The 120,556-nt window shown below is 33.1% G+C and overlaps 1 protein-coding gene and 1 long non-coding RNA gene across 3 annotated transcripts; one reads left to right on the forward strand and one right to left on the reverse strand.

Annotated features, from left to right (window-relative positions):
* The first annotated feature begins 4,065 nt into the window (after positions 1–4,065).
* Positions 4,066–114,234, forward strand: LOC118188407 (tetraspanin-9-like). The gene is made up of 9 exons (XM_035358840.2): positions 4,066–4,386; positions 91,587–91,670; positions 94,124–94,172; positions 97,435–97,487; positions 99,992–100,066; positions 100,151–100,219; positions 104,150–104,281; positions 107,547–107,633; positions 110,462–114,234. The coding sequence occupies exons 1-9, from the start codon at positions 4,327–4,329 to the stop codon at positions 110,582–110,584; spliced, it is 732 nt and encodes a 243-aa protein (XP_035214731.1). The 5' UTR covers positions 4,066–4,326; the 3' UTR covers positions 110,585–114,234.
* Positions 9,296–82,396, reverse strand: LOC146996562 (uncharacterized). Of its 2 annotated transcripts, none has more exons than XR_015042223.1 (2): positions 82,205–82,396; positions 9,296–9,522 (listed from the first exon to the last, which is right to left on the reverse strand). It is a non-coding gene; the product is annotated as an uncharacterized LOC146996562 (long non-coding RNA). The 2 variants fall into 2 exon arrangements; XR_015042222.1 differs by lacking the exon at positions 82,205–82,396 and adding an exon at positions 30,860–31,559.
* Positions 114,235–120,556: the final 6,322 nt, after the last annotated feature.

A 120,556-nucleotide genomic window follows, 5' to 3' on the forward strand; every position in this document is an offset into this window, starting at 1 on the left:
CTATTCAAGATAGCGCCGTAAACAGCGCTGAAATATACCAGCTGATCTAAATTAGCGGGAAGGAGAGAATTTTAACACTCACTTTGCCGCAAAGAAGGCACCGGCGAAAAATGCCGCATCCGCGGAGAATCAGCTGTTCAAACACTTGCTCCCGCTATCCGTCATCCGCTTGGAGCATGCGCAGTTTTTGTTGATATTTGCAGCTCCATATCTTTTACTGCATTTGGCTCTTTATCGCTTTATTTGGCAAAACATTCCAGAGGAAAAAATGTAGGACCGCAAAGTGGAGAGAGGTCATGAGTAAGGTAATAATTTTAGGGTTGAGAAAAATGGCAAAATTCTCCAGTAATCTCGGGATAATTCATGATATTTGGCAAAATCTTCGTGGCCTGGGATATTAATAATTTTATAATAATATCACGACCGCTGCGGGTTCAAGCTATAGGATAATTTTCCGTTCAATATTATTCATTTTTCGTAACGCTAAGTACAATATATAGAACGATGCTAACATTTTGTTCTAAAACAAATATCTAGAAAATGGCGAACATCCATAGTTTCTAGTTTAGGTGTTCTAAAGAATCCTCCGTTAATCTTTGTACAAAATTTCAGATCCTAACTTAAATGTTCGTCGAAAAATTTCGTCGAATATTGTATTTAAGCTGTTGCATGGTTCTTGGCTTATTTGGCATACTTTTCCTTTTAAGAAGCCTCAACTTAAAAAAGTTTGTTGCCGTTCCATTTGGCAATCGCGGCGGTTACTTGAAATTACAAAATCGAGAAATAATGCGAACGGCAAAAATTTCTCTCGAGAAAGCTGTGGTTTGTCACCGAAAAGTTGAGCCAATCGGTTAAGTTGTTGCAGCGGCAGACGCTTTTCGAATAATTAGGAAAATGCAGTATGCTTATTAGGTCAGAATAATACAATGTTGACTTTCAAAGTGAAATTGATTAGTTTTCGCCCTTTAAGTGGTGGTAAAACTTTTTGTCAGAAAATCTTCTAGAGCTGACTATATATTCCTAAAAAGAAAAATGCTGTACAAGAGAACAATTATTTATTTTTAAACCATAACACTAATTGAATGCTAATTGTGTTCGCTGTATCATTCCCCAAGGTGGGCGAGAAGAAAAAAATAACTCTAGCTACATAGTAATAAAGTGCATGACTAAATAAGTGAATTTTTTAAACAAGCATAGCAATTCTGTTAATTCCTTTATATGAAATTGATATTTTTATAAGTGCATTTAATTCTTTAAGAATAAATAACTAAATGTTTGTATATTGAACTTACAAAGGTTGTCTTCATTAACTGATATGTTTTTAAAGTTTTTCAAAAGAATTGTTCTAAATCGAATTAGTTTGCTGATATTGAAAGGTTTTATGTAACTTTGGAAACAAGAATTTCTAATGCATTCCAACAATCTACGAAAACTGGGGGTAATATTAAAAGCTTTAAATTTTTGGCTTGAATTTTGGAATAAGGTTTTACTTTGCAGAGAATTTCTCACTTAAACTCTGACGGAAAATACTATTAAATAATAAAATTAATCTAACATTTCGAACAGAAACTAAAAAGTAAGAAGAAATGTCTGACATTCGCTTTTATATTCAACATTTTCGGCAACTTCTAATATTGCCGCAATTAGCCGCGGGAATTCTTGCCGCCATAGAATTACTCCCCTATTTATTATTCAAGAGGCGAAATTTTTCGAATACAGTCTGAAGAAGAAATTACTTCAGCAAATTAAAAATTGAATTTTTTCCAGTATATTAAAAAAAGAATGGATTTCCATCAGAAAACGTTGCAGTACGTATATTTCTACAAAATGCTATATTGTAGTTTTCTCCTATATCAGTTTAAAAGTTTATGGTTTTATTCTGCTGCAAACGCCCACATTCTAGGGCAATATTCCAGATCATACTTGAGCCATTATTTAGACTATGGCCTAGCACACGAAAGCTATCTGTCTAAGGAAGGGGTTGGCTTCGTAGAGAAATTTCCAAGTAAAACGGACTCGTATTTACGGACGGAGGCTAACAGGCAACGTTTGGGCAGATAACTTTCCAAAAAAATTGTGGATATGTTTTTCTTTACCGGAAGACATCCCAGACTTTTTGCATTGTAAAATATTGTGAGTGATATTTATCCGCTGAAAGTATTTTTTTACAGAAGTTTCTTTTTACCTTTATCAATTTTTGATTTCAAATCAGATTTGATCTTTGCCTTTCACACATCAAATTTATGACGGTCTAGTCTTTATCAGATATCTGAATGCCAAAGATTTCATACTGTTAATGTTAAATTGGATATTTTATAAATAAACATTATTATTAAAATTACTATTAAAATATTCATTTCTGAAATAAATGCTTTATTGCTGCACTTGTTCTCAGTAACTCCAATTCCATCTTTAATGTTCATTGATTTAAAGTTGATTACAAAAGTACCTTTTAATCAACGCTTATAGTCTTTAGAATATGAACTTCAAAAATCATTTTCCAACACTCGGCTAGCCTCGTAACCATTAGAACGACAGTTGCGGCAGATGATTCTAGTCGCCTAAATTTTTTCCTCCACTTCATTTTTGTTTAGCATGTTTCGCTTCATGGAAAGCACGTGTTAACTTGGCCTACAGCCTAAATAGTGGAGGAAATAAGTGCTGAGCGATGATGATGATGATACGCGTTACAATCGCAAATAGAAGACGTAACCACGTTTTTGAAGTGTCTATTTTATAGGGAAAAAGTGTAGTACTTTCTAAAACTTAATCCAGATACGTGAAACTGCGTTTTATAGTGAACGATATATAATAAAGAATACTTCAGGATTAAATATAGTAACAAGAAAGTATATTATGCACACTACAACGCATTATAGTATATTTTATTAGTCCAAAGGGGCTTTGTCCCCAAAGGACTATTGTTTTTTCGTTTTGCGATTTTGCGTTGAATCACTATAAATATCCGTTTCACTTTTCAAACAGTTGCCACCAAATGTTAGAGTTCTGAATTATATTTGAAGAAATTAAATAATGAAAAATCATAAATGTCTCTATATTTCCGCATTGGGATGAAACAGCGGTACATAGAGCCATCGAATTTTGAATGATGTAATTTTCCTACGAATATGGGCATGTGGAAGCCTTATTATCGATTTCATATTTTGTATAACTTAAACGAATTTTTGATTAACAAACTCAAGGATTTCAAAGCGAGCAATGGCAACGTTGTACAGAGAAACATTTTTATCTCCAGCGCTCGAGACTCTGTATCGAAAATTCTAAAGATATGCTCAATTTAAAACTGTTTTGCGATATTATTCTTGAATTGAATTTTCTGGTTTAAATGCGAAGAACATGATATTTAATAAATAAAGGTAACAGACAATATGTTAAAGAAACGCCCCTTTGGACGAAATTTAAAATCTGAAACCCTTCAGATTTTTTTTAATGTTTCTACTACTTTATTAATTATTTTATTTATTTAATTTTGTTCTTTTCTGACAGTCTTCCATAGGGCTCCGGCAGTTTTAATGTTTGAGCCGCCCAGATGGTAGCCGTCTATGATACCGTAGAGCACGGGTTCCAGTCTTAGAGAAGGCATAGTTGTAACTGTCCGTCCCTTCATAGGAGGTAACGGTGGTTGTCTGTTAGATGCCTCCACAGTAAAATGGCCACCACTTCCGGCCTTACAAGCTGCCGATGTCGAAAAAAGACAAAATAGTGCCCCCTGTTAGGCAAAAAAAAAAGTTTTAATTTTAGAAATTAGACCCTGCTGACTGCTCAAAATGAAAAAATCCCAGAAATGGTCACCTTAATAGTGCCCAAATTTCTGCCAAACATATTGTGGCACCCTTACGAGATTATTTTATTTTGAGTAGTGGTTCACTTCCGTACATGTGCTGGCACTTTTACGGCGGGGCACCGTTGCGAAACGATCCCTTAGCATGAGATGTAGCGCCTTTCGAAGCACAGTAGAAAGAATTTGGCGTCTTTTTCTTCTCGCCAAAAACCTACTCGGCAACCCTCCAGCTCCGGAGAAAGGAACGACACTGACGGAGTTCAGCTGCCACCATCAACAATCGCCACCGGCGATAATAGAGGAATGGATGAATCTCTTCTCCTGCCTGTTTCTAACCTCACTACTGCATTATCCTTGTGCTGCTGAAATCGAAGGATATTATGTGCACAGCGGAAAAAGAATAATTATAGACTGCTTTAAATGCCATCTGACAGGTGACAGTGTAGTAATCGAATGGTGTGATTTCTGATTTTGTTTGTTTGCTTTTCATTACCTCTTACTCTTTGTGAAAAGTCTTGGAAGAAATGGGAATGATGAGGAGCTGTGCGAGGCACAGTGTTTGTTTCCTGTCTTTCAGCATGTGGGTAAGTAATCTATGTTTTTTTTTTTTTTTTTTTCTCCTGCTTGTTATCTTGGTGATTATTTATACAGGCGTTAGTTGTTTATAAGTATTTTGTCCGAGAAGATAACGCTAAGTGATGTGCTGAAAGTTTAGAAGTATGAGTGTTTACAAATAGCTACGTTGGTAGACACCAAATTAACTCCTTCTAATAATAAGAAGTATCAGAAGATAATCTGAAACATTTCGAAATATGTTATATACGGCGAAACTCGTTTAAGAATTCACCTTTAAAAAGTTTATTTCTTGAAAATTCTTCCAGTGCGGTAGTGTCAGACACCCGAGCACCTAGGCTCGAGGCCCTTGTAGAGTATTTAGCTTTTCGAATTTTAACGCAAATAACCTGTCAGAGATCTAATTGTAATTAATTTTTTTAAAATAAATTTGGTGGATTTTAACCTGTCAGAGATCTAATTGTAATGAATTTTTTTAAAATAAATTTGGTGGATTTTAACGCAAATAACCTGTCAGAGATCTAATTGTAATTAATTTTTTTAAAATAAATTTGGTGGATTTAAGAAGATTAACAGTTCTAAAAAATAAGTGGAACTATTTAGGCAGGGTATTATCTGAATTTAGAGGCCCCTAGGCTAATTCCAAATAGATTCTTTTCCGATAATGTAAAATTTTCTCGTATAAAGCATTTAATATTGGAAAAAATTTCCTCTTAAGAAGGTTTTACTTATCTTTCGACAAACTTTTTATGTCTTTGGATAAAATATTTCTGCAGTATTAATAGTTTTTCTTTTCTATTGTTATGAATGACTATGTTCTTTCACCTTCCTTTTACGATATATTACGTGGAAAAGAAAACTAGAAGTGCCTTTACTAAAAAAACTAAACTAAGTGGCTCAAACAGCCCTAATGAGCCAAGGCATGCAGTGCGCCAAAATCTGCTTTCTTGACCGTGGGCCCCGGGGTGCGTAAGCATATGTCCTGAACAAGTGGTCCGCTTGTCGCAGGACTCCCAGTGTTTAAGTCCCCAAGCGAACTTGGTACTCACCTTTACTATTTCCTTTAAACTGTGTCTTACGTTTTTGAGATATTAGATCATTTTTATTTTGTAAAATTAATTAGCTGTTATGCAAATAGAATCTTCATTTACTTTGCTAATTAACAAAATAAATCATATTTGCACTGTGGTGCCTCAACATAAAAGTAGCTCCAAATTATGAAAGTTGCTTATTTACAAGTTAGGAACTGGTGTTTATAAGACTGCAGGTATTTTTATGCGGAAGCACCCTTATGAAGTTGCCTCTTTTTTCGAACAGTGGCTAATCTTCTTAAAGAAGGAAAACCAAATACATCCAAACGAGAAGATGAGAGAAAACTGGCAACCTGAAAACTTCAAATTAAAGATTAAAGCCTAGACAAAGGCTTATTAGGGCAAAGCATACCAGGGCTATCTGTTTCAGGGAAGGAATGTGTTCATGGAGGACTTTTTAATGGAATCTGGTTCATATTCATGTTACGTATTGGGAAAAACTGGAAAACCTTCATGCAGCTAGTCGATTCGCTGGGATTTGAACCCGCGTCGAATTACCAGCGTTCAGCGATCTTTCCTTTCTTTCAACCAAGAATTTGCCATATAAAAAGTTTGCAAATTTTTAAATGTAATTTATCATACAATGTTATACACTTCTTCTTAAAGAAAAATAATACTGACTCTTTGCAGATTTCTGAAATTAAATATTTACTGCTGAATAACGTTAAAACTCAATTCGACAAGAATTTTAATTTTAAAACTTTGGCATATGTTTCTGCATTTCTTTCAGGAATGTAAAATGGTATTTAGAGGAAAGATATCAAATTTTAAGAAATATAAGTCTTATCTTAAAATTAAAAACTGTAATAAATATAGAGGCTTGCAGTTTGTATATTACTACGGTATCTCATCATAATCAGTAGATTTTACTTTAGATGCTGAGGATGGTGCTCGGAAGTTAAATTATGATTTTTGTAGTTGACTGATTATATGATGTTAAAAACCCATTTTTATTATGATACTTACGGTATAAAATAGCTATGTTGAACAATGTTTTAAGAAATCTAGAGATCTGTTGGTGACTCAGTGGGTAAGACCACTGAATACTAAAAATTGGATACGTATTTTCAATCCTGGTAAACTGTTTCGCTGTATCAACATTTTCGAGTTTTTATGCGTATGTAACACAAAAATGACTTATTTACTTTAGGAAAGTTCTCCATGAAAGCATACCTCCTCTTAATCAGACAGCTGTTGCTTTCCTAGAACCGATGAAACCAATAATTAACAGTTTAGATAAATGACTTCTTGAATGTTAGTTTTTATGTTTTTTTTTTTTTTTTTTTTTTTTTAGTGCTGATAAGTAAAGCACTTTTATAGTGTTTTATAGTGGGTTTGAAGATAAAGAATCTTAGTATCGCTGGATAGTAGTAAGGTATGCTTGCCAATGGACATAATTTTATTGATATTGAGAATAATAATACTTCTTCAAGATGTTAAAAAAAGATGAGAATAAATGCGCGCAAGGTATCTTACCTGTAGACAAAGAGTCCCGAAGTGTAGTATTTAATTTCTCTCTTGTAGACTGGGCATCCTTTGAAAATAGGGCCCACCAGAGGCCGAGTAGTAAAGTCGCTGAACACTGGTAGTTCGATCCGAGGTTCGAATCCCGCGAACGGGTTGCCTGCATGGGCATTTTAGTGGTTCTCCCGATATATAACGTGTATACAAGCCTGTTTCCCTTAGAGTGTCCTCCACGAAGGCATCTCTGCCCTTAGGCAGATAGCCCTTGAGGTTGTGCTGTATTCACTTAAACCAAACTCTCAAGAGCGTAACATGATTAGTATTATAATCGGTATGAAATGCTCCATTTCATGAGAAAGAAAGACGTCATGAGATATTTCATGACAAAGACTGAGAAATGAAACATTTTGGGAAAAAAGAAAGATTGTTTATTGAACTTTGAAGTTAATAAAAATATGAGAATGATATGCGATTTTGATTATAATTAAATAAGTAGTAGGCTCATTAAAGCATTATCCAAGTTCGTAAAATGCCGATTAGAACTTTTTAACTTGTGTCAGAGTTTTTGTTATCTTGACTTCTACCAGAGTTCGTATATTTCAAATTATGTGCAAACAAATTATATACAGTTCCGATAAAAACAGCTTCCAAACACTATGGACATAATCCGCTACGACTGTTATTAATACATTTTTCTATTCGTTTTTTAAAACTTGTGGTAGATAGTTTGACGCTGATTGATTGCGATAGTAATTGTCCCATCATTCCGCTATAATGACGAATTTTTTTTTATGTCATGGTCCAGTTAATCCGGTTATCCGTCCCCGATAAACCTTGAGTTGACTGCTATAGCATATTTAGGGATCGAATTACAGAAAAGAAAATTCAAACCGCTTTTGCAAGGGACGTCAATAACAACTTCATTGAGTGAATTTACCTGTTGCGTGTGGAGAGACATAAAAAATGTGGACTCAATATGTAATTTTTCTCAAAGGCATGGAAAACAAGCGACGAATTCGATCTGCGTGACAAGAGAACATTTTCAGTCATCCAGGTTCGTTGTGGAGATCCATGCAATCAATAATAAATGAGCAGAAATAATGGAAAACTTACGTTCAAATTTTGGGTCGAAGTGTTTTAACATTTACTATTGGTGATTAATAGCTTTTAGTAATTTCAATTCAAACTCCTAAAAAAAATTGACTTCTGTTATAATGAAACCATAATAGATGAAACAAAACAAGGCGATCCTGTAAGATGAGTTTTGAGCTTTCCTTAATTGTAAGTGTAATATTATTGAAAATATTACTGCTGTCATTAAAATTCTGATCTGAACGAATTCATCTGGCCAAGAGGAAAAGCTTCGCTTCCGTCATTGGCCAACGCCTAGACACGAATTCATCTGGCCAAGAGGAAAAGCTTCGCTTCCGTCATTGGCCAACGCCTAGACAACACCTTATAAATGATAGCACCATATCTCAATTTTGATGGAGGATAGATCTTCTACCATCAGTCTCTCTCGGAGACGTTCGGCCCGATGTTATTTTAAGTATCCCCATGCCTTAAAGGCCTTTTCTGCCACTGCACAATCGTAATATTCATATCTTCTTCGGGAACTAAAGCCAGGTCCAGTGATATAACAATCGACAGTGTTAACCACCGTCCCAAAAAGGATGGCACAAGTTACAGTGGATAGTTAATATAGATTGCTTGAAGTCTTTTAAGAGGTTGATCAGTTTGAAGACTGGGAGCCTGATCAAGGTCGCTAACAGAAGCCGTCTACCGTCTGACAGACCAGTTCTCGAATCTTGAGCAAGACGTCAACCTTTTTGATTGTAGTGTCTGTATTACTTTGACTGCAGCATCAATATATTTTTAGAGTGTAGTTCAATCGGAATATGTGTAAATCCATGTATAAGGGAAAAAAAAAAAAAAAAAAAAAAATGCTATAAAGGCGGTGACTAGGAAAGAGGAATACAAAACCGCTTAGAAGCCGTGTGCTGGGAGAGTCTGTGTTGGGTCTTAAATCGATCATTGAATGTATGTCCATTAATGGTGTATACAATGGTCTTAAATCGATCATTGTATACGTTGAGAATGCGAACGTATGTGCAGTTTAAGTAAGGATACATTGAAGACGCCAAGTTCTCTTCTTACGTTATTTTCGTACGTTGTTCTTTTAATCTATTAGGATGGCAAGAAAATAATTTCGGCTTGCGCAAATAGATAGTGTTATGTTCCTTGTCAATCTTAGAATTTCTTTTGAAATTTGGCAGCTGACACTTTTAGTTTTCTATAGCAAAATATTCCCTGTATTTTTGTTTACAATAGTTTACGGCCAGTTTGAATAAAGGGTGCAAAAATAAACATTTTTCCACATTTTCCTTTATTTTTATTTCCATAAAGGCAAGAAAGTGGTTGAGGCTCCCAAACAGGTATGTGAAGGTGTTGATTGCTTAGCAGAATGCATGCATCAGAATTGGTTTAAAATATTTCGTTCTGGAGATTTTTCACTTGAACAACGTTCTGGCCGATCTTCTTCAGTTGATGATGACAAAATTAAAACCATAATTGAATTGAATCATCATATACCTGTGGAAGAGATTAAAAAAAAGTTAAATGTGTTACACACAACAATTAACAACACTTACAATATCGTGAACTCTTTAAGAAGCTCGATAATAAGGTTCCTCATGAATTCAAAGAAATTCACTTAAATGAATATATATTTGCGATACCATTTTCAAACGTAGTGTAATCGACCTTTTTTGAAACGAATTATCACCGGTGATGAAAAATGGATCGTCTACTTACATTAATCGGAAAAGATCATAGTCCAAGCATGATGAATCAGCACAAATCATATCGAAAGCTAAATTGTATCAGAAAAGTATCATGTTGTCAGTTTGAGCTGTGTGTATTTTGAGCTGCTTCCCAGCAAACCAAACAATGAACCTTTTTGATTGTAGTGTCTGTATTACTTTGAATGTTTACTGCCAACAACTTATGAAGTTGGAGGAAGCAATCCAAAGAGAAAAGGCCAGAATTCGGAAGTGACGTCGCATCTCCCTTATAGGCCCTACCTTGTACCATTGGATTATCAGTTATTTCGAGGTTTACAACAATTCTTAAGTGGTAAAAATTTCAGTAATAATTATGACCTCAAATCGCACTCGGTAGAGTTTTTTGTTTATAAATACCAGAAGTTCTGTGAGCGCGGAATCATGAAGTTATCAAAAAGATGACAAAAGCTCATCGAACAGAGTGGAAGATATTTGAATGATTAATTTTTTTTATAGAAAAAATTAAGTTTTATTTCACACTAAAAAACCGGAATTATTTTCTTGGCAACCTGGTATTAAGCCCAGTGTAATTCTAAAAGACCGTTAAACGATTTTTCATCCCGTCTGCATTCTTTCAATTAAAAGGATAACAGCAAAAGTAAGAGTTTAAATAGAACTAGTCATTAATACAGAACAAATTAACAGAAAATAAAATTCTGCTGACTTGTGAGTAACCAAAGGAAAAGTTCAAAACTGAAGCAAATACAGAGCACAAAATTAACAGGCCTAATCTAAAACTTGGTTTTCCCATGAGGATGCTTCCGAAGCAATCACAGCAAACAAAAGTTGAAGTCAAAAACCTTTATGTTAAACTGAAAACAGCTGGAAAACTCAGGCAGATTTATAGTCAGTCTATCCTGCTAAAATGTTTTCGGAAGTAACTTAAACCTAGAAGCATATTTGTATATTAACTAATTTGCATTCTCGTGAAAGCTAGTGAGGGTGAAAGCTGACAGAAGTTATTTAAATACAGAATAATAAGATAAATGGGTTAATTAAAATAAATCTTTACGATGTTATAATTATATAAATTTGTACTCCCTTTATAGGCATCACAGTCTATGAACTGGAAACCCAGTGACGCTGTAACTTCTCTCTAGAACGAATAAGCTATCAATAAAGTAATGAAATTCCATTGTTTAAAAGCTATTCAAAAATACATAGTTATATTTGATCTAAATATGCTTCTACATTGCTATTTAATATATGGCATCATTGAGCAAAAAAGAAAAAAAAAAAAAAAAAAAAAAAAAAAAAAAAAATGCTATTTCTGATGAGTATGGAATCTGTAAATAAATACTTAGTACCACTTAAAAAAGTGATACATCAAATTTAACAAGTCTCATAAACAAAGGTGTGCTTCTATAAAGATTAGGTTGTTCTCATCTATGTCACAGCTGATTCATTTGTTAATTTCCTTGCAAACGCCATTCATAATTGTTTATATTTATCTTTTGTCAGCGCAGTTCTGATTTTTATAAGGAAAAAAATCTGATGTGTACACCACATGACTTCATTGCACAGAATATTAAATTATGCGCATTTTTTGCTGCATTTCATATAAACTTATTTCCTTGAATTTTATTAGAGATGTATTTCTCGTTCAATTAATTCAATTCTCACTTCGCGGTTAGGTAAAAATACATAAAACTTCAAAATATCTTCATTGAAAATTGAAAGATATAGAAAAACATAAAACACCAAATACAGTTAAAACAATAAAAAAATTTTTACAATTAAAATTAGAATTTCTACGCAAAAATAGCGGCTAAGAAGGCAGAATTTTTGGTGCACAAAATTAAATGTTTCCTTTTGGTCCCACTTGGCAAAAAGACACTAAAGGTGCAGAAAAACGTAATTCGCTATTCTGGTAGCGCAAATGTAAGCAAATATGGCTGCTATGTTAAAAAATTAGGCTTAACCGCACTTAAACAATTTTTAAATTTATACCTCTACAATTACAATACGCAGGTTAACTAAAGGCATAAAAACCTTAACTGGAAGATAAGAACATAATTCAATCATTTTTTGAGGAACAATTGCACAATTTACAAACACATAAGAATAAAAAACTGAGCTCACTGAGCCGAGTAACAGAGTGGATATATTGGTGCACATATACATGCTATAGCAGTCCCACATACAAAATTTCAACGTTCTGAGGCTATTTGTTTTTGACTTATGCGACATACGTACGTACAGACGCCACGAAAATAATCTTTTCTGAATCCATTTTAAATCAGTTTTATAATTCGTTTGGGGAAAAAAAGAGTCCTTTTTTCTGTGCTTACGTACAGATGTCACGCAAAAAATATCGTTAAATTGCATTCCATAGCGATCGAAATGGATATTTTTATTGAAATTGGTACCTGGAATTTTTCGCGATTACAGTACTTCTTTACTTCGTACAAGGAAGTAATATTAGCTTTCTTGTCGACATCTTGGCATCAGGAATCTTCTGTACGAAATTGTATAGTAGCTGCGTTTTAACTATGGTTAAAAACACCGGATAAGTTCTAAAATAAAATAGCCTGTATGTAGACCAGTAAGCCGTAGGGAGCACTTAACTTTCCCGCTTCCAAATAGCGTACCTTTAAATATAAATCGATTCGCATGTCCCAAAGGTGTAATAGCAGCTGAAAATCTAAATCATGAAGTTCCTATCTGTCATCCAGTCACTGCTATGTACTAATAGCACTTCCCGAGGGTAGGTTTCGCAGTAATTTCCAGTTTGAAAGCACATTCCCCCCCCCCAAATAATGATATTTACGGAAAAGTTTTTTTTCTTTTTTCTTTTTTTTTTAAATCCTTGCTTCTTATGATGATGATTGTCTGTATTCATCCACAAACATTTCCCATCTTATGCACACGTAATTTCCCATCAACAGCTTCCCATCTTATGCACATGTAATAAAATAAAACTTCTGAATAACTTTAAAAATTATGTACAATTAACTGCTATTATTATTATTATTATAAATTATATGTTATATATATATTTTAAAAAATATTTCAATTTCTACGCTAATGTAAAATGAACATTTTCTGTGCCTATTTTGCATTACTTCTTTGCTATTACAGTCTTTTTATAGACGCATATTGTAAAATTTAATCAGTTTTTCTCCTTAAAAGTGTCGTTAATATGTAAAAGAGGGGAAAAATTCCTCATCATTTTTAAATATTCATTTTTTAAGCCCGAAACAGCTTTTAATTCCGATTTTTCGATAACGACGCATTTGATGTGCAATTTTTAGCAATGTCCAGAAACCACTTTCTTGAAACTTGATTTTGATTCGTTTCGTTTAATTCTCGAAAACAAAATATAACCTTTAATGTTTATCGATAAATTGACAATATTTTGTTAGCAATTCGGTAACTAAAAGACATATGTTAATATGATCCGTGCCTATAATTTTATTTACCGACCAGTATATTAGAAAAACTCTTAATGTAAATCTTACGAATAATGAGCTTTGATCTTGACTATGAGAACTGGAATAACGAAGATAACGGAAATTTAACTGAATGCATGCATGTATATAAGAATATAACGAATGCTACTAATACATGTTATGCTGATTTCGAAAATTTTCTACCTCAATTCCTTCTATAACCCAACTCTGTACAAAATTATAATTATTAGTTAAGATAAAACAGTTTGGGAAAATTACGAATTTTGCGTACCTTCGTTCTAAAAAGAAAGTTTATAAATAAAGACATTTAATAATATATGTAAGTAAAGAATTTTCTCAATGTTTTGGTAGTAAAGATTTATTTATGTAGATAACGTGTGTGTGTGAGTATAATATAAAATTTTGATTAAAGACGCAATAATTTTTTCGACGGTGGATGAATATAGGTGCATAAAAATCTGGTAGTAATCATAACTTGTTGGCATTTCTATCATCACATTTTTATTTAAATGTAAGTAGTAAAAGATTTTGATGACGGCATAGTAATTTTTTTTTCGATGACAAATGAATAAAGATGCATAAAAATGTAGTTGTAGTCATAACCTGTTGGCATTTCTTGTATTGATTATCATTACATTTTTTATTTAAAATGCGCGTAGTAAAAGATTTTGATGACGACGCATTACTTTTTTCGACGGCGGATGAATATAGGTGCATAAAAATGTAATAGTAGTCATAACGTGTTGGCATTATCATCATAATTTTTATTTAATTAATAATGATTAATTTATTTAATTAATAATTAATAATTTTGATGATGACAGAGTGATTTTTTTCGATGACGGATGAATATAGATGCATAAAAATGTAGTAATACTCAAAATCTGTTAGCATTTCTTGTTCTGATTGTTACACATTATTATTAAATGCCTGTAATAAAAAAATATGACGGCGTATGCGTCTGTGAATATAGGTGCTTAAAAATGTAGTAATAGATAACCTGTTGGATATCTTGTACTAAATATCATCACAATTTTTTATTTAAACTCTCTAATTTGGCGCCCGTTCTTAAGCAATTTTTTACGTTTTTATGATATATTTGCAATAAGGAACATAGGCAGCGACAGCAAGTTGATAAGAAACAAAAAAGTTTACTTGGGATGCGCAGGTTACTAGAAGGTGTACTTCGAAGACTTAGTAGATCTACTTCTTCCACTAACTTCGAAGGTCGAGGTTAGAGCTGATTTAAATTTCGTTTCAATTTCATTCTGATGGTGTTAATTGAAGTTTCAGTTCACAAATTCTAATATTATTATTAGCTGAAACGTCATGCAATAACCACGTGAGAAAGATTATCTTGAAATGGCGAAGTTTAGAGAGATTTATTATAAGCATGCTACTATTTTTAGGATGGAGAAGAAAATTATTCAAATTAAATTACATATATATATATATCCAAGGTGGTTAAAATTAAAACGCCCCTACTCTAAGCTCTCTAAACATCGAACTACTGAATTGAAAAGCCCCAAAATTGTTGACTATACTATTCAAGACATTTGGAAACGGATTACGTGAAAAAAAAATTAGTTTAGAAACACCGATAGGTGGCGCTGTACAACAGAACATATGCCGAAAAGACACAAAATATACTTTGTAACACATTTTATTCGAACGTACCAAACATTCATAGCACAAAAACCTTACCGATACAAGGGAAGCTGCTCAATATGGTTTCCTTCTTCAAGATGTAAAATCTGCAGTCTGTAGATAGCTTGTTCAACTGCGGATCGTAATGGATCGATTGAGATGCTTTTCACATGCAGAGTAATACTGTCTTTCAAATTTGCCAAAGTTACCAGACGTCGTCGATAAGCAGGATTTTTTAAGTAACCCCACAGCCAAAAATCACATGGATTAAGATCTGGAGAACAAGATGGCCAGAGAGGGAAATTGCAGTTACTATGACAGTTTAAGTTTCTTAACTTTTTTGTGTTCTTTAAAAAGGAATATTTCCATACCTCATGTCTGTTTTTTTTTTTTTTTTTTTTTTTTTTTTTTTTTTTTTTTTGTGCCTTTTTAGCTTATTTTCCATTGCACAGCGCCACCGTTCTGGAACTAATTTTTTTCACATAATCCGTTTCCCCATGTCTTGAATAATATGTTCAACAATTTTTGGGCCTTTACATTCAGCAGTTCGATGTATAGAGAGCTCAGAGTAGGAGTGTTTTAATTTTAACCACCTTGTATACAAAATAAATATATACAAAACAAACATAATAATGTGCTAAAAATTAAAAACAAAATTTTTAAACCCGTCCTGCGCTATAGCTGCAGGATTGAAGTAAAATAAACTTAAAATTTACCTCAGATGCTTTAATTTTATATATGTAAGGTATTAGTACAAAAAGAAATTATTTTTTACTGTATTTATCAAAATATGAAGAAAAAAATTATTATCAAGTTTGTAGAGTCATTAGGCTAACTGGAAGCAGGAAAGATGAAAAATATGCAACCGCCTTCGCCGGGAATCGAACCACAGACCTCTGGAATACCGACCCAGTGTGCAGAACCACTACACCACGAAGGCTGGCTAGGGAAGTGGGAGAAATACCTTATATACTCCCCTTTTTAAAGGGCGACTAGGGTTTTTGGAGACCTAGTCGCCAAATCCTGGGTGCGGAGAATCATCATCCACAACCCTTTTAGTTCGGGCGCCACTTATAGAGTCATTAGGCTAACTGGAAGCAGGAAAGATGAAACATATGCAACCGCCTTTGCCTGGAATCGAACCACAGACTTCAAGAATACCGGCCCAGTGTGCAGAACCACTACACCACGAAGGCTCGCTAGGGAAGTGGGAGAAATACCTTATAAGTTAAACTTAATTGGAACGGTCCTTTAAATTCTTAAATTTTAATTACGCGCATCCCTTCTTCAAGGTTTTATATTACACCATGTTTCTCTGCAGTAAGTGCAGTGTGAAATCTTTTTCCCAGTCTCTGCTCAGGGTTAAAACGAAGACTTTCGGAGCTTATAAAATAGTACTGCAAATAACTACGCACCCTCTTTCCCTACTTCGCTTTCCTGCTGGCAATGTGTCACTTAGCCTCAACTAACTATTCTCCCTTATGTAAGATGTAATGTAAAACTGTGGGGCGAGTATGACACCTCTAGTGTTCTATCAGTTAAAAGGATATGTGCTAAGAGATTTGTCATCCAAAAATGTAAGATATTTCACTACCAAGGTGGTCTTACTTCTTCCAAAATCCATCTTGTCATCCACGACACCGGAATTTTATCTACGCAGCAGGTTTTTAGTTCATGATTAAAAAGTGAATTGGTGCATTCCCTAATCAAGTTCTTCTAATATTAAGCTATCTACAACGAAGTAAATCTCCACACACACAGACACACATGTATGCACATTTTAAATGATTTGGTGACATATCTTAAATGATTTGAAATTATTTTCTGTATATTTCTTTTCGGTATACATTTGTTATGTTATTGTTGTTTTGTTTGTTGTTTCATAGATATTCTTCAAAATATCAGAAAATGCACTTTCATTCATTTTTTTTTATAGTACGAGTAACTATCAAATTTTGAATAAGAAGTAAATTTTTATTTTTTTTACTCTTATAGTCTCATTAAATTTTTTAAAAGAAACATTCCGATAAATTGGTGATAAACCGGTTTTATTTCGAAATTTTAATGATTTCCAATATTTGAAAAATTTATAGTTCCTATAATAACTCTCATGTTTACATTAAACAACATTAAACTCTTCACTTTGTTGTTTGCGATAATATTCCCCCCCCCCAAAAAAAAAAACTGTCCACCAATCAGAGAAACAACGGTTGATTTACTATTGATTGCGTCATTAACTTTTTTATCGGTTCTAGTCTCCAACTCGTAACTAGCTGGGCATCGTAATGGTCCAGAAGTCTCCATTACTGTAATGAGTTGGGAAGGAGGCAGCAATGAAATTCGACCTCCAGATGCTGTTAAGAAGACGGACGAAGGAAGTGCGATGATTAATTCCCACCCTAGTTACACAAGCTAACACAAACAAAACTATTGCACCTATTGGATATGTCATGCAAAGTTCTATTGTCAACAACTGTAAAACTGATTATAATTTAACGTATAATTAATGCTTATAAGTAATAATTCCGTAAGCAATAATTTTATCACGCCACGGCGTATGATTTACTACGTTAAAAACTTCGTAAAAAATTTCGCGTTTTTAAAATTTACATTAACATTCAAAGGGGAAGGGCATGTAAACTATATACTTACCTCTTGATTTACTGAGCTAGTAGCAGAGACGAAGTGGATGGTTAATTCAAAATCACGGTTAATCCGATGGCAGGTTAAAAAAGCACAGAAAAAAGAACAATCAGTTAGCGAAAAAAACCGATTAGTAGTTTAGTTATATTTTCTAGCAGTTTAATCTGGAGAATAATTTCGTTTCTTTACGTAATTAGAGTAACTTATGTAATCAAAGTGAATCAATATACAAAACAAAATTGAATCAATTTTGAACAAAGCTGAATCGGGAACTGAATCAGTATTCAAAAGAAGAAGAACACATGTAAATAACGGAATATTGCATAGCGTTAAGAAATGACAAAACTGGGTTATGAATGACATTGAAGAATAATATTTACAAGAGAATCTGAACAATATTATCGAATTCAAATTCTAGGAAAAAAAGTTGGTTAAAAATTTTTGTTTTTTATTTTGCAATGTTTATACGGGGTATCTGACTACCCTGTTTAAACAAATCTGTTAGTTATATGACAGAGTTACAAATCTGTAGGAGCGGTAGGGTTTACCCAGACGATTTGGAATCACGCAGAAGTGTAAGGTCAGAAATGACATGTGCATGCATTAGTTCCCAATCACATTATGTTTCGGCTACGCGGGACTGGACGTCGAGAGGGGCAATTCTCAGAACCCGCACATTTCGAGGAAACCCACGCAGCTAGGTTACCATTTTCACTTACTACAAAGACTTGAACGCCAAACAGTAATCGATTATCGCTCAGATTCGGGTCACGTGATATTTCAGAAGCAGAACTTTCGTCTGAGTGGATGACTCTACCCGGGACAGAGCTCCAGCCGAGACATTTTCGGTGAGGTTTGAAAAAATTCCGACTAGCCGCAACATCGTTTCCGTAACTAGGCGGGACTTCGCTTCCAGCAGGGCTCAATTTTCTAGGAATCCTCCCATTTAAACCAGTGCTACCAGAATCTTGTTTCTCAGTAAAGTCCCGTCTAGCAGGGACTGTTGCTAGAAGTGATAATCTCTTTAGTGTACCCAGAAAACACCAGAAATGAAAGGCCACCGCATAAGTGAATGTGCGTTTTAATAATAAAAAACGGAAAATTCAAACAGTTGAGAGAAGATGGACGAACTGGTGTAAGAGCTGTAATGCAAGCCTTACATCTCCGGCGGATGGAAGTTTTAATGCTCTGGAAGATTCCGGGCATGTCTCGGACCACCCTGGCAGCTACTGCGAGGCGTGTAACTGGTTCCTTAGCGCTGTTGGTGGAGAGGTGCCATACACCACAGGTTTCATACGCGTCCCTAGATAAAGTAAAGAAGACATGAATGGGAATCGACAATCGAGCAGGCCAAACTTGCATCGGACCGTCTTGCCCGATCTTGTTGACCAAATGTAATGTCTAAGTTGTCCCATATACTAGATTAATGACTTACTCTGCATAAGTATAATAACTAGAAATGGGCGTTTTGCTCGAGAGTTGATTCAAAGAACCGATTCACTTTGTTTATTCCCAACTGAGCCTTAAGAGAAAGGATTTAATTTATTTATAACTGATACCGATTTTAAAATATCCCATCATCTCATTTGTAACACAGTCTACGTTTTTAACGTCTCTGAACTAAGATTATTTCAATTACAACTGATGGTTTGACAGAATCGGTGCTTATTTCCATATTCATACACATGTTTCAATCTAAAAGACTTGGCCATCATAAATTAGGACTTTTTGTACCCTCCATAAAAGTTCAGTAGATTCCACAATTTTTTTTCCTCAGGCCAGGGGCGTAGCTAGGGGGGGGGAAGGGGGCATCTGTTCCCGGGCGCAGAATCCAAGGGGCGCCAAACTGATCTTACGACATTTTAGGATTAAATGTTTTCCAACCTTGGCAAGCAGTAGGGGACGCGAAATCTTTAGTTGTCCCTGGGCGCTGAAAACCCTAGCTACGACTCTGCCTCAGGCTGTTTTGAAAGAATTTCTATCGTCGTAGGCGGTAGAGTGCAGTCTAGCAAGCTGACAAATCAAAAAGAAGAAAATTCTATCAAAATGTAGTGATGATACAATTAATTTGCTAATATAAAGTAATACTAATAATATAGTTTTTTTAATTAAAAATGGGAGAAGGTTGAGGTATCATAAACCCATCCTTCTCTTATGTTTATTTAAGGGGGTGTAAAATGAAGGCTGAGTTGGGAACCAGAATCAAGGGATGTTTCTGGTTAGAGTCAAGATGGAAATAACATTTTCAGAGCTGAGTTCAAAAAAGCCTGAATGAGGAAATCACCTTTTTACAATAGAGGTTGCTTACATCTCTTCTTCTGAATGTTACAAGAAATTCACCTAGCATTTAAGACAGCAACATCAAAGCGCTTGTCAGAATAACTGCTACAGAAGATCAAAGGCAACTGAAAATTTATAAGGCATTGTTAATTTAAATAAGCTCCTTACAAACAGAGGAATCTGGAAGTTAATTGTTATTTTAAACCACACTTTATCAAGAAAAAAACAATGTATGCTGTGTAAAAATAGATACTCTGTTGTGGTGGCTGTCGTTATAGTCTTCTACAATGAGTGCCAGAGCAACGCAACAAGGTCAAGGCCTTGCAATTCATTATTTCATCAACGAGTGTTGGACATTCCTTTTCCCATCAGGCCCATTAAACATAACGAATGAACTTATTGTTTTTTACGAGAGGAAGAGGAAGTGGACTAGAGTAATCGATTTCGCTCCATAGCTGCGCGTCATCATCTTTCTTCCCGAAAAGCCTTCAATTTATCCCCGTTTAATCCTGTGTGTGAAGGGAATCGTCAATATCACAAATGTCTTTTTTTCGGTCCAACGCATTTGCATACTTTTGTCGTTACCCAAAGGAAGGTCAATGGAAGCGGAGCGTAGCTTCTTGCCACTGCGCGCGCGAAGTCCTTTTAATTGGTTGTGGAGTTCTCTCTGTTTGTTGGTCCTCATCATCAGCTTCCAGACTCGCGTCCGGGCTCCGATCACGTGATGTAAGTCGCTGATTGAGGAAACAGGACGAAACAATTGAAAGTCATTAAGTTGGGAATTTTTCGGGGAGTCATTTGTAGTTTGGATCTTTCCTCTGGTGGAAAGTTTCCTTAATGACTGTGAAGAAGAAAGTCCCCCCCCTCCTCTTTTTTTTTTTTCCCAAATACAGTTTAAAAATCAATAATGTGCAGTTTCTTTCTTTTCCTTTGTTTTCGTAAGATCAACGATTCACAAGAAATCTCATCGGAAACACGATGGTATTTGGTTTGTATTTTTTGATCACGTTTTGAACACAATAGCTAGTTTAGGCAAGGCCAGCTGTTTGAAGTGAATTCCAGTCAATTTGAATTCAAATCACTAACAAAAGTCTTAAGCAATTTCAGTTCTTCTGTAGGCAAATAAGAACTAAATTACATATTTTTACATGTTTTTTTATTGTAGCGTGATTGGTAAAGGTAAATGCGGACTTTTATTTTTCTAATTATTCATCTCAGATACGTAAAGGATTCGAAAGTTTCGAAAATAAAAAGAAAATCCAGATTGTTGGAGCATTAAGCATAACTGATTGATGAGTGTTAGATTATTAAAAATACTAAATAAAAGGCCAAATTATTGAAATGTGAAGAATATTTCATTGATTTAAAGCTGGCTCCATATTATTAGGTAATAGTAATAAATAGATAGGTTATCAAAATGTTAATTTTTACGAATGATAAATAAAAGGGCTAGATTAATGGAATGTGAAAAATGATTGATTGATTGTAAGACTGGCTTCAAATTATTGGAGTATTAAGACTAATTTATAGATAGCCGTATTATGCAAGCATTAAGAACAATTAATTAATAATATATATATATTATGATTAATATCGATATACTAGAATAATTCGTTAAGAATGCTAAATAAAGGGTCAGCTTTATGAAGAGTAATTGATTGACTGAAAGATTTTCTTCAGATTATTGGAGTACTAAGGATAATAAATAATCAATAAAGGGCGGAGAAAATATAGAATGTAAATTATTAGAATTTTAATGCAGTACAAAGTACATAACGCTAACGAATCTCACTGCAGTGTTATAGTTAGAGTTTTAGAGCTATAGTTGCAGTGTTATAGTTGTCGTTATAGATGTTTAGAACTATCTTTTGTGGCATAATAGTACATCAGCAGTGTAAAATGTAATACTTCCTACTCCGTCATTTGACTCTCTTTTCTTGCGTAAATAATCTTATCTTTTTTAATTATATTAGAATATGTTACATTGCTGAGAATTTATTAATCTGGACCGATATATTAGAGCAAAAGCTCCGTGGTAAAAATATGACATGAATATGAGAAACTGTTACTGTTTCTTAAAAACTGAATTACATTTCAGATCTAAATATTCTTGCCGAACAGTATTTCTCTGAATTTGTTGTCTACTATATTTTTCATGAATTTCACGAGAAAAAAAAAAAAAAAAATCATTTTCAAATGCGAAGTTGTAAAAAAGAATTTCGTGAATTCTTTTTCGTGATATTTTCTCATTTTATCTTTCCATTGGTGAAAGATAAAACCATTTTGCCAAGAATTATTGTTTTTGCAAGTGGTGGTACGCATGGGAATAGGTTACAGGAGAATGTATGAGGCCTAAGCACACCATCATGTTTTAGGAATCGTAACTGTACAAATGTAGCGCACGCTCTGACACATTTCAGCGAACAACCAGGACAAAAAGAAAAATGTTTAACAAGTTCCCGTGTATTTTTTATACCGGAAATACTCGAGCTAAATTCGAATCCAAAATTTTAGGAACTATTTGTCTTTCTTATTTAAAGCGGAAGGGGGATATTCTTTGGTTCTTTTCAAAATAAGAAAGGCAATTAGAATTTATTAACTGGAACAAAGTTCTATTTTGTGTAATATGGCAATTAAAATTGGGCGCATACATTTCCTCCCAGTGAAGTTATATGAACCTTCTCTAGTAAATATCAAGATTTTGAAAAATATTTGTATGCATAAACGTTAAAAGACCTGAAAGGTATATCTCCCACCTCCTTGGCGAGCCTTCGTGGTGTAGTGGTCTGCACGTTCAGCGCGTAATTGAGAGGTCCGTCGTTCGATTCCCGGTGAAGGCATTGCATATTTTTCATCTTTCTTGCTTCCAAAATACCTAATGTCTCTACAGTGTCGCCCGAACTAAGAAAAGGGTGTTGGATGATGATTCTCCTCACCCAGGATTTGGCGATTGGGTTCCCTAAAAACCCCAGTCGTCCTTTAAAAGGGGGAGAATATAAGGTATTTCTCCCGCCTTCTTAGCGAGCCTTCGTGGTGTAGTGGTCTGCACACTCAACGGGTAATTGAGAAGTCCTCGGTTCGCTTTCCGGCAAAGGTGTTGCTAATTTTTCATGTTGCCTGCTTCCAAAAACTCCTAATGTCTCTACAGACTTTTTTTTTTTTTTTTTTTTTAATTTGAAAATAATTTGGTTCTCTTTGTCATTTTAGTTGTCTCGCTGTTTGTTGAAAGAAACAGATATTTTATATCCTAACTCCTCTATAATGAAATACAAAAGCAATTCAATCTGTCGTTGGAATCAAATCTGGAAAGAAAGGGGAGTTCTTAGTGGTAACTCTTAGCTCTCTGTTATTCCGGAAGATAAAGTACTATGTTACAAACATTTTAGTAAGACTACATTTTACATGCGTTTAAAAATCACGCAGCTGTAAAATTCAGACTAGGTGAAGTGAATAGAAATATAAGAATAAGTTAAATTTGTGGTTTTTTAAAGATAATAATGCTATAATACATATGAAACTAAAACTTACATGAAAATTTTATTTACTTAATTCTTTTTCGATATATGCAATATATATTTTGCGTAAGTTCCTTTTTGGCTTAGAATCCTTTTTGACCTTTTGGTTCCTTTTAGTCCTGAAATTTGCCCTCGCTTTCTTCATGCATGCTTGTATTGTTTCTTTAGAAACGGATTTTAACAATCGAAGATATTTTCTCTTGAAAAGAGTCAAGTTTAACACTTTTTTTTTTCATTGCTATACTTGCCTGTAATAATGATCAAAGCTTTTCGACGCCTCTTTAGCTTGGGCTACATTAGGGGGCATTATTAAATTTAAAAGCAAAATAAATCTTCTGGTTGAACAGTTAACAACATTTCCGTATAATGTCCCAAACCTTCATTTTGCTAATGTTGTTTAATAACAGGGATTCGTTTTGTTCTTAACATTTATCCTGAACTGCTCTGGGCCACAGTTAGATAATGTTGAATGATAATAGTACCACTGCTGATATAAGAATCAAATATGAAATGTGATTCATCACTTATGAATTTCGAATTTTCACCTACTTCCCCGTGGAAGCAGTTGCTTACAAATTTTAAAGCAATTTTTTGTTTTGTTTTGTTTTGTTTTGTTTTTCTCGAATTTCTTCACAACTTTTATACTTTGGAGCAGAGTTTAGGATTATTAGCGCATACGTTCTTTGATTTCGTTTAACTATTTTCGTGAGCTGCTTTATTTAACCCCCTTTTCAAAATTTTGATAGAAACTGATATTCGTTTTTAGGCCAAAGAGGGGTTAGCCCAGAAGGGTTATTAGTCTCGAAATGGCATTTTGGTTGAATCACTTAATTGCGATGTATAACTTTTCAAACTGTTGCCGCCAAATAGTATCGCCCTGTATTATAGTCAAAGAAACTAAATAATAAAGAATTTGCATGAATGTTTGTGTGTTTCTCACATTGTGAGAAAATAACGGTATTTAGAGACATCAAATATTGAATAGCATAGTTCTCTACCCCAGCGTGGGCACCTGGAAGCTCGTATTTGGAATTTGTTTTATTGTCTGTTTCGTATTTAGTAAAACTTCCACGAATTTTTTAATAAAAAACTCAACAATTTCAAAGCGAGTAGTGGCAACACTGTAGGGAATAAAACATTTTTATTTCCAGCGTATGAGATTGTCTATCGAAAATCCTAGACATATGCTCTTTTTAAATAAAAGTTGGCCCAATGTGGCGTTAGCCCAGATGTTCTCGAAACATGTATGTGTTTATAACTGGGAAAAACGCTCGTTTGGGCGTAATATAAAATCTGAAAGCTTTCAGATTTTTTAAAATACATATATGACTATTTTTAGGAACGTTTAACACAGCAAACGTGTTTCTGTTGGGATTAAAACTGTAAAAACTTACTATTTGGTTTTTAATAGCTTCCATTAAATGAGATACCATTTTATAAATGGCTCGATTACTTAATTGAAACTTACTGCTGTGAGGCAAATGAGTCGTTGTTGTCATGGGGATTTAAAATTTTTGCATATTTATCTTTATTGGTTGGCACTTTATCAATGTAGTTGTCTCACTGTTATCCGGTTGCAGGTCCTACTAAAGGCTTCAGATCCTTCTAAAGAGGCTCTAAAGACGAAGATTAAATATTGAAGAATATTTACTTGTTAACAAGCATTTACATTTTTGTATTGTTCAAGCAGAGCTGTATATCTACTATTGAATAATTATTTAACTTGTGTGTACTTCTTGCAGAGCAGATGCAAAATCTGGCTGCCAGTATTTTTTTCAAAATTTCCATTTGATTATTTTAGTAGCAGAAGATAAATATGAAATCAAAATTTTGCCAGAGCATGGCTGATGGATCGGGAATGACTTTGTGCCCTTCGGCCAAGAGATGGATGCTTGTTTCCTGATATGGATCAGTTCTTGACGGAAAAAGATCAGCGAAAGTTAACTCCACCAGCTTAACTTTCTTTCAAGGTCGTTATTACTGTGTAAATCTTAGGACTGTGGCGCGATTCGTCACGGTATTCTGCGCGATTAGTTTATCCATTCTGCCGAATCGTTACTTATCCCATTTGAAAAATGCTCTGCATTCAGTGCACCTGTATGTGTTTCGATAAACAAGTATCTTATTTTAGAAACTTTAATTATGACGTAACTTAAAAAGTTCATATAGCCATTATACGCGAATATTATACATATATATTCTTTGAGTTCTCATCATTTTTCTGTTGTGGTACTTGTAAAATACTATAATCTGTTGGACCCACCGGCCGCCGAATGGCAAAGCCATTAACACTGGTAATTTAGTTCGGGGCTCGAATTATGGCGAACAGGCTGGCTGCATTGGAGTTTTCATGGTTTTCCTTATGTGTAACGTATATAAGAGCGAATTTCCCTTGGTAGGTCCTCCACAAAGGCATCCTTTTCCTTAGGTATGTAGTCCTCTAGTGCTTTGCCACATTGAAATAAACAAATGAATCTAAGGGAACTGGCTATCTAAGGGCTCTCTAAGGGTATTCATGTTGTATGGCGAAAAACCACCGGGCCCAATTCAGGGATACTATACTACAAATTATGCTCTTTTGTGACGTTACTGACGCCTTGCCTGTTCGAAAGTAACTACCCCTGTGTGGTATTCTCCAAAACAAAATTCATTCTCCTCCATTTTTCTCTCACTTCTGTATGTAAGTGAGATCAGTGCTGGCAAGGCTGTAACCTTGTTTTTGACTGATCTTCGGCCAATTTACCTGTGTTTAGCTGTGTTAACCAGTTGACCTTTGGTGAGCAAGCAGTAGGATGGTAGATAATTTTTATAACTGACAGGTTGTACAATGTCTCCCAATTAATAAACGAGTATATAATTATTGCGTACTTGTATAGCTAGACTAAGTGAATCTAAGGTCGTTTTCCATCATAAATTTTATTTCTGTTCTTACTTACGGGCAGTTTCAGTTGTATTTTTCATTTCGGTTTGTTAAGAGTTATAAAGCTAAATACTATAAATTAAATTAAACATTAGGTAAATTTTAAAACTTTGGAACGAATTATGGTCCCGTATTTACAATTTCAACACCGGAACTCTAAATAAATACAACAATGTAAAACAAAAGATTTAATGGAATTCCAATTTGAAGGTAGAAGATTAAAACAATTAATAAAATTAAATTGTTATCTTGCACTTTAAGACACAATGATTCAGAATATTTATAAGACTTTAAGGCCTAACATTATAGCTTCACTATTTTATGACTGCTAACTTAATTTTCAGTCAGTAAACGAACTCACCGGTAACAACACAACTTTCCAAACAAACTGTAACAAAAGAGTTTCAATACGGCGGGCTGAAAGCTGACAAACCTCTTTTTTGGCTTCTGTTACATATTGCAATGCAGCAGACGAAGCAGTAGAAGTACAGTAAAGATTTCAAATAAAAAATACCATATTAATTAAATTAAATCTTACACAATGACATTGTTATTTAATATTTGTAGCTGAATCGGTTTTATATGTTCCTTAGCGTATAATAACAACAGGAAGGGTATACTAATAACTACACCATTCTTACAGCCTTTCAATTATTTAAAAGGTTTGCATCAATTTTGTAGAATCTGAGAGCATTAGAATACATTTAGTTAGCATATTTTTTTGCAAGATCTACGTGGCTATTTTTTTGTGTTATATAAAATAATTAAGAAGAATCGATATTTATATACATTCATCTTCCTGTAGCATCAGATTATGCTGTTCATGACCATTACACAAACAAGAGAAATATATTTTCCATCATGAAATGACAAAATTCAATTCTGCGGCAGATTCCGGTGAGCCATAAAATATGATTATGAGTGAATAGAAAGATATCCTCGTTTAATCTCAAACAATGACACATGTACTCCAGGCTTCTTTCGCATTATCTTTCTACCATCATAAAATGGATATGACTCGTTAGCTTTCCACTTCGACTATGGGGCACGGATATTCGTGACATCCCTTTTTGACAGCTGCGAAATTATCTTTTTTGATGGCCAATAGAAATCTAGTTTTCCGAAGTAACTGTGATGATAACTCGTCAGGTCGGGATTAAGATGGGGGGGGGGTTATAGACACACCATGCTTCTACAGATTCATAAAAAAAAAAATTGATGTGTGCACCACATGACTTCCTTGTACGGAATTTTAAATTATACGCATTTTTTCTTGCATTTCACTTAAACTCATTGGATTGAATTGAATCTACTTCGTCGAGAGCGCATAAACCACAATAGAATAAATGCAGTCTTTAAAATTCACTAAATTTATTTACCATAGCGATACTCTGGCCGTAGGTTCACTTAACAGCGTTATATTTCATTCATTTTATAACTCAGAATGCACAAAAATTATATCATCTCAAGAATTATCTCATCGTTGCCACATGTTCTATTTAAATACTGTAATAAACCTAAAACGATATAAAAAAGAAATTAAACAACTAAAAAAAAAAAAAACCCAGTTTTTCACAGACAATTCAGCGCCGCTTAGCTAATGTGCATGCGCTATTCGTAAACATTCTCTTCTGTTCGAAACAGACTAGCGACAATATTTGCTGCTAAAACGAAACACGTATTTCTTCGAATTTCATTAGGGATATATTTCTCATTCAATAAATTCAGTTCTCACTTCGCGGCAAAACAACAATACATAAAAACTCAAAATGTCTGTATTGAAAATTATGTAAATCTTAAACACTTATTTCCTCGAATAAATTCCAGAATGGATTAAGCATGATTTAATTCGCTATAATAAAAAAAGGCGTTATGTTTGTTATCGCGAAGCTTATTTTCTCTAAATTGTCAACAAATCTACTATTCTGCTGTTTCAAATGTACACAAGGCAAAAATTATTAGGCTTAGCAGCACTTAAACAACTTTTAAATTGTTGATAATTCTAAAAATATTGCATACAGATTTACTAAAGGCATAAAAATCTTAACCGGAAGATAAAAGCAACATAATTCAATCATTTTTAGAGCAATAAATGCACAATTTACAAACATATAAGAGTAAAGAAATTGAGATCACTGAGCCGGGTAACAGACTGGATATATATAATATATATATTTATATACTTTTGGTGCTGCCGATTCCAACCAAAATACGAGATGCACATCTACATGTTATAGCAGTCCTATGTACAAAATTTCAACGTTCTGAGGCTACTCGTTTTTGAGTTATGCGAGAAACGTACGTACATACGTTCGTACAGACGCCACGAAAAATTCTCTTCAGAATTAATTTTAAAGCAGTTTCATAATTTTTTTGAAGGAAAGAATATTTTATTCTGTCCTTACAGATATCACGCAAAAACATCGTTAAATTGCATTCGATAGCGGTCAGAATGGATATTTTCGTTGAAATATGCTGCCTGAAACTTTTCGCGATTACAATACTTCCTTTTTACTTCGTACAAGGAAGTAAAAATGACAATGAAATATGCCAATCTCTTAAAAACAGTGACATAAGAAATACGATGAAAAATTGTTGCCAAACCCATATTTCTAAAAGAATGAAACTCGTTTTTGAGTTATGCAAGATACTACTCGTTTTTGAGTTATGCAAGATACATACGTACGCACAGACGCCACGAAAAATTATCTTCAGAATTCATTTTAAATTAGTTTTATAATTTTTTTGGGGGAAAAGAATCCCTTATTCTGTCCTTACGTACAGATGTCAAGCAAAAACGTCGTTAAATTGCATTCGATATCGGTGAAAATGGATATTTGCGTTGAAATATGATGTTTGAAACTTTTCGCGAGTGCAGTACTTTCTTTTTACTTCGTACAAGGAAGTAACAAGGTTGAAGAGTTGCAGAATGTTTCTGTGGCTTCTTAAAAAGTGAGGCTTTGGACCTGAGCCTAAGCCCTAGGTTTTTGGGACTCAGAATTATCCAAAGAATCGTGGCTTTTTTCTGAAACAAACAAGGAAAATGGCCATTGTGAGCCCTTGAAAAAATGCTTTACTCAGGACCCCAAATTGGCTTAAGCGAACATTGCTCCTGTATGAAATGATTGCAGGGGTAGAGTGGCTTTCTGCATGTGAAACATGAATATCAGCAAGTTTCTCTTAAAAATGCCTCTATGAAGACACCAGTCAAGGGCAGAAGCCCTTGAGCGCTGTGCCTTTATGAACAACATAATCTAGTCTCTCCCGGATACCCTGATATGTCTCTTCAATCGCTGAGTGGTTAAGACCCTTGGATGCTAATAGTTCAACTGGGGTTCAAAGCCGTAAGAACGGACTGGCTGCATGGTAGTTTTTGTAGTTTTTCTCATGTGTAACGTGAATACGAGCCAGTTTCCCTTAAAAAACCTCCTTAAAGGCATCCCTTCCCTTACGCAGATACCTCTCGTGTTTTTTGGCTTATGCGGACATCTTATAACCTAACCTATCTTGGATGCAGGAGAAATCGGCTCCTTTTCGATACCTGTTACTTCAATGGGATTAAAAATCAGAAGATGATTCAAAATTTAGAAAATGTTTGGAAAAGTTTCAAAAAATTGAATTTTATAAGTTAAATTTGCACATATCTGAATATTTCAAATTAAAAGCGAGAGCGTGTATTGTAGAGACATTGGGATTTTTTGGAAGCAAGAGAGATTGAAAAATTAACAACGCCTTCGTCGAGAATCGAATCACGGACCTCTAGAATACCGACCCAGCGTGCAGAACCACTACACCACGAAGGCACGCCAAGAAGGTGGGAGAAATACCCTATAGTATATCTAAAATAAATAAATAAATTAGGCAAATGAAGTTAATGATAATGTGTTTATATGTTTTAAAAAGTAATTCGAAAACTCTGCTTTATATTATTTATTGTACTGTTTAAATTTCAGAATTAAGATATTCAAAAATCCACTAAGACGAAAGATAACAATAATTATTATTTTTGCTAAAAAAAAGTAATTTCAATATATCATCGTTATTTTTATGACATCATAAGAATAATATTGTATTGAAGAAATCGTTTTGAAAATCATAAAACCGTCAAATCAAAATTTTGTATTCAAATTGATCTTTAAATATCCAGAATATTGTTAAGTAGTCAAACTTAGCGATATACAGACAAGTTTATGGACTGAAAGAGAAAGAACTTATCTTGAAGGGAATGAATTTAAATGATTACCGGATTCGCCACATGCTTAAAATATCAATTTATTGACAAACTGCCATAATTTTAAGATTATTAAAAAAATAGCGAATTCGGAACAATTATATTTCGCACGTAAGATCGTGAATTAGTAAGAGAATTTTTGATGAAATTAAAGAAAATTCCTCAAAAGCTGGCAGATATGATTTCCTCTAGAAGGAAAAAATACGAGTATAAAATAAATGGTTGAACAATTTTTATTAAGCAGTTCCTTTATTGAGGAACTGTGATTCGAAGCATTATGTATAAAAGGATTAAAATGCATGCTGACATTCGGTTTTACGAGTAGTTAACTACGGTAATTTAGGTGTACCTATAGTGACTATTAGTACTTCAAAACAATGAAGTTTCTTCAACAAAAATAAGTGATCTTCAGATACCTCTTTCTTCCAAAAGCTTACCTATCCACGTGAAATCGCTGTCTCACTTTCCAATGAATCGTTCATTGTCTGGATGATCTCACCGCTTTGAAGAAAGCTTTTCTTCTGTTGTTCCATTTCATTTCTTTTTCTTCTTCTTTTTTTTTTTTTTTTTTTTTACATTTATTGCCCACCTGCTTGGAGAAAGTCACTGTCGTCTGCGAATCCGACGGTAATCGGGGAACGATCTTCCAATAATAGTGGCTTTACCGTGTCTTTGACATGACATTCGGTTACTGGAGATGATAGGGGGCGTTGCACTTGTAGACGCGACCGAGGAACGCCGTATTGTTAGCAAAATATCCTTATTAGATATGGTGAATGAATTACGTAGTTACACAAATCTGCATGCTGAAGTATTACCGCAACCAATAGGAAAGCGTGTCGGAGGAAGACGCAGGCTATGATGGTTGGAGTGCACGCATAGTGATTTTAGCGTTATTAAAATTACTTACAGAACAAGTAGAGAGTGGAGTGGAAGAGGATACTAATGAACGTCGTGGTGGCTATTGTGCTGACAGAAGACGCACTGGTAAAATAAAAGTGAAGTCATTTGATGTCTGTCACACAAGAAGTTAAACGTTATTTAAGTAGGATTCTCAAGTGTTGTAAAACAGGAGTATTCAAGAGCTGCAACTTAATTTTTGAAAAGCCAGCAACCAGATACTTGTATCATTTGAATGCAGTACACCAGAGGTTTTTGAATAGAAACAAATGCATGAATTCCTTTAACAAGAATACTTAATTAATGGAGCTACTTATAAAAAATAAATAAATAAATAAAAAAGCCTTTGAAAGCATTCAGATTTTAAAGCCGCACGAGAGAGTTTCTCTCACTACAGAGTGATTCTATGATGATGGAACAAACTTGGAGGGGTGATTGAGCATACTAAAAATGTACTTTTTGTATTGGAATGTATGTTTAAAGTGACATGTGAAGTCTTGAACGCAAAAAATGACACGAGAGGGAAAATGAGTTTATTTACAAAATTAACGCAAAGCGCTTCTTTGCAGCAATGCAGTATTCACAAAAAGAAATGCTCAAAATTGTGACCACCAGCTATAATGCATGCTTGATAGCTGCAATAGATATTCGTGCAACGAGGTCCTCCAGCGCGTCAACGAGAGTCTTGTAAATGATGCCTCCATAAAAAGAAATCCACGCTGGATAAATCTGGCGACCGGGGTGGCCATCGGACTGGCCCACTACGCCCAATCCATCGGCCCGCAAAATTCGCATCCAAGTAATTCTTCTTCTGATGCAATCGGATCGCAGTTTGCCCGGCTCACTACCGCCCTCTACCCGCTTCGTTGCCAGCCAGTCACAGCTGTAGTTCGTATTACTGTTGATGGTCGTACTTTTGAACATTCCAATGTGAATACTGTATTGCTGCAAAGAAGCGCTTTGCGTTGATTTTAAATAAACTCTTTTTTTTTTCTCTCGTGTCATTTTTTGTGTTCGTGCCTTAACATGCCACTTTAAATCCTACATTCCTAAAAACAAAATGCATGTTTTAATACGCGCAATTAACTCTCCAAGTTTGTCCCATGAATCATTAACCATGCACCTAGAAGAATTTGCATAGCGTTGCTGTGGCTTTGCCTCCGAATGTCGCTTGCAATAGCCCTTGGTCAGTTGTGTGCCGATATCGGTACACCACTGGCAACGCTACGCAAATTAAGGTGCATGGTTAATGATTGCCATGATGTTTTTAAACTACGCGGCTTGCTATTCAATTTGCATGATTTTCTGATCTCAATGAGGTTCGTAACGAATACAATTTAGCTTCAAATTATCTGTTAGTAAAATTTAAAACTGTTATAACTATTATTAAAAGTAAAACTTATATTTTTGTCAATCAATTAGAGAAAAGAAAAGAAAAAAGGATGGCAACCATAAGAAAATAATTACTTTCTCTTTGACAAAAAAGTGCTCAGTAGGATAATATGCTGGCTGCCTGGTTGGTTTTCGTAGCTTTTCTCACATGCAACATGAATGTGATCTTAGTTTGCCTTAGATCGTAAATATGGGAATCAAAATTATAATTTAAACTAACGGTAAACTCTTTGATTCTTCAACTTGGTTCTGAAAAGCGTAATAACTTCCCTCGATTGCGTCATTTCTAGATCTTTCCCTTTTGCATGGCCTGCGCAGCGCTGATGACGTAATAATTCGGAACTGAAACTTTTTCACTCAAACCAAAACTTTTTCCTTCCATGTTGCATAACTGCGCACTTCAGCTTCGCTCTCTGCCCTGCTAGGATGTAATTTCGCTGTCTTGCTTGCTGTCGCTATAATGTCAAAAATGTAAATGTTCTTGAATAAGCATAATTAGAGTCCCAAGTGAATTGTGGCCACAAACGTCAACTGGAAAATAAAAATGGAATTAATACTGCCTCGACTGCCACATTTCTTAAATATTACGAAGTCAACATATTAGCATACTACGCAATCAGAATTCTTCCTTTTCAGTGTGGATCTACCCTATATAGCTATTACGCATGAGCACTGCTTCCTCTTTTCCTTGCTATTTAGTTTATATATGTATGTGTTATATAAATGTATTATATAAAAACATCCATTGTTAAGCTTTTGCAGAATAGAATTATGGTCCAATTTTGTATAAACTAAGTTAGATTTCTTCTATAGGATTTTATAAAATTTTGTATATAGTTTCTGTAGAGTTATGTATAGAGATGCTATAGAGATATATATCAACATTCTATAAAATTTTTACAGAGTTTCCAAGGATCCCGCGCATAGAATCTTATATAATGTGTATCAAATCAAATAATAGAATTTTACTAAGAATATCAGATTCAGTTTGTAGCGAATTGGACCATAATTCTATAGGATTCTAAACAAGTTACTTTCTTTTAATTTTTTATAGGAGATCCCGTAGAAGCTTTTGAGTATTTAACAGCATTATAAAATTAACAAAGTTTTCTTTCGGGATTAAAACGAATGAATTACATTTTCATTTTTAAATAGAACTTCTTAATTTTGTTCTCCAAATTTTGAGGTGATCGAAGAAATGGACTTGAATGTGGATCTATGATAATGGATCTAGGAATAAAAATTCTCGGAACAGATGTGATATTTTCTAATAAAAAATTTTAATAGATTTTGAATTAAAAAAAATAATGAAATAAGAGAAAGCATTTTAAATATTAGTTAAGTGTTATTAAAGTTAAGAAAAATTTCCTTATCACAGATATGTATACAGTAATTAAAAGTGCAAAATCAACATTTAAAATTTTATAATTAACAGCGTAAATTTAAATTTTTTAATTATTTTTATAATTTAAATTGATTTTACACTTTTACTAGATTTAATTTCTGTATTATATCGGCAAACAAACAATCTGATGTGGACAACATATGACTTCCTTATACGGTCTATTAAATTATACACATTTTTTGCTGCATTTCATTTAAACTTATTTCCTCGAATTTTATTAGAGATATATTTCTCATTCAATTAATTCAGTTCTCACTTCGCGGCGAGGCAAATATACCTAAAAACTCAAAATATCTTCATTAAAAATGGGAAAATATGGAAAAACATAAAACACCAAATACAGTTAAAACAAATAAAAATCAGTTTTTACAATTAAAATTAGAGTTTCTACGTTAGCGGGCAAGAAGGCAGATTTTTCGGTGCACAAAACTGGAAGTTTACTTTTGTTACCACTTGGAAAAAATTCACCAGAGTTGCAGAAACTGACTTAATTCACTGTTCTGATAAGTTTTAAATGTAAATAAATATGACTATGACTGCTTCGTTAGGCTTAGCCGCACTTAACCCCTTCGAGCCGGGTAGCGAAAACGCGCGCTTATCGCTGAGGCCGGCAGTGTCTTACGCGAGCGTCTCTCCAGGGCCTGGGGCTTTTTTGCTACTAAGCCTAAATCCATGAAATTTCCGAAGTATCAACGCATTGTTTAATAATGCTCTATAGAGTATTTAAACGGCTTATGCTTTATAAATATTTTTATATATATACTTTAATTACCTTATTCCTTGTTTAAATGCATATTTTACACATTTTATTTTAATTACTCACCATTTTATGAATTTTAACATTATACATCTGAAAATTAAATATATTACTTAAAATTCTCTTTTCGTATGAAAAATTTGAAAACAGGGATCTACACACAGTCCTACGTTACATTCCTTGCACTCGTAATAACTCATTTGGAGGATTTTTCCGGGAATGTGAACAAACGAAGCATCGTCGTCTCATTTTCTTATCAGTCTCTTCTGAACAAAGTTTTGGAAAATGTCTTTCAATTAATCTTTCAGAATCAATATCAGAATATCAGAATTTCAGAATCAATATCTGAAATATTTTGCATCATTTCTGCTATTTCATGCTCTGTTAAACATTTTCGACGCTTCGACATTGCAAAGGTAAAAACAAAGAATTCCCGTCTAACAAGATCTAATTATTTTCTAAAAACTGAACTGCAAACCGAAATACCCAACGCTTTAGAGCAAATAAAACTTCTCTACTTACAGTAAACAACTACCACGTGCGAATAAAGTGCGATTTAAAGAGACGTCATAAATCACGCCATTCGGAAACATTTATTTCCCCGTTTGTTTATATAATCAAAAACACGTGTATGTGAGTCATGCTTCTCTCATTTCGAGTAGAAGGTCTAATTTACATGTATCTGAAACCATATGGACATACAGTGCCATCTTGTGACAGAAATTATAGTTTGAAAAACGTTCCAAAGTACTGGCACAAATACGTGACAGTCGGTAGAGAATGGAACAATCCTCTGGCACGCATGCGTGTCGGCCGGTAAGTAAGTGCGTTCCTTGCTGGCACGTATACGTGACAGTCGGCGCGAAGGGGTTAAACAACTTTTAAATTGTTAATAATTCTACAACTATTGCATGCAGATTAACTAAAGGCATAAAAACTTAACCGGAACATAAGAATAACACAATTCAATCATTTTTAAAGCAAAAAATTTTCAATTTACCAACATATAAAATTTAAAAAAACTGAGCTCCACGCACCAAGTAACAGAGCGGATATGTATACACTTTTGGTATACCCGTTATAACCAAAAAGGGAGGTTCACAACTACATGTTATAGTAGTCCTATATACAAAATTCCAACATTCTGAGGCTACTCGTTTTTGAGTTATGCGAGATAACATACATACAGACGTACGTGCGCACGTACAGACGTCACGAAAATTCTTCTGAATCCATTTTACAATCCGTTTCGGAAAGAACAGGGTAAAAGGCAAAAATTTCCTTTAAAAAATGATTCAACACTCATTGAAAATACACGTATATTATTCCTAGTATTTTCCTTGTTAATTATAATCTGGATTATTTGTCTTTACTGAGCTTTTTTAATTGCCTTCGGTTTCACTATGGACGTCGTTTGTGATACAATCTTGGTGTATCGAGAGATTGTATTTAAGAACTTTCCATTCATAAAAGCAATAAAGTGGAAGCGTATGTTAGGTGTGCAAAATAAAATTATTAAGAAAAAAAAAATAATAAATCAGCTTTATTGTGTAAGAAAAATTTAGCACAAAGTCAACAGATTTAATACGCCCGGCCATTAAAAAACAAAAACAAAAACAAAAAAAATTCTGAAAGAAACGCAAACCTTAATGCCCGGAAAGATCCTGCGCAGCGTGATTAAATGTATATTTATCTTTGTAGAGAAACTTCAAAATTTTGTTTGTTATTTTTATTTTAGAAAATAAATTGTTTCTGAAAATACACTGTTCTTTGAAAAATATAACGTAATTCACGTCGTTCCCTCTAACCTCTACTAAATAACACGTGTGTTTCAGGAATTCAAAAATATTCTTATATTTTTTAACTATTTTTTTTTTTTTAAACTGTTAAAGAAACACTTTCCGTTATTGAAACGCGTACGCGTAAGTGATTGAACTCAACTGCTAAATGTTACCAAAACACAAATCCACGACTCAGTAATAAATACATTTACAGTTTTTATTAATTTCTTTGTTAAATCGATAAAATAGAAAACTGTGATCTGTAATGAACGTAATCCGAACGGCGTAATCTAAGTTGCTTGGTGTATGCAAGCTAGAACACAAATTCACGATGTTTTATTTACGAATACATCAGTAAAAAAAGCATACTCAAGAATTTTTATTGATGTTTTTTCTAACTATTAGAAAAATCTTGCTGTATGTAAATAATCTGCAACGCTTATCCACAAATAAATTAGTAAATAAATATATTTAGAATTTTCATTCATTTATTTGTTAACTGTTAGAAAGAACCCCTTGCATGTACACAGTCGAAATGAACTGCTGTATTGAATAAAATAGTAAAGAAATTTATGCATAATTTTTATTAACTTTTTAAGGTATTTCTCCCGCCTTGATATAATGGCCAACACACTTAGCGCGTATTCAAGAGGTCCGAGGTTCGAAACTCCGAGAGGGCTTTGCTCATTTTTCATGTCTCTTGCTTAAAAAAAATCCTAGCGACTCTACAGTGGCGCCCGAACTAAAAATGGTGGCAGAGGATAATTCTCAACCACCAGGATTTGGCGATTGGGCTCCTAATCCTCAGTCGTTCTTTAAAAGGGGGAGTATATAAGGTATTTCTCTCGCCTTCTTATCATGCCTTCGTAGTGTAATGGTCAGCACACTCGGCGTGTGCTCGAGAAGTCCAAAGTTCGAGTTCCGGCGACGGCACTGCTCATTTTTTTTTAGAAAGAACTATTTTTAGGAAGGACGTGCTGCATGTAAACTACTGAATTGAACTGCTGTTTATAAACCACTATGTCCTGTGTATCGTTATGCCTTATTTATTTGCTTTTCTCGATAAATTTATAATCTGAATGTTTGTTTACAACTCATTTTATAAATACTTATCCAGCTCTAGAGCATTTCACCGGTCGCGCTGTAATTTTTAAGTATATTTATTTCATATCCGCTAGTATCCTATAAGCGATTACCTTCGGTATAATTCTTGCTCAATGGGCCAGTGGAATAATTAGCTTAGACGCCAAAAGCTATTGTTTTCACTTGCAAGAAAATCTCTCTATGACCTTCCTGCGAAATGCTAAGCATCTCAATGAACAGTGAGTATGTTACTAATTTCTTCGCGCTGAAAGGCAAGTACGAAAACAAGAAGATTAACCCGTGGGTTGTTATTGACAACTGCGAGTAATCTTTTTTCAACCATGAAATAATTTCGGGTACTGAATATTGGATGATACGGCTTTGGATTTTCAATACAAAGAGCTTTGTGGATTTAACTCTATTCATTGGAACATTAATTCCTCATTCAAAGCGAATCCAAATTTTTAAATTCTTTGCATACTTGGAGAATTTTTTAAGAATAAAAAGAGTTCAATACTTTTACACAGATGATAATTCGATATATCCTATTTATTAGTGTAGATGTTACAAATGAATGACATTTAGGTAAATGCTTATTTTTTAATAAAATGAATATTTTTAAAATTTTAAGTCATATTAACATCTATTGCTTATTTTCTTGTTACTGTAAATTCGAAATGTTCACCTTTTATTTAAAATTAAAGTTTCTATGGGAACTTCTGCTTGAAAACAAAAACAATGATCGCTTTATCAGTTCTTTACTTCCATTGCCAATAACGTCCGTAATACTTGGAAAAGTAGGCTTTAAATTAAATTTTGGCACTGAAATTATTTCAGACTTTTTATTTCTTATGATGATTAAGTTTGTGACATCTTAATTACCTATAGCATAATTAAACGTCTTGTTCTTTTGATGGATTATCGTCCTCGCTCTAAACTTTTACAAAATTTTAGAATTCGAAGGACGCAAATGTGAAGCTTAATTAAAGGATCTATTAAAAGCCACATTTTGCAGCGCAAATAAAATTTAACAATTTAGGCATCGTTGCGATTGGGTCCCCTAATCCCCAGTCACCTTTAGAAAGGGGAGTATATAAAGTATTTCTTCCGCCTTTTTGGCATGTCTTCGTGGTCTAGTGGTCAGCACGCTCGGCGCGTACTCGAGAGATCCGTGGTTCGAGTCCTGGCGAAGGCGTTGCTCATTTTTCATCTCTCCAGCTTCGAAATAACCTAATGTGTCTACAACGTACAACACAGAAGATAACTTTCAGCGTAACCTGTCTTCAGCTACTGAGATATTCTAGCTTTCAGGGTTTCACAATAACTTCTTGCACCATGCACCCCATGCTAGAAGGTCATTTATCTCCTTTCCAAAATTAGAAAAATAAATATATGTATATATTATACAGGGAGTTAAATGATTTTTCAACGTGTTTTGTGAATTAAACAACAAAAATTGAAGAAAATGTTAATAAATATCAAAATTAAAATTAAAGTACTATTTCATGTTCATAAACTAAGATTAAATACTTCACAGATAAACAAAAGGGTGACCGCATTCTCCCCAGAAGCTATGAAATTCCCCCAAGGGGGAATACCTCCCTGGGTGAGAATCCCTGTATTAACAAATACAAAGCCACTCATCAAAACGCAGACTGGCACACAGGGTAGACTCTCAGGGGTAATATATTTCCAGTGGGTTACAATGGCTCTCTCTTATCTCAACTACAATTCGCTAGAACTCGATCTAACTTGCGTTCTGGTGACGGCTGATGGAAGAAATAGAAACTACAGAAAAGAATTAACATAGAAACAACGTGCTTGTTAAAATAAACCTAAGAAAGTTGGGTTAATTTAGTTATTCGCAAGGTGTCTCAGTCGGAATCTCAAGTCTCAAGCTCGAATCAAGACTATTATCCAAGAAAAAAGTGACTTGTTTTGGCTTGCATTAGAAAATGCAACAAAAATTTGACGTAAAGAAAGCTACAGACCTTTCAGTCAGTCACTTTGTTCCGCTGGCAGTTGAACCACAGATATAACTACCAGAACTCGATGACTTTAACTATTTAACAATTTAGTGGAAATTAGGGAATTAAAGATTAAAACTGCATATTATTCATTACCTGAAGGTTAAACATAAGAAGGTTTAGAACTCTCGAAAATATATTCCTGACTCATGTTAGGCCGATTCGGTTGTTTAACATTAATTAATTTAAACAATTAGTTCTTCAACGTTTTCTTTTTGCTTTCTTTCGGGTGTTAAAAAATCTTATGTGGCCAGTACATGATTTGCCGCCAATTCCATGTTTTAAACAACAACGAGCTTTAAGTAAAATATCATTTCCGTTTGATCGCTTGGGAGCAAAATCTATTTTGTTACTCCAATAAATAGAAATGTCCATAATACGCAATTTTGAGTTATATTTTGTTAGGTATTATTCGCCATGTGTAAAAACTATTTTTTTTTTTTTAAATTTATACTAGCAGAATGAAATATTTTCTCCTCTATTTCTTTTTCCTAAAATTATATTTATTAAGCAATAGAAAATTAAGTGTTTATGATCAATTTAAAATAAATGCTTTAAAACGAATACCATAATAATTTTTCTGTCTTATTTCTATAACATTGGCTAATCTAAATTAATGTCTCCCAGATGGGATAGTGGCTAGGGGAAAGAGGGTCAGTTTGAACACCTAGCAAGGATCGGACCACAGTGGTTAGGGGAGCCTACAATCGAAGGGCCAGGGTTCGAATCCAGGAGAAGACATGGGTGTTTGTAAATGTATAGTGTCGGTGGGGCAGTGTGGCATTCTAAATTAGCGGCGAGCCGAAAGTCCTCTCGTGTGGATTGGTGGGAGTAGAAAGGGGTGGGAGACCCTCGGATCCTCCCTCCCACGGTGCTCTCCCCCAAAATTGGGGATGGTAAATAGAATTCCAACCTCTCTTCGGAGTAGGCTCTGGCAAACATTGTTCCATGTCATAAAGACAAGACAACAACAACAATCTAAATTAATTTTGATTTGCATGTTTATCCTCGAAATATTTAGTTTCAGTAAGAAACGGTGATTAGTTTTTTAAAATTATAGCTGAATAGTGACTAATATGCATTTCGAGATCAATGAGAAATAAAGCAATTGGCACTTTCGAATTTGCTGTTACTCTTGCTTCATCATGAGTGAGAGAAAATAACAATTGCATCTTTTGGTAACCTGGTCTGCATTACAAGAGTTTTTAAGTTCTGCAAATGTACCTACCCCCTGTTATAAAATTCATTCTTTTCTACGATATGGTATATCACATCTAGATATATACAAATAGCATTAATTTGTGCTGTATTATTATTAGTCCAAAGGGGTTTTGTCCCTGAAGGACTATTGTTTTCATTTTACGATTTTGTGTTGAATCACTATAAATGTTCGTTTCACTTTTCAAACTGTTGCCACCAAATGGTAGAGTCCTGCATTATATTTGAAGAAATTAAAGAATGAAAAATCTGCATAAATGTATGTATATTTCTCGCATTGTGATAAAACAACGGTACATAGAGCCATCGAATTTTGAATGACGTGATCCTTCTGCGAATATGGGCATGGGGAAGCCCAAATTTAAAATTTGTTTTATTATCGATTTCATGTTTTGTAAAACTTTGGAATACCGACCCAGCGTGCAGAACCACTACACCACGAAGGACGCTAGGAAAGTGGGAGAAATACCTTATAAGTAAACTAACTGTTTTCGGTTCAGCATATGTTGTCAAAGTCTAAAACGTTGTTCTCAGTCACCGTTATGTATGCATTTACGAATTTTCAATACCAAATCTAAGAAAGTTTGGATTATATCAGGATACACTTTTTCAAGAAAATCTATTCAGAGCTTCAAGTAAAGTATTACTTTTATTTTGTCAATTTTACCCCAAATCTGGTATGTTGTTCCCATTCAAATAAATGTGTTAAATATTAAAATTGAGAAGTTTTGGAATATATTAAAAAAATTATTAAAAACTGTTATGTGCTTGAAGTTAAAGTACCACTTCCGGTAAACCGATTTTACCCCAAATCTAATCAACTCTTTCTATGAATGCAAAAAGTTTATGCGAAAAATAAAAAATTTTTGGAAGTTTGATATGACTTATCGTGGATGAAAAAGTCGTCCCACACAATCAGTCAGCTATCATTGTAAAAATAGTTCGAACTTGTCGTGGGGACAATAATTCGTACTTATTCAGTGAAAATTCACTATCGAATTTTTGGATCGAAAAAATTACCTCTCTTACGTATTTATATAAATAGGTTGGTGGGAGGTAGAAACACACAAAGAATCTCAGAATAGCTAATCAAGCGGAAAAACTGCTGAAGAAATGTATCAAAGCACTTGTTTTGTCCAATATATAGCTACGAATTTGTTTGCTGTGGCAGATGTCTCGTCTGGCAGAGAGGGCGAGATTCCGTCGAACAGAAGTGAAGTCACGCGGGGATTTATCTCGTGAAAACGGAATTTGGACATGCTCGGGCGCGTGTTACGGAAGCGTGCCGCGTGAAAAAATGACAAAGAATCGCCATAGTGGAGCGCACAGGACGATGAGGCACGCAGGTAGCAAAAAATACCTCGCCGAGAAAGCCCTCTGGCGGTCGATCTGCCGCTTCCTGGTTGCCATAATCACTAAAAAAGTCGTAAATTGTTTTGTGTGGTTTTAATTTCGTATGCTAACTTCTGTTGATATTACCACCTGCAATAACAACATAATGTCCAGGCCAGAAGCACTTCCAGAGATCTTTTTCTTTGAAAAGCTGGATAGAATCTTCGAAATTACTATTATCTTAACATTATTTCGTAACTGATAAAATTTCATTTTTAGAAAATGGTTAGGAAACAAAAAATGCAGTTTAGCGTGTCTTGCGTAATGTATATAAACTGTTCCAAGATAGCGTTCGAGAGGTGGGTCTCATAGAGTTACTATGCGAACAATGTTACTGCATTCTCTAGCCCAGTCCAAAATCTTGAAACATCACAAAAAAATTAAGAGAATATTAAAAATTTTACCATTGTTGAAAAAGCTAAGAATTTACTAATTTATGAGCTATAAAAGTGCACTGGCTTCTTAAAGCGCACGCAGTGGAACTTAACAATTTTCGAATTTTTATGGATATTTGCAGCTTTGTTGTAATTTAATACTCTATATTTCAAAATCATATTTTTGAAATTTTTAATGATAAACTTTTTAGCCCAAAGGGGCATTTGGCGTCGTACAGTATAAAACGGCGTTTCAGTCACCAAATATTAGAACCCTGCATTATAGTTAAAGAAATTAAATAGCGAAGAATCTGCTTGAATATATTTGTTTCTCGCATTGTGAATGGGGGGAAGGTACTTAAGAGACATCAAATATTGAATAACGTAATCCTCCACTCGAATGTGGGGATCTGGCAGCTCAAATTTAGAATTTGAAATTTGCTTTATTGTCTTTTTCAAATTTTGTAAAACCAAAACGAATTTTTGATTAACAAACTCAACGATTTCAAAGCGAGCAATGATAAAAAATAAAAATTAAAAAAAAAAAAAAAAGATTTTATGCGCAGCGCGCGAGACTGTGTATCGGAAACTCTAAAGATATGCCCTTTATAAATATTTTATGATATTGCTATTGAACCAATTTTTATGGTTTTAATAAATAAAGGTATAAGGTATTTCTCCCGCCTTCTTAGCATGCCGTCGTGGTGTGGTGGTCTGCACGCTGGCCTCGTACTCCAGAGGTCCGCGGTTCGAGTCCCGGCGAAGATGTTGCTCGTTTTCAATCTTTCTTGCTTCAAAATAATCCTAATGTCTCTACAGTGGCTCCCGAACAAAAAAAGGGTGGTGGATAATGATTTCTCCACACCCAGGATTTGGCGACTGCGTTCCCTAAAAATACTCAGTGGCCCTTTAAAAGGGGGAGTATATAAGGTATTTCTCCCGCCTTCTTGGATGTCTTCGTGGTGTGGTGGCCTCGCGCTGTTCGCGTTTTCCAGAAGTTCGTGATTCGATTCCCGGCGAAGGTGTTGCTCATTTTTCAATTTCTCTTGCTCTAAAAAAAATCCTAATGTCTCTATAAAGGTAACACACAAAACATGAAAAAAACGCCCCTTTGGGCGTCATATAAAATCTGAAAGCTTTCACTTTTTTACCCCCTCGGTTTTACACTGTATTTCCGAAGTCTTCAGATTGCTGTTTCTTGTTTTCCTCCTCATTATTGGATTTAATTAAACTTCTCACCGGTCTTACAAGCCAAAATTTTATATAAGCACACAACAGATCTTGGCTTTGACGTAGCAAACTTCGTAACAGTATAATCATTTCGCGATAATATAAACTTCATTTAACAATACTTCTACAACCGGATAATGCTAGTAGATCGCAAATGATTTAAAAACGGGAAGACTAACTGAATGTACTCTGTATTTCTCTCGCGATCAAACTGTACGTTGATGCTGAGAAGTTATGTGAAATTTATCTTATTTTACGTTTAGATGTGAAAGGAAAGTTCCCATCTTTTGCGTGGATCCTTGAAAATTACTTAAATTTTATGCTTTGAGTAGTATTTAAAGCGCACTTCTTAACATAGCTGTTTGTCTTTGATTAAATCCTAAATTTGCTTTTCGTATTTGTAAATCACTAAGCTGACAAAAAGGTCACGCGAGTCTGAACGTTATTTCGCATTAAGAGATTACTATTAATCCGAAAATAATTATTATCAATCTCGGTGACGAAGGAATGCTTTATTACGATTTGAAATTACAAGTCTGGTGAGAATAAAAGCAATAAAAATCTTGTAAGCAGCTTAAACTTATTTTTATTTTTGTTTGAGAAAATAAGCTGATATAACTCTTTAATAGCATTGCGTTGAATATTTTTTTTTTTTTTTTTTTTTTTTTTTCCCGTTTGAAGATTCTGTGTTATTTCAACAAAAACAGTTGAAAATGTAACTCCGCCCTTTTTTTCTCTCTCGCTTTTAAAAGTGATTAAGGAGAGGTGTCGTGAAATTTTCAAATAAAAGTGACGTTTCTGTCGAATTGAGAAACAGAACTACGTGATTACTTGGATTTAAATGATGTAAAATGATTCTCAGTATACATGTATGTATGTAATAATTTTTAATACACAGTCGTGATGGCAGAGTGGTAAGACGAGACGAAGATGACGAAACTGGATTCCGACAAATCACCCATCTTTATTTTCGCACGTAGTATAAAATAAATAAATAAATAATATAAAAAATTAAAAAAATCCTTTTTAATCATAGCGAAAACAATAATTTCCATGTACACGGTTTTTAAAAGTACGACGTAAGCATTTTGGATAGCACAGCATAAGCAGCGCAGATGTCTTTGCGGGGTGGAAGCTAGAGAAAAGGAATGACGTAGTTTATTGTGCCAAGAGTATAAGGTATCAGTACAGCTAATCTGTGTCTCGTTAATTTTAGGTTGCTATATAACACAGAAGGATCTCGAATTTGGGAGAACAGATGAATTTAGGAGGAGAGCACCAAATCTAGAATAGTTAATTTTGAGGTCGCCATTTAATAGTTAAAAGCAGTTATCGTATTTGTATTTAAATTGTATATAGATACATGTATATAGACAACTTACATGTATGTAGATAACACCACATACACACACAGATATACATGAGGTGATGTAGTTTTTGAGGAAGACCAACCCAACTAACTTTTTAGTGATGGCCAATAAAAACTGCGGCGTAGATCTGACTGGAGCGAAAATCACAACCGTTTTCATGATCAAGACATTATTTTTTATTTTGAACAAGAACAATAATTCAGAAATGCGTTTTTACTTAAAAATAGGTACAACTCTAGGAGTGCGAAACGTGTCCCGTAATTTCTATATATACACAGTTTATATTTTGGATAACAGATGTGGTGGTGTGTATTTAATTATGGCAAATCACACGAGGCCTATCTGCCTAAGGAGAGGGTTGCCTTTGTATAGGACTTTCTAAGGGAAGCTGGCTCGTATACAGGTTACAAATAGGGAAAACCACGAAAACATCCATGCAGCCAGCCCGTTCGCGGGATTCGAACCTCGGACCGAACTACCAGTGTTCAGCGAATTTACCGCTCGCCCGCTGGTGGGCTTTTGGATAATAGAAAAAGGAGCTTAGCGAAAGACGTGATTTTCCTTGGCAGAGCAAGCAACAAAAAGGTGATGCGTAATAGCTGCAATAGTATTTATGCTCTTTGCAAGGATATATGCATAAATACTCATATATATTTAATATTTTTCATTTTCGGCATGAGAAAATCTTTAATTTCTGTGCATTCACTACATATTTTCGAGTAAAGTAGTTAAGGATAATTTAGCATATACCACAATTTATTACATAAAAAATATGTATAAATATAATTTGAATGATAAGGACATGCACTTTTTTAATACCCTGACAAATGTGAGTCTTTCGGCATTTCTTAGTTTAGGCAGACAGCTCTTGCATGCTTTACCCTATTTAATAAAAACTTATCCTGTCCTATGTGCCTAATTACAAATATTTTAACATACATAATTCAGGAGAGAGTTATTTAAGAATCGAAAATTTCACCGCTTTTTAATTATGACACTTTTAATTATGACACTTTTTAATTATGAGAGCAAGTATTGCAGTATGATCTAGTTAGCCATCCTTTATCTATGAATGAGGACCTGCATACGTTAAGAAGCAAGCATGAACCTCGAATTTCCGGGAAGAAAAAACTTGCCTGGGAAACATTTAACAATCTGGAATCAATTAAGAGGACCATTCGTGATCGAACCTCCTTCGGCAGGATACACAAATGTTTTCATTTCCGTCGATCACCCTATGTTTAAGTTCTTAATAAGTTGTCTTGATGATGCGGCATGTTCACGTGGTCACATCATCTTGACCATATATGGTACTTCCGCCGAATTGGCAAATGTTTGGCTTCTATTCCACATGTGTGGTAACAAGTGAAGGAAAAGTTAACTTAATAGCATATCTATCTATATATTTATTAATTTTGACGAGGATTACAGGTTTCGATGGTAATTTCATTTTTTTAGTGAACTCAAAATGTAAACCCAAAGTGATTATTTTTCAGTTTTGTAAAAATAAACTGATGATTATTAAAAATTAAAAAAAGGTACATGTTACAATATTATGTGGAGGGAAAAGATGTATTATATTTAAAACATTTTGATATTGGGAACATAAAATAAAAGTAGAGAATGCACTATCAAGGTCATCGAAAAAAGTATAAAAATTTTCACGCTTATATCACTTAGTCATAAGGAAAAAACTGAGCTTTAAAATATGTTATATTTTTGCGATATTTTGACATTTTAAAGTTACCTTACGGTATTTTTCATTCTTTTCGCATAACAAACATTTTGCTAAAATCTATATTTTTATAGTCCAGTAGCTTAGAATTTTATAAAACAAATTTATAATCAAAATCACTGTTGCAATTCATCGAAAAATAACCAAAATGTGATTTTTTTTTTTTTTTTTGCTATACAATTTGCTATTGCCCATCCGAAAACGAATGTTCCTTTTATGCAGAAATGTACCTGATTTTCGATTGGGGTTGAACTGTCGTGTGTGAAAGTACTGCCAAAGAGCTGTCAAGGATGCTCTGGATATATAAACAAAAACAAACAGAAAAAAGAAAACACCCCCTCTGGAGACCAAAGCTTGGAAGATCTGCGTCAGTCATGATTCGGGGTTGGCACCTCCTTTTTACCTCCATGCTCCAAATTGAGGCATGTACCCAATGGCTTTTCGTCTCCTCCTTACGCGACGTTCACTAATTTGGCGGTGTCAAGTGCGATTAAACACAGTCTAAGAGGGCGAAAAATGCAGGAAAGAATCTTCTGAAGTTCTGGTCATTGTTGAGATTAGTAGATTAATAAGAATTAATCAACTAAAATGCCCACGTTTAGTTTATCAAAAAAGAAACGGCATATAGTCCAATGTTTAACCACGAACTTCTTTTGCTAATTCGCCGCATTTCTTAACATTTCCAAAGCATCATCCGAGGCAATGCTACTAATAGTATCTTTTAATTCTTCTTTAAAATCGACTTACTCCTCAAAGCGACTGACTCCTAAAAGCATCGTGTATAGGGCCAAGCATCGTAGTGTAGAGCGAGGAACTTCTTGGGTCCTTTAAATGCTGTAGGGTGTAATATCTTGTAATTATTTCTTGTGCTATACATATTCAAGGATTTACATATCTGAGACTGCGTTAAATAGTAGTGGATAAGTCTTGTTAAGTTTATGTTAGTTCTACCTGTAAGATGCAGTTTTAATTAAACTTTTAAGATTACTTTCACCTCTCTCCTGTGTTTTCGGCGATGCAGATTTCTATTTAAGTTGTAAGAAGTGAATTCGCAAGAGTCACAATAAGATTAAATAAGATGTAGTTTAACTGTTAATTAATTAGGTAATCTTGCACACTTTATTCCTCATAGTTTATTAACGTCTTAAGAGGCGGACGATAACAAAAGACGAATGCGTCTTTAAGAAAAGCTCTTTGGGAGACAGACGAGTACTAAGCCTTGGAGACGGGGAGATTCTTCAAGCACTTGAAGCTATAGTATGGAAGATTCAGTGCAAAGCTGCGACTTACTTGATAACAAGTCAAGTGTAATGGGCGGTAGATTGTTCAAGGACTGTATGTTAGAAATGGACTTTCAAGAGCAGTCCTTGTGAAGTCTCGGGACCCATCAAATACTATTATTTATTCAATAGTTATATTAACAATAGAATAACGTTCACGATATTAATATCTACAAAACATCACAGTGTTCTTCGTCTTAGAAACATACGCATACATACATGCATACACGTACACAAAGTAGAGGTATTTTTTCTCAGTTATTTATTATCAAATTTATTACCAAACATCAGATGCAGATGGAACATCATTACACAGACGGAGAACATCCTGACTTCGACATGGAGAGAGAAAACGAACTGTGGTTTCAGCGGGCAATAATACGAGTACAGGTAAATTTAACCTCTTTGACAATATTTCAAATTTCGAAAAGATCATAAAAGTCGTATCTTGGATCTTTAGATTCAATAGAAATGCTACTGCTTAACCATCTGAAAAGATTCATGGCAGAATTTCAGTCGAAGAAATAAATCAGACTCGATAAACCATATCAAACTTTAAAACAGCCCTTTTGGGTAACCGTTAAAATCTAAACCCTTTTAAACTTTTTTTCTTCTTAAGAAGCTACACCTTGTTCGCACCTACAGTACAAAATTATTTTCATAAAGTTTTCTACTTGTTTTCAGAAACTTTATAACTGGAACCTAGAATCAATATTTCAAAAAATACAATTTTTAGCCATGTTTTTTTCAACGTATTATATATACATAATAATAATTTGTATTATGCTTCGTATTTAAATTAACAGTTTCAACATGTTTAATTTTAATATTCTTAAGGCTCACCTGCGGTAGAGCAGTAATATCATTGAACTTTAGTAGTTTGACTTAATTCAAATTCCGAAAGAGGCTTTCAGCTAAAGTATTTTCGTGATATTTCCCATATGTAACCTGGAAATCAGCTAAATTCCCTTAGAAAATTCACCAAGAAGGTATTCCTGCCCTTATATAGACCATAATCAAACATACCAAACCAAACTAAGTAGTTCATGCTGTGCTCTAAAATGCAAATTACACGTGCTGTATTTAACAGCCGAAATTTCAATCGCTATTATGTTTTGTTTTCACTCTCTTCCTTTTAAATATCATCGGATTTTTGGAGCAGCCACATTCGGAAGGAAATGGCAAATTAGTGTTGAAGGATGAGTGTTCTGGGAACTTTTGATGATTGGACAGCCACTTAAGAACTTCCCGGAATATCTAACTGATATTTCATTAGTAATTCATTACTGCAGCACCATAACGTTATCTTTAATAACACCAAGAGAGGTTTATGAAGTAACTTGAGGTCAGAACTACAGTTACGCCAAATTATATCATTAATTAATATTTTAAATTATAATCTGTTGACCATAATTAAAATTTAATTTTAACTTATTTCTCTCATTCTTAACTTCAGATGAGGAATCTATGGTTCTTAAGACGGAAATAATTGTGAAACTGAAAGAAAATTAGGGATTTGTTTCCATAGGCCTTCAAAGAAATTTGATTTTTTTTTCACCTCAAATTTGCATAAGATTCATCGAAATAAATGACAAGCTATAAGAGAACATTTGTAGACAAAAAACTGAGAATCACTGTTCTCTTCTCCTTCTAAATGAGTTGACCGAGCACATACCAAACCAAACTGAGTAGTTCACATTAGAATATAGAAACATAATGTATTTAAGAACCTTGTCCTGGAAAGGATCTTCCATGTTTCAAGAAAACAACAAAAATTCTTCGTGATAGGTTCTTCCCATGGATTACATAAACTGAAAACCAGTAAAAAACTCTTATTAACTAAGGCAATCACAAGGAAACTTCTGTTACACATTAGAAATAATCGTTTATGGACTGCTGATCATTGGCGTCGCACCATTTTCGATGATTACAGCAGATTATACCTAGCCTAAGATGATGCTTTTAGCCTTTATCGAAAGATTAAAGCTTTTGGAGCGGAGATAGTACTATAATCGTAAACTTTCTGTAAATGAATATTTAAAGAAAGCAGAAGAGTTTTTCATCTGAAGTACTAATGCTTGTTCTTCGTAAGTTGAACGAACAGGAATCGGCGCATAATCAATGCTGCGTAGGATCGACAACTTCTCTGTCGCCAAAAGAATCGACAAGGCACCTCAAATCTCGTTTCGAACTTACGCAGATGCGCTAAAAGTAGTAATTTTATTAAAAATCTGTTGACTATGCGCCGTGCTAATTACAAGCCTTGTTGACATCATGGAAGTTCGATTATGTTATGGTATCAATCCAATATCAGTGTCGTTCTATCCAATGCTTGTCCCAAGCTGGTATCGATCTTGCGCAGTATCGCTCCTATGCTTGTATCCTTGCGCAGTTTCCATCCTATGTCTGTGCAGTAGATAAATGTTCATTAATCTACTCACTCTTTATTACATCATCATCAAAATTTACTGTTATCATACCTATCGTTTGCTGGTAACTAGTGCTGATGATATGTTAATGTCAATTCTACATAGTCTCAATGATACGCCGTGTCGTTCCTTTGAATGTACTTGTTGGAAAATGAACTATGATCTAAAAATTATAAAACTCAGGAGAACTGGGTACTAGATATGGTGTGAAAAGGTATGAATTTGTTTGAATTACGTAGTAGACTCAGAGCTGCAGTATCAACTAGTCCCACAACGACAAAACCTCAGATTTTTAGGCAAATCCAGAACGATCATGTGTCTCTTTCAGGATAATTACCAGTTAAAGCAAGAAAATTATTGTTAGGATTCTTGGTTCAATCGAGTCGTAGACATTCAGGTTATTGTCAAGACCTGTTAGTTGGCTAAATCGGGCACCGAAAAAGTGTTATCTGAACTTGTGTTTGGCTTAAAAATCAGATGATGATTCTAGATTGATTGTAGATAATATAGAATCCATTGTCAGTAATGCGTTGGTCAGTTAGTAGGGTAGTTGGTGGTCAACTGCTCTCATACTGGAAATCTCAGGCTTTGAATAATATGTAAGGTATTTGTACCACGATATATTAGAAACAAAATTCTTAACTGCATGGTTTGTACTATATTCTCAAACTGTGTGTATGATGGCCCTTCCATGACTTATTATGGTTTATTCTTTAAATTCCTTGACTTCTTTTGCCAGAATGAAAGTTATTAGAACATATGAAGTTTATGACTCTGGCATTCGTAACGCACTTGTTGGAAAATGAACCATTCAAATTAAGCCAGAATGTTAACTCACCAATATTGGAATGTAAAATCTTGGATTAGAGCGTGCTTTCTTGCTATATTCCATTCTGCTGCAAATAGAAAGAACACAAAACAGAAAAATAATCGTAAATAGAATTGTTGCAGTCACGAACCGTAAATAGAACTGTCGTGACGAAGAAGCGCGTGAAGGTGAGAGTCGGGGCAACTCCGAGATGGCCCTCGCAAGGTCCTCTTTCGCTCCATTTGGCGAGTGTTCTTTTCTCCTCTCGCCACGCTGCGATGGTCATTCGGCACACATGGGCCGGCGGCCGCGAACATTCGAGCGAGCCGTGCGTGCCCCCGAGAATAGAATTCCGGAAAAAAATAATCGCCGTTTATAAATGGACGGCATTCACCGGCATTTAAAGCGTTTTCTAATAGTTCTCGTTACGCTTGTTCGTGGGGTGTGAAGAGGAAATTGCCTCAGCTTTCTCCGTTTTTGTTGTTTTCTTTTTATTTCACTAATAGAAAACTATAAATAACGAAAACGGTAATACTCCGATATCGTTTATTACAATTTGGGGTGTTTAACCTTCTATAAACAGGCACGTAAAAAAGCTGAAGAAAGGTTCTGTTGAAAGCAAAGATGTTTACGAACTTAAAATGATAAGCCTTTCTAAAGCTAGACGTTTTTTGCTGGGTATGATTATGTTCAAAATTTTGTTTACCCTCAGAAAAGAAGACTGAGGAAGTGAAGTTTCTAAATGCTTAACAGAAGAAAAGCAAAATATATGGTTTATGTTCCTGCTAATTGCTCTTAGCCTAGTGTGCTTTGCCTTAAATCAAATAACCCAATCTAACTCATTTTATCAGCATTTCGTGTAGTAAAAATAACGTGCAGTGTATCCATAATTTATTTACCGGATAAAGATATCTTTCAAATAATACGGAATAAGAGACAGCAAAAAAAAAAAAAAAAAAAAAAAAAAAAAAAAAAAAAAAAAAGACTGACTGAAATTTATTTAGCACTTCAAAGAATTTTATAATAATATTTATATAGAATGTAATAATGTTTATGTAAATAATTTTTAAAAGAAAAATTTTTTGTTAATGGGTATGATATGGGACTTTATTTAAAAACAGATATCCAATGGAAATAAGTTGCGCTGATAATTATGTAAGAATTTTATTCGCGATACTTGTAACTCATATCTGAAGATTATCTAGTTAATTAAAGGCCGATTTTTTTTTTTTTCCTATCAAACTTCCCTCAGAATGATTGATGTAAGTTTGGCGCAACGAGAAAGTATCGATAGGCATCAATAGACATGCTACCTTTTATTACTGTTGTTTAATCGATTACTGCAGAGCATGCGAATGCTGTCTGCCTAAGGAAAAAGATACTTCCATAAAGAATTTTCTAAGCAAAATTTTTTTATGTTCATTACCTATAATGAAAATTACAAGAAATTTTCCTTTCCATTTGGAATCGTATGACCATATTTTCAAGTATTTGAAGGAATCTTTTTTGTTCTATTTCAAGCCCACCATCGTCTAAGATCGTCTAAACGGTAAATTCTCTGAACACTCTTAGTTGAAACGGCTTCGAATCCCAGTGGATAAACTGGCTGATGGATGTTTTCGTAATTTTTGCCACGAATTAACGTGAATACGAATTATTTCCTCTTAAAAAGGTCCTTCATGAAGGCATCCTTACCTTAAGGCATATAGCCCTTGGGTGCTTTGTTGTAATCTAAATAATCCAACTCGATCTCGTTTGCTTTGATGATTGGATAATATAGGGTTTCTTCTATAATCTTGCTTTCTTTCGAGAAAAATTAATTTCATAAACGAGTTTCGAAATTTACTTATTGTAAACTGTGTAACAGAAAATGCTTATTGATGCGAAATATTACTCTGTCTTATGCTGCAGAAAAGCGAAATAAATTTTATATTGAAAAGTATTTCAGTATAAAAATGAAACTCGTTGATTTTCAGTAGGTAGGACTCACAAACTCTGCAAATAATAATAATAATATTTAATAATGAAAGAGAAAGCATTTCATCTAACTGTCATTTTTATGGTACCGGTTTATATTCGATACCGGTGTAGGATCGAAATCGGTTTTCGAGCTGCCATGTCAGTCTTGTGCCGCATTCTTAACTTGGCAATCCACACAGACGTAAGACACTTTTATAATGACGTCTCGTCTTAAACAGTCTGGTATTTTTTTCAAGCTGGGCACTGTCCGCCAGCCTAGAAATCTTCGCAAGAGTGCTCCGGCGTAAAATATCCATACCGTAAAAATGACTAGGTTTTGAAGTCGAAGTAGGCAAATATTTGCAAGTAGCTTTTTGCTCCGGCACGTTTGTGAAAGCAGCACTTTCTTAAGTTAAAAACTGTTCTTCAAAACGGATCATCCTAAGGTTTCTCTGTTGGCGAACATTAGCAGACTTGGATAAAGGTGCAGCAGACTTAGATAAAGGTTGGCGAACATAGCAGAATTGGTAAACCTATACGATAGGATACCGTTATGCAGCAATTTTCCAGATTGAGATGCACCACTTCCTGTGTGTGGTCACAATGGGCCGTATGCTTATGTTTGCAATTTTTTTGGGAACCAGCATTATGCGTGATTGCGTTGTATTGTATTGCTTTACACTTAGATCTCACTTGACATGTATTCTAAATTATTTTTTAACGGATTGTAAAACGCGAATAACTAAAATCGCGAATACGGGATCACAGGATACAGGGACCATAACTGTTCATTCTGCGAAGATTCGATTTTTTTTATTGCAACATTTATTTTCATTGTAATGTAGGTGTAAAGTTACATTACAATGAAACTTATTATATAAAACTGATCTAATAAACTACGCCCCCTCTCCAGTGTTTTAACCAAGAAGCACTGTGATTTAGTGTCGATTCTGTCCGTTCTCAGTTCGACCTTCGCACTTTTATTCCCATTTGGGCCTCAAGAAACAGATTCAATAGTTTTATTCCCAAATTACCCCATCGCAAGATATCGTCTCGTCTCATTATAACATAATCTGCGTTTTTATACCCCTTTTTATAGATAAAAGAATATATAGTTAATGGTATTTATTAGGAACATATATAGGATATTTTGCGTCATTCCATGTGCATGCATGACTTTGCGATCAATTTCTTCATTAAGTTGTTTCCATGGTTCAGTTTAACAGACTTATCATCATAAATTAGGACACTTTGTTCCCTTGTGTGTTTCAAAGTACTCCTTCATTTGTTTTAAGTTTTAACTAAAGAACTGTTGTAACAATATAATGCATAAATCTAACAAGTCAAAAGAAGAGATAAAAAAATACTAAATACTGCTGTTTGTGCCTCAGGGGAAGGTCAACTGTGGAGTAAGGTTAATACAGACTATTTAATCGTTTTGGTATATGGACGCAAAATAAACAATCTAAGTTTTCTATACTAAAAGGTTTGCTTTTGTATGACATCGCTAACTTTTAGTTCGATCAAGAACACTTGGTTTCATATTTTCTGTTTTCCACTTCTGTATGCTAAGTGGCATTAGATTTTGGAAAAGCCTGACCTTGTTTAAGCTTGTCCTCTTTTATGCTATAAATAGGAAAAAGAATAAAATGCTTTGGTAAGGGACATTTTCAATTCAGACTGAGTTGGAAATTAAAGTTTCAGGTCTTATTTCGGAAAAGGCTGAGTTGGGATATTAAGAAAGGCCGGGGCCTTACTCATAATCTAGTTAGCCCCTAACTTCCACTTGTTTTGTTTATATATATATAAACCACTTTATGAATAAATGTAGGATGATTAGTGAACAACTTAAGATATAGAATCTTAAACTTAAGACTTCCATGCCTAGGTGGTTAATAAGGTCCTTATGGTATGCGGAATGCGTCATTAAAATAAGCACGTGAAATGCAATCGATAGCTTTGATTGGCGGTGCACATGAGTTGTAATAGAACAGGGTTTCTCAAACTATAGTACATGTATCACAAATGATACATTATATGTTTTTGGTGGTACAGTTTTCAGTGATAAGATTTAAATAATTGTCCAAGAAAGTTCTGCAATTTTTGGTTGAAAAGAAGTGATGAAAATAAATCTATTTTCGACAAAGCGATAAAATTTTTAAAGCTTAAACACGTTACATCTTTGCAAAAGTGGTTTTTCAGTCGTGCTGTTCGTTAGAAATAGAGTATATATTTTCAATTTGAATTTAGTTTGCGTTAGAAATTAACAAAAATAAATTCCGGCAGCGTAATGGCAAACCGCACATTGAGTTGATCAATGTTAACGAATTTCGCTTACTGCGCATGCTCAGTGGTGTACTATTGGCATGGAAGGAAATACTGGCGATTAAGCAAGCCTACACAAGCCTGTTCGTCATGTAGGTCTTATCTACTGTTCACAATTGCAATACTACCGAAATTTGTTTGTGCTACTAATGCATTTGCTTCTGTTTCATTTTATTTTGGTTTATTTTGTTCATAAACGTTATATTTAATATCAGTTATTTATAATTTCCTTGACTTTAATTCACTAATTTAAACTGGATTTATTATTTAATTTGTTAAAGTATATACGAATGGAACGTATGGTAAATACGCAGTTGCTTTTATTTCTAGAAGTATAATCAATAAATATTCAACTAATATATCTTGTAATGTTTCCTGTTTAGTAATCATTCTTAAACTGAAATTTGCTTAGTTTACAATCGATATTTATACTCTAAGTAATGAAGCAAGTTACAAGTTTTAAGATTCCGAACTGTTTACTCCCAGATAACAGAATATCAACCATACACAATATTTATCTTCATTTAAAATTGTACCAAAGTCGTAATTGCCCCAAACTCTCTTCTGGGCATGCGCAGTATGCGAAATTCGTTTAGCATTGATCAACTGAACATACAGAAGCAGACTCATTCGTCGCATTTTTCTTCATCTATAATTAAATACTCATATTTACTATTATATATTATTATTCATTGTTTACTTCATTGTATAGCATATTTGTATTTTATTATAATGTAAATGTTTCATTAGCCGAAAGGAGCAATTTGCCCAAGAGGGCTATTAATTTCGTTTTGGCATTTTGAATTGGTTCAGTATGAGCGGCGTTTCAGTTTTCAAATTGTTGCCACCAAATATTGGAGCCCTGCATTATATTTAAAGAAATTAAATGATAAAGAATCTGCATGAATGTATGTATGTTTCTCGCTTTGTGAAAAAACAATGGTACTTAGAGACATAGGAACTCAATGTGTGGATATAAATTTTGGATGACGTAGGCCTCCACTCGAATATGGGCATCTGGAAGGATTTCAAAGCAAGCAACTGCAACACTGTACGGGGGGGGGAGAAAAAAATATCTCCAGCTCTCGAGACTGTGTATCGGAAATTCTAAAGATGCGCGTTTTTAAAATTATTTTGTGATATTGCCGTTGAACTGAAATTTAAGGTTTAAATGCGAAAAACATGATATTACATAAATAAAGGTAATAACACAAAACGTTTAAAAAATGCACCTTCGAGCGTAATGTAAAAATATGAAAGCTTTCAGACCTTTTTTTTAATGAATATAATTGAATAATATAAATTTAAAATGTTTTATTCTCTGATTATAAGCACTATATTTAGGACGCTCGGATTTTTTATCGGAAAATGCTTTTATGATTCTGATTTACGTGGTACAGTATTTAAGATGATTGAGAATCCTTGAAATAGAAAACAGGATATTCTTGGTAAATGACATATATCAATTTTCTGTGTTACCTTTATCTTGTTGTCTGATATCAAATAATGGATAATTACTTGTATATCACATAATATATATTCTTATGTTACGTTAAAATGAGCACACGTCGATTGTTATACGTAAGACAAGATATATTAGTCTGTGGTATCCAGTAATGGATTATTATGCCACATATTGTTAGGTCATAATATTATATCAAAAGAAGCAGATGAGTTTCGGGAGAAGGCGAGTTATTAAGACAGAAAAATTCTTTCGGTTAGCCACTAATGGAATACCAGAAATAGAGCAAAAAAGCCTAAATTTCTTTTACGTGCCTTGCCAGTTCGTCAGCAAATGACGTATTTTTTCATCCCACTCGTATTGATGCGCCATAAGAAAAATATCTGACCTTATTTTGTCAAATGTAACGTTTTTCGGAAAAATTCAAATCGAAATTCAAGGTCATTCTAGATTTTCTGGTCTGGTGCTTTTTGAGGCGGCAGAGGAAAGGAAGACTCGAATTATCGCTGTAGGAAATAAGAACGCTCACGTAAACACAAAAGAAAACGAAACTTCAAGGAATTCAACCCCCTTTCTTAACTCCGTTGACAGCAAGCTAGGGTCTTGTACCTGCGCCTTTGACGCTTCTAAAGATCCTGTAGGGATTGCGATGCATGTGTGTGTGGGGGGGGGGGCTGCAAAAGATGCGATAAAGTATTCTCCCCCCCTCCCCGTCCTCAAACCTGCTAAGTTTCGTTTTGTCCTCCTTCTGGCCTGCTATTGTTCGATGGTAGAATAGAATAGTTCTCGCAATGCTCAGGTTGTGAGGAAAGAGAGAAGATGTTTCGAAATAGAAGAAAAATAAAAGTTAGAACTTTTCTATGGAACAGTAGTTCTTTTGGAAATATACTTTCATGATTTTTTTTTTAATGGGTCTCGCAGTAGCTGAATACCATTGAAATAGTAGAAATAAAGTTGACTAAAAATTTATTTTTTGAGTCTACTCATAATCTGTATACAGATACCTTAATTGAGATCTGATTTATACAAAGGTTAAAGGAACATGTGCTCCAGACTTTTCTATAACATTAAAAATAAGGAAAATCTTAAATATTTTTTTTTTCCTATTCTGAATTTTAAAAATATTCAATAAGTCAATGCAAGAATAAAATTTTAAATGTTTTTCCTTTTCTTTGTTTTCTTTTGGCAGGAAACTGGACTTAAGTCAACATTTGAACGCACCATTAGAGTTCAGTGGGATTCACTTGATGATTAGTGGGCTAATATCAAATTGAAGCTGGCTTCATAGGAAAAGAAACTAAGTGTTTCGATGTGACTAGCACAGACTCTTCTATTTTCAAGTAGCAATTTGTGTTTCATTTTACCAGAAATATGTCCTTAAAACAGCCGAAAACAAATTCAGTCGCCCGTTAATTTCACGAACTCATATGGATAGAAGTAAAAAAGGGCGAGCTTTTAGAATCAAAAGTTTTGTGAATGGAAATGGCATTAAGATGATCGTTAACGTTTCTGATCAACATGGTACTATCAACTCTCAGTTTCCTGGAATAATACCAGGGACACGACCTTGGGGAGATAACGGGATGTGACATTCACGTCTTAAAAGTATTGTTACGAATTTTATATTTAAAAAGGTAATTTTAGTAGAATTATAATTAAAAATACATTTTTCTGTGTAATGTAAAGCAAGACAAATTGTAAGAGAAAGCTATGCCGGTAAAGTAAGAATACAGGGGCACTTGCATATAACATTGAGTGGCAAGTCGGTATCTCGGTAATGTATTGAAATAAATCTAACTGACTGCTATGTTAGCTGTAACCGTAATCCCACACTCTTATTGCTTTCCAAACATTTCTTGGAGCAGAAAGTACTAGAAATATCTCGTAGTCTTTTGAAAACTATTTAAGGCCGAGGAGAGAGAATCTGCTCTCAGTTTAGTTAGCTGCTGTTGTTATTGTTGCGAGTTCAGTGTTCTTTAGATACGCTTTGGATTGCGTTGTGTTTAAAGAGATTATCACTTCTAGCGACACTCCATGCTAGACGGCACTTTTCTGAGAAACGAGGTTCTGGTAATACTGGTTTAAACGAAAGAATTCCTAAAAAAAGGGGGGGGGGCGGCTGGAAGCGAAGTCCCGCCTAGCTACGGAAACGATGATACAGCGGCTACGCGGAATTTTGTCAAACCTCACCAAAAATGTCTCGGCTGGAGCTCTGTCCCGGGTAGAGATGAACCAATCAGACGAAAGTTCTGTTTTTCACTTGATTTCAATCTGAATGATAATCGATTACTGTTTGGCGTTCAAGTCTTTGTAGTAAGTGAAAATGGTAATCTAGCTACGTGGGTTTCCTGGATATGTGCGGGTTCTGAGAATTGTTCCTTTCGACGTCCAGTCCCGCGTAGCCGAAACATAATGTGATTTGGACATAGAATTTTTAGTAGTTTAAAGTGTAATTCGTGATTATATTCTGTGATACTGTGAACACTTCTACGAATATTGCTGTGGAAAATTCCAGAGTTCTGAAATATTTCTTTTGATAAAAATAAATTTTTATTAACCTATTATCGGATTTGTGCATTCAGTCTCTTACGAACCCGTACGCACGCAACAGTATAATTAATCCCAGGGCAGTAGAAAAAGAAACACGAGAGAGAAATAACTCATATTAAGATTAACAGAAAATAGTATCATTATCAATTTACCTATAAGCAGTTTGAATTAGAGGTAAACAAAAATCATTTGGTTATGTAAATTAAATATGTATTTAAAGCCCCCCCCAAATAAACCCGCACTGTTTGTACCGGAACAATAAATATAATTAGAAATGAATTTTGGATAGTACTGAGTAAATTGTGTTTGCAAGAAAGCGTGAGTAATGCTATTAAATTCAAACTCATGTAAAAAAGGTCAGAACTTTTTTTTTGCACAATATTATATGCTTTTAGATTGCGTATTATTAAATTACTAATTATTAGGAATAAAAACAATTGCTAAATACTATGACGTCAGCTGTTATCACTGTTGTTATCCCACTCACTTTTCTTTAATTTGTAGTACATTTCACTGAAGTTTTGTTTTACGCTGGCGGTTTGTAGGGGTGCACACCACATGACTTCCTTGTTTGGCCTATTAAATTGTGCGTATATTTTGCTGCACTTCATTTAAACTTATTTCCTCGAATTCTTCTAACTTAATTAACCGATTACACAAAGCAAGTTGAAAGTGATATCAAAAATTGCAAATTTTGAAATTAAATATCCCGATCAATTTTTATCGTATGGGAGTCAAACTTCTCATTTTGTTTTTTGATAACGAGTATAAAACTTTCCTAAAAACTGGGAAACCGCATTAAAAGTTACATTTCGTTATTTGTCGAAAGTTAATTTTTTTAAAAAATTTTTACATTGCCAAACTATGAATATATTATTTAAAACACTTCTATAACTGGAAGCCTATGACTACGACCAACGACTGCTAAAATGAAGGCCGGGATAAGGAAATGGGTATATAATGTATGCAAGGTACGTATAATATGTACGTACATAGATATGTACAGGCGTCATAAAAAAATCCCCTTTGAAGCCATTTTGCAATCGAATTAAAAAAAGAGGCCTTTATTCTGTCCGTACGTAAAGATGCCCCCTCCCTTCCAAATCTCTTCCAAATGGATTCGGGATCTTTCAAAATAGATATTTACGTTTAAATATAATATCTGAATTTTTTCGCGATTACAATACTTCTTTTATTTCTCCAAGGAAATAATAAATGACAGATATAGCGCCACCTATGAGTAAAAATAATAAGGAAGGGACCGATAAAAAGGAAAAGACAAAAAGGAAATATTTATTTAGAATAGACATTTTTTATTCTAAATTAAAAAAAAAAAATATTATTCTTACATCTATATTAACATGTTAATTTATTCGTATTTTTTTGCATCAGAGTTTCAAAAACCAAAGGGAGAAACTGCACCTATCACAGACCTCCATTTATAGAAAAAAAGCAATCATTTTTGGCAACTGCTTGAGAAAGGGTTTTCGTTTATGATCCTGCTTTGGAACTGCAGCTTCCTTCCAGAAAAATTATAACCAGAAAGCAACAAAGTTCTTTGTTAAAAACTGCTTTTCAGCAAACGGCTGAATTCACCTGAAAAGGATAGGCCATCTGGGTGGGGTCGTCCTGCTGAAAGGAACACCTTTGGCCGCTCGGGTGTCTTTAGACCCCTCTGGGCGTCGCCTGTTCCCATAGGTGTGGACTAATGTGTAGGGGCGGGGAACGGAGAATCAAAGATCTCACGTGTTCTCTTCCCAATCAAACGAACATCGTCCGAAAATAGACTGTTTCTTCGACCCGTTGTAAAAGTTCGCTGTCTTGTCATGGTTCAGCAACTTTCCCAACTTGTTTAAGCTTGGTGAAATTGTAGAAAACAAGTGGCGAAAATGATACGTTTCCTTTCTACCCTCCCCCTGCTTATTTTTATGGTAAAAGTAAAGTCATTCTAATATAGAGGATAGGTAATCCAAATTATCATACGTTTCTTGGAGAAGGAACAGGTGTAATGCCAGCGGCGAAAACAACACCTATATTATGCGCAGAATGCCTTGATTCTTATACATTTCGTATTCACAATCGGAAGAGAAACCAGACATCGTCTTGGAAAGTTCTTTTACCTCTCAGCGAGATCTAAACATTCTTAGAAGTTTTATTGTGAATTATGCCTAGTGATTTAATATTGTTATACAATATTCCTTTATAAGGTTTTAGTATTGCAGATGATGATTATCTTTTGTAAAAAATCCACTAATTAATGTTCTCGAGTAACTAATTAGTGTTAAAGCATTAATCTAACTCAGCAAAGTTTTCTTTAGACTGGTTTAGTTAATTTCAATTGGGGAATAACCCCAACGCCTTAATACACATAGTTCAATTTTGGTGCCATGTTGATATTATATAAAGCTATAAATATGTATTTTGTTTTCACCTTGTAAGATTTATCATAGTCAACACGTTATTTTTTATCTACTGTCGTCCCCCCTAGTGCCATCCACTTTCTACATCTGAATTCAAATATAGTTGAGATTAAAAAATCAGCAAATTTGTACTGTAGAAGGAGTATTATATTCAGTAAAGCGGTGTTCTGACGCCCACCTGGTTGACTTGTATTTTTAATGAGTTTTGTAAAGGAAAGGTACTGAACTAATAGTATATTAGTAAACGATACTTTCTGAAACAATGTAATTTTCTTTCTATTATTTTTTATTTTAAATAGAATTGGGTCTTTTTTTTTTTTTTTTTAGTCCGAATTGGCAGTTTGCCCAGAAGGGCTATTCATTTCGTTTTGAATGCCAATGTTTTGCGTTTGCGTTGATTCACTATTAAATATTGATTCACTTCATTATTCATTGGAAATTGTTGCCACCAAGTATTAGAGCCCTGTATTATATTTAAAGAAGTTAAATAATGAAGAATGTGCATAAATGTATGTAGGTTTCTTGCATTGTGATAAAACAACAGTACCTAGAGCCATCAAATTTTGAATAACGTAATCCTCCACCATATATGGGAATAATAGAAGCCCTAATTTGGAATTTGTTTTGTTTTATTTAATTTGGATTTCAGATTTTGTAACACTGTAACGAATTTTTGTTAACAAACTCAACGATTTCAAAACGAGCAATGGCAACACTGTACAGGAAGGGGGAAAAAAGAGAAAAAAATAATTATCTAATAGTCTTCTCTTTGTTATGGGGCTGTAAAATAATTCATAATAATTAGTGAAATGTTGGGGTAAAACATGGAGGTAGGAAGTTACCTCCATGGGGAAAAATGTTTTTTGCTTTTGTGTGGAAAATGTCCTTGAACTTGAACGGCTTTAAAACCTAAAATAAGGCCTCTAGATTTTTTCCTCGTAAGTAACCTTGACATCACTGAAATGGAGAAAGGAAACGTAGCAGAGAAAAATTAATAAAAAAGCAAAAAAGTATTAAAAACGAATTTTGAGCAGTTGCTTTTTTATTTCTGTTTAACCTCGTTGCTGATCGTCGTTCATGAAACTAGAAAATACTGGCTGGTCGTTGGTGAGGAATTATTGTATTGTGGTAAAAATTCGGGATACGTAATATGAATATAGAGAATTTAAAAAATCCGGCCTTATTCCGGATATTTGAAGAAATCGTGAATAACTAATAATAAACCGATGCGCAATTAAAAGTTAAGTCTAAGGAAATAACTAAAAATATTTAAAAAATAATTTAAATTCACAATAAAAATCAGATAAACATAAACAAAATGTATCATAAAAATTAAACGAAATAATAAACGAAACCAAAGTTAAATAAATTAATAGTATCAAAACACAGTAGAAAAAAAAAAAATCTGATGTATACACCACATGACTTCCTTGTACGGAATATTAAATTATACGCATTTTTTTCTTGCATTTCATTTAAACTTATTGGATTGAATTAAATCTACTTCGCCGACAGCGCATAAACCACAATAGAATAAATGCATTCTTTAAAATTCACTCTATTTGTTTAGCATAGCGACACTCTGACACTAGGTTCACTTAACAGTATATTATATTTCGTTCATATTATAACTCAATGCACAAAATTTATATCATTTAAAGAATTGTCTAATCGTTGCCACATGTTCTATTCAAATACTATAATAAAGCTAGATATAAAAGAAATTAAGCAAACAAAACAAAAAAGAAACAGTTTTCACAGACGATTGAGTACTTCCCATTCAATTAATTCAGTTCTCATTTCGAGACAAGGCAAAAATACATAAAAAGTCAAAATATTTATATTAAAAATTACAAAGTAAATCTTAAACACTTATTTCCTCCAAAAAATTCCAAAAAGGATTAAGCATGATTTAATTTGCAATAATAAATGAAGGCGTTATCTTTGTTGTTGCGAAGCTAAGTTTCTTTAGATTGGCAACAAATCCACTATTCTGCTGTTTCAAATGTAAACAAGCAATGGCCGCCATCAAAAAAATTATTAGGCTTAGCGGCACTTAAACAACTTTAAAATTGTTGATAATTCTAAAAATGTTGCATACAGATTTACTAAAGGCATAAAATCCTTAACCGGAAGATAAGGACAACATAATTCAATCATTTTTAAAGCAAAAAGTGTACAATTTACAAACATATAAGAGTAAAGAAACTGAGATCACTGAGCCGGGTACCAGAGTGGATATATATATAAATATATTTATATACGTTTGGTGCGGCCGATTGCAACCGAAATACGTATTAACTACATGTATTAGCAGTCCTATATACAAAATTTCAACGTTCTGAGGCTACTCGTTTTTGAGTTATGTGAAATACGTACGTACATACGTTCGTACAGACGCCACAAAAAATTCTCTTCAGAATTCATTTTAAAGTAGTTTTATAATTTTTTTGGAGGAAAAGAGTCTTATTCTGTCCTTACGTACAGATATCAGGCAAAAACATCGTTAAATTTCATTCGATAGCGGTCAAAATGGATATTGTCGTTGAAATATGCTGCCTGAAACTTTTCGCGATTACAATACTTCTTTTTACTTCGTACAAGGAAGTAAAAGTGCAAGAAATTAAGTACTTTGGACAGTAGTCGTCGCGGATAGATAAATCTGAAAGCTGAATTTTATTAAAATTATTTTGGCTGCTACTGCATTTAAAACCGTCTTGACCAACCGGGAAAAACCTTTAAGTGTCCATCTTTGTTGAAAATAACATTTCGACATGGAAGTTCCTCTCCGAGTTCGCTCATTATAACAATCCTGCATATTTTTCTCTCCCGAAGTAAAAGTGAAGAAGCATACTCGACCCAGTTATTTATACAATTAGTGGTAAATTAGTTTTATGAAATGCTGGGGAAAAAAAAGTGTTCCATTTATAATGGAATTTCTGGTTTTACCGTGATTTAGTAATACAGCAAACACCAGAACACAGCTTAATTTGCTTCATAGGTATAATTATGATTCCAGTAAAACACAATTCTGCACCTTGCGAATGGTATTCTAAAAGATATATATGACGGGGACGGGGGGGAGAATCCTCACCTTTTTCAATTACCACGCCAAAAACATGTTTGAAAATTTGATTTTCCTATTGCTTACACGAATTCTAATTGAATTTTCAAATACTTCGAGAGCTTTCAAGCCACTCTACTTAAACATCTTTCTCAAATAATTTAAAATATGTATTTAACTGACGCGCTTAAAGTTTGTCTTTAATACTACTATTAAGAAATTACCGCTGTTTCCCATGCGTGCACTGGTGGTGTAATTAGCCGGTTAGCATGTGCAGTTAGCAATTGGTAAAGCTCCCGACGAGCGCACAGTGTATTTTTTCATGTTCTCTGTATCAGAAAAATCTTAATAGTGTCCATACAGAGCAGACGTTCAAATCTTGGAATCTCATGAATCTTAGAAAAGATTTGATTCTCAAAAATTTGATCTTCATGATTCAAATCTTTAGACTTCTGACTTAAAAAGCTGTCAAGTATTTAAGCACAAAACTTTGGGGAAAAATTAGTTTTATGGATATTCAGCAGAAATCTTCACTGAAAAAGAGCATGATTGTAGCAATTTCTTTGTGGGTCTCGATCCCCAGTACTACCTCATGACAGCTCTAATTGATACACTCTTAATTTTCTGGAGAAAATTTAGCATTCTGTGTTTAATGATAATCTCTATTTAATTATTGAACGAATGCACCCCCTTCTGCAGTTTTTATCAAAATGGAGCGACAGTAGTTTGTTACTTTTAGATAGGAATTTTAAGCTTATATTTTGCTACCTGATGTGACTCGTAATTATGGAAACAACAGCTGAGGAAAAAAAAAAAAAAAATCGATTCGCGTTTTTTGTTTCACTTCTTTTCCGTTTACCGTGTTTCTCGTCAAGAAAAGCGTTCGAATGAAAGCTGAGACTAAAACCACAGCCTCAGCTGACGAGGAGAAAATATATGCCGTGCATTTCTGACGACACGAGTTACCATCTTAAGTAGAAGGGCTGGCAACTGCTTCGAAGTACCTATTTTAAGGTTACAGGCTATTAGACGTTTCTGACCAGGAAATATGAAAAATCAGCTCTATCTTTTTCGGGATTCGAACCACAGACCTTTCCTGTGCTAGCTGGACGTGCTAACTATTTACACCACAAGCAGGGGCAAGCGCTGGGAAGGGCACAGGAAAAACCGATAATTTGTTGTAAACTGAATTCTAAGATTTAAGACTGAACTTCATTAATAAATTAAATTATTATATTTAATTATTTACTTTTTGTTGTTTTCGTGTCCATAAATTAACAGTGAGAAGAAGATGTGATTTAAAACACGGTTGCATGACAACACGGAAAACACGGTATTTACTTATTTACAAATTTAAAACTTATTACAGAATTTACCTTTTTACAAATATACTATTATATTTAATTAGTTTACATATTATTATTATCATCATCATCATTATAATAATTACTACTTCATTACTATTATTTTTAGCATTGTTAATTACTTAATTAATTAATTTACGTTTTATTACTCTTTGCTTAATTTAATTATTTTACAAATTTTATTTATATAGTATTTTCTAATTTTTTAGTTACAAATTTAAATTTTATGATTTACTTATTTCTTATTACCTTTAAATTTTATTTGTATTTTCAAAATATTATAATTTATTCTTAATGTCATTGCTAAAATTGTAGTATTTTCTTAATATTACAGTTACAGTTTTAAAGATATTCTTAATCCTGTTTTGCACTAAGCGGAGACTGCTTTAGTTAAAAGCCTTTAATATTAAGCAAAAAAGCCGCCTTTTTTCGTCAGTTGTGCTGGTTGCCATGCCTTTGGCTCCAGGTTTGAATTCTCTTTGTCGCGGGTGTAGTACGGTCAGTCTACCATGGGGATCCATTCTGGCCAACGCTGTCGGCTTGAAGGATTCGATACATTTGAGCTTCGACAAATTCGAAAATCCTTCAGGATACGGTGTCAATAACGTTTAGGATTCGTACTACCTCTAGCCTTTAGGAACTCGCGTAATTTTGTTTGGAGAACCTAACAGATGTCGTAGTTTCGATATTAAAGAGGAACTTGTGACGTCAACTGCTGTGAAAAGCCAGACCACATCCTCGCCCAACGGATGTGGGTGCAAAGTTCGCATATCTAAAGAGGGATTCTCTGAAATCAATCCGTTTTCTTGTGAAAAAATAATAGCGAAGTGAGAAGTAAAATAACGTGGGCGGCCATCATCCACTGGTTTGCATTTCGGTATCGCCGTTTTTTACCATTAATTTCTAGCGGTCTAGCATTAGATCAATGATAGAAATTGTGTAAGTTCACCAAATGTTTCAGTCGCCGGTAATTTAATAAAATTGCCAATTGAGAGCGGCTTATTGATAATTTAATGGTATTTTTCGTTTAAAAAACTACTCAAAATGTACGAATGAATAATACAAAAAATTTACGTGCTTTATTCAAAACTTCTCATGCACTACAAAAAATGTATGCTAATAAATCATATTCATAAATAGCATAAAAACATACATAAATTAAAAAGAAATATTCGAACGTAAAAAAAAAAAAAAAAAAATGTAACATATTACTATTGAAAAAATATTTGTTGTATTTTGACATTTGTGTAGTGTTATACTGTTATGTATTGCTTTTATTTGTCTATTCGCTGCATTTTATTTAATAATTTCAGCCCGTGTTTCTTTATCCTATTTGTGGCCGTGTATTGCGTATATAAATGTTCATTTCATGTATTTAGCTGTGCTTCTTAACCGATGTACGTTAAGTTGTGGAAATAGCTTAGTTAGTAGCCAAAATACAGGCAAAAACACTCTTGGCAGTGGTAGGCCTAAGGTACAATTTCTTCGCCAAGCAATGTGGCGAATTGTCGTAAACTTAACGAACTTTTGGAAGTTTCAGAAAAAAGCAATTTTGAAACCATAGAGGCGATTTTTAACGAAACTTCCAGAAGGCCTTGCAACCCTATATAAAGACTAGACTGTGCCCAGCTATGGAAGTCTGTTACTTCCGGATTCGGTTCATAATTCTGATTGAATCATAATTTTAGAATTGTGCTTTCCAATTTATCCTGTGTGTGTGATATTGCTTTAAGACCTGCAATACGGACGTGTTCTTTACGAGTTATTTACTGCTGCTTCTTATCCTGTGTGCTGTTATATATTGCAATAAGTTGTGTTTTTGTTTCTGCTCGTCTGGTGTAGTTATTAAAAAAATTTCCACGGGCCCGTACTTCGCAAAAATTGTTACAGTCTTTATCAATATATACCGTGTCCATAAAAATAATTACGCGGCGTTTATTTTCGTAACTGTTGTTCGTAGTTAATCTTCAGTTGTAAAAGACTTTTAAATGATGAAAGTATTTACGTTTTCGCATTTTCAAATTGAAATTAATTATATTTTGTAATATTTAAGAATTTTAACCTTTTATATGATCTTTTTACTCCTTGTACTTATGTGTGTTTGGATATCATAAACTGAGCTCGACGTTAGAAGACTGTTCAGAGAATAATCCCTAAGTCTTTAAAATACGACAAAGTCAGAAGAACGGTGTAAAGAACCTTTTATGAACTCAAATAAAGTTCACAGATGACACCAACCTGTGTTTACAAAAGCCAACTCTTTGGGCTTAACTTAAAAGGTAATGAATAACTTAAAATTAAATGAAGTTAAGTTTAGCCAAACGGCTTCGCAGGTTAACTGTAGCGCAAGCTGGCTTTGGCTCGAAAAGTCGGCGTAAACAAGTTGAATGGCAAGAATAGCTAAACGCCGTAGAAATCTAATCGCTAGTAAACCAAGATAGCAACGTGGCCTTCAGGCAGGCAGAACACGCTCTGTTCAAAATCTTCCCTTAAATCCTACCTCATTTACTTCTTTCTATCTCATTTGAATATACACGCCTTAGACAATTTGCATTCTAGCAGGACAGTGTGAGTTGAAAGCAAGAGCGATAAAATAAACCCCCACAGTTACATTTAGAAAAAGTTTATATTCATTCTACAAAGTAAAATCCAAGAAGTGTAACTGCCTAAAATAAAAATGGAACGAAGTATTTCATTTTAAAGTTGGAGATTATATTTAAGAGCGCAGAAAAATTGAAGCACGAAATGTTTTTATTTGTACGTAATTTAATATGAAACACCAGACTGAGGGGGGGGGAGGGAAAGGTTTCTGATCTTAATAAGTAAATAAGAACAATTCGAATGGCTAGGTTAGGTTATTTAATTACGGCAAAGCCTCGAGGGCTATTTTCCTAAGGGGAGGGATGCCTTCGTAGAGGACTTTCTAAGGGAAACTGGCTCGTATACACGTTACATGTGGGGAAAACCACGAAAACACCCATGCAGCCAGCCTGTTCGCGAGATTCGAACTTCGGACCGAACTACCAGTGTTCAGCAACATTTACCGCTCGGCCGCTGGTGGGCCAAAACAACTCGAATAGACATTCAATTAAATAAGAATATTTCGAAGTAGATTTTTCTCCCCTTTCTTCGAAGAAAATTCCTTTTTCATATAGTGATATTCTTTAATGATTTACTATTGTGTAATGTGTGTTATGATTTACTAATAGGATTTACTAATATGTAATGTTAATTCACTAATTTATATTTATAATTTTGTTACAACTACTCCGCCGATAAAATTTTCACACTAGTAATTTATAAGTTTTCAAAGCTATAAATGTATTATCATCATTCACATAAAATTTTATTACATTAGAAACGTAATCTAATAATCATGCAAAAGTTTTTTTTTAAACTAGAAATATTTTACATTTTTAATTTGGCAAATAATGTTACGAGTTGGTTATAGACTAATACTGAAGCCTGTCAATGTTTTCTGGAGCCCGAATTTTGTAAGATTTTTGTAAATATGATCTACCTGTTTTTTTTTTTTTTTTTTAATTACATTGATCAATGCTTTTCGTAAAAATCTGCATAAAAAAACAACTCATTACTGAATCTATTAACATCGGAAACAATTTTGGAGCGTCGGAAGCACAACTGATATATTATTTTTATTTGCTTGTAATTGCGAAAATTTTCTTTTCAGTTTCTGTACTGTGTCTGAATTTTGTTTTGCATACTCTTCATGATGAAAAATTTTACATATTCTTTATCATACATGTAAGATGCTTTTACAGAAGTAAAGAATATTTAAAATAAGTAAGATACTCTTACACTTAAAGAATATGTAATATGAGATAATTAAGCATAAGGTAAAGAATATGTAAAGTTCTAAATAATTTAAAATAGCTTTTAAGCCTCCTATTTAATTTGGTTCTTCCATCTTTCCATCTTAAAAATAGTGATATGCTTATAATAGATATCTCTGAAAGGTATCATTTCAAAATTAATCTCTGTCACAAATGCATTGCTCTTTTTGTACATGAATCACACGATAGACATATATTAATTATCACATGGTGAGGAAGTGGCCAGAAAAGAAAAGCAAGAAATCTGAAACACACTTCGCTTTATGTAATAATAACTGAACCTTATTTGGGTCTGGGGGGATTCTTATGGGGAGGATCTAGTGCGCGTGTATTCAAATGAGGTAGACAGATGTTAGTATTTAAGGAAGGTTTTGGAAGGTGAAATTAGAACGTGATCTGCCTGCCTGAAGGCCACATTGTTAACTTTTCATTTTCTGGCGATTAGAATTCTGTAGCGTTTAGTTATTCTTGCCGACTTTCGAATCAGAGCCAGCTTGCACAATAGTTAACCTGTGATATTGTTAGGCTATATTTAACTTTTTTTTTTTTTTTTTTTTATTTTTTTTTTAGCTTTTGAGCGAAAAATGTTGGCTTTTGTAAGCAGAAGTTGGTGCCATGTCTGAAACCTGATTTGAGCTAATAAAGGATTTTTTAAACCCTTCTCCTGACTTTATAGTACTTAGTGATTATTCACTAAATAGTCTTCTAACGTCGAGTTCATTTTATGATAGCCAAGCATACAAGACTCTTATTAGATATCGATGATATCAATACAAATTGAGAACCGGAAAGAAATGTTTAAGAATTGCATCAACATTTTATTTAGTCAACAGCTATGAAGCCAATAATCTCCTGTAACAGAGAGAGAGAGAGGTATAATTCCTTGCTAAATTCTGTTAAGAACCTTAAAAAAGGAGAAAAAAAAAAGACATATTCTTCGCACTTAAACCATAAAATTCAGTTCAACAGCGATATCACAAAACAATTAAAAAAGAGTATATCTTTTGAATTTCCGATACGCAATCTCGCGAGATAAAAGTAAAAAAGATAAAATAAAAAAGATAGAAAGAAGATTCCCCCCCCCCCCCAGTGTTTAAATTGCGCCGGAGCCCACCGAAGCCCTAAATAAGATGAGCTCCGGTACTTCTTTTTATGAAACTGAACCACAATCTAAAGAGAAAAAAATTAGAATTCTTAACGTTTTAGTTTATCAATAAGCAGACCTTGCAATACTCTATTTCCCTAGAAATACGAACTCATAAGAACATGAGACGTTCATTTAGTGTATTGTTATCGATGCTTACAGTTAGTTATTCTCGCAGGAAGGAAAGTGTTTCTTAAAATGTGCATTAAGTGACAGCGAGTACAATAAGAGTGAAATACTGAGATAAAACTGCTCAAGCACGTCCTATGCATCGTCTTCCCACAGTACCCACTAATGAGGGGGAAGCGTAATCAGCAACTTTACATTCATTCTTAGGAGTCAAATTCAGGACTCATTTTACCCCCGACATACATCTGCTCGATGGCTATATCAGCAGAGAGCCGCGGTCAAAGACAACGTTCTCTCTCACCAAAATTCCCCTCATTTTTTGTTTCCGCCCACTCATATCCTCATTCTGTTTCGCCCCGGAATTTTCATCAGCTATAAGTGTATTTAATTTTTGTGATGATAAAAGAACTCCCCTCCCCCATACGATCAGAGCTTAAATTGGGCCGGTGCTTCTTAATTTTTGTAATAAATCATAATTCTAGCCGGAAGGCACCGAAGCGCTGAATAAGAAGGCTGCGGCACTTTTTTTATTGAATAACAATTTCAGTAGAAATTTTATCTCGAAAATTTTATTTTAACAATAAAATTATATTAAGAATCGCGTATTAATTTCAATTTATCTCTTTACATTTTATTTAATTTTAATTATTTAATTACTTCAATCTTTAATTATTTCAATAAATAATAATTAATTATGTAATAACTATCAATTAAATTATAATTAATTAATTATATAATAATTATTGATTAAATAACAAGTTATAAGCATTAATTAAATAGTTATTAATTAATTTGATAATAATTAACTATTTAATTTTTTAATTATTAATGAGTTTAATAGTCATTTTATTTATTTATTTACCCTTGTTCCTCTTTGCTGACGGTCCTCCATACACGGCTCCGGCACTTCTTATCTCAGAAATTAAGCCCCCCCGGTGCAGTGTTGCCATTGCTCGCTTCGAAATCGTTGAGTTTGTTAAACAAAAATTCGTTAAAATTTTACAGAATCTGAAATAGCTTCCAGATGCCCATATTCGAGTAGAGGACTACGTTATTCAGAATTGGATATCTCTGGGTATCGTTGTTTTCTCACAGTGCGAGACACATACATACATTCATGCAGATTCTTCATTACTGAATTCCTTTAAATATAATGCAGGTCTCTAATATTTAGTCGCAACAATTTGAAAAGTGAAACACCATTTATAGTGAACCAACGCAAAATGCCAAAACGAAATTAATAGCACTTCTGGGCAAATTGCCCTTTTGGGCAAGGTTCGATTTCGGCGAAATCAAAAAATGAAATGATCTCCGAATACTTATTCATTGCACATATTTTTAAAGATATTTTAATAGTTGTAAACACAATGAGCACGCATATAAAGGCAATATCGCTAGAAAAGAACTAAAATACTAAGTATTACCGTTTTTTATTTATAAATAATATTGCTACATCTTTCATGCAGGTAACTGGCTAATTCTTTGAAGGGGAATGCGAGGCTTTATTAATAAGTAAAAACTATAGAAAGCGTATTTTATTTGTTTTTCAGTTACTTACATAAAATGCTTCATTTCTTCCCCCCCCCCCTCCGCGAATTTAATATTTGCCTGCATGCCATTGCGTAATTTTCGTCATTTTTAGCGTTGTAATCTCATTTCATTTAATCGCCTTTCAATAAGGTCAGACTTCTGTTCATCGGTTTTCACGTTATTTTAGACCCTAATAAACTTCGGATACACTTATTAAATAAAGGAGTAAATGAGATTCACTGAAAGAGCCGCTTGAGCTTCTTTTGAGCATTTGCAGAAAACATTAGCGCTAACGGGTCACTGGCAATCTAATAAAGATTACAGCATAAAATTAATAAAGATTCGCAGTTTGCAGCTGACGGTGAACTAAGCTTCAAGACAGTCATTTATCGCAGAATTTTATCTGTATGTTTGTTTTTATGATTTTTTTTAATCCTCTCAACTTTATTCTTAACAATCGGAATTATAATTAAATCAAAGTTCATTCTGTTTCAAATTGCGTTGCTTAAAAATAGAACATAAATTTATTAAACAAAGCGTGAACATTTTTAACCGTTCAAACGTACACTTTTGATGGCATTTAAAAATATGGGCCATTGAGAAACAAACTTGTGTCAAATTAACGCTGTTTGATTTACCTGTGCCTTAGGTGACTCTCAAGTAAACATTAATTTGAATAAAATTCAACAGACATTATAGCTGTTTGAATATGGCATAGCAGGAGAACTACTAAGAGTAGAGATGCTTTTTGTGGAGAACATTCTAAGGGATGCTAGATAGCATTTAGGAAATTCTCGAATGCAAACGAACATGTTGGGCGGGATCTGAGTTCAAGTTCAACTACCAATGTTCTGCAGTGTTAACCAATCTGTCGCTAGTGAGCAAATTTACCTCATCTAATGAAACGAAACTAAAGAGGAATTATCTTGAAGTTATAGAAACTTATGAATATCATTGTGTAACTGTAACTTTGCTCTACCGGCTTGAATACTTATATTTACATAAACAGGCTGCTTTATATTTTCTTTTACTGCTTTTCTTCTGAGGCGAAAAGGTAAAAGTAAAGCACATGATTATTAGGAGATTTTACCATTTGCTTAGAAAAGTTGAAAGTTTGAGACAGGAGACATCTTTGGGAATAAAGAGAACGGCAGCAATTCTTTTCCATTCGAAACCTTTCATTCAAACCGGACTATTGAGACATCATTAAGCAGAGAAAATTCGCAAAATTCCGCGATTTGAGATTTGTACTAAAAATTCCGCGTCAAATTTCGCGGTGGAGGACTTAAAGTTTAAAAAAATCTTCCTCCAGCAACTCACCATGCCTTACATGAGATAATCCAGTTAGCAAATGCTTAGGAAATCTAGAGCTGCTTTAAGTCCCTTTTAAAACCGAATAGGAACGGAAAGAATTTTTCTTTGCTCCATCATTTAGGGTCTAGGACTTTTCGCCGTTGGGATGTTTAGCCGTCAAAACATACTTTTCTTTACATGACTGTACTTTATCTTGCCGTATTATACTCGTATTAAATTTCTTTAGTTTAATAATTATGTTTACCTTTGTATACATAACAAAGTTTGCTTTTAATATATATAGTTATTTGCAAGTATGAGATATAAAAAAAATACACAATAAAAAAATTACACATAGTTAGTTGGAAAATTATGTCAGTAGCAAAGAGAACTGGGGCTAAACTTCTGATATAACAGAAGTTATGTTACCGATTTTAAAATTATGCGGGTACAATGTTTACATGATTCGTCAAAATCTTTTGAAATTTTAATGGGCTAGTTCCGAGAAATCACTCATATAAGCAGAAATTCACATTTTGATGAAATCTGAATGGAAAACGGAATTACTTTGGAATCTTGTGAACACCTTACACTCTAAAAATTAATATGTCATGATGTTTAACGGCGTATTTGTATAAAACTGTACACAAAAACATTATTAAATTAAATTAAAATTATTAAACTAAACAGATTTATTAATTTAAATCAATATAATGAGGCAAGCTATGTAAAGAAAAATATGTCTTGACGGCGAAACGTCCCGACGGCGAAACGTTCCGATGGCGAAACGGCCTCGTCGAAACAGCCAGGTCGAACCGACCACGGCGAAATGGCCGCGGCGAATAGTCCCATTCCCATCATTTATTAGGAATTGGCTAGTTTGTTTTCACACTTTAATTATTTAATTTGCTTATTAAAATTAAATAACTCATTTCCCAATTTACTGAGCTATTACTGCAGACGTCATGGATTCAAAGCAAAAAGAACATACTGTAAATAACGGAAGAAAGAATCCACCATTAGAAAGGAGAGAAATTAAGTTAAAAAGGATATTAATGATTAATATTTATGAGAAAACCTAAATGATGTAAGTGAATTCAAATTCGCATAAACACATTTTTTTGACAACATATTCTTTCTTTCTTTTTTAAACCCTTTATGTATTTCGTATTACATATAATTAAATTGTGTACTATTATACGTAGAAAAAAACTCTAAAATCTGCGATGTCATCTGCTATTACCTTATTTACAGTTTTTTTTTTCCCCTTTTCTTTCTTTCTTCCTTTTTTTAGTCCAAAGGGATTTGAATCCCGAAGGACTATTAGTTTCGTTTTGGCATTTTGCGTCGGACGGATAAATGTCGGTTCATTTTTCAAACTGTTGCCATAAAATGTTAGAGTCCTGCATTATATTTGAAGAAATTAAATAATGAAAATCTGCGTAAATGTATGTATATTTCTCACATTGTCATAAAATAACGGTACATAGAGTCATCGAATTTTGAATAACGTAATCCTCCAACGAATATGAGCATGTGGAAGACCAAATTTGAAATTTGTTTTATGATCGATTTCCTATTTTTTAAAACTTTGACGAATTTTTGATTAACAAACTCAAGGATTTCAAAGCGAGCAATGGCAACGTTGTGCAGAAAAAACATTTTTATCTCCAGCGCGTGAGTCTCTGTATCGGAAATTCTAAAGATATGCTCGTTTTAAAACTATTCTGCGATATTGCTGTTGCACTGGATCTTATGGTTTAAGTGCGAGGAACATGATATTTAATAAAGAAAGGTAACACACAAAATGTTAAAAAACGCCCCTTTGGACGTAATTTAAAATCTGAAACATTTCAGATTTTTTTTTTTTGTTTTTTTTTTTTTTTTTTTTTTGTGTGTGTGTGTGTATTTTTCGTAGACAGGTTTGTTTTACGCTAATACTTTGTGATAGTAATCTAGGCTTTTCTTATAAATGGGGGCTTAATCGCCGTAAAATGAGAATTGTGTAATATGGCGAATTAAGCAAACTTCTTAGCCATGTTCAGCGAACTTTAAAAATATTTTCGAAGTTTATAAACATTATAAATCAGTTTCATTAATTTATGGCACAAAACTCACAATTTTAAGTTATTGCTCAAATCGCAGAATATTGCAGCTGCTGCAATGCAACAAATCTGAAACAATAATAAAAGTACTAAAAATCATATTTATTTTCAGATTTTAAATCGAGTCTTAAGTCTAAATTACGTAGAAAATCTTTTAAAATTTGGTTTTTGACTAAAACCTAATTACTCCTTTACATCAGACAGTTAAACGATTTTATGTGTTGTAAAAAGTTATAGCTTCCTATGACGCATCTTTTAGAAAAATTCATATAACAGATATTCAAAAAGGAAGTGAATACGACCTTGCTAAGAAAGAACAGACAAACAACCCTTGAAGCGGAACATTCTATCCTTCGAATACACCAATTTGCGGAGCAAGAACCAATTTTCGAGTTACTTGCCTTCGATGACCGGTGGAATGACCTGGGTATAAATACCGGAGAAGAAGATGCGTTGAAAGTTAAAAATTTGTCGCACTTTCTCAGCCAAGACTTTTAGGCTTAACTTGAAATGACAAGACTGAAGAAAACGAGAGTTAACTTGAGTCACTGCAGAACCTTCTTTCAAGTTAAATATATTATGCCTAGCTATTCTGTACTTAGCCGAATAACATATTTCAAATACGGAATTATCATTCAAATACAATTTTCACGTTATTTTCGAGAAAGTTATCCACAAAACGTTTTCAGGTATTGAATTCAAACTTTTTTGATTAATGACATTAATTTGAACCTAGTTTTTCCCACTTTCAGAATTCTAATAATTTAACGCGTTTCATTAGTGTTTTGTTGTACGTTCATTTTTGTTCATTTGCGCCCATTGCTTTCCACATGATAGTTTTCCCCATGTGCTTTCACAAAATACCTTTGTTTCTACAGAAGAGTGTGTCTTTAATCGCCCTCGAAATAGCAGGATTTTATTCAAAATCTGCACCACAGTAAAGCTGCTTTTTTGAATAATATTTAATAGCTAAATAGCTGACAAAAATTTGCTTTAGTAATGTACATAAATAATAAGCATTGGTATGAAACACGATAGATTTTATTATGACTAGAATCTTATTTTTCTATTACTGTCAAGAACAATATTTTGCGATTTAAATTGAAACTTATAGTTAAAAACTTCGCATTATAAATTAATACAATTGATTCACAGTTAACCAAGATTAACGGATCATGTCTTTAAAATAAACAAATAAAAAGGTTTGCTGAGTGCGAAATGATAAAAAAAATTGGCATTCACAAAGCCATGAGCGTAAAACAAATATTTCTATGGCAAACACAAAAAGGAAAGAAAAACTGCTTGGGCTAAAAGAAGTGATAACATATATCAAGTAGCACTTCAGAGTTATTTTTCAGTTAACTACAATGCGTGATTTAACTGTACATAATCCACAATGTATAAACATCTTAAGTCATCCGTTTAAAGTAAATGACTCAACCATAAATATTAAGCTAAGCGTACAGCCATTTGTTTTTCACATTGACTCCTAATTAAATATAATAGTACTATGAATAGAAGCAAATAGCATATAAATCATGAGGTGAGGAAGAAATATAGATAGAAAAAAAGAAAGATCATATTTATACTTAATTCGCTTGTTGCTGTTTTGTATTGCTACTATTGTTGCTTTTGAAACTATTATTTTTGTGAAACCCGTAAAACTATAGTTTTCTTTTGAAAAACCTCTGTAACTATGACTTTCTTTCGTGAAATCCTAAAATAATTTATTTTATGGAAGCCTTGAAATTATTATTTTTGTGGAACTCCTAAGACTAATTTTGTTCGTGGAACCCCTGAAACTAATATTTCTTTACCTGTAAAACTGTAGTTTCGTTTTGTGAAAACTCCTAAAACTGTAATTTTGTTTTATGGAATTTTGTTTTGTGAAGCACGTTAAAACTGTAGTTTTATATTTCATGGAAACTTTAAAACTGATATTTTTGGTGAAACCTTTCAATGTAATACTTTCATGGGACTGCTTAAATGTAATTTTGCTTTGTGGAACCTCCTAAAACTTTAATTTTGTTTTATGAAGCCTTTGAAACTAATATTTTACTGGAACCCTTGGAACGGCTCTATTTATGTTTCCTCCTCTGAAACTGTAGTTTTATTTTAGAAGTCAAACAACAAAAATTAGCGTTATATTGGCAAATTTTGTAGGACTAGTTTTGATGGTTTAACAACGAAACCATCTGCCTCAGCTGCCAAAGTGCAAATGAACGAGATAAGATACAGTGGTAAGATAGGATAAGATTAGAAAGGCTGGACAGGTGTTAAGCTACTGGCGTCATCTATTGATGAAACAAGAAAACTAAAACATAATTTCCTTAAGGGCTGAAGATAAAGATGGACTGGAATTAGGGTCGTTAACTAGAACAGAAAGATTTTCTTGAATGTGAAACACCTCTAAATTAACCAATGGAAGATGTTTTTGAATAATTTTGTCTACAGAAAAATGGGAAGTGTGATTTTTGGACCAACAGTGCTGGGCAACAGAGGACGTCTGTGTTTCCTTTTTCACTTTGGCAACTGTGGTTCGGTAGTTAAACCATGGGAACTAGTCCTGGAATATTTGGAAACATAACGTCGATTTTTGTTGTCTGTCTTCTAAAATAATCTTTGTTTGGTGTGTTAGTTTAACCCAAACTGTAATTTTGTTGTGTGGATCCGCCTAAGATTATATATATCTTTTTTCGCTATGTGTGGGTGTGATCAGCTTCCGTACTGCAATTTACACCCTTCGTACATTTCAGATAAGTTGCCGTAAGCATTGTATAGTGAAAAATGGATGAACTGCTCTTATACAAATTATTCATTCTTACACATTTGCCTAAGCAGTTATTGCTGCCTGAAAAGTATTGCACTCGGGCAAAGTTACAGTCAAAGGTCTTATTATTTGATCCTATGATATAATACTGGTGTCTTTTTCAAATATTGAATAGTTATCATCACTCATCCTCTTAGGATCGACACAAACTTAGGATTATATCATTATCCAATTTCTCTCTTTTTTAAAATCACCTGTGCCTATTATACATAAGCTTATAATTAATGCCGGTAGTATGCAGATGTCGATTCTACGCGAATCGCAATGTCCATTCCACAAATGTAAGCCCTTGGATTTAGTTCAAGATTGTCTTCCGTTAGTTGCACTGACTAAGTTTTGAACTGTTTATTTTGTAACTTAACAAGCTAATAGAGCTTGGTAACTTTCTGGTTTTTATTATTAAAGTTTGGATAGTTATTTTCGCTTAGTTCACATAAGATAAGAGTAAAGAGTTTGAGTAGCATCTAAATTCTGCTGTATCTCTCTCTCTATAAAAATACTATAAATCCGATATTTTCCGTAGGTTTTTAAAAATGTAGATATCTTTCCACAGACTCCACCTACGAAGTCACCTGGGATTTGAAATGGAAATGGTTTTCTTTTTGTCACTGATTAATTTCGCACGAATGGTTGCGGATACAACCGACTACCACTCGCACAGATCACAATAGAATCATGTCGTGCTCACATCGTAAATAACTTTTCCTTGCGTGCAGTCGCTCATTGAAGAACCTACATGATGAAAACATATCAGGAACTGGGTCTCAGCTCTTGGAAGCTCACAATAAATCAGAGAATGTTTCTAAATTGAATAACGAGTTGTCCCGATAAAAACGACTTCTGATCCGAAAGAGATAAGTAGAAATTTGATTATCCGAAGTAGTGGACCAATTCAACTGCGGGTGACTTAACATTCGATTAAAATGGAAGATATCGGATTAAAAATTATCGACACTACAAAAGATTTCATTAGAGCATTGTCTGATTTTTGAAATGCTGGAAATCTATGGCAAAATTTTTTTATGAAGACCGCTTATTCTGTAATTATTTTAGCGTAGTCGATATGTGCTGTAAAGTATTTTAAGCGCTTTTCCGGGGAAAGAGGAAGCAGGAAAAATCCGCAGTGCCCTCACCTGGATTCGAATTCTGGATATTACGATTGTTAATTGGACGTGCTACCCTTTACACCACGAATGGGCTTGGTAAAGAAGGCAAAAATTCTTTACATACTGATGTGAATTATATAAAGTGAAATAACCTAACAGTTTATTATTTTTCGTTAAAAATTATTTAAACAAGCAAAAAAAAAAAAAAAAAAAAAAAAAAAAAAAAAAAAAAAACTGCCAAAATGGGAGGAGCAACGACCGCATTTATATCGAAAGCAATGAGCGAACACGAACATAGCGCGGCCCACCAGCGGCCGAGCAGTAAAGTCGCTGAACACTGGTAGTTCGGTCCGAGGTTCGAATCCCGCGAACGGGCTGGCTGCATGGGCGTTTTCGTGGTTTTCCCCATGTGTAACGTGTATACGAGCCAGTTTCCCTTAGAAAGTCCTCCACGAAGGCATCCCTCCTCTTAGGCAGATAGCCCTCGAGGCTTTGCCATAATCACACACACACACACACACGAACATAGCGCGAACGTCTTGAGTGAACTAGTAATGACACGGGAAAAATTAAGTTATTAAAATTCTAAAGGTGTCAGGAAGTACTGAATTGGACTTTATTTAATTTATCATATCCAAGCTTCCTTTTGTTCCTCAGTAAGTTAAAATTACAGAAAACATAAAAATACGAACTTATTGTTATAGTATGCGTTATAAAACTACTAAGTGTAATATTTTCAGACAAAACTGTTGCATTTGCATTACAATAGAATGGTTCCCGTCATATTCTCTCGTGAATTGAATATGAGGAAGAAAGAAACCAAGGAATTTTCAGAATAATTCTTAGTGTTTTATCACGCTGTGCTGCTTTAATATATTTGTCATCATTTTCGCCTCTGCCATTCATAGAGGGAGATGCATATACAGAATTTATACGATACTAAAATGCACAATTTAATTTCAATGTCACCAAGAGACCAAAAGAATGATTAGAAAAAAATTAATAAAATCAAGTGCTAAAATGTGTACAGCAACTATTTTTAATAACGGATTTAGGAGTTACGCATTTCTTCGATCACAACAGACGAAAAAAACCCCGATTTTAAAGAAATAAATTAAGCCCTAAAATATACCAAACAAATTTTTTTAATAATTTGTTTTATTAGCAGCAACAGTATTTCTTTTCAAATCGGTAATTTGAAAAATTTATTGTTTCGAAATAATTAGCAATTCCAAAATGTTTTCAAAAAATAACAAAATATTATTCGAAAAAAATTAGCAGTTCAAAAATATGGTAAACTAAAGTAATTCGAAAATATTTTTAAAAATTATAGAAATGCAGAATAAATAGTAACTCAAAAATATTTGCGCGCTTTTAAAAACATTTGTATAGAGAAAAAATGGCACTTAATATCGAAAATATATATAATTAAAATTAAAAAGAATTAAAGCGTAAAGATTACATACTGCAACAAAAGCACCAGTGTTTATTACTTGAAGCCAGGTTGCCAGTTTAAAAAACATAAAACCATACATATTTATTTAATTTTGCTATTCATCCATTGCCAAAATCACACACAATCTGTTGCAATTCTGTCGATAAACATATCAGTACTGTATCATTTATTTCCTATTATCATTACATGTTGAGTTATACTTAGATCTCGCTGGATATGTGAATTGGTTGTTAAAGCATTTCATATATTACGTTGATTACACAACACAGATTTTCAGAAATAGAACTCAGAACCTGACCTTCGAAATTATCTCTTGATATCGGATCACGAAGGCAGAAATAAGAAGGAAAGACTATTTTTCCCGTCGTCTTTAAAGAGATCAAGGAAAACCGTTTTCAGATATGAAGATATCGATCGACGTTTGCGAAAAAAGAATCTATTTCTTAACGTTTTCCGATTTCTTATAAATGCTGATTTCCTTGATAGTTAAGGCAAATTTTTAAAGAAAAATAACTGGAAAGGGGAGAAATGAATTTAAAAAAGCAGAATTCTCTGGAAATTTTATTTATGTTTTCCAGTTATTACAAATATAATTAATTATTTTTGAATATCCTAGATTTTAAACATTTTTATTTGGCGCGTTTAATTCCAAATAATTAAACGTAATACTGAATAAAAAATAAAGGTAATTTATAGAGAGGTAAAATATATGAAGTGTATTTAAAATAATTAAAAAGCGTTTATATTCTAACAATAAATGAACAATTACTTCGAGTTAATTAAAAAAATGGAAACATGTGATTATACAAATTATATTTGTATATGTTATAGCATAATGTAGTATTTTTTTTGGGGGGGGGAGGGTAAAACCCGGCCCACGGACGGAATGCTGTCTTTCTCCCTTCCATAATCTGGTATGTTATGAAATCCTTTACAACAACATTTCCTCTCAGTACGCGAACTACTGAAATCAGCAGCATGAGTACGCATCTGTTGTTGTAGTGTATATTTGCTTATATATACTGATTATACTAACGATCACCCTAAGCTAAGAATAATAGATATATTAGAAAACATGCACACCCGCCAAAGACTACAGTCCTATCATGGAAGTTAAATAATGTCTGGAGTTATTAGGTTATTTAGAAGCCGAAGATGTGAAAAATGTATAGTGCCTTTGCCAGAACTCGAACCTGGACCTCTTGAATACGCGCCGAGTGTCCTACCGTTACACCACAAAGGCACGCAGAAAGGAGAGAGAAAATACCTTATAAATGAAATGTGAATATTGTTAAGATAAAAAAAAAAAAATTGTCAGGAAAGGGAGCTTAGAGAAAGAAGATTTTACCCTTAAATTTTCATTTAAAAATGAACCAGTATACATGTCAATCATTTGATGACCAATAGGAACTCATTTAGTTTTTAGCGTATTTGTAATTTTTTAAAATTGTAATTCCAATTTGTTTGAAAATTTCTACTGGGGAGGGTCGTTTTCCTTCCCGTCTTTATAGTGTCCTGTAAACAACAGAAGCATCGCAAAAGATCCGTTGCCGTCCTGCCCGCATGATGCACTAAGAAACACATTTCTATCCTGCTGTTAAAAGCATTTGACCAGTCCTGATATAGAACTCTATAAATTATATAAATTAGTTATTTTATTTAAAAAATAAATATTAGTTATTTGAATAGTACCACTATCGGTTTTAAATAGCTTGCTTTGTTAAGGAGGATACTTTTAAATTTGATAGATAAATTTTATTTTTATGACGTATTGAGTGGCAACAGTTCTACCGATTCTGCCGGTAGACAGACAATTCTGTCTGGTAGCATAGCTCATTAATGCCATTGTAACGAAAAGTGCTATATGAAAAGACTAAATTGTTTATCTTTAAGGAGTACGTATATTCTGAATATTCTATCATTTTTAAATGTTTCGGTTTACTACAATATTTTAAAGCACTCTCATCATTTAAAAGTAGGATTAAAGAGCACTTCTAAAGAGTGAACCTCGCACGGAGATCTCTTAATACTCCGAATTAAAAATTGATAACTGATGTTGCTTCCGGTCTTATATAGTTTTTCTCGGGCCCGCCGAGAAATTTCAAGTACCTTCAATTTTTGGGAATTGCTGGAAAGTATACACAGCTACAGCAACATACCGCCAAATACAGTTGTCGTAAAATATACATCTCGCCAATTACATTTATACAGGAAACGGAGGAAATGTCGCCAAATGGTCGTCATGTTTAGCGACTTTTGCCGACTTCTGGCCCGTCTCAGTTATTTATTTATTTCCAAAGGACTGCATATGCGTTAATAAAAGTAAACAGAATAATTAGTAAATAATAGCAAGCAAACTAATCATAAACGAATAGTAAATAAAAGTAAACAAGTAATAAATAACAAAATAGGGAACAAAATTCGCGAGTTTTGCTTTTATTTCGATGTTGTTTAATGTAAGGTCATTGTTTTTCTTTTCTTTCCTAATTTACTTCTATTAAAACCAGTTTACCATTATATAATAAAAATTACATAACCCGGCATTTTCAGGATATCGGTAATTTCGAATTATCGGGCGTTCTCAAGGAAATGTTATGAAGATTATGTCTTAAATGTAATTTAATTTCAAGAGTTTAGATCTTTGAACAGAACTCTGCATTTTATAAATGAATTTAACGGCTGAAAATTCAACATAAAACGCAAACACGCAACATAGAACATAAAATACAAAATAAGCATATTTATTATTTTTAATCAATTTGTACAGAGGCTGTTCGCACATTTTTAGACGATTTTGGTAAGCGGTAATAAAAAATCGTTTGCTGCAAAAGAAGTAATTGCAATTGTACTATGTTTTTAAAAGTCAAAATTATCATCTGTAGCTTGAAAGTTTTGTTTTTATTCAAAAGGGCGAATTTAACAAAGCAGTGGTTCGAAGGCTATATTTACGCTCTTTCCGAAGAGAAATATGCATACTCCGTTATCCAAAAACGATGTGAGAGTCATGGTTTTGTGATATCTAAAGCGTCGATAGGTAATATCATCAACAAGAAAGGAAAAAAACGTAAAATTGGAACCTCAAGTGGGACAAAAATTCCAAACGAGTATCCAAGGAAAAAACGGACATCTTCGACTATTGCAAAGGTACGTTGTTTAATGTTAAAAGAAAATCCCCCTAGTCAAAGGACAGTTGCAAAATCATTAAAATGCTCGGTGTCCACTGTAAACAAAATGATAAACGTTGATTTAAATCTTAAGAAAGCGAAAAAACGCGATGTGCATCGTCTTCTTCCAAAGCATATCGCTCAACGCAGGACACGCTGCAGAATTCTATATGATAAACACTTATCCAACGAAAAATGGAAAACAATTGTCACAATAGATGAAGCATGGGTGTATTTAAATGATTGTAACAAAACAAAAAAAAACAAAAAAAAAAAAAAGAGCCATTTATTATCATAAAAGGGGAGGAAAAAATTTAAGTACATGGTTCAAAGAATCGAAAGAAAGTTTTTCTAAGGAATTCATGATTGTTGCTGGTTTTTCTTATACTGGCAAGTTAAAAATAAAGAGAGTGCAAAAAGATGTCAAAATTAACTCCAAATACTATCAGTAACATATTTTATCGCCAATTTTTCTGAATGAAATACCATCGCTTTATCCACAGTGCCATCCATCTGTGAGACTCCATCAGGACAAAGCTAGCAGTCACACATCAAAATCCACTGTAAATTTCCTAAAAGAAATAGAACAAAAAACTGGTATCAAAGCCATACCCTTCACTGATATCCCTACTAAATCTCCCGATGTGTCACCTATGGATTTTTGTGCTTTCGGACTTTTAAAAACTGCATTATCCAAACGTTGTCCCAAAACCCTAACAGGACTTTGGAAAGCTCTTCGGGAGGAATGGGATAGAATATCTCTTCTGCCACTTCAAAAGGCATTATTATCCTGGAAATTGCGGTGTCGAAAGATAGTTCAGAATAAGGGATGTCAAATAGAATATTTAAAACACAAAAATTTTATGTAATTTAGTTTTGTGATACAATATGCATCGTCTAAAAAATGTGTGAACAGCCTTTGTATTTTATGATCTGTTGTGTTGCTGTTGCATGAAGCGTTCAAATATCTGCTTTTATCAAAACATCATTGAGAATATATATTACTTCTTCACTGCTTTGTAAACTCCGCAGATGTATTTAATGTTTTGGCAGCTTTATAATATTAGTAGAACCTTCTCCTTGGAAAATGATTTGAAAAAGCACGTTGGCTTGCATTCAGCAATTCAGAATGGGAACTATTACATTTTTGCTTTCTTCTGCAGAATTTTGCTACGTAATTTTCATCCATAATGATGCTATCCGCATCAGTCAGCATTACTGTTGGATACATACATAGCGGATTATCGGGCGTGCCGAAACATTTGGTGCCGGATTATCAGATGTACCGAACCATTAGATGCCGGATTATGTCATTTTTATTGTAACCAAAAAAAGAAATTTGGAGACAACGAAAATGAGTGAAGTTGAGAAAAAAATGCTGATAACACCTTGCAGAAATTATTTATATGTCGTAGAAGCATATTTTACTGAATACAGACCAAAAGTACTACAAATTATTTACTTGTAGATAACTGCATTAATTAAGTAATTTTGCAGATTTATTTCAAGAATGCAAATTTATGTAATATTGGGCATTCTGTACGTTATGTAATATTGCATATATTTTTATGTAAGAATGCACATTATGTAATAATGCACCACATTTATTTCATTCAAGAATTTTTGCTTTTTTACTCTAAAATTATATGAACATATAATTACGGCTTTTGGAAAATTAAAGCGAGACTGTTAATTTTCCTGAACTCCAACATTAGGCTCTAACTGATTTCGCGCTTGGACACCTCTGATATGGATATTTATCATCTCAAAATAGGAATTTTTTACAACAGTGAAAATCAGACTTGAAAACGACTCATTTCTAATTCTTTAGTTTACTTAATTTCATAATGATAAAAGATTGATGTTACTGGAACTGTCGTTATGTTACTTTTCACGTACTTACCACTATTCAATTTGAATTCATTCAATTAAATAAAACAGCGTAACCCTGAAAGTATTACGTTAATTTCTGACAGTTGTTTGTTTACGAATCCCCATGGACTGCCGCTTGAACCGGAATCCACTTCCCCTTCTCTTCCGATGGCCTCCGCCAGTTCCATACTTGTTTCCGCTTCTCCCACTGTTTGGTTGAATTCGGAATCAAGGTAATTATTTCGCCTTTCAAGGAAAAGATAGGCGAGAAGGGCGGAGGGCGCACATATTTTTTGATTTATGAAAAGAGAAAGTATAAAAGAAATGCCGATTAGCATTATTTGATGGAATTTCTGATGGTCGCGAATGGGTCGTCAAGAACGTTTCTGCAGCATTTTGTAATGCTTTAGGAAGTTTGCTTGGCTATTAATAATTATTATTAGTGCAGTAATAATAATAATAAATTGGAATCATAGAGCATTAGAATATAGTCTAGCGCAATGATCCGGTGAAATAACTAGAACAACAATTTTGTTTCGTGGATCTTCTAAAACTGAAATTCTGTTTTGTGGACTCTCTAAAATTGTAATTTGGTTTTGTAGAATCCTTGAAAATAGTATTTTTGAAGATCTTCTCTTGATCTTGTTTTGTTGAACCCTTGAAGATTTTTTTTTTTTTTTTTTGGTACTCGTAAAGTTGCAGTTTCGTTTTTATGGAATTCCTGAAACTAGGTGTATTTGCAAAGACCCTAAAACTGTAATTTTGTTTCATAGAACCTTTGAAACTAGTATTTTTGGTGAAAACCTTGAAAGAAACACTAGTATTTTTGTAGGACTTCTAAAACTATAATTTTATTTTGTGAAATCTGTAAAATTATTTTTTTATTTTATTTATTTATTTATTTTTTTTTTGGGGGGGGGGAGACCTCTAAAACTGTTACTTTTTGTGGAATCCTTGAAACTAATATTTTTGTGGAATCCGTAAAACTTGTATGTTTGTGGAACCACTAAAGCTTTAATTTTGTTTTATGGAACCTTTAAAACTAATATTTTTGATGGAACCCTTAAAACTAATTTTTGTGGAACCCTTTAAACTATAATTTCCTTAATAAAATGTAAAATATAGCAAAGTTTTTTTTTCTTATATAAAATATAACAAAGATGGGCGCGTTTTATGCGGAAAATAAAACGAAAATTATGATTTCATCTCAACTCGACCCATAAGTGCAAATTGTTTGCTGCATATAGTTTTAGGTAAAAATAATAAAGTTATTTAATTTTAAATTATTTAATCAATCAGTTTCGGATTTTTCATTCTGACTTCTAAGTTGTCTCTAATTCTAACGTTTCTCGGAACACATTTTGATAATCCAAGATCTGATAAATCCAAGAGTTTATTCTATACTTAAAAAACAATGCTAGTACTACTCTTTTATGAAGATGTGTTTCCTCTATAGTCTACGAGGTTGCTTAAGTTCTTCAATTATCCAATTATCGGTTACTTTTACAGTCTTTAGAAATTTAATAGTTCTTTTCAGGAACTTAAATTTAAAATGTAATAACATTCTGCAAGCTAATTCAGTTATTGTATCTAATAACTCTACATTTTTGTATTATAGAAGAGTACAATATTATCTTTCGGTAAATAACAACAAGAATTGAAAATAAAATAACTCGAAAAAGTAATTTTTTGTTGTTTTATTCCAACATAGTTCCATGTGCATGCGTTTATCCTTATTTCATAAAGAGAATATTGATTAATAACTCAAAGCGATGCCATGCATTTACTTTACTTGATCGTTTGCATACGAGGCTTTCAAAAATATTTCTTGCATTGCCATAGCTATAATTTCTTTTTTAGCAGGGTAAGAAATTCTCCTAGTGAGAACAGCAACACCGTCTTGGAGCTGTTAATAATAATAATGAAATAAATAACGTAATAAAATGTATAGGCGAAAAGTACGCCATTGCAGTATTTCATAAATGCAAATAAAATTTAAACTTACACAGAATTTGGTTTTATACAAAAGCTGTATGTATTTGCAGGTAGACTGATAGAAATGCTTATTTTTCCATGGGAAAAAATATTATTTATCATATGTTGTGCAATTTGTTATTTAAACACATATCTAATGTGAATTTACGGGGAATGGGGGGGGGAAGAATAACCCTTTTGGCTTATTGAAGCTCGGCTGTAATTCTAGCGCTTATGTATCTTTAAGAAAAGACAGATTGTTAAACTCGAAATTTTACGCAGTTTGCAGTTATTGATATATGCATATAAAATCATCTTTTATATCTTTTCATCCAAGAAACTACTTGAACGCTTACGTCAAGTTATCTTGCTACGTAATACGCATGATAAATATGGGCGTTAATCACGAATCGTAGGTTCGTTTACTCAGGTTTCACTTTTTTCCTCAACTGGCAACGGTATTTTCATCCGCAAACTACTACGTAATATCCTAGTAGTTCTGACGTCACAGACAGAATGGCTGGAATTCAGGTGCGGCTGGTTTTGTGCCTGTAGTCCATTGACCCACTTTACTATCAAATTTCAGTTTTCAAAAATAAATAAATAAATAAAATTAAAAATGTCCAATTCGGCCGCAGTTTTCGCAAAGCTGCATATCACAGTCAGGTGAAATAATATTTATTTTTGAAATGCTGGAAGAAGTAGAATTATAAATAAATTGTATATATTGATTGCCTGAATATCTTCATAACACTAACCTTAATTCTTGGGAATTTAGCATGGCCATTTGAAATATTATTTTATGAAGGTGGATTTTAAATTCGTTACGACAAAATCTTTTTTTTTTTTTTTTTTTTCACTGATACAGAATTCCAAAAGATATTTGCTTTTCATCATTTGAGACATGAATTTTTTATCATATTTGTTTATAATTTAAAGTTACTTTTAATAATATTTCGTATAGTGAGGCTGTGTACATCTTCCGTAGGTCCATAAAATTAACAATAACAACTTAAAAAAATCTGATGTGTACACCACATGACTTCCTTGTACGGAATAATAAATTATACGCATTTTTTCTTGCATTTCATTTAAACTTATTGGATTGAATTAAATCTACTTCGCCGACAGCGCATAAACCACAATAGAATAAATGCATTCTTTAAAATTCACTCTATTTGTTTAACGTAGCGACACTCTGGCACTAGTTTCACTTAACAGTATTATATTTCATTCATATTATAACTCAGAATGCACAAAATGTATATCATTTAAAGAATTATTTAATCGTTGCCACATGTTCTTTTCAAATACTATAATAAAGCTAGAACGATGCAAAAAAGAAGTTAAGCAAACAAAACAACAACAACAAAAAAAAAAAAAAAAAAAAAAAAAAACAGTTTTTCACAGACGATTGAGTATTTCTCATTCAATTAATTCAGTTTTCACTTCGCGAGAAGGCAAAAATACATAAAAACTCAAAATATCTATATTAAAAATTACGAAGTAAATATCAAACACTTATTTCCTCGAAAAAATTCCAGAAAGAATTAAGCATGATTTAATTGGCAATAATAAATTAATGCGTTATCTTTGTCGTTGCGAAGCTACGTTTCTCTAGATTGGCAACAAATCCACTAGTCTCCTGTTTCAAATGTAAACATCAATGCCCGCCATTAAAAACAGGCTTAGCGGCAATTAAACAACTTTAAAATTGCTGATAATTCTAAAAATATTGCACACAGATTTACTAAAGGCATAAAATCCTTAACCAGAAGATAAAAACAACATAATTTAATCATTTTTAAAGCAAAAAATGTACAATTTACAAACATATAATAGTAAAGAAACTGAGATCGCTGAGCCGGGTAACAGAGTGGATATATATATAAATATATTTATATACGTTTGGCGTGGCCGATTGCAACCAAAATACGAGGTGCACATCTACATGTTATAGCACTCCTATATACAAAATTTCAACGTTCTGAGGCTACTCGTTTTTGAGTTATGCGAGATACGTACGTACGCACGTACGTACATCCGTACGTACATACGTTCGTACAGACGCCACGAAACATTCTCTTCAGAATTAATTTTAAAGCAGTTTTATAATTTTTTTGAAGGAAAAGAGTATTTTATTCTGTCCTTACGTACAGATATCAGGCAAAAACATCGTTAAATTTCATTCGATAGCGGTCAAAATGGATATTTTCGTTGAAATATGCTGCCTGAAACTTTTCGCGATTAAATACTTCCTTTTTACTTCGTACAAGGAAGTAAAAAGATAATAGAATTACTAGACTAATGATAACACTAGTATTTCTATTATCTTTTGCAATGATCATACTTAATAATAATACACAATTTTTTTCTTTGTAGTGCGCCGGCTGTGGAATTATTGGATGCATGTTGTGGATACTCGCCACATCCCCTGCTCTCAGGGATTTTTTCATGGGCACAACGGTAGGACTTCTATTTTACTTCTTTTGTGCATTCTATAGCTCTTAAATCGGAATCAACAAATTTTATGAAGATGGATATTTATATCTGCCTCATTCTATATCCAATAAATAAAACACACTGAATGAAAACGCATGAAAATTTCACATTTACGAATCTGTGAGTGGTATAGTACTACATTACGAAATTATGAGTGGTATAGTATTAATTACATCATGAAGTATAAGAAAGTATTTCAGAAGTATAGAAAATTCTATACTTCTGAAGTTATGAGCGGAGTGGTAGTTAATTAGCCGATAATTGCACATCGGCTTCAAATTCTAAACTTCTCATAAAAAATTTTAATTTTTTTCAAAAGATTTTTTCACACTTTTGAAATTGTGAGTGGTTGGTCATTAGCAATTAAATTATGATTGCAGTTGACGTAAAAATTTAAATCTTTAACAAAGAACTGAAATTTGAAATTGAAAGAAATTGAATTGAAAGGAAAAAAATTCATATTTCTGAAATTATGATTAGTATACTAATTAATTACATCATTATTATTGCAAATAGCAGTAAAATTTCAGATTAAAAAATTATTTTTAAATTTTTAGGGAATTTATAAAATTAAAAATGTAAATATCTTTAGTAGTTCCATCTTTAATGACTATTTAGATATTAAACTATTTTCTTCACATTAAAATATGACATTAAAGATTTATTGATATTTAAACATGAACATTAAAACGTTTTCTTGTTTACAGGTTTAGCTACATGCAAAAGAAAAATAACGAAGCAAAATTCTGTTGCACTTGTATAAAGTAATTTTACAATTTGTAAATTAGGAAGTCATTCAGTAGTTCGTGATGATATTTTTTTTAATATAGAAAATATTCTTTTAAAAAACATAATTTCTTGGCATTTATATGTAATTTTTCAAAAGATTATTTCACACATATTTAGATTTATACTTTACGAAATATAGATTTCAGTTCATGACTTTTAATTCAGGTATTTTTATTAATATATTTTATACGTAAATATATATTTTATGGAAACGTCTAATTATAGATGGTAAGAAAATTTTCATTTTTATAAAAAGATGCGTCATCTTTTCATGAAGATTTTCCGTCAGCTATTTCTTGTATTATTAACAAGTTTATAGAAGTATAATTTTGATAATAATAAATGACTGAAAATTAAGATAACATAGAAAAAGAGCGAGTTTTTTTAAAAAAAATTATATGCATACACACAAAGAAATCGATATATTTTTTGGAATGCGTTTCTTTTTTTTTTTTTATTTTATTATTATTATTATCATTTATTATCCCAAAGGGCGTTAGTCCAGAATGGCTATTATTTTCGTTTTGGCATTTTGAGTCGAAAACTTTAAATGTCCGTTTCACTTTTCCAATTGTTGCTACCAAATATTATCGCCCTGTGTTATATTTAAGGAAATTAATAATGAAGAATCTGCTTAAATGTATGTATGCATCTCGCAATGTGATAATACAACGGTACCTAGAGCCATCAAATTTTGATTAACGTTATCCTCAACCGAATATGGACATGTAGAAGCCCTACTTTGGAATTTGTTTTATTATCGCTTTAATATTTTGTAACACTTTAACGAATTTTTGGTTAAGAAACTCAACGATTTCAATGCGAACAATGGCAATACTGTACGGGGGAAAAAAAAAATTTTTTTTAATCTTCAGCGCGCGAGACTGTGTATCGGAAATTATAAAGATATGATTTTAAATTTATTTTGCGATGTTACTATGGAATTCAAATTTATGGCTTAGGTGCGAAGAACATGATAATTTAATAAATAAAGGTAACACACAAAACCTTAAAAAGACGTCCCTTTGGGCATAATATAAAATCTGAAAGCTTTAAGATTTTTTTGGGTTTTGTTTTAGTTTAATTAAGAATTACATTTTAATATCTAATTACAATTTATTATTTTATACTTTATTAATGAATAAATTAACAACAACAATAATAACAATAAGTGTTTTGCAAACTGTTATAGGACACCGAATTTTTGTTCTCCATTTAAATTTTCAGCATGCTCCGATGATATGTGAGTTCCTTGATTTACGGTATGTAATGCTATTCATCATGAAATTTTTGTGGAGCTTGAAAATACTTGGTTTTTTTTTAATCCCTACTTAGCGTTTAAATAGTAGGAACTGCAGCTAGAAAAATAGATTCGAGTGACACATTAGAAACGAAGGAAGCAGTGTCGCCATCTGCTGTTAACAATTTATATTACTCTCCTGTAGCCGAGTACTTTCAGTAGTGTCGCCATCTACTGGGATAATTACAAGTTATCAGATTAAAATGGTTTATTTAACTATTGTTCCCATTTTTTGCTAACTGTTTTTATTGGAAAAACTGAAAGAGGCAGCCATTCTAAATTTATAGCTGCGTAATTTATTTATTTAACTGTTGTTTTTTTCTTTTAGATATTTTCATACGTTGTCATGGGTGTAGGAGGTCTTTTGTTTTTAAACGGTAAGTATATTTATTAAAATTAATGCTAATAATGTATCTGTAATTTAAATTCTTTTGTGAAAAAGAGAGAGCAAATATGTAAAATTATATAATATACATGAAACTGCTATAAACAATATATGCAGTGTATATATTATTTATGACAATCATTGGTATGCATAAAGGATATACTCTTAAAAATATACTCTTATCAAATTACTGTTTTAAACAATAATATGGAATCGCTACAAATCTTGCATGCACATGAAACTGCTTCCTAAATATTTTACGTAATTAATGAAAGATGCTTTTTGAAGTTATAGATGTTATTATAATTTCATACGAGTACTCTTTCCATATCTATGTAGTCGTCACATTAGGCAGTTTGCCACATAACATCTATAACCCATGTGGCATGACAAATGGTAATTTCTTGTTGGCGTTGCCTTTTTACATTCCATGAGCTCAGCTTTAAAATTAAAATTACTCAAGTATACTTTAAAATATATATTACTCAAGTAATATATAAGTACTTCTTCATAGTTAAGTTCTTAATTGTTCAAGTAATTACAACTTGTATTTGGATTTGCAACTTCAAGACTCACACGGCATAATTTCTCTTAGTAAGGAAACTAGAAGAGTATGTTAGAAGTCTTAGAAGAATGTATAATGAAACAGTATTAGTGCATAACAATTAATAATTTCATTATTAAAATATGTATTTATAATTATTTAAAATCAAATTAGAGAAAACTCTACTATTTAATGAACTGTGGCGAAAAAAGAACTTCAGTCTGGCATAGTCAGAAGTTGCGATGAAATTAAAGGGTATATTATTTTCTTAAATCCTTCTATCTTTTCGTAACGAATATATTTTACTAATGATTTTCTTATATCTTTCCTTTATGCAGAATTCCTAAAGAATCCATTATTTAGTATTATTTTGAATTTGTATGATTGGAAACAAACTTAATAGTCCCTTAAAAAATCGTTGCAGAGTCTGTCTTCTTTTAAATGCAGCATTAGTTTCATTCAAGCAAATATTCTGAGATCGTAGATATTTTCGTCTGTTTCTCTTAACAATTTTTTTCTTCATCTAGTTTTTGTTTTGTTTTGTTTTTTTCTTTACATTTCGTTAGGGGACAAAGCCCTATCGACCACCTTTATGCAACCCCTTGGGACAAGGAGGTGCAATAAATATTGATGATTTCGCGGAAACAGGAAAGATTTTGACGACAGCACAAGCAGGAGTCGCAGAGACTAAAAGACAGCCTTTGAGGCATGATGGAAACATTTTAAATTCCAGCCGATAATCATCCTGAAAGTTTCAGGGGAAAACAAAGGGATAGGATTCATCTAAGTCCATCTAAGTCCCTGGTGCATTCTCTATCAAATTTAGGAGAGTTTTCCTTTTTCCACAGTTGTAATAATCATCCTGTCTTCTGTGGTGTATCATGGACTCGGTGATAAGACTGCTAAATGACAATTGGTTCGGCCGTTGCCGATGAATGCTAGCATTAAAAGAACAATTACTTTAAACTAATATAGTTTAATTATTATTAATTTTGAGGTTCCCACGTCTCAAACCTCTAAAAAAAAAAAGATACAATTTCTTCTTCTTAAATTACTTTTTTTACGCACACTGGCCAATGAATTAGAAATCCAAGATCAATATTTTATTGGATCACCTTTTGCACGGACAACTGCTCTGATTCGTTTGGGTATCGAGCCTACATGCTTCTGGAGTGCATTTACGTCCAAAGAATACCATGCATTGGCTATGCAGCCTTTTAGATCTTGTAAATTAGGTGAAAGAGGAGAGTACTGTCGGATGCGTCTTTCCAACATATCCCATGCATTTTCTAAAGGGTTGAAATCCAGGCTATATGGTGGCCAGGAAGGTATTGGAAGTCAGATTGATGTTCAGGTAACCAATTTCTTATACGATGTATGGTTGCCACTTCTGGCACGATGTATAGTTGTCACTTCTGGCACGATGTATAGTTGCATTATCGTTCATGAAATATCCGTCGCCATTATGGTAAAAGAGCAACATTGCAGGGTGCACTTGACGCTGGATATCTGCCAGTATATCTAAGTATCTCATGGCTGTTTGTTTACCCTCGAGGAACACAAGGGCACCACTTCCATGCCAGCAGAACATGCCCCATACCATGATACTCCCACCAGACCCTTGCACAATACGAGTAAGGCAAGTTGGCTTTGCATAATTTACTTTATCCATGATCTGAATGTAGACAGCAGGAGACATTTGTATCCATTTTGATGCAAATATTTAAGGAGAAACTTAAAAGAATTAGAATTAAATGTCTAAAAAAAATGGGATTCTCTTCGTGGGAAAACATAAAAGCACGAAGTTTAAAACACATCATCGCCAAATTCCATCAGTGCAAAATAAGATGTAGTTTGATTCATCCGACCATATTACCCGTTTCCAATCCTCAGATGTCCAGTGTCTTTTTTCCCGACACCACTGCAAACGAATTCTTGCATGTCGGGCAGAAATGAGTGGTTTTCTCACAGGTATTCCTATAATCTTCAACTTTCTGCGCATGGTTCAAGTTGATATCTGTTGTGAAGAGCCGTGGTTGACGATCTGTGTCAGTTTAAGCACAGTAGAGTCCCTTTCCTGCCGTATAATTCGTTGGAGACGACACCGATCACTCTGTTGGAACACTGTGCTGGCACCGCAGTTACCTCTTCTAGAGAAGGACTGTGGGTTCTAATTCCAAATTTTGAAAACCTTTGATATGGCTGCTTTTGAGAACCCGGTGATATTTGCTGTCTTCGAAATCGAGGCCCTTGCTAAACGAGCGCCAACAATAAGCCCTTTTTCAAATGGTCAAAGATCTGTCGTTTTTCCCATTTTACTTCATTCATCATGGATATGCACTCTTACACCTTACTTATATAGTAGCATTCTAACCACGTGTTACCTACGTCATAAAAAATTGCGTACTTCATCCCTAGCACGCATTCAAATGAAAATCTCAAAGGTTGCTAATTTATTGCCCAGTGTGTGTATAAGTAAGTAATAAAATGTAGAGACGGCAGAGACATTTTTCTGTAAAAGTCACTTTCGCTCAAGTTATGTCAAAAATGAGTTTTATGTGAAATCGTAAAACTAATTAGTATATCAATGAATTAATATCTAAATAATTTTTAATAACTTTTCCAAGTTTGCTAACTTTCAGTTTACGGTTCCTCGGAAAATATTCATCGTTTGATTTCAAATATGTATTATTTATGTTTATATTTTTAGGTCTGCTGGGTTGGATCGGCTCATATAGGAGAGGAAATTGTGTCATGAAACTGGTAAAACTATTTATTTAGATTAATGTCATATTTATTTTGCCATGCCATGTATTTAAGTGATTGTACAAAGTTCGTAATAGTGTAAAATATGTGTATAGTTATTTATACAGGTATAGTATAATATTTATAGAGTAAAAGACTTCCAGGGTTTTATTTCTTTAAATAATAGTCCTAGATGTGCACTTCTTATTATAAATTTTCACAAATTAAAATAGGTTTATGGAAGCATAGGTGCAAGACTGTGACGAAATGCTTTCGTAAATGTAAAACTTATTGTACATCTTCCGTGCAGTAAAACTTCTAATTAGCTCCAATATCCTTTAAAGAATTATCAATGAATACACTCCTGTTTTTGAAAATTGCAAAGTATCTTCAGCTCCTTGGAAACGAGATTGCCCATCGTATCTCAACGATGCCCATTTCATCATACTTAGCGAGAGATCGTCCAGTATGATGCTTGCTAATGTGTTTCGGAAAATGGCATTCACCCATTAGTGTCCAACTTGTACTCTACCATTGCTGTACTCCAGATTTTAACAGGATTTGTCGGCTGATCTGAGGCCAATCTGCACAGCCAAGAACTGTGTTGAATCTATTGTAGCCGCAGATGTCGATAATTTTGCAGCAGGGAAATCTTGCGCAGTGCAATCCACACTGCAACAAACTGTGGTGAGTTGTTGAAGCTGACACATGGAGGTAGGTCTTACTTCCTACCTCCATGAGCTGACAATGGTACATTTTTAGCAATGCTTCCAAGTGCCAACTATCGCGATAAAGCTTCACTGTCCTTCACTGTCACGAGGATGAAGTGAGTGTCATTCTGAGTTGACATAACATTTCTTAGTCCAGCGTCAAGTTTGCGACTTAACACTGACGAGATATCAGGACCAATACACCTGTTTCACTCTAAAAAAATCCTCCTGTCTCTCAGATCGATCCTTTGCCACCATTACAGAGGAATTAAATGTCTTGCAATGGATCCTTATGAGGTTGTAGTGACTTCGCGTGAAACAGTTACAGCTGGCAGATTAAAAAAACTCTAATTTTTAACGTTATACACCCTATTAGGCTACAACCCTCTATATGGGCAACAGAACAGCTGCTCAGCATAAGCATGCACTGTCATTCTGAAATTCTAATCATTTGCATATGCATAATATACCCAGTTTAAGTTTCACTTTATTCGTACGATTACTTCATGGTGTTACAACTTTCACAAACAGTAGTGTACTTTCAAACGACCACATACAATTATATTACCGAGCACTCCTTCACCAGAGATAGAACATTACTCCCCAGAAAATATGTCACTAGATTGTGTTGTATAAAGATTTAGTTGTATTTAATATTATTTTTCTATATTCCATGCATTCAGAGACATTTTATTTGCCACATTTTTTTTTTTTTTTTTGTAATTTTTTTTTTTTTTTTACTTACCAAGATTAATCTTTTACATTTTTACACTTGTTCGTAGATACAAATGCGTAAATGTAGTAAATGTATTCTTCTAAATTTATATGAAATACTATTTCTAGCTGATCACCTCCTGATAATTTCAGCAAGAAATAGATATTAAAACTGCATCAGTGAATTTTCATAATTTCTGATGCATTTAATTTGCTTGTGTATATACAGTTTTGATTTAAGTATTTACAGCAAACTTTCAATCTTAACCAAAGGTTGTGGACAACTCTACTTCACAGTATAATACAATTTTTAGTTTATAATTTTTAATTCACTATATTTTAATTTGAAAATTTTAAATTGCCTAAAGTTCCGTTCTGGATGTTTACATGAAGAATGATTGAAACCATATTCTTTTGTTAGCTATATTAATCTAGCAATTTTTTGTTCAAATCGCTGAGAGATTTTATATCAAAGAAACTTATATCGTGGATTTGTTTTGTAAAATAGCCGCAGTACACCACAAACATAACATCCATTCCAGAACGTGGAGGGAATTGAGCATCATTTAAGAATTTGCAAATCACTTAACATTTTAATTATTTTTAAAATCTTAAAAAAGAAAGTACTGTTGTTTTTACAAAGCGAATCTTGACAAAATAGAAGATGTTGCCATGCCATTTAGAGCAAATATTTGCTGTAAGCTTCATATTCGAACGATCCAGGAAAAAAAAGGGGGGGAGAGAAACGAGTGCAGATATATGCCTTGAGTAATTTTCTTTTTATAAGAAATAATATAAAACAATATTTTTTAACGTCGTATTTTAAAAATATGTTTATACAATCTATACCCTGAATTTTTTGGAAAAATTATTTGGTTTAAAAAATTGGCATTCTTAAACTATCTTAATTATTTGGCTTGAAAAAATAGAAACTGAGTAAGAAAACCAAATAACGATTTTTTCAACTGATTTTCAGTTTTTGAAAATTTAAAATTAAGGTAAAATAAGTCATCTTTAATGTTATTTTTTTTTTTAGATATTAGACTACGAGTTGAAACTTTTAGATTGCAATTTGTGTTATTTATTTTTTTATTCTAGTTCCTGCTGATAGCAGTATTGACAGTTGCTGCCGAGGTCGGCGGCATTGTTGCCTTTAACATCTTGAATTTAAAGGTAAGGCCCTGCTCCTTTTTCACTGGTAATCCAGAATTTGTTGAGTGTCAAATAATTTTATCACTGTCTTGCTTTTCTTTGTAGATGACTGATGTTCTTGAAAATGGTTGGAAAGAGGTCAACGAAAATACCAGAAATATCGTCCAAGATCAGGTAAACGATTATCAAGAATAGTGAATTTGGTTAATTTGTCAGGGTAATATTATAAGCATATTAGAATGTAAAGACTATTACATATTTCGGAGCAGGAAACATAAAAAATTCAATTGTGCCCTCGCCGGGATTCGAACCCCGGATCTTCCAATTCCTAGCTGCTCACGCTGGCTAATTAAGCCGCCAGCGCACCCAAGGGAGAGATGCAGTACTTACTTATATTTACCCTTTCACTTTAAAAGATGATTAGAGAAAGGCACCAAATCCATTCTTCTAAATCCAGGTGGTGAAAAGTTATCGACCACGCGGCCCCACTGTACAGGCAGTAGGTTTATTTTAAGGCCAAGAATCCTGAGAAAATTATGCATTCGCCAAGATTCGAACCATAGATTTTCTAATTGAAGGCTAGGTGATCTACTAGTTACACTGCGATAGCAGGCAGAAAGGGTTAAGGTTGCTATAATTCCTTATTAAGATCTCCTTTTCCGTTGCCTGAGCTACCCACATTTAAGGTCGAGATTGTGAACCAGGAGTCCTTTCGCTTTAATATTTAACACAGCTTCTGAAAGACTTCAAAATGTTCTTCGGAATGATTTCATTGAAAACTATTGTTTATGTATCTTCCGTGAAGTTAACGCTGAGCATTTTTCTCTTTTTATATACGATGTGCAAGTATAAAATAATAAATGCGAAAAAGATATATTTATTTCCTTCATTTCAATTTTGTGCACTAATTTATATACTTCATCGTGTATTACATTCATTTAATTTTATATATTCAACCTTTATATTCAAACTTCAGAATGCTGCATTGAATGCATTTATAAGAATTCAATGTATCATTCAGAATGCATTAATTTAATCGATATAATACTTAATATTTAGTTAATGAAGTTTTGAAATGATTCTTTATCTGTTCGAGCTTCAGTGTTCGATAAAAAGTGAGGGCGCCGCTGGATCGCTTTTTATGGCTACAGAGAAACGAAGTTTTTTTGGGGGCCGGGTGGTTTGTGGAAGAACAACGTTCAACGTTCCTCTATATCTTGTCTTTGAGCAGCTGAGCGGTTAAGGAGACATAGTATCTTTCCTACCTTTATGAAAGACGTCACAGTAGAGTATTAATCTGCTTGTTTATATAAAATTACTTTTAAAATAGTCATTTTACTCAAAACAATTTTGCTGAAGATTTGTTTTCTACATTCTTTAAATTATACTGCATAAAATTGTGCTTGGAATTTTGAATACTTCTATTGTTAGATTTAATAAAAAATTTTTGCTGATGGATAATGAAAAAATCTGATGTGTACACCACATGACTTCCTTGTACGGAATATTAAATTATACGCATTTTTTCTTGCATTTCATTTAAACTTATTAGATTGAATTAAACCTACTTCGCCGACAGCGCATAAACCACAATAGAATAAATGCATTCTTTAAAATTCACTTTGTTTACCATAGCGACACTCTGGCGCTAGGTTTACTTAACAGTATTATGTTTCGTTCATATTATAACTCAGAATGCACAAAATTTATATCATTTAAAGAATTATCTAATCGTTGCCACATGTTCTATTCAAATACTATAATAAAGCTAGAACTATGTATAAAAGAAATTAAGCAAACAAAACGAAAAAGAAACAGTTTTTTACAGACGATTGAGTATTTCTCATTCAATTAATTCAGTTTTCACTTCGCGACAAGGCAAAATACATAAAAACTCAAAATATCTGTATTAAAAATTACGAAGTAAATTTTAAACGCTTATTTCCTCGAAAAAATTCCAGAAAGGATTAAGCATGATTTAAATAATAAATGAAGGCGTTATCTTTGTTGTTGCGAAGCTAAGTTTCTCTAGATTGGCAACAAATCCGCTACTCAGCTGTTTTAAATGTAAACAAGAGCAATGGCCGCCATCAAATTAGGCTTAGCGGCACTTAAACAATTTTAAAATTGTTGATAATTCTAAAAATATTGCATACAGATTTACTAAAGGCATAAAACCCGTAACCGGAAGATAAAAACAACATAATTCAATGATTTTTAAAGCAAAAAATGTACAATTTACAAACATATAAGAGTAAAGAAACTGAGATCACTGAGCCGGGTAACAGAGTGGATATATTTATAAATATATTTAAATACGTTTGGCGCGGCCTATTGAAACCAAAATACGAGGTGCACATCTACATGTTATAGTAGTCTTATATACAAAATTTCAACGTTCTGAGGCTACTCGTTTTTGAGTTATGCGAGATACGTACATACGTTCGTACAGACGCCACGAAAAATTCTCTTCAGAATTAATTTTAAAGCAGTTTTTTAGTTTTTTTGGAGAAGAAGAGTCTTTTATTCTGTCCTTACGTACAGATATCACGCAAAAACATCGTTAAATTGCATTCGAAAGCGGTCAAAGTGGATATTTTCGTTGAAACATGCTGCCTGAAGCTTTTCGCGATTACAATACTTCCTTTTTACTTTGTACAAGGAAGTAAAAACGAAAGAGGAACTGGCTCTTCATCAAATATTTTTTAGAAAATAACTATATTAAAATTTATTATATACAAAGTTTATCAAATATGTAGCAATAACCATGAGTAAAATATTTGAAACTTCTATTAATTAAAAAAATATTCTATTAATTTATTTCAATTAAAAAAACCCTTAGTTAAAAAATAATCAGCCGAAAGTTTTATTTGTGAAAATGACCAGTTTAATATCAGTTCTGTCTGAACGCCGTGCAGTATTTTAACAAACAAATAAATTAAAGCGTATCCAAAATATTTCAGGCATTCATCTTCAATTTTTTTAATGTTTTAGAAGTATGAGTTGATAAAAAGAAAAGTTATATTACGGCTTTCATTTGTGCAAAATACTGTGTACCGATATATTTTATAAGGACATAAATAAGCATTTTTTTCCATAAATAACTTAAATAATCATCTTTCGTGTCATTTTATATAATATAAAGTATTGTGATTTTTTCTAAGTGTGTGTGTGTGTGTGTGTATGTGGTTATGGCAAAGCCTCGAGGGCTATCTGCCTAAGAGGAGGGATGCCTTCGTGGAGGACTTTCTAAGGGAAACTGGCTCGTATACACGTTACACATGGGGAAAACCACGAAAACGCCCATGCAGCCAGCCCGTTCGCGGGATTCGAACCTCGGACCGAACTACCAGTGTTCAGCGACTTTACCGCTCGGCCGCTGGTGGGCGATTTTTTCTAAGAAAGTCCATCACGGTTCCAGATGTGATTTTGATCTTCTGTGAAAGTTTTGAAGAGGTTAAGTTCAATGCCAGTGTTCATTTCTACTTTCAGAAAACTAATCACTTTCAGAGGTGAATAGTAATTCGATGTTTCGTCAAGCTGTGACACTAGCAAAAATTGCCGTTTAAAGATAATGTGGCTTTTAATTTTTGCTTTTTTGATCTACCTTAGTAATTTTTAAATAACTGAAGGTATATCTTCAAAATTCTCTCAATATACTTTAAAAAATGTCACGGCTTTTTAAATATATTTGGAACATTTCAAAGTCCATATGAACTTTACCTTGACCATTTCTAAGGTACATGTTCTCTTAAATTTGTCAGCAACTGGTAATTAATTTCGGATAAGCTTTTCAGCAGACGTGTACGGTTTTTGCAGCTATGTAAAGTTTACATAATTACTCTGAATGTAAGACAAACACGAACAAAATGATTGCACAACTAACTAATTCTTGATCGTCTGTCCATATCTTTGTTAATAAAATAAAGGGGCGGGCTTTGAAACTGACATTTTTAGTCACATGACACCTTACGTAAAAATACCCTAAAGTTGAAATTTTCCAGTTTATTAAGGGTTTCAAAACTGAGTTGTGGAGTATTCTATAGCTGAATATATTTATTGAATTGTGAATTTTAATGCATCGTGTTTGCTTTCGCGTTTCAGCTTCACTGCTGTGGATTCCAGGGGCCTCAAGATTTCTCAGGTATTACAGATCCTATCCATGAGAGTTGTTATACAAAACTCATTCCAGGCAGCTCCAATTCTACTGCCACAGAAGTGCGGAAATTAAATAGGGTAAGTAACTCATTCTATTCTCTTTCTAATGTCGTTCCTGTATTATAATAAAGCATGACCATCTTTCTCTTACATGATAAACATCTAGTATAAAAATTCCTTTTAAGTCTGGACTTTTAAAAACAAAATTATTTGGTAACGGTTTCATGTTGTTCAGAACTTTTCTTTCAGAAAAGACAGCATTTGTAAATTTTATTTGTATATTTGTACGTGCCAAAACGAAGATGCCTTTTAGTGAGGAAATATTTTTGAAATGGCGGGATGCTTGCAGCTTAATGCATTTATTGGGAATGGTCAAACCCATTCCGTCATTTAAACAGTTTTATCACCGAGAATGTTGTCTCTAGGATGCACTATAAAGGGCGACCGAATTGTATCTTCGAGAAAAGGGAAGCTTCGTCCCAGTTTTGATTTAAAACATTCTGAGGGACATTTACTAGGATCTACCACCCCCCTGTTTCCCTACTAACAACTTCTTGTTAGGACTTTCAGTTCAGGAATGTTTTAAGTGCCTTTATGCTGCAAAAAATTTATTACACTTACAAAAATCCATACCTTCTTCAGGACCTGAAGCCGGTACCAAGGCTATGGCACTTACAAAATGGCTGCATTGTGAGCATTGATTTCTAACGGGTGCTGTTTCGTAAATGTATTTCAAAATCGCACGAGACTGCTATCGCGCGCAGCTTGTTTCTGCCTCCATATGAATCCTAGCAATTAAGTGATTTCCTTGGAATCAGTTCTGAGTTCTTATTGTAACATTTTTCAGTTGTAGGTCCGTATCATATATAGTTTCATTGCTGAGAATTGCAATGCAGATATATCGTGCTCTAACTGGCCCGAAGTTGATGGTGTAGTAAAAAAAGAAATCACACCCGATCTTCCTTGTAGAAAGAAGAGGGTGGAGATTAACAATAATAGAAAGGGGGAAAACAGTTAAATTTCTGATCATTCTTGAAGAATCCGGAACAGTCTGTAGAGCTGTTGAATGCTGAGAGGAATCAGAATCACTAGTGCTATTTTATGTGACATATTCGCGATTGCAGTGTAATGCACAATTATCAAAAGGCCGTTTGATAATCATGTTCGAATTCCTAATTCAGCACAAGTAAAAAAAAGAATTCATATAATATTGTTTATTTCTTAATTTTTACATTGAAAGAAAATGTATTTGCTTAACTTGTAGATGCATTAGGTATATTTTTGGAACAAGAGAGATGAAAAATTAACAAACGCCTTCGCCAGGAATCGAACCACGGACCTCTGGAATACCGGCCCAGCCTGCAGAACCACTACACCACGAAGGCGCGCTAGGAAGGCGGGAGAAATACCTTACAAACTATGCTTCGAAATATGGCATTTAACTATTTTATTTAATTAATCTTCTTATGGAACATCTTCAGCCATTATCTTGTTTGAAGCTATCTCATAAGCAAGCTTTTATTTATTTATTTATTTATTTTGTATAAGCGTGGCCTAAATACAGGATCGTTTTGCAAAACTCTCGCCTAAACTCAACTCCTAATTTTTAAGATGTGACCATTATTCAATAAAAAATCAATAGAAAATTGTTGTCAATAAAAAAGAAAAGTCTTGTATCTTTTGGGGAAAAAATTCAATACTTTATATTAGTATCTGCAACTCATGCAGGATTATAAATTAAAATAAGATATTAATCAGCAGGCCTCTATGGGTTGTAGGGCCAAATTAAGTTATATTAAAACTTCAGATACAAGTCTTTTGAACTCCTAACCTGATGAAGTCAAAGTATTCATTGCGCTTTGAATTTACTTACAGTCAGCTTCTAGAGCTGGAAGTTTTGCTCTATAGAGAAAGTACGGAACATTAGATTTTATTAAGAGGGTGGTTCGTAACATTTTTTACCTCAAGCACCGCTTTCACCATTGCTACATGATATTTCCTCCCTTTCCCAAATTCAAAAATATATGTACATTTATTTAAATTATGTTATTTTCCAATGTGTTTTATAAATTAAACGTGAAAGAATATAGGAAGTGCTGATATATACCATGAGTATAATAAAAGTAGTTTTTTATATTCATAACTAAATACTTAACAGGTAAATAAATTGCATTCCACCCCCGTAAACTACGAAAATCCCCTCGATGGAGAACCCTGCACCCATTCTGTAAGACTTATATAATTTTCTACTTAATTTTGCGAAACTCTTTAATTGAAAGGTAATGTCTATTACCGTTGGAAGAAATGCCTGTAGTCAAATTTTTGGATGTACAGTGTTTCTTGTACTATTTAAAGGTCATTAATGAGTAAAATAAATTCTGTTATTATCAGTTGCAGTTTTAGGAAACTGTAAAGTGTAAAAAAATTTCTTCATCTGCAACCAATTGTGGCAGTGTGCCAATATGTAGTTTTGTTTTATAGTGGTTAATATATTCAGTTAGGAGACTGGAAAATTTGTGGCTGGTTTTCCGGAAAGAACACAGCTGACGATTCCGCTTGTGAAGGGGAAAAATGGCTCTATAGTTTATATTTTTAACTCCAAATTTTTTTCATGGCATCACTTAATTGTATAATTATCCATTACAATTTAGTGATTTAATTAGATTATGCTTGTCGAAACTCCTTCCTCGAAATTACATCTTATCTCCATGCTCTGCAGTGGTGCTTAAGTTAAATGTGGTGTCCTCTCTTCTTGCATTTGGCTGATTACTTGTTCCCGCTCTTCAGTCACCCTTTTAGTGGTGGACAATAAAAAATGTTACGAATTGCGGAGTTCCTTTTATACGTGTCCTTGTTATTTAGTTTTTAAGACGTTCAGCTTCTAATAAGTAGTCATGGTTTTAGTTCAAAATTGATTTTTACGTTTCCCTTTCAAAATTATTCTAATAGTTTACAGAGTATCAGTATATAGTGTTAACTAATTAGTTATTTAAACTACGTCCTTTCTCTCCCTTTTTTTTTTCGTTTTTACTTTCTTTCTCTCTCATTAACTTTTTGACTAAAATCCTTTTTGTTTCTCCTTTAAAAAAATAATAAAATTAATTACCTTTTCTCTCTCACAAACATTCTTATAATCTGTACGGCTTTAAAATATTGATTAAATTACGTTTAACTAATAATATATTTTTTCAAAAATTTATTACCTCTTCTCACTCAGCTAAATTCTTATAGTCTGTACAGTTTTAGTTAATTAAATATTATTTAAACTACGGTTGAAAGTAACAGATATTAAATGAAAAAGATAATAAAGCAAAGCTTGTAATGTGTTTTCTTCTCTTTCAAGGTCGGTTGCAAGGAGAGACTTCTGGAATGGTTTTACACTAACAAATACATATGGATCAGCACCCTAGGCGGTGTCCTCTTATTTCAGGTATTTATCTGGGTTTGTTTTTTAATTGACTCACACCACAATTTTTATTTTGTCTGTTTGTATGGTATATCAAAATTATTTCTGCAAACGTAACTAAGTTTGCTTAAGTTTATCTAAGCTTATCGTGATTTTATAATATGTAAAACGTAAAAACTGTTTAATACATTTAATTTATTGGGACTTTCTCGTAAGTTGGTATTCGTTGATAGCTTTTAACTTGTCGCTGTCGAGTTTTTTTTTTTTTTTTTTTTCTGTTTGTATAGGAACTCAGCGAACTTAGAAAACAAGTCACTTTTCTAGAGCAAACCATTATTATGCTTAGTTAATAAACTGTATTTACGTTTTATGAGCTTTAACGTATGCTAAACAATTATTACTAAGGACGGAAACAGCGTTGTAATAAATGGCGATGAAAAAGCAAAATATTTAAAAAATATAAATTTTTCATTGAATAATAATGAAAGTTATCATGATGGTTTCCGATATGATCGTTATTGAAAAAAAAAAGCAGTGTAATTATTTATATCAAACCCTGCTGACACCAATCATATTACTCCACTCCTTAAACTCATCGCATATTCTCAACTCTTCCCCATTCTGTTATTTTGTCTTTCTTCCTAACTTTTCTCGTAAATCGAGTTTTAATTTCTGTCTTTAGTTTAGTATGGTGAAATTATATATTATTTCAATTCAAAACTCGGTGTTTTATTGCGGTGCAGCAGTATTTCAACTTAGGTTTGAAGTACTGGCCTAAACCTCATAAATAGTTAGTAAATTCATCAATTCATTCATTTTCCTCTTTCTTTCTTGCAAATACTGATAGCGAAAATAACTACGATCCGTTAATAATGTTATATTTTGGTTTCGAAATATGTGTTATTCCTGTATTTATAAGAAATAAAGTGATTTGTCTTTGTTTTATTATATTTTTATTACTCATTGTAGTCTGATTTATTACAATTTTGTAGTATTAAAATAATAAAATAAGGTACTTTGCGAGAATATTGAAGGGGGGTCTTAAGGTAGAAAACGAATTGGAAGCCGCTTTTTTTTTTTTTTTTTTTTGATAAAACAGTAAAGGATAAAATTTGAATGTGTCACAATTTGGCAACATTCCTGTCATTAGCCTGGTGAATCATTGGTTACAAATTAGCCCTGGCACCTTAGAAGAAACAAAAAGACAGGACAGATTAAACATTAGACATTAATGTGTTAATTAAAATATATCGTACATTTTGTGCTTTACAAATTCAAAGATGCAAAGTTTTTATTTCAAATAAATACTTTTTCTGTTTTTAATTCTTCTGCATCTTTTCATTTCCACATTATCGTATTTTAGAAACTGCGTTAGTAACAACAAACTAAACTTCAATCCGCTTGAAAATTAAACTAGCATCTAAAAGTGAGTGCTATGTTTATAAAAATGTTTAAAGTTTTTCAGAAGTCACAATAAGTCGGAGGAAAAGATCATGAAATGAAATATAAGCAAAAATTTTACAACGAAATAAAAGTTAGCCAGGATTATGACAGCAGAACTTACAGTGACTGACAATACTGTCTAAACAAAATATCTAAAAGTCCTGCAGCACTGTATTTTTCTTTCTTCAAAAATGGATGTGCTTTATTTTTCGTAAGGCTATACAATAAATGCCAGTCAACAGCAGTTTTTTTTTCTTTTCAAAACATTTGCACTCATGACCAGTGGTGAGCTATGGAAGTTTTAAGAAATTAAATTTAACAGGTTATCTTAGAGAAGCAAAGCATTAAATTAAGTACTTTACGTTTTACAAATGCTGAAAATAAAAATAAGTGTGCTTGAATAAAAAATCATTTTAAAATTTAAAAAAATCTAAAAAATTAAACAAAAAGTGTCCACAATATATAACAATAAAATAATGAATAAATTTGGTTAACGAGCACAGTTTATGCCAGAAGCTGCTATAGATTATTTTTTCCTTCATTTACTTCATTTAGTCTTTTAAGATGTTCTAAGACAGTGATGATTTTTATGAAAAGGGTCTTGCGTAAGGGATAAGTTCTCTTAAAAGTTGTTTAAGTAGATTATCATTGAATCTGAAACATATTGTATAGTCGAAGAAGATCATCTTCTGATAAAACAATTTAATATCCAACTATAAATTAACTGAAAATAGACGACATTTTTCAACATTTGTTTAAATTTTAAGTTACCATCAACTCGTTTGACGGAACTTAAAGTAGGATACCAGAGCAGATCTCAATTCTCATGAAGACAGAAATTAACGTAAGTATAATTATGATATGCAAGACATATATTTTTGGAATGAATAAACAGGCAAAAAATAAAATAAAAATAAATAAATTAATTAATTAATTAATAATAAGAGGCTTGCATGAACCTCAATGAGCTGCCTAAAGCTCATCACTGCTCATGACTTATTTGAATCAAATCAAGTTTTCCAACTATTTCGCTCTGATTTTCTATTCTCACATTTAAGTTAAGTTGTGATGATTAATAAAAATTATAAAATTATAACACAGTTATTTCAAGATTTATGGAATTTATTAAAAGACATAAAAATAACTTTTGTAAATAAATTACATCAAAGCAGTGGTAGAGGGGCCAATGTTCATTAATTAAGAAAAATTCTTTTCTCTTAGCGCATTATGGTCATTTGGGAATTATTTTTATTGCTGACAAAACTACTGATTTATTAAAATTCTCCTGAAGCTTGTATTTAGTAAGTTGACACCTTTGAGAAATAATCGATGTTGATTGCGTCTGTTTTGGATTACAGGTTTTTCAAAGGAAAGGAATATTTTAACTTACTCTGTTTCATTTGTTTCAGGTTGCTAGTGTCCTCTTCGCAGTCTACCTCATCAATCAGCTTGGTCGGTCTCGGCGGTCGTCGTCCGAGTCCTTGGACATGGACATCGATCCACTCAGTCATCATCCCCAACCTTACTTTTGACTAGATCCGGCCTGGCAGGAATCTGCCGTCACTGGCTATCAGTACAGGCACAAGTATTGATGAAAACGAGATTCACGTTCTCCAAATGGGACCAAGACTCAAGAAAATGGACGTCTTGAAAGCATCACCAGTGCCCAGCCGCTTTCTTTAACAGAATGGCAAATGCAAGATTCAGTGGACGACGAATGTTCGTTTTTGCAAAATTTCATATATTACTTTTTGCTATGAAATGATCCAGATATCAGGATTGAATTCGTTTAGTCTTAAAATACGTCGTTCTTGTTTAATTTCTAGGATTATTTGCTGCTGAAAAAGTGACGGCTGGACACGAAAATGGCATACGCTTCTAAATGTGTATTGCATTTTGATACGGATATGAAACTTGGTCAAAGTATCATTTTTCTGCATGTCTCCTTATTCAGATTTTCACGAATAGGTTTAACGTTATTTTAGGTAAAGTTGTTCTAAGCAGTATATAAGGTCTAATGATGTCATTGAAACAACCAGCAAGGTAAAAACAGTGCTTTGAAAATAGTCATATCATAGTCTGAACAAGGGAATAAGAACTGAACTTCTCCCTCGTTAGTTAGAAGGCAGTAATTATGTGGTATGAAAAGCACGAGAGTGTGCCAGAAAAAGTTTTATTCTGCGGAAATAAAAATATGACAATTATAACTTTCAAATGGGATTTTATTCGACCCTGAAGTAGTGGTATTTTTATGAAATGAATTTGGAATATTTGCATTTTAAAAGTCTTCTTTTTTCGTACATTTATCTCATACTGTCAGATTTTACTAGCTTTGATCTGCATGCTGGAAAATATCTTAATAGTGATATATGACCTAACATGATAGACACTTCTATGATAAAATGTGTAATTATATATCGCCTGTGATATGATGTAGTGAAGCATCGCGATTAGACACTATACTGTGAAGAATCTGTGTACAATAAACATAGATCATAGATAATCTTCATCTGTTAATTTGATTAACAAAATTTCTTTTGATTTTACGATTGATAACCTAATTCTGGTAAGCAATTGATAGCTTTATTCCATCTTCTATCCTACTGACAATGTAAAGAAACAAGAAAAAATTATTTAGGATCCTTTTCATATAAGGCTAAACATAAACATAACTAATTCTAACTCTTCCATTTTAAAGTTATTAGTTAGTTAACCAAGAATTTCCTGTACTTCAGACAACTTATCATCTTCGCAATTTAACTTGAGATCTAAAGTTCTAAGGAGCACAGATAAGAGGTACACACAGGTAATCAAACTAAAAGTTTATCCACGCTGCACTTTGAAAATGCATATTAAAATTGACAAAACGTATCTATCACTACACGGGACACATTGAGTATCTGCACAGCTCGGTTTCAGTTACTAACGACCACTAAGCATAGAAGGTGACAAGGTCAGTTAGATGGATAGGAAAAAGAAAAGATATCCTGGTACACTGCTAAAAATTTTTCTTTAAATTATACATTCACTTGCTATTTAAACGTCGCCCTAATATGCATTCTGATGAGGCTGATGCAGAAATAGAAGTAACAGGAAAGAATTAATATAAAAAATAACGTATTGTTTAAAGTAACATTTTCAAAACAAAAGCATGAGGAAAAATTTAAACCTTATGAATTAATTAAAAAAGCCAAATGTTTGTAAGAAATAGTAAAAGGTTATAAAACATAATATTTATAATTCTGAAAAGAAGCAATGAAATTTTCATTGTTTATGTAATTAGAAAAATCTATGTGTTTGGATCTAAATATAATCAGATGGTACCATTTGGGAGATATTTCTCAAAAAACTAGGAATATTCAGCCTTTCTCAGAAATATTACTGTCTGCGTATTTAAACTCCAGATTCAGCAATTGTTAAATTTGAATGGGATTTCAGTAATATTCAATGAAACAGTAACATTACAGAATAAGTAAATGGCATTAGTTAATTTCTTGTGGATGATAAATTATAATTGATACATAGAAATTAAGGAAGTTATGTTATATGATGCCACGCTTCTCAACATTGTAAATTCAAAAATCTAAAGATTTATAAGAAAGCATTAAGCAATTTATATAGAGAAAACCAAATATATTCGAATATTTCGAAACACTTACCGGAAAAAAGAAAACACTTATCACACAAAATGGAAAACTAGGCAAGAGAAATTAATATTTAAATAATTTTAATAGCTTTCTTGCTTTGTTAAAAAGAGATTTTGAAATTCTACTTTAAGATATTTATTATGTTGTTCAAATTTTAGAATAAGGATGTTCGAATATCGGCAAAATAGAAAGTAAGGGCATTTCGAAAGAGGACAAGGGAAAACAAAAATAATGAATTTTAATTTTATTTTCCTAAAATGTGATATTAATATATAACATTATGTGATTGCTATCATAATAACTTCATTTGATGTATTAAAATAACTGTCAAGAAAATAGCAAACCTTCGAATCAAAATTTTTATGTCCAAATCAATCCTAAAATTGCCAACATGTGGATATGAGCCAATTTTATCCACATTTTGGCGACGCATAGTAAATATATTCACATATTAAAAATGCAAGGAACTTGCTCTTGATGTAACAAAGAGGGCAAAAATCTGAAAGGCTGCTAAGAATTCGTTCTTTAAATACAAATTAAGCGACAAATCTTTAAACTGGCGCAATTTTTGGCGCTTTTACAAAATTTTACGTGTGAGATAATAAAACTAAAACAATTTTCCCAAAAATTATGAAAAATTCTTAAAAGTTATCTAATATATAATGCATTGTTTAGCTAAATTTAGTTTTAGACACTGGGAAGCATCTACACCAGATAACCAAGTTTCACTGTCTCCTAACTTGCACTTCTTCTCATATTAATTTGATATTTTAGAAGCTAATAATTATATTACTCATATTCCTCATATCGTTCGAAGATTTTGTAAATCGAATTTCTTTGTAAATTATTGAGTGATCGTATTTTTTTAGTTAATTTCATCTTATGTTTTGTCATTTTAAATTCACTTCATATTTTCATTTTAAACTGAAATTTTCAAGCTATATACTTATACTTTCATTACAAATTATTCCTGCATTTTTTAGAAATTACTGAAATAAGGCTTCTTCCGATGCAAAATGACTATTTTAGAGAAAAAAAAAACATATTGTAGATTTTAATTGAACTTCAAATTCATCTCAATTTCTTTTACTTGCCAAAGAACAAATGTAAATAGATATTTTTAGATAGATTTAGAAGTATATATTCTTCTTTACATATATGCATAAAAGTTGAATATTTTTCACATGCAAAGAAGGAAAATAAAAGCGCATATATGTGTAAATTCAGATGTTCTTTAGTTTATCTTTTGACAGTTGTATTCAATTGTATTCTAGTACAACAATGGATTTATTTTCCTGCTTTCATTTCAAAATTTATGGATCATAGATTAAAAGTAAATGTTCTTAGTTGTACATTGGTTAATTTCTCAATAGAAAATCAAGATTCTTCGAAACGAATGGTAAAAAATATCAAGATATTACTCAAAGAATAACAAGTCTGTATTTTGTAAGACCGATTTTATCCGAGTTGTCTTGCAAATTTTGTATATAATGGTGTGCAATATTTATATGTAATAAACACATCTCTTAAACTGACTTTGACTCTTTATTTACACCAAGATGGGAGAGCTTTACAAAACTGGAAGCACAGAGGAAAATTATTATACAAGCCCTTAATTATTTTGAATGTAACAGATTTTACTGCTATGCATTATATTTCATGAAATAATCTAATAATTAAAATAAATTTAAAATTATTTAAACTAAAAATACAGGTTGACGCACAAAATTTGCTTTGTTTATGACACATTTATTTATCATCGAAATTTTATAAAATTAATGCATAGTTAACTGCTTGAACATGAAAAGTGATTTTACCTTTGCATTTGTCAAAGTACACCTTTGCATTTGTCAAAGTACACGTCTTCAGAAATTGCACGACACAGCTTCTCGAAAAGAGCCTTGAGTTGCATTACATTTAAAAGGTACCACCAAAATATACATGAAAATGTATTCGTGTCGCCATTAATCTCTTTGTTTCTCAAAAATAAATAAATAAAATTACTACTTTAACCCTCTATTCAGCATTCAACGGGTCCTTATCAGCCATCTGGCAAAGTATTGTTTCGCGACAAATTAGAATTTGTTACTGACATTTGAAATCTAACGGATTCTTCATGAACAGAAGCGACCGAATATCCATTTTTAACATTCAACATACAACATAAAAAATTATGGTGTGATTTAATTGTATAGCATGTTATGCGCCATTGTGTAGATTTCTGTCTTTCGTATGCTTTGTTTTCACACTTTTGGCTTACGTTGTACAAAATATAAACTGATGAATCTGAGAAACCATTTTCTTGTTTTTCTAAATGAAACTGGAAAAACAGAAGATCTGAAAAATACTTATTGATTACAAATCTTAACTAATGTAATTAAACTCTTTAAATTTTTTTTTTGAAAAATCCTTATTGATTACAAATCTTAACTAATGTAATTAAACTCTTTAAATTTTTTTGTACAGATTTAGCTAGAAGAAGCTGTTTCTTCTGATAGGGTTCGAAAGGGAACTTGTTAAAAATTTACAGTAATTGAATAATCTAGATTGTTAATGAAAGAACAAAATTTTTGACTAGTATTGAAAAAATAAGTCATTGAAAACTATAATATGAAGTTTAAAATTTTTCTACCTTCTAATTTTATCTTTCAAAACTTAATTGAAAAACACAAAAAAATTTACATATTTTAAACAGTATAGGATTATATCAGCCCATAGCAAATGCCTCGTTTGCTATATATCAGGCCTTGGTTGCGCGGTTCTCCTGGTACTCTGGCGTCAGATTTTATTTTTCTTAATTACGTTATTATCTTTTTATACTCGCCAACACCAAAAGAAAAAACTTTATCTGTCGAGAATTACAGAGCATCAATATTAGGGCTTATTCAAAGCAGAAGAAAATCTTTTAAATATACGTAAATTACATACTCATAACCAAATAAATGAAAACAAATGGCAATATAATTGAGATACATTTAGCGCCAAGAGAAATGTACAATTCTTTATGTATTCATAAGGCCTGTAGTTAAAATATTTAGCCTGTAGTTAAAATGAAGAAAGCGGGACCATTTTTTTGGTGATAACGGGCGATGTGATACTCGTTCATTAATATCGGATAGAAATAGGCCCCTGGTAAGATAACAGCATAATGGGGTATCATCTTATCACGGATTCATCTTATCACGAGCATTTAACGAGCTGAAGCGTCACTTGGAAACAAAATAGTAGCCGTATGAATTTCTTAAGGGGACTCGTACACCTTAAGCCCCTCATAATCTTCGAATATGTGACTGTTGCAAGAATTGGGATATTTTATTTATTTAAAAGCAATTACTTCCAATTTTTTAGAGCTGACTACATAGTATAGCTGCTTTGGAAACTAGTAACCAGAAAGTTTGTGTTGTCAGAAATATTTTTGTAATTTAATCCTCTTTGTGACAAAATATTTCGCCGTGTTTCCACCTTGCGCGCATGATATTTTAAAAATGCCTAATGGTACATACTTGAAATTTAATGCAATTCTTTATATCGGCACTATTTTCTAACTGAACCAACAATCTGATGAATATTTTATTATTGATAAATTTTATGGACGAAAACATTAAATTTTTTTTTAATAAAATACATTTTATAAACTCAACTTAAATAAAAATTTAACATGAAATTTTTAGAATTTTAGGTTCACAGTCGTTTCCAAATGTTATAAAAGCTATATATTAAATATGGAATTAAATTATGAAACGGAATGTTTTAAACTGTGCGCGCAAGTCGGAAACATGACGAAAAATGTTGTCACAAAATGGATTAAATTATAAAAATATTTGTGCCAACACAAACTTTCTGATTACTGTTTCAGAAAGCAGCTATATTATGTAGTCAGCTGTAAAAAGTTGGTAGTAATTGCTTGTAAAATAAATAAGTTATCCCAATTCTTGCAACAGTCATCTATTCGAACATTTTATGGGTTTTAAGGTGTACGAGTCCCCTTAAATTAAGTGAGTATTGTTTTTTATGTAAAAACTTTTAGATTCTGTTAACAGAAACTCCATCCTGGTTTTCTTGTCTCATGTCACGATTTTCACTTAGACCAGACAGTTTTTCAAATTTAAACTTATAGTACTTTAGAGTCACCTTAAATCAAAATTTCATATCCAAAGATCCCGCTAATAGGATAAAGGGAAAAGCATACAGTATTGCCATCAAATTGAAGCCGATAGAGGCTAATTTCCAGCTGGACTTATATAACAAGAGGCAGATGTACATTGCTGTGATCCACGCTATCATTACTTACGCATCTCCAGTTTCGGCATTCGTTACAGAGGTTCTTCTACTATTAATCTTGCAAACACAAGTTTATAAGAGCTATCACCGTTGCTGCATTTCTAATGAGAAACTCTGCGCTTTAGCATGATCTTGAGCCGACATAATAATGAATAGTTTTTCATGTAAGCCAGGATCTGCAGAGTTCTCATCTCTTAACTGCTTTGTAATTTTGGAAGTTTATCAACTTAGGACTTAACACTATGTATATTCTCAGAGGACGTATGATAAATTGAATTCTTGCATGTATGTTCTTCAAGTTTTTCCTCAAACTACCCCAGGATATTAATTTGGTCCACTGACTGTTTTGAATACTTCAACTTTCTTCCTTCTCTAGTTAATGCTTTCCTATATTTCTCAGAAACATCTTTCAGTATCCTTTCACCATCAGGCCTTACATGGCATTATTGTTATCTTCACTAGTAAGTGCTTTTAGCGGAACGCTTGTATAATTTAATAGCTGTATCAAGGTATTAAAAGTAATGCAAGTATGCGATAATTGTTCAAAGGTTAAAAAGATATGATTTTTGAAAAAAAAATATAAAAGTATCTGATTTCTGAATTAATGCAATTAGTCCCAGAACTATTAGTATTTAGAATTAGTCCCAGAACTAGGCAAGAAAAGAAAATTAAGATTTACCCTGATTTTAGTTAAAATGCATTTTTGCAATAGTTTAGACAATGGATTAAGATGGCGAGCCGATAATAGGTTGTGAGCTTCAAGTGGAAATTGCTAGTGTGCGTCTCTAATTCAGGTATTTAAGTTATGGGACCAATTCTAAATTGTGGGTATCCCCACAAGGAGGTAAACTATGGCTGTTCAAGAACCACGACACCTTAGAAAGATCTGTATGCGGTGTTAAATGTCCGACACCATCCAGTGATATCGGCTAGAGACCTGTCTAGGGATTTCTATGCTGTATATGGAACAACAATTTTCAAGCAAACTGTATGTAGATGCCTAACAGAGAACGCTAATTATGACCGGTAGCTAGCGGTATGCATTCCCTTCAACTGATCACGAAAGAATCTAGTCCCATGCTCTCTACAGGTGAGAGTGATTTCGACAATCCCCTGTAGAGGGCCTGGGACTTGCTATCATCCCTTCGAACTTAGAAAAATCAACCGCTTTGTTGGAAGGAGAATTCTTATGTGAAGGCACCATGTTGAATGTCAGGATACCACAGCAGGACTTCGACATGGTGGCCACACAGCCTCATAAGGATGAAGCTCATAATCTTATTCAAGGGTTTTTCCCAAGGAGCTCTTGGAAAGAACTTTATTGATAATAATTCAAGGTCGTACAGAGTTCAAGTAGTCGATGATTCTTCGAGAAAGGAGGTATTTACCATACGGTGTAGATAGCAAAATTAGACTTAAATCTCATAAATGTTTTGCAGTTTAACTATTTCAATTAGTGGGAGGTATTTCCAGGTACTAAAATAATGCATATAAAGTGGAATTAAAAAAAGAAATGGCACGAATGCGAAAAGAGAACTGCGAATTATTTTAAAACTCATAAAATACAACAATGTTAGACTCTTTATAAACGATTATTCTATGAATGAAATAGGTGACACTTGAAATTTAGACGCGCATATTTAATGGTACAGATGTTTGCAAAAATTGCAGATTTATCATAAATCAAATAACTTATAAGGTATTTCTCCCGCCTTCTTAGCATGTCTTCGTGGTTTAGTGGACAGCACGCTCGGCGCTTATTCGAGAGGTCCGTGGTTCGAGTTCCGGCTAGGGCATTGCTCATTTTTCACTTATCCTGCCTTCAAAAAAATAACCTAATATCTCTACAGTGTGATAGTCTTCAAACTAAAAGGTGGTGAATGATGATTCTTCAGGATTTGGCGATTGGGTCCCCTAATCCCCAGTAGCCCTTTAAAAGGAGGAATAAATAAGGTATTTGTCCCGTCTTCTTAGCATGCCTTCGCGGTGTAGTGGTCAGCACGCTTGACGCGTATTCGAGAGGTCCGTGTTTCGAGTCTCTGCGAGGGTATTAGTCATTTTTCATCTCTCCTGCTTCATAGATACCTAATGTCTCTAGAAACTTAGATTGAATTCTTCTTCCAATAACGGGCACTTGCCCATAATGGCATTGGCCACTACTAATGCCAGATGTAGGAATCATTTTGTTGTGGAGGCACCTAATATTAGGCCAATACTACCACCTATGAAGAAACAGACAATTTTACATCCATGCCTTCTCCGAGATTCGAACCCAGGCCCTTTGGTATCGCAGTCAGGCACCCCTAACCACTCTACCACTATATTGTTTCACTCCCCTAACCACTATACAGTCGGGGCAGCAATAAGATTAAATTAAATAAATGAATTAGATTAAATTAAATAATTAATTAGATTAAATATGTTTCTTTTTTGTATGTAAATTACCCTATTATTATAAGATATATCTTTTTGATTATCTGATTATAAGATACATCTACATTATCAGAATTAATTAGATAGATTTAAAAAAAGCATATAAAAATTTTTAGAAGTTCATATGTAATTTTTTACACGGCTCAATTTGTAAGCAATATAGTTATTTAAATAGAAAAATAAATTAGACTGCTTATACGGCGTGAAATGGGAAAACATCAGAACATCGTAATCTTTAATTTATCACCCGTAAGGCCTGGCAAATGGATGGTAATTTAAAGATATTATGTTACTTGAAATGCAGTAACTCGCAGATGTAAAATTTGCTGGGCCTTGAAAATGTTAAATGCCTAGCGGAATAACGTCGTGTAACGTGATATGAAAAATGGAATGATTAAGCTATAGACATTTTTAAATTTAGAAAAATAACGATAATTTTTTGTGAGGTAGAGGCGGAAAAAAAAATTTCTTTTTCAATAAAATGTTCAAATTTATCACATTGTCCCTAAGTCTTCAGAGTTCATACAATGAAATGTTAATTTATTAGATAGCGAGGTGTAATGCAAAAGTATTCTCTGAAAAATATGCTTTATTATTAAAAAAAAAAACCTTTTTATGACATCGTACTGCCAAAATTTTAACAAAAATGCTTATTTTCGTATCTTTAATTCTGTGTGTATAATTTTAATTTTCTTCTGGTGCTTAAAGATTTCAAACTAACTGAACTATAAAAGTTTTTAAGTTTATAAAAGCTTCAAAGATAAGTACTTTTTAATCACACAGTATTTGCTTATTTCATATAATGTGTTCTATAATTTATATGATGCTGAATTCGTAATTTAATAAATTTCATCTTCTATTAATTTTTAGGATCGTACTTTCCTATTATTATTAGGACTGTACTATGACTTCTCGGACTGTACTAGAACTGTATTAATTCTAGGCATCTGATAGATTTGAATTAAAATTCAGATCTATATATAGATTTTCCCCCTTTTTACCTGGGTATATACTTATCTGTATATCTTGCTGTATTCATCTAGATTCTATTGGAAACAACCAATATACAAGGAGAAACGAAGACATATAAAATGAAAAGTCTTCACAAAGAACATCAGAGGAAAAATACTCAGAGGAATTCAA

Source organism: Stegodyphus dumicola, chromosome 7 (genome assembly GCF_044657685.1).
Source record: "Stegodyphus dumicola isolate Sdum_Otavi_A_Nest chromosome 7, ASM4465768v1".
NCBI classification, from domain to species: domain Eukaryota; kingdom Metazoa; phylum Arthropoda; class Arachnida; order Araneae; family Eresidae; genus Stegodyphus; species Stegodyphus dumicola.

Coding starts and splice junctions, on each gene's coding strand:
- LOC118188407 (XM_035358840.2), top strand. CDS start 4,327: ATGGGAATGATGAGGAGCTGTGCGAGGCACAGTGTTTGTTTCCTGTCT. Junction 94,173..97,434: donor AGGTCTTTTGTTTTTAAACG/GTAAGTATATTT, acceptor TTATATTTTTAG/GTCTGCTGGGTTGGATCGGC. Junction 107,634..110,461: donor GCGGTGTCCTCTTATTTCAG/GTATTTATCTGG, acceptor CATTTGTTTCAG/GTTGCTAGTGTCCTCTTCGC.